General features: G+C 51.4%; 2 protein-coding genes across 2 annotated transcripts; one reads left to right on the top strand and one right to left on the bottom strand.

Moving 5' to 3' along the window:
• Positions 1 to 5,499: 5,499 nt before the first annotated feature.
• NEURL1B (neuralized E3 ubiquitin protein ligase 1B) lies at positions 5,500 to 17,654 on the top strand. The gene is made up of 5 exons (XM_059825415.1): positions 5,500 to 5,520; positions 7,722 to 8,364; positions 11,208 to 11,915; positions 12,894 to 13,019; positions 13,857 to 17,654. The coding sequence occupies exons 1-5, from the start codon at positions 5,500 to 5,502 to the stop codon at positions 14,099 to 14,101; spliced, it is 1,743 nt and encodes a 580-aa protein (XP_059681398.1). The 3' UTR covers positions 14,102 to 17,654.
• Positions 17,655 to 24,031: 6,377 nt separating this feature from the next.
• On the bottom strand, positions 24,032 to 100,420 carry SH3PXD2B (SH3 and PX domains 2B). Its single transcript, XM_059825252.1, has 15 exons — positions 100,349 to 100,420; positions 87,491 to 87,571; positions 66,203 to 66,278; positions 54,180 to 54,256; positions 51,151 to 51,242; positions 40,456 to 40,481; positions 40,057 to 40,092; positions 33,179 to 33,313; positions 31,570 to 31,674; positions 30,796 to 30,879; positions 29,377 to 29,494; positions 27,870 to 28,096; positions 27,236 to 27,285; positions 26,615 to 26,740; positions 24,032 to 25,688 (listed from the first exon to the last, which is right to left on the bottom strand). Exons 1-15 carry the CDS (start codon positions 100,418 to 100,420, stop codon positions 24,192 to 24,194), a joined length of 2,802 nt encoding a protein of 933 aa, XP_059681235.1. The 3' UTR covers positions 24,032 to 24,191.
• Positions 100,421 to 109,568: the final 9,148 nt, after the last annotated feature.

Consider the following 109,568-nt stretch of genomic DNA (forward strand, 5'->3'; position numbering starts at 1 on the left):
AAAAATATAAATTTTAATCACTGACTGCCAAGCTGAGCATTTAGATTTGGAAAATATTTAGTCTCCCAACCTAGCAGTCCTCAGAAACCATTTGTGGAGTTGCTTAAACAGATGTCAGCTGCTTACTTCTCATTGCTTTTGATCACCTCCCAAAATTGTGCTATGGATTCTGCGTTTAGGAATAGAAGATAAAGTGAGCTGAGCAGCCCTCTGCTCTCCTCAGGTTAAACTTAACTTTCTGAAGAAGGTAACAGTTTTGCAAAAACATAATACATCAAGTTAGAGGCACAGGTTTGCTCTCCTGGTATGTGACATCATACGCATTGCATATGCAGCGCATTAGTGAGAACGTAGTCCAAAAATTCCTGATAAGAGCTAGAGTATGGGTGGCTGACAAATTATTTTTGACAAGATGTTTTTATCTGTAGCCAGTAGCCAAAAGTTTCATCTAGTTTTGCATCCCATATTTTATGACTTTCAAACCCCTTACATCTTTCGAATCTCTTTGGCTCGTGAGCATGGCCTTCTGACTGACACGAGCCAGTGGACTTGGGTGTCGAGGCTATATAACGGATTACAATAAGCTGTACCATTTCCAAGGCTCCTCATCTATCATGCAGCTGCTTTCATCACTCGCACCAAAAGACTTAAGCAGGGATTATGGCATGAACCCTGCCTTTTCTCCATCTCTCTCCTGCTCATTCTTGCTCTGTCTCTCATTAACCAAGTCTAAGAATTTGTTACTAGAGTTGCAGACTCATTGACCCAGATTCAGTAATAATACGGGGGAGAGGAGATTTTCCTCCGTGCTTAATCGCTGGCTTCTGTGTAGTCTTAGTGCTATTTATATGCAGGAGAACCAAAAACCTGTAATAAAGATGGGGCCAACTTTGCAGCAAAATTCATGCATGCACACAGTGAGAGGCACAACAGGAGAGAGACGGGGGAACAGGGAGATGGAGGTGAGCGTAGGTGGACTTACCTATACTTGCAGACCCAGCAGTAGATTTTTTGATAGCAGACCCTGCTTCTACAGCCTGATCCACAAGATCATATTGGTTTAGCTCAGGGCTCCCCACTTTGTTCTGAAAATGCCACACCATCAAAGTCATGCACTGGTTCTCTTTGTGTCAAGTTTGATTTCCTTTACCACCAAAAAGCAAAGTCAAGCAGAAGGTCTGGAAGTGGGTTGGGAGAGCATTCCTGCCTGATCTGGGAGACCGCTGGCTCTCCCCAGTCTTTGGGGCTCTGTGATCACTTCTAGGTCATGGAAGATTTGCTATCAGCACTTTCCATCCTTGGAGCAGGCCTTCTGGCATGATTTATTTTCTGCCTCAAGGCAGCTGGTGGATCTTGGAGATTCAACTGCACTTGCTGTCTTTTGGCTCTGATGCTGGTGTCATGATGTGATGTTCAGTTAACCAGGAGAGCTAAGCCCTGGCATTGGCTTTCCTGTCAAGGCAACTGTTCTTTTAAATGATATGGTTGTAGTTTGCGTTCATATGAGCTCCCCACTGCAAGGAAAGGGCTTAATTTGAAAGGAGCAAGGATGCAGGAGCTCGTTTCCTGAGGACATGGTGGGAGACAGGGGTGGAACAGCCTGGAAAATACTGCAGGGTCCTGCCTGTGTTTGTTGATTTGAGAAAAAGGATCCGAACAAAAGGATTTTGCCTAATGCTGTTGGCAAATACCTCTCTGCTTTCATGGAGGAATGCCTAGAAGACCAGAATAAATATGTCATTAGCCTCTGGCTAGAAAACAATGGATTTTAGCATTGATTTTTAAAAATCCCCTGTAAAATATTTGGTTTCAAGCATTAGCCACAGAAGCAAGAGGGTTTTCTCACTTGAAAATCCTCGTGGAGACAGGCACAACTTGATTTTGCGAGTTAAAGTCAATCCCTGTTCTCTGCCAGGGATTTTTCTGGACTGTTTTGCAATGAAAAATGTTGTATGTCCATTAGATACTTGCATCGAGAGTTATCTCAGTGCCACAACACACTTTCTTTTAATGAAAAAACAACTTTGTCTTTCCTCCTCCCCTCCTTCCCAAATTGGTCTCTTCAAAAATGTCACATTTCCTGCAATTCACTACAGGATCTTCAATCTCCCCTTAATGCCTCAATTTCTGTATCACTCTATTGCAAGTGAACCATGCGGGTTTTTTTGACGCCCTGGAAATTTGTCTCAGGTTAGAGGACCAGGCAGGGAGACCTTTACATCAAAGCAGGGCTCTGAACTGGTCATGCAAACCACAGGAATTTAAATAGGGGATATTTATTAATTGCCAAGTTGAGTTTTCCAGCATTTGAGCCAGCAGGACATTCGGAAATGAGGCCAATTTTTTGTAGCAGCCTTATAGTGGATTTGGTAGCCTAACGTTACAAATTCACACTGGCGAGCATGGAATAGGTGACACCAGTGCTTCCCGCAGAGCTCCCCGACACATTTTGTGTATTTAAAAAAAAATGAAATGTCTAAGCAGTGCACTAAATTTATATGTGAACAGATTTTTATCTCTTGTTCTCAGAAGATAAGATCGCATAGGAACAGAATCCTGTTTCGTGTTACTGTTAACATTTGTTATCTGCAGTAACAGCCTAACCTGCTTCTTCCAGCCGCCGGCAAGGCTCCAGCCGTGCGCCCGCGGGCGGCTGCATCGTCTCTGGCTGTAAAGATGCAGTGGGACGAGCGTGGTGAGGACTGTGCTTATACTGGACCGCACTGTGACTGACTTTTGGTCTGTAAGGGTTGTTTCTACAAGCTTGCGATCATGCAGTAAACTTGACCACATTGTCCCAACCTGTTGGGATTTTCCTGTTTCAAAGCAAAAGCCACCTGCCCCCTCTCTCCAGATGCCTTGTTTAATGTTCAACAGGGTTGTTGCAGCAGCAGCAACCTAACTATCTACTGTATTAGGAAAAAGTTCTAATGTTACAGATAAAGCAGCGGCCATAAAGATAAGACGCAGTGTGTTAGGTGGATTCCCTTTTGCCTGTGCAGCAAGTGTTAATGGATAGATTTCAGGCTGCACACTGCAGCCTTTCAGCCTTTTCTCTGAACAACACGGGGAGACCACACTCCAGCTGCATGCTGATGAGCTGTATCTCCTGTAGGCTGTTCACCCATGGGCTAGTGGTCCCAATAATTTCTGTTCCCTTGACATCCTTGCTTTATCCAGTATGCATCCCTGTTTGGCACCTGGCTGCCCTGTAATTTGCTTGCCTTGTGATCCTGCGCGTCTTTTGTCATGGATTTACTTGGAGGGGGTCCTCAGGAAAGGGCTGGGGGAGGCAAGGAATGTCTTTTGTTGCAGTGGTTGTGGAGTTAATACAGACCATGGATTTACGTGTGGCGCATCGGTAAGGCAGTGCCCTCCTCCTCCGACTGTCAGGCTGCCCTTGCCATAGCTCTTTGCTGTAGCATTGGTCTTCTTGAACGTTATTCTCCTCTCTGTCATTTTAGGGCTTTCCATGGTATTTTTCCTGCCTGGCTTGTCTGGGCAAGTGAAGACAGGACCAATCTGGCTTAAGGTCAACTCCCCAGCTAAGCAGCCTCCTCCGTCCCGCGTCCCGGAGAGCAGCAGCCTTGGAGAGGGCTCTTGTTCTGAATTTTGTCTGCTGCTGTCAGTGGGATTACAGTGCCACAGCAAACCTGATGCTGTGAATAAATGGGTGAAAAAAAATGTTTATTTTTAGAACTGGAACCATGATAAATATGTGGAATTTGTCCAGGGTCTGCCTGCTGTACCTTTTTGAAATGCAAAGTGCATGTTTGTTAAAATACTTCTCTAAAGGTCAACATAACCTGAGAAATAAATGTGCTGGCCTTTTGGAGAGCAGGTGAAGTTTCAGATGTGCAATAACTACTTGCAGTTGAGAGCATGGGTCCCCATAACCCAAATCTATTTCAGTGCAGCCCATGTGGATGGAAATGCTGCCTTCCAGCCAGGGTTTCTTCTGCAGGTTTCAGTGAGGAGCCCTACACCATTCTTAATCCTTCAGTGCAGCTTTTTCTTCCATTTTCCTGGCTTATTTCATATTTGCTGAAGCCCCGCTCGTGCATTTGAGGGACTCATGCTGTGAGCATCATGTTTGCAGTTGGTGAGAGTAGGGATGAAAACTGGAAGACTCTGGAATGAAAAGAAGCAAAATGCTGGACGAGACCTCAGGACATCACCCATGGGGACCCAGTGGGTTCATGTCCCGTTTCATGATCTAGCCAGTCTGCTGACATGCTTACAGGGCTCAGGGATTGAAGTATTTGAGAACCTTACATTTTTTAATCCTTTTAGCTTCCTGTGAGGTAGAGGAATACTATTACTCTCTCTTAGGCAGGGAAGTGAGGTATAAAGAGAAATTACTTGCTCAAAGCGTTGTAGGAATCTCATAGCTGAAAAAAGAGTTGGTGTAGCTCTTAGCTGCCTGTCACGGCATCAGGCACCCTCGGGTAGGGTGGCATTTCTGCCACGAGCTTGGCTGTCATTATCCCACTGATGGGCTTTTGGGTGGGAAAGCACAGACAGGAGAAGGGAGGGTGTGGAGAAATAGCAGAGGGACTGAAATGTGATCCAAACAATGGAAGCAGAGCCGCAAATTAGGGCAATTCAAAGGCACAAACATCCTGTTGAGCTTGCCTAGTCCCCTTCAGTACATGATGAGTAGAGCACATGCCCAAGCTCAGCTTCAGGCGTGTTTCAGTGGGAAAGCGCTGCCTCCCTGCCTTGGGTTATGTCAGGCTTTATTCCTGGTGGTAACCGGCAGGTGTTCATGTGAGGGGGGAATGGCATTATAAATAAATTATCCATTCATTTCCTTCTGGAGACTTTCCTATTGTTTAGCCACAATATGCTTTCCTGTTTTTAAAAAAACAAAACAAAAAAAAAGCCAAACCCTGGCTGCAAGTTCCTCTCTGGCAGGGTGGACCCAAAGCTGCGTTTGAAGTGGGTGCCAGTGTCATCGGTCTTCTGTCCGTCGTGCTGCTGTTGCTGTCACTCCCCCCTTGGTCCTCCGTGCTTTCCAAAAGCAGCGTGAGAAGTACCTGCCCGGGAGCTGTGCCGGAGGGCATCGCGTTCCGCCGTGCTCGGTCTTTACACGTGTCTTTTCTCCGGCAGGTCAATGTGGGAGGAAGGCTGGTGCTGCACAGAGGGAGGAAAGCAGGGGGTTTTTGTGCTAGTGGAGAGGACAGGGGAAAAAAAGCTCTTTTCCCTCCTTCCTCCTCCTCCTTCCTCCTCCTGGCCAACACGGGGACATTGAGGCCAGGGCGTTGCTTTCACAAGGGAGTTATTTTTAACCATTTTAGAGAAAAATGCAGCTCAATGGATTATAAAATGAGGGCTTCTCTACACGGGAAGGCTGTTGCCCAGCACGGTGGGGTGTGATGGGTCCCACTGGGTCCCGCAGGAGCCCCTCGGAGACTGTCCCGGCAGCACCCGTCTGTGGCTTTGCTTAACCCCAGTCCCTGCTGAACAGCACAAAGGCTCTGTGAATCCAGATAAAAAATGGGGAGCCGGTGTGGGAAAGCGTGGCTGGGAGAGGATTCACCCCTCATTGCTCAGGGTCACTTGCCCAGCGTTACGTTCATGCCACCATGCCTCTCCCTGCTAAGGAAAGCCCAAACCGTATTTCCTCTGCAGCAGTATCATTTGTCAGGAACACTTGCAGGCAGATGAACAGAGCAGCACCCACATGAGCAGCAGGTGGGTCTATGCTGAGAGCAGCCATCTTCTGCATTTTAGCTCTTTGGGAGGCAAGAAACGAGATTTCTCCGGGGAATCCCCATGAGAAATACCCATACCTCTTGCGAACATGGCCAGGGCTGACCCTGCAGACCCAGGGAACCCCCTTCTGCGCTGGGAGAGCCCGGGGGGAAGCCTGGCCCGAGGCGCTGCTGCAAGTGGAGGTGCTATGCCAGGCAGGGGGACCGCTCCGGGGGGATGTAACACCCGGGGGGACTTCTCTTCTCCCCGTCTCCCCCAGGACTCTGCCTTCGTGGCCCTGGCATGGAAATGGCATCCCCCCCCACTGGTGTAAGGTCAAGGATGTATTTATTTACACTGGTGCAGGACAGGATTAACCATTACCTTGTGCTACGTACAGTGATTGTCACGCGCAGTACGAATTAAGAGATACAAAAGACCTTTTATTTAGCCCCTGTGTGTGCCTGTCATAATTTAGGACTGACCTTTTTTCTTGGTGCAAACAGGAGCTTTTTGCCTTTGTAGCTCTCTGACTCCTGTTGCAGATGGGGCTAATCCTGTGTTCAGTTCTTGCCTTTGACCCCCCTTCTCTCGCATTTGCAAAGGCAGCGGTTCCTTAGAGCCTCTATTAGCCTCAGACACGAATGCAAGTCCCAGCCTCTCGCTGCCCTACCTGGTAGGGTTTTGCTTCCAAAAAAAGGTGCCACAACTGCAGCTCTCCTGCCAGCTTTCTCAGCTGAGCTCCCAGTGTCTTCTGGTGTTTCTCTGCAAGAAAGGAAAGCGTCAGAAAATCCTCCCCTTGTCACGAAGCAAAGCCAGGGGTTACACACAGGGAGGAAGCAGCTTGAAGGAAGGGCCAAGCAGGCAGCTTCTGAAGCTTCAAACGTGGCAAATTATTTCAAAATAAATGTATGCATGTGATGCAGTTTTATATTTAACAGGATCACTTTGAGCACCCAGGTTGCCTTCCATTTTTGCTTTAAAAATCTGCAAAGCCAGGTGCATAGAGGGGGAGAGGTGAGGTGGGTGGGAAATGGGGAGATCAAAGTGCCTGTAACACCATCGTGGTGGTCATGGGGGCCCTGGTCCTGGAACAAGACCCACTGTGTTCAGGGATATGCGAAAGAGATTGTCTCCGCCTCAGGAAACTTATAGCTAAGGCTTAAATTAAAGGTTGGGCTTTTCTAATTTCTGCTTCATGCTTATGTGAACTTCACTTTAGGCCTCAAATCTGCTTTTCTTTAAATTGCTCTCGAAATTGCTATTGACTTTAAATGCTGCAAGATCTCACCATAAATTCTCCTTCTCCCATCTGTAAAATGAGGATGGCAGGATTTCTGTGCCATCTGTGGTGCTGTGAAGTTGAAAACAATCATCATTTATAAAGTGCTTTGAGCTCAAATGGGAGGTTCTGTGTAAAGGCAAGGCTTTGCGGGATGAAATGTTCCTTAATGTGCCAGTTGCATCTGATATCTGAACGAGGTGCTGGGTTGAAAGTTTTGGAAGAACAGCCTGGTGATGCAGAGGTAGTACTCCAGCTGCTAAATGTCTTGGTTTATTTGTGTTGTTCAAAAGCTCCTGTTCATCGTTACAAAATTAAGGGACAGAGAAGCCAGTGGCTGTGTGTCCCACAAAAGTCAGTATCCTACATCCGCGTTCGTCTTGAGCACATCTTATCGTAACAGCCATGATTCTCAGAGATGGTGTGACTCTGGCCACCAGCTGGTGATTTAACAGCACGTGCATTGTAAATAGGAAACTCAGAGCCCCAGACACAAGTGTTAGGCCTTTCCGAGTGCAATAGGATGCATCTGATGGGAACAAAAGGATGTTCGTTTTTGTCCAGCTCTGCAGGGCGTAGAAGGGAAGCTGCCTAACCTTTGCCCCAAGAGCCACATTTGCCCTATATTTGCATAAAGCTGAGGGCCAAATTGATGTAACAAAGAGCAGGCTGTGGCCGAGCGCCGTATTATAAGATTAAATAGCGCAGTTCCCAGCGAGTAATGCAAAGAATGCGTGACAAGCCAGTTGCAGTTGCCCGGGCTGAGCTAACACATCGCTCAGGTCAAGCACTTCTGACAGAGCCGTTGGTTTCTCCTTTTGCAGACACAAGCCACCAGACCCGCTCCGTCTCCAGCCGCCCCTACTACAGTTTGCCCAACAGCAGCCATGAGAGACGCTCGGTCCTCGCTATCACGGAGCCGCCGCGTTTCCACTCCCAAGCCAAAGGCAAGAATGTGCGTCTGGACGCTCACTCCCGCAAGGCCACGCGGAGGAACAGTTTCTGCAATGGGGTCACCTTCACCAACCGGCCCATCCATCTCTACGAGAAAGTCAGGCTGAAGCTGGTGGCTGTGCACCACGGCTGGAGCGGGGCCCTACGCTTCGGCTTCACCATTCACGACCCATCGCAGATGAGCTCTGATGAGATACCAAAGTATGCCTGTCCTGACCTAGTGACCCGACCTGGATACTGGGCCAAAGCTTTGCCAGAGAGGTTTGCTGTGAGAGACAATATCTTGGCCTTCTGGGTTGACCGTCATGGGAGAGTCTTCTACAGTATTAATGACGAGGAGCCAATATTGTTTCACTGTGGTATTAAAGTTTCTGGTCCTCTCTGGGCACTCATAGACGTCTATGGAATTACCCATGAAGTGCAAATACTAGGTAAGTGTGTATTTTGGCCCATGGCTTGCTCTTCTGGTTGCTCTTTCCACAAAGGCACAATCATGGAGAAAAGATGTGTGATCTATTTGGTTGATAATTTCTATGGGACACTTAAGAAAACTAATTTACTGTGTTTTTTCTACTTCAAATTAACTGATTTTCTTTTGCCAGCAGCGGGGATCCAGAAAGTAATATATTTCAGAAACATCAGTGATGGCAAGTCCTAAGGCTGTGCATTATAGCAGCCATATGAAGGGCTAGATGGAAATCTTTACATGTAACTTCACCCAGCTTTTTCTGAGCTGGATGTGCTGCTATGGCATGGAAAAACAAGGTGCTGCTTTACAGCAAGGTCCCAGGGACTGAGGAGACAAAGGGACCAGCTCTGGCTTCCCCTCTTCTTTCCCAGCTACCAGTTACTGCCAGTCCACTGGAAAACTACGGCCCATTCCCCAAGAGTTTCCTGGTACCCTTCCCCAGCCCCTCTCTCAACTCTTGGCCTTGGTCCCCACCTAGGCTGGCAGTTCAACAAGCTGTGTTTGCAGATGTAGCCCCACTTGTCCTTCCCTTACACATGGGCATCACTGTACGTCTGCAAAGCACCGGCTGCAGCTCAGGATGCAGCCAGCCAGCTGAAGGGTGATGAGAAAATGCAGCGCAAGCTCCTGTGTGCTTCGGAATCCTTGCCACCGCATGCCACATCTCCCCTCACCCCTAAGCAGATCGCTGCATTCAGGTAGTGCCTGGCTGATTTACAAGCATCATCCTTGGGGAGGGCTGCAAGAGGGGATGAATTTGTTCCCGTTAGCAAACCGAGCCGATTGCCATGGAATGACTTTCCTTTCATGACTTTTACGACATTGAAATTTCAAATGAATTCAGCGTTAGATGGAATGTTTTGAACTGGTCTACACCACAGGGAATCCTTTTAAAAGACAAGAGTGTTGACCTTTCCCGGAGGCTCCTAGGAGCTGATTTAGTTTTAACAGCCAAGCTAAGCCGCACCTGCTCGAGGGGATGGTCTCTCCATCCTCACACCAAACAGACACCAGTAATAAGCTGTGAAATGGTTAGTCCAGTGGGCAGGCAGCTCCATCACATATTCTTCTGAATGGTACCAATTATTTTACAGCTGAGAAGGCTACACATAAACAACACTTTGCGCTGCCTGCTCTGCCTCAAATGTGTAATTAAACCTTACCAGTAGCTTATCCTGTAATTTCAATTGCAATGCACTCCAGCCTCTGGTGCTCATCACAGAGGTGCAGGAGCGTTTGCTGTATTGGCCAGTGCAGCTGCTTCAGCAGAGCAGTCCTTCTTCCTCATTAGATTATAGTTAGAAAAATAAAATGCAGCTTATTTCTGCCCACCACCCCTCAGTCCTGCCCGCGGCATCCAAGTGTGCAGAGTGAAAGACTCGGCCTGAGGGCAGCTGTACTCTGATATTTTTTTGGATCAAAGTACCAAGCCCCACAAGCTACCCCAGGAATCAGGGTGATGCTCAGCCATCTGGGGCACCGGGGGACCCAGCCTCCTTGCTGCAGATGCCGTGGTGTCGTAGCAGACGTGTTTGTCTCTCTGTCTCCGCCTCCCAAAATCTTGCAAGTCGAGAAAACTGTGAACTATAACCCAAATACAGATGCACAAAATGTATCTTTCAGTATCATGAAGCTTGGATGTGTCTTACCCTGTGGGAGCATTTCTTGCCAGGTACCCTGGGCTTGCTAGAAACAGCTGCTCCAGCCATCAGCCTACATCGGCAGCCTCTCCTGCATGGGCTTCTGAGCGAAGGCAGCCACTGTTTTGCAGCTGCTGGATGGATTTGGGTGTTTTTCCTTCTTTGGTAAAAGCTTGGTGATTTTCTCCTCCGAGGAGCCAGCAGTGTTGGTGCTGGGGTGCTTCTTCCCTCTCCATCTTTCGGAAGACCAGGAGTCTGTTTCATTCACGCACACTCTTAACTCCCATGTGCTTTGACTTTGCTCAGCTGGTTAATGCCTTGCCTTTGGAGTGAAGTGTCCAAGCCACCCCGGGCAGTGCTGGAGGTAGAAGGAAGGGCACTCCCAAACCTCCCCGCACCTTTAAATCCGCCCGGCCCCTGGCCTAGCATGGCCAAGGTGAAAATCTGGTAGGTGAATTAAGAGTCAGCATCCTGACTTTCCCTTTGCTGTGAAAGGGGAAAATAACTCTCTAACTGTAAAAATCTTCTTTGTAACACCTGCAGCAAGTAGCTTTTGTGACGAGCTCTCAATTCAAAATCTCTGCAGTGGTGTGAACACCCCTGAGATATGAGGCTTGAAATCTTCTTGTAAAATGACCTCTCTTGGACACACTTGTGCCTAGACATCTCACAGATGTAAGGCAATGACAAGGAGTGTGAAATGAATATCTGTTCATGCTTGTGCTCTTTCGCTCATCACTGTGTTGTGGATTTGGCTTGCACAAGACCTTTGGACAACAAGATATTGAGAAGTTTCCTTCTTTTACAGAGCAACCTCAAAGCTATTAGACCCCTCTACTGAGAAAGGTGTAGGACCACACTGGTTTACAGCTTTTCCCAGTTCACCAGTGCAAGGAGCAGGTTACATGGTTGCTTCATAACACTTGTTTTTCCTCAGTTATTTCCAAGATACAGCTATTTCTCTGCCTGCTGCCTGCTCCACATGCAACTCTCCACCGCTAGCTGTTCATTAGTGGTTGACTTCTGGCTAATTTTTCCATTGTTTTTCAATTCAGAGGAACAGAATTCAGATAATCTGTAGGCTGAAATAATAACAATTGTAACCATAAAAGCAGGCAATTGTATCCTAACTCTAATGTCCCTTATCACTGGGTTTGTCTCACAGATAGCATGTTTGCAGAGACCATGACCACTGCCCGTCTCAGCACTGCCCGTCTCAGCACTTGCCTTCCGCAGAGCAACCATGATTCAGCCAACTTCAATAACAACGAACTGGAGAATAACCAAGTGGTGGCCAAAATTGCAAACCTAAACCTAAGTCGGGTACCAGGACTTGCAACAGACAACCACATCATCCCTTGTTGCCCAAATCGACGTCAGCGTGCCCAGGGTGTCCCAGCCTTCCTGGACACAGACCTGCGATTCCATCCCACCCGTGGACCTGACATCACCTTTTCTCAGGACCGGATGGTTGCATGCACCAACTGGCAAGAAAGCAATAGGACTTTGGTGTTTTCTGACCGGCCTTTGCACATTGGTGAAAGCCTCTTTGTGGAAGTAGGACATCTTGGGTTGCCATACTATGGGGCCCTTTCATTTGGCATCACTTCTTGTGATCCGAGTACTTTACGGACAAATGAGCTCCCAGCAGATCCAGACTTTCTCTTGGACCGCAAGGAGTACTGGGTGGTTTACCGAGCATTCCCTGTCCTCAACAGCGGCGACATTCTCAGTTTCATGGTCTTGCCGAACGGAGAGGTGCATCACGGGGTGAATGGAGCCAGCCGAGGAATGCTAATGTGCGTGGACACCTCACAGTCTCTCTGGGTGTTTTTTACAATCCATGGTGTAATCAACCAGCTCAAAATATTGGGTAAGTGCAGCAAAAAAGAAATAATAATGGGGAGCACTTGGATGGTGAAAGTTCCTGGGCCAGAATGGGAGCTACGGGTTTGCAGTCGCAGCATTGCCTTTAGCAGGTGGTCACCTATGTGAGGAAGCAGCTCCTGATCTCACCTTGTGTTTGCAAACAAGAGTGAGTGAGACATGGTAGCTGTCACATAGACATATGCACCCTATATAAGTCCCTCAGAAAAGGATGAGACTTATGAGATGAGATAAGCATCAGGTAGGGAGGCAGGGATGGCTGTGGGGTGACAGCTGGTTTTCAGAGAAGTTGTGTGTAAAAGAGATTCTTTATAAACCCACTATTCCAGCCAACAGGTATTACACTCCTGCCTTGGTAAGGGCAATGATTTCTGTGAGTGCAGCTTTGGTTTAAGTACGTGTGTTGCTGATGGACAGTAATCGCTCCCCAAGCACTGCCACAGCTCGGGTGTCAGACGTCACTTTTTATCTATTGCTGGTGACCAGTTACAGTGCTTCTCCTTTTCTCTTTTTAAGGATTCTGTCAGAAAAAAAGATGTTGATGACTTTGTAAAGCAGATTTTTCTCATTTAAAGCAATGCCCTTTCCCAGCTGCCCCTGACCTGACAGTGAGACACTGATAGCTTGAGGCCACTGCTGCTGGAGAGATTGGGATCATGGGGAGGTGACTTTACACCCCTAGATGATGGCTATCAGATAACCTGGTGCTTGCCTCACTGAACCACTGAACAGAAATCGTATAATGGCATAGCGAGCTCCAGGACTTGATGATCCTGGAGGTCACATCCAAAATCATGCACCTGTATCGTTACTAAGAGGCAGCACTTAACTCAGCAGCTGGACTTTACCCTAAAGCACCCTGCACACATGGGGTGGGAGCAACTCCCCGGGCTGAGGGGTGTTTAGCTGGGGTTTGGGTGTCCATCGGCCCCGTGGCAGGCTCAGCTCTCTCCTGTGTTTGCAGGCACTGTGCAGTCCAGCCCATTGACCGTCTCTCCCTCAGGATCCCCCGGTGGTTCGCAGTACGACAGCGACTCGGACATGGCCTTCAGCGTCAACAGGTCGTCATCTGCTTCAGAGTCATCGCTTGGTAAGGAGAGCCCAGCCCTCGGCACCCATAGCTGTGCCAGCTATGCTGAGACAGGAATCCGGGCTGATAGATGATGCTGGGGCTATGTAAGAGAGCAGGGCAAGGTTAGGGGGGAGATGTTACATCTCCTGCGAGACCAACAGAAATAATGAGAAGAAAACACAAAGTGGTGGGGAGCTTTTCACAGCCTGAAGAAGGGCTGCATATTGCTTCCCACTTCATCAGTCTGTCTAATGAAGGTGGTCCCTGTGGGGCTGCTCTTGCTACAGCAGCAGTGCTGCAATAGGGGGGGGTGTGCGGTATCGTGCCTGGGGGCCTTACACCACCCAGACCACTGCTTTCTGCACTGCCAGGGCTCCGCTGCCAGAGGGATGCCCACATAATCGCTCACGTGCTGGTGTTTGGGTCTCAGGCAGATGGCCTTGAGTGCTCTGCCCGGTACCGTCCCCGACATGTGCTGCCATTGTGCAGTGCCGCAGCTGCCCGGCGCGGCTGGCGAGGAGCAGGAGCACCCTGCGTGGAGCACGGCTCCTTCAGGGAGAGTGGGGCTCTGCACACCCACACCATGAAAAAGGTGTGCAAAATCACAGCCCTGCTTGGTAAAGCCCAGGCGAGCCGAGCTTTGCCCCAGCTGTAGAAGAGGGATGAAGGCTCTGCCTAGAGCTGTACCTGTGCTATCAACTAGAATATACTGGCATTTGTTTGGCCAAACAAACCAGGCAATAACTAAGGAAGGAAGAGCCTTAAAAACTGACTTGAGGGTGTGCGTGTTGTAGGTTGTCAGGTTTGCACTGTCCTGGTGACTGAATGACCTTGTTCCTTCCTCCTCCTTTGCAGTGACTGCTCCCAGCTCCCCCCTGAGCCCCCCCATCTCTCCCGTCTTCCCCCCTCCGGAGCCATCAAGCAGCAAGAACGGGGAATGCACCGTCTGCTTTGACAGCGAGGTGGACACAGTGATCTACACCTGCGGACACATGTGCCTCTGCAACACCTGCGGTCTTAAGCTGAAGAAGCAGCTCAACGCCTGCTGCCCAATCTGCCGACGGGTCATCAAAGATGTTATTAAAATATACCGCCCTTAGTGCCCAGCTCGGGCTGTAGGAAGGGGGAACGCCGCTAGCAGTAACCATGCCTTTCCGTCCCTGCTTATGGGTTATCGTGCTGGTCAGTCGTTATCAAGTGGCTCGTTATCTGTGTTTCCTTATTTGACTGGTAGGGCACAATTCAGGGATAAAATTGAGCTGAGGATCAAGTGGGACCCCAAGGCACGGCTGCCGTGTGCCCACGGGCAAATCCGGGGAATCGCAGTCTGGACCCGACCCAGCTGCAAATGAGAAATTTCCCGTGCAAAGGCTCTTTTTTTCCTCCTCCTTCTCCAGAGGAGGCTTGCCGTGGTGTGGATCGGGAAGGGGAGGTTGCCACTTGGTCAGTGCTGGGTGCCACTGGGCTTCCCAACCCCGAAACCCCAACAGCTCTGGGCTGCTGCTGGGTGCTTGCGCTGTGGTGGAAGAAAATTAGGACAAGGCCCAGTGGGAGGGTTCAAAGTGGACAAAACTTATCTGGAAATGTCATGTTCATCCATGTAAGGGGAACTAGCTAAGGCCAAAATAGTAGCACAGCCAGGTTTCTCACTTGTTTGGGTTTCGTCCCCCTGAACAGGCTTCTGGGGCACGTGGAGAAGTTGGTCTGGACTTAGATAAAACAGCTTTTGCTTTCAGTGGCAGAGCAGGGACTTTTGGCCAGGGAGGCTGAGACCTGGGGAGCAGCCACGGGGTAGCAATGAGGAGCATGAGCCCACCAAGAGCCCCAGCCAACCCCAACTGCTGCAGCAGCAGCAGTGATGGAGCAGCGGGCAGCAGCGATGGGCTGTTCAGGCATTGCCCGTATGTCTGGCTGCCAAAGCCAGAAATTGCAGCCTGTGGATGAGAGGGGTGTTTGGATAGGCACACTGCAATCCTGGCTTATGAAAAGCATGGGGCTACTGCGGTTTGCAATGATGATGTTTGTCACCTCCAGGCACACACGCCTGCATTTTGCTCTGCTCCTCTTCGCAGGCAGCGTAGCTGCCGTCTCGCACCATCCCGCCTGGCTCGCCTCCCTTAGCCCTTCCCCTGCAGCCAGCGCTGCAGCAGGGCTCAGCCTTCCTCCCGCCCCACCACAAGGACTTTTTGGAGCCTGTGGTGAGAAATTCGTTTCTGACCCAGTCCCAGCAGGCTCACCTTTTTTCTGCGGACTGATGTGCTGATTTTACATGCTCTTTCTCCTGCCTTTCCAGGTTTCCCAGCACAGCTCCCAGCTGCCTGGACACTGGGTCCCAACAGTAGATGAGAACTTGCTGACATGAACAGGGATCTCACTTGGCTTTACTAGGAAGGAGGAAAGAAAAAGGTTCTGGGGCTATTATTATACGTTGGGACTTAAAAGGTAAATGGGTTTCAGCTGTGATATTAGACAGCCACAAGCAGCAGCAACCTGGATGAGCTGGGCAGTATCTGAGCATGCAGCATTGGGGCTGGTGCGAGGAGCTTGGTGTCCTCCTCCCTGCTGCTCCTGCAGGACCTGCCCTCCATTCTCCATTCTCTGTCCTCTGCCCTTTAGCCTGCTTGCACGGCTCCTATCCAGTCCTTCAGCGTGAGCCTGGCCAGTTTCCAGCTCGTCCAGATTCATAAAGAGGGGAAGAGAGAGGATGCAAATGGGAGGATGGAGAGGGACTTGTGTCAGTCTAGCTCAGTGACCATGTGCCACCAAGTGCGTAAGAACAGCTTTCTTCAGAAAGGTGCAATTACCACATTTTAGTCCAAAAAAGAAAAAAAAAGAATAGCAGCCTCTGTACATTTCAGGGCTTCTGGGCACAGAGGGGCAGTCTGTTGTTGTCAGTGTCTGTCACCTCACCTTGCCGTTCACTCTCCTCCGAGGCGCTCGTAGCCGTGGGTGCTCTGCCACCTCTCGGGGCACCGCTGCCCGGGTGGTGGTTTGGTGGTGCCGGCAGTGCTGCACTTGGTTGCCGACCGGCACTCAGCCCCGTCCCAGCCCTGCTCTGCCATCAGGGAGAGCACACCCAGGGGAGCAGCTCATCCTCCTCCCGCAGCGGGCTGTGGCTGCCAGCTCACAGGGCACGGAGAAAACCATTTTTTTTTCTTGAAGAGCTAATTAACATTTTAATTAAGTGTATAAATGAGAGGCTGCAGTAGAGTGAGCTCTCTCACCCATTGCCCTGCTGCATCGGCACCAGAGCCTGCCGGCTTTGCAGAGCCCTTTTGGAAACTCGGCTCACGCCACTGGCTGTGCCGCCGCCAAGCGTGCTCAGCCCTCAGCAGAGCCACAGGCACTGCCACTGCGGCACGAGTTCACTTACACCTTTGCAAGAGGAGGCAGCCAGGGTAGCGTTCCGGCAGCTGGAGCCTTGCCCAGCCCTCCAGGCTGCCCTCCGCCCGGGGCCTGCAGACATTGCCTTCGCCGAGACCTCCCCGGTCCTGCGTTTGCAGATCAGAGTCCAGCTGTGGTCAGTGGGCACAGCACTACGAGCACAATGATGGCAAAGTATGTGAGCAGGTGATGAAAGGCCAGGGGGATTAGCGCCTGCCTGGTGACCGGACTGCAGTGGGAAGCCTTTACACGATGAGGAATTCAAGGAAAGAGTTGTCTGAATCCGCAGCGAGCAATGCTAGCTTGGATCAGGTCTGGGCTAGCAAACGCCAGCAGCCATCCCTGGGGCTGCTGTCCCGGTTTCAGGGGTGCCCGGTCCCTTTCGGTGGCTGCACACAGCTACGTGCCTGAGCAGAGCAGAGCCCATTTGCTTGGCTGATACCTCAGGTCCTCAATGAGCAGGGCTAGTTGCATGCCTGGCGTGGGGTTTCTTTTTTGGTGTAGCTCTCTATTTTTTTTTAAGCCAGCAAGGAGAAATACTGAATCCACCCAGGCTGTGTCCGAGCTGTTCAGGACACATTTTACAGGCTGAATTTTTGCTGTAGCGACTGAGACCAGTTTCCAGAAGGGCAGCATCCAGTGGGGCCAGCAAGGGAGCCAGCTCAGTCAGGGTCTGGAGTGCAGCCGTGCAGTGAGCGGGACATGAGTGCAGTGGATGTGTTGCCCTGCCTATCCAAGAGCAACAGGAATTTTCCAGAATAGGCCTCTTTTAAAAAAATTTCCAGGAAAAGGTAGCCTCTTACAGATTTAATTGTTAGTACTCGTATTGCTATTTTTTTTAAACAGTCGGATGATATATGATTTGTACAGAAGATCTGTTTGTGCCTTATAAGGGTGTCTGTGCACTTTTTATCCTTTTTAAAGCAACTTTTAAAAAGAAAAAAACCGGGGAGAAAACAACACAGATCAATGTTAGTTTTATAGAATTTTGTGTTCACTAAGAATCCTGCTTTTTTATATATATATATATAGGAGTGAAAAAGTGTTTATTTCCATGGATTTTCCCCCCTCTCCTCCTAACCTATTTGTTTAAAAATTAAAAAAAAGGAAGAAAGAAAGACAGAAAAAGAAGAGGTGGGGGAACTCTTCTACCTTCCCTCTTTCCGACACAGTTACTCTCTTATTGTTACCTTTATGATTCAATACTGTGCCCTGTACATCAGATTTTGGACCTCTGTATTAGGCTTTTCAAGCAAATCATTCGGGGGACCGGGGCGGGCGGGAGGGCATCGCACGAGGGAGGGAACTGCACTTCTACATGTCAGTGCTCTATAGCGTTGTGTTCAGTGCTGTGTGTTTTACTTTCGTCCATTTACTTGTTCTACTTTAATATAATTTTACTTGTTTATGAAACAAATAAAACTTTGGCTTGTAAAGAGTGCTCCTGGACGTTTAAAAGCATTTGACCTGGAGGGTGAGCAAATCCTTTCTTTCCAAAGCATGGCAATACTAATACATAGAGGTAGGGCACCTCTGTTCATCTCAGGCACCTCTGCTCCCAAAAAAAAAAGAAAAAGTTAGGCGCTTTAACTACCTTGTATGAGCTTTGGTTTGCTCCTGGGAGATCACTGCACAGTCGCTGCTCAGTCCCTTGATGGGCTGGGCAGGGGAGGTGAGATTCCTTGCTCATTTAACCTTGCAAACCCTCAAAAGTTTGGCTGCCCACTGCAGTGAAAGCAGGGTGTATTTTATGACTACAGAGGTGGGGGGGTCTTGTGGTAGACGCCCTCTCCAAGGGCCCCAAATTCCTCATCCAACCTGCAGTGCCTCAAGCAAGGCAGCTGCCCGCCTGGCCCCGCTGCTGTGCCCGCGCTGGGGCTGTGGCAGCCCGGGGACCGCGCTGGCTGGCCCAGGGCGGGCTGATGGGCAGGAGGGCTGCTTTCCCTTTTTTTCTCTTTGTTTTTCTTTTTTCCTTTTTTTTTCCTTTTTGTTTTGTAGCAATGCCTGGCTCTTTATTTCACAAGCAGAGGCCAACAGAAGGCTGTGCTGTAAACTGTTTATATCCTGAAATGCGGCCTGCTGAAGCCAGATACCAGTCAAGCAGCCTCAGATGTGGTTTAAAGTGGAGTGGAAGAATTCATTCATAACTCTGCCCTGCCAAGAACAAGGCCATATTTAAGTGTTTGCACGAAAACCCTCACGAGCCGCAGGTGGCAAAGGAGCCCGACAATGGCTCTTTACGCCAAAATGCCTTTTTAGAAACTCTGCAGCTCCATTTTATCCAGAGAGCTGATACTTGTGAGCTGCCAACAGACTAATGCTGCCAGTCTCCAGCCACGGAGCAACTTTTTGCACCACACTTAGCATTACTGTGATGCACCCGCTCCAGCCACTGCCAGCCCGAGCCCCGGGGAGAGCATGGAGGACCACCTCCCGCTCCCATCACCTGCCCCGCAGCCTCCCCGCTGCTTCCCTCCCCTCTGCCAGCCTGGGTGCTGTGACACACTTACCAGCCCAAACTGAGTCTCCCATGGCCAGAGCCCAACTCTCATTAGCACTCTGCCAGCTTCGCTCGCGGCATGGCCACACAAGTGCTAGAGATTTGGGCAGCAGCCGGCATTGCTCAGCGCCAGGAGCTGTGTGCCCACGGGGACGTGGCATGGCACCATGCCAGCTGCAAGGAGCTGCCTGAGGTGGGCCAGACCCTGCGTGGCCATGCTGGTGCAATACTCCAGGTTATGTCACAGGCCCCAGATTTCTCCCTGGCACACTCCTCTGCTGCTGGGTGGCAAGCAGCAGCCTCAGGGGTGGGTGCTGTATGCTGGGCTGCTGATGTGCAAGCCCTGCACGGAGCATGGGTGGGCAGGCACTCGTGCCTGGCATGGGGCATGTGCTGCAGGCAGGTGAATGAATACCAGTGGGCCCCAATGCTATGTGCAACGTGGCTGACACCAGGCTGTTACCTGCTGCCATCACAGCCCTCCTATGGTCCTTGCAGCCCTGTCCAGGCTGGGTAGGGTTATGGCCACCTGAAAGCCAGGGGTGAGAGTGGACAAGGCTTGTATGTCCCAGGCTGACAGGCAGTGAGCCGGGCCAGCGGAAGATGCTCTTGCATGTCTTGTTTTCCTCTGTCTTGCCTGCCCCTTACCAAGCACTGCGTATGTGCAATACCACAGCCCTCTGCTAGAAGGCACTTGGGCTCTGGGGTCCAATCCCCACTTTTGCCTCAGCCTTTTCAATGAATATAGCCCCACACCCAGCCAGCCTGAACCCCCAAGAGCCCCTTAGGACAGGCAGGGTCTCTTTCTCTCTCTCTGTACTTCCCAAAAAATCGCCAGGCTCCACTTGCTGGCTTGACCTCAAAGTAACACAATTGCTACACTTGCACTGCCCCATTTGCTAGGACACCCATCTGGGCTTGGGCACAAAGGCGAGACCCAAGGTGCTGTTGGGGGTCCCTGTGACCCTCGCTGCTCCCAGGCACTGCTGTGTGTGGTAGGGAGCACAGCTAAGGCTGCCTGGATGGACAGATGGTACATCCCACCGACGCAGGGCTGGGAGGGTCAGCTGTGCAATGCTCCTCTGTCTACTGGGTCATAGGGATGGGAAGAAAAAGCAAAGTTTTGTTGAGCACTGTTTAACCTAGCAATGACATTTCTCCTTCTCATGAGCACTGGGGTACACACGGTGCAAAGTGGGGACCAGGCTAAAACCCCACATGGGGAGCATTGGTATGGCAGCAGCCCCCCCCCAGCCATAGCTGCACAGGAAAATCTCCCCCCACCCTGCCTGAGCAGAGCACAGACACTACACACGTACCCACACCTGAACCCTGCCACTCCAGTGCCTCGGAGCACGGGATACCCATGAGGTGAACTGGGGCACAGCAGCGATGGAGGAGCTGGGCTACTCATGGCCAGAAACCATAAGTCAAAAGTCCAAGCGTTGTGACCTGCCCCAGCCCCATTGCAAGGGATGTCGCAGCCAGAAGCCCTTGCTGCAAGCCCCCGTGAAGCCAGGCAACACAGCATCACCCTGTTCATCTCCCAGTGGACAAAAGTGCCCGAGGACAGAGAAATGCTGCACCTGGGGATGGCTCCTCTGCAGCACCAGGGAGACCAGCTCGGCGGCTCAGGGCTCCTTGCTGGTACCACTGTTGCAGTGACAAGTGGCATGTGCCAGAGCCTGAACCAGCGCCCCGGGCAGAGCTGCCATCGCTCCGGGCAGGAGAGCAGCACACCTCCTGAGACAGCTGCTGTGCAGCACCCTAGACAAACACCAGCCAGACACGGGTTCACAAGGGTGCTTGAAACCAGTCAAGCAGTTTCTTTTTATTTCTTCTTAAAAAAAAAGAAAACAAAAAAAAACACCACCAAAAAACCCCACCAAATTAAAAAAAAAATCAATCCCCTAACAGTGAAAGTATAGATATGGCATTTACGCAGCTACATCTATCTTCCGCTGACCCCCCCACCCACCCACAGTAATGTAGATTTATACGCGCTTACATAATATAGTGAGACACGGACAGACAAATGGGCTTTGAGAGCCTGCGAGAAGGAGTGGGGTGCAGCGGGATCTCCAGTCTGCCAGGGATGTGTCGAGCCATGGGACCCCCCCACAACACCCGGCTCTTCCACCCCAAGCCATGGTGATGCGCCCCCCCGCCGCAAGCCCCAGCCTCAGGGCTGCGCTGGTGATGGTCAAGGAGGGAGGTTTGTCTTTGGCTGATGGGGTGATGTGCCTTGCGGCCAAGCTCAGGGTACTGAGCCTCTCGGCCGCCCTCCTCCTCCTCACGAGGTAGTCGGGGAGCTTGGCCACATTTGACGTGCGAGGTACAGAGAGGAGGTGCAGCCTGGCAGAGGGCACAGGCGGCTGCTGTACCAGGGGGCACATGTCGGATGGGGTGGGCAAAGCCCTGCCAGCCCAATGGCTTTCGGCATCTTCCCGACAGGAGCCGTTGTCCAGCCTATGGTCCCTTCGCAAATGGAAAAGCAGTAGGAAGGGGTAAGGCTGCACTTGTTGGCACCCTACCGAGGGTGCCCCCCAACTTGGGCACTCACCCTGCCTTCTTGGAAGCTCTTTGGGAACAAGGGAGCGATTCTGTCACACACTCAATGAGCCAAATACAGTACTTGTGTCAGCAAAATGAAGCACTACCAGTTCTGTGGCTCAGTCTGGGAGGTTTAGATTGGATATTAGGAAAAAATTCTTCACTGAAAGGGTTGTCAGACACTGGAACAGGCTGCCCAGGGAGGTGGTTGTGTCACCATCCCTGGAGGTATTTAAAAGACGTGCGGATGAGGTGCTTAGGGACATGGTTTAGTGGTGGACTTAGCAGTGTTAGGTTAATGGTTGGACTTGGTGATCGTAAAGGTCTTTTCCAACCTAAACAATTCTATGATTCTATGAAAGCAGAAATAGCCCTCATTTAGTATGGAGGCAACAGAAATAGCATTGTCCCCTCTGAGGAAAGCCGGGAGCAGTGAGGTCTCTGAGACAGAGAAAGGAGAGACACTTCTGAGATTAAAAGGCCATTCAGCAAAGTGAGAGCAAGGACACAATGCCACAGGGAAAGGGTATGCAGCCCTTCCACCCTCTGCATGAAGTGCCAGCAGCCAGAGTGGATGGGGGACCCAGGTCCAGCCCCCTCCGCAGATACGGTGGGGGCTGGATTTGGCCGCCAGGCAGCTCTGGCTTAACTCGTCCTGTCCCCCATTCCTTTCCAAAGCAAAAGGGATTTACTGGAGCAAGAGATGCACAGAGACAAGGCAGCATTGTTCCCCCAACCCACCCCGTAACTCTCCCGGGAGCACATCAACACCTCGCAATGTGCCACGCAAAGAACTTTGTTATTGGATTGGGTTGCAGATGTGTTGCTTATTGCCAGCTCAGGTGAGTCAGCCTGATCACAGGCTGATGTGCCACCAGAGAAAACCGTAGGTGGGAGAGAGAGGAATCAGTCAGAGACCGGGGTGCGTGAATTCCCATGGCTAAAAATGAACCTTGGGGCTTCTGGATATGAGGCCAGACTGGGATGGTCAGGGCTTCTTTATCAGCTCAAACCAGGGCTGGGACAAACTGCCCCATTACCCTCCCAGGACAACCCTGGCCTGAGGCACCACCGTTTTCATTCTGTACGCAGACAGAGGTATCTTCAACTCCACATTTCCAGGGTAGAAAATATGGGACAGAGAAGGAAGTGAGTGCCTGGGGGAGTGGAAAACACTCCTTCATTTCTGCCAGGCTCAAGTTAGAAGGAAAACTGTAATTTTTTTCAGCAGCAAAACAATGTGGCTGCAGAGCTGCGGCTGCAGCTCTTACACTTGCAATTAGACTAGAAAGGGCAATGGGGCTTGGTCAACAAGAAACCCATAGAAGCGCTAGGTTTAAAGCTCTTCTGGAGAGAGAAATGTAGCCCTGAATCTGCAAGTAGCCAAATACAGAAGGGAAGAAAGCAGCACTGTGGAAGGACAGGTCATCCACACTCATCCTCCTGATGGGATAAGCAACACTGCAGGCAAGATTAGGCTTGTCAGGCAGGAATGTCAGCACGGAAAAACCCCAGACTCTGCTTGACCTGAAGCCCCCCCAAACAGCCCACCGTGCGGGATGAATTGAAAATACCTGGAAGACAGGCAGATGGGGTGACAAACAAGGCAGGGAGCCCCTGAGCACCAGACACGCCTTGCAACTGGTTGTGATGAGGAGCTGAACTCCCACATTCTGGATTGCACTTGATAATATCAGCACCTACTGAAGGACCCACCTCCTGGCTGCTGCCCACCAGCCCGGGGAAGCTCTGTGGGTCGTGGGAACGGTTGGTCCCCTATTAGTCCAACAGGCAGGGCAGTCTGTACGGGAAGGAAAGCAAAGCATCCTCTTTCCAGGGCTTTTGGGGTCATTTTGGTCCTCTGTGCCTCGAATAGTATTCATCAGCTATCAAAGCAAAACACCTCTTGTTGTTTGGTTGCAATACTGCAAGGGAGAAGCCTGCATAGCGTCCTGGATCAGCACAGAGAGGACCTGTTATAGACGTACGTGTGTGTGTGTGTGTGTGTGTGTATTTTTCCACAGTTTTTTTTTCCCACCAGGAGGATGTTGAAGTTAACACTTGTCGTTGTAGAGCAGGGAAGGACCAAGGGACAGTCCCGTGGCATGCACGGGGCGGGGGGCAAGGCACAGCCCTTAACTGGAGCACAACGCCTGTGCCTGCATGTGCACGCAGAGCTACAGGGACCCTGTTCTCAGCCATGTTCTCTATGGCTCTGCTACACACTTGGACTAAGCAATGTGACCTACAACATCTGACTGTGAGTCTGAGCTTCAGGGAAAGGCAAATCCTTTTGTGTGGCCAGATTTCCTTCGTTGGTACCATTCCACGCTTCACTTCTCTCCCTGGCTACTGCCATATTTCTTTTTAATTCCCTGTACAGGTGGCAAAAATGTCTGTCAAGGTCCATCTCCCCAGCATGGAGAACCGTAGTAGCCATCGTACGCCACAAAGCTTGGCCAGCGCAGCTTCGGCTGCATGGCTGGGCTGCCGGTGCGGCCACGGGAGCACAGTGCTCGGGGCGGGGGGACGGGGGACCTGGGGAGGAGGGTGGGTGGGAGCACACAGGTGGGGAGGGGAGGCCAAGCTGCTTCCTCCATGCTGCCACCAACGGGCACCAGCTGGGATGCGTGGGATCTCAATTACTATCTTGTTTTTTAAAGCCAGCCTCATGGAAAACTATAAATTAATCTGCTAATTAAATACTCAGGTGAGAGACCAGGGAACCTCCAGCCGTGCAAGCAGAGGAGTGGCTATGGCTTCTTTCGTAGGTAATTGGAAGGGATCCAGCCCTCCCAGCATGGCCCTCCAGTCAGGACCTTGCAAAACCACCAGCCACTGCTGTTCTTCTCGCAAACTTCAAACAAAGTCCCTTCTTTAAAGCTGTTGGTCTCCTCGTCGCCTTCAAAATCTGCCACTGCCACATAGAGAGCTTCCCTGGCCATGTCCGGACTGGAGATGGGGGCTGAGGTCCTCTCCTTGGCCTCCCCTCTCTCCACTGGCTTGGATATGACCTTTGAGCTTACACTGCTTTTCACTTTGGCTTCGTCTTGGACGGAGGCAGAGAGGAACGGCTTGGCTTTCGGAGGAACCAGCATGGGCCTCCCTGGCACCGGGGATGACCTGATTTCAGGCGCTTCCCGTGCCGGGGCCCTGAGGTCCGCCACAGGCCCGGAGGCAGGACCCCCCATTTTCTTCGGGGGGGGTGGTCTGCGGGGTGGCACGACGGGGCGCTGTGGTGGGGGATCCTTGGTACCTGGAGTGTTTGCTGGGCCCAGGGGAGATTTGGGCAGCGCCTCTTTCGCGGTGTGGCTGTCCAGCTTGGGCAGGGGCTTGTTCTCCATGCTCGGTCGCTCCTGATACCTTCCAGAAGCCTCTGAAGAGACCATGGCACTACTGAAGGAGCTTTCGCCGGCAGTGGTGTCCTGCTCGGAGGGTTTCTCCAGGCACTTTGCAGGTCTAAGCTTGCTCCGCAGGCTGCAAATGTCCAGTTTATCATCAGCTGGAGGTGGGTCAGTCCGGGGGGCAGCAGCGGGTTTTGGCCTGATCTGAGGTCTTGACTTCAAGAACGGATTCTGGGCGACGGGTTCAGGCTTGTCCTCCATGGGCTCAGCTTTTGGCTTGGTTGGCTTGACAATGGGCCGGAGGTTTGGCTTCTTCACTTCCTTGGCTGACACCTTGTGTCCACATTCCAATCCCATTTCGTTTTTCAGCTGGAAGAGTTTGCCCTTTTCTGGTTTCAGCTCAGGCTTCTTGCTGTCCTTTGGGGCCGATGACTGCTTGGGTGGGATCATGGGCAAAATCATGCCTGGCGGCTTGGGGGGAGGCCTCTGCCTCTCCAGTAACTCGCCTTCTGATTTAATGATGGACTCCTTCCTGGGCGGCAGGCTGGGCTTCTCCTCTGTGTCACGATCCGAGATCTCCTCGTAGCCACCGGCAAAGGCTACATCCCCGCTCTCGAGAGCTTCCTTCCCCTTCCAGTCTCTGGCCCACTTCCCACCACAGTCTGTACCGTTAGGAGGAGCCTCTGGCAGGGGACGGCACGGTCCCGTTGCTTCCTCACCGGTGCTGCTGTCAGCCGTGGTGTCGCCGAGCCGGAGCTGGGCCATCTCGTTGGGTAGTGGAGCCAGAAAGTTCGGCCTGGACGCGTTGCTGGTTTTCTTGTACTTATCGATGAATGTGGCGGGGGCCCAGCCTTCCTTCTCCTCAATCTGAATGTACCACCAGCCGCTCAGGTTCTTCTCAATAACCTGCCAAAGGGAAAGGAAACCTCAGACATCCATGCAGGAGCCCCCTCTGCACAAGAGGGGATGCTGGGTGTCTCCAAAATGATGTCAGGGTGGCACATGGCCTCAGTGCCTCCTTGTCCTGGCAACCAAAAGCCACGTAATCACAGGACTGGTATCCTAACAGTAGGGGAACCTGCTAACGACCTCTGCCAGGGAAGGGGACCTGCGTGCCATGGGACTGAGGAACGACATAGCCATGTCAAGGAGCTGCGGCTGAGCTGCCACCATCCTGCCCCGGAGGCAGGAGCGGGATGCCGGGTACTGGTGATGGCCACTGCGCGGCACTGTTGGAGCGATCAACCGGCAGCTATACTGCACGGATCAGCAACCGTCTGGCCTCTGCGTGCTCCAGAAGTGGGGCTGGGACCTGGGAGGAGCTGACTGAGGCAGCTGTAAAGGAAAAATCCTCTTAGAAGGACACAGCTTACATTTTGAAAAGCAAAATCACATCTGCAGGAGGGATTCTGCCAGCAAAAGTGGGTGTGCTAGGAAAGCAGTTCTGGAAGGGCTTTTAACTTTACACCTGGCCTAAATAAGAAAAAACCCACCATCTCTACCCCCATTTGTGATGTGGTTTTAATTTCCACTAGTTCAGACAACACAGCACCCACACACTTGTGGGACAGGAGGCCACCAAGAGCACCAGGGACTCCACAGTCTCATGAGCTTATACAGGTTTCTCTCCCACTCTAGGACAGCCTGGGATGTTAGCAGTCCACAGAGGCAATCACATGCACCACCATGCACGGTTTCCACCCAGAACGCCGTGGTGTGCAGATCTTCCCTGCCTGGAAAGGGAGCTCCTGCCTGAAACAGGTCCCAGGGCAGTGGGAGTCAGGAGCGCTGCACTGACACGAAGTTGTGAGAAGGGAAGATAACAGTCTCACCTCTACTTTCATTCCTGCCTGGAAGCTGATGCCGTCGGGGATGGTGGTCTGGAAGTCAGCGATGGTGTAATATTCCTCTTCCACTTGAGGAGGGACAGGAGGTTTAGGAAGGTTCAAACCGCGTGGCTATGACAAGTAAAAAGGAAAACCCATCAGTGTGTTTCTACAGAAGGTGCAACACAACATCCACACAGACCACCAGCCTGCAGAGACACAAGCCAGCATGGCCAGGCCAGGGAGATCAGCTGTGCCCATGCAGCACCCTCACCAACACAAACCTGCAAACCATTTCCAGGCTGAGCAGAAACTTGCTCGGTGCCAGAGCTCTTGCTGACAGCAGAGTCACCCTCCCCAGCGGGAGGGCGCCAGTCTGCAGTCTCCCGCAGGCAACCCAGCCTTGCGGGACAGCCTGGCCCAAAGTTCATTTAAAGACCACATGCAAAGAGAAGAGTCTTAAGACAGCAGGGAGGCAGCATGTGTACTCCAGCCTTCACCAAGAGCAGAGTCCACGGTACAGGGGCAATATCCCAGGCAAAGAATAACCAGTGACCAGAGCTCCTTTCGCTGCTCCCCTCCGACTCCCTTTGCCATTGCTGCTCTCCTACATCAGCTGGCACTTACTATGGTGAGATCTCGGCGAGGAGGGGGTCTCTGCCTCATCTTTGGTGACTCTGTGGAGGAAGAATTTCAGATGCTGTTGAGTTTCTGGCTTTTGGTCACATGTGTGTTCACAAAAGACAAGTGAAAGAGAAAACAAAAAGGCAAGGACCAAGCCTGCCCCATGGGCAAGGGAGCCAAAGGAGGAACCTGTCTGCCCGGTACCCTGAGCAGCATGGATGACCCAGGTTTTGAGGACATCCCACTGGAAGACAAACCAGCTTTGCACCATCAGGTGCCGCTGGGAAATGCAGCTGAGGTCACCACATGAAACTGCTTTTTCATTGCAGGCCTGACCCAGAAGACCTGGCCTGCAGAAGGGTTAAAATGCCCCAGCTTCTGAGAGGAGAGCATCTCCAGTTTGGGACGGGGAGGCTTTTGTCCCCATCACATTTGCTGATCCTCAGCAGGTCCCTGGGCAGCACTGTGCTCGTGCCCCATCTGCCTGTGCAATGTCACCTCCAGACCTTGTTGCAGACCTCACAGTGCCTGCAAGCCTCCTGCCTCCCTCACACCCTGTTACATCGCCCAAAAGCCTGCAGGAAAGGCTGTGCTGACACCCCAGCCACCACTGGCCTCCTCCCAACCAGCCACTTACTGCGTCGGATGTCAGCATTGGGCAGTGGACGACTGTCGAATCTCCCGTCCCTTTGGCCAGCAAGCCCATCCTTCTCTCGGCTCGCCACAACCTGTTGCCGGGAGATGCCATCCAGATCCAAGGCACACGAATGAGCAGAGGAGCCTGACCCCAACTTCTGCGAGAACATCTCTCCATTCCCCTTTTTGAGGTAGGAGGCCGGGGCCCAGCCTTCTTGGCCCTGGTACCTGCGGCGGCAACAACGGCAGCGTCACTGCGCAGAGCCCTTGTCCTGCACTGGGGCCACGAGCCCTTCCCGAAGGAGTGACCCACTGCACTTGAGTGGTGTTGAGCCATCGGACATCCCCAGAGCCAGAGCTCAGGACACGTGTTGACCGACAGTACTGCACGATCTGGGCAAAATGAGCTTGCCTGGTGCCATGCTCCGTGGCACATGGGCACCTGGAGAGCTCCAGCCATGACTAATGCTCCTGTTCAAACTGACCGCAGCCAGTGGGCTGAGGGCTGGGAATGGCGCGAAGCCCAATTTCCTTCTATCCTCGGCAATGGCACCAGTTCAGGAATGAAGCGCACTGGCAGGGGAAACAGAGAGGAAAACCAGAGCGCTGCTGCTAGGATTGATGTACCTGGTCTTTGGAGAAAGCACAAGCCCTCTGCCTGAGCGCTGGCAGCCTGCATCCCTTCCCTGCTCTAAAGCTGCACTGTTTAGGAGAGAAACCAGCCCCAGATCTGATTGAGAAACCACATCCGCGGAGACTCCCTGCCATGCTGGAGGGTCCAAGGCCAGCGTCAGAGACTCTCCCCGCTGGCTGGGCTGCAGCCACTACGCTCAGATGGCACCAGCTGCCGAGCTTGTAATTGCCTTTAGAGCTCTCGTGGCAGCTCTCCTCTGCTTGAAAAGTCAATGGACGTTTTTCTGGGGCTTTGCTGCTGCCAAGACCAGAGGTTCAATGTAAGGTTAAGAAAATTGCAGCGTGTGCTCCCACCTTGATCCAGTCCATCCGTTTGCTAGGCCACAGACAAGAGAAAATGAGCTTCCAGGAGAGAGCAAGTATCTGCTCAGGAAGATCTAGAGTCTTTGGCCTCAGCACCCCCTGCACACAGCAGACCTGGCCCAGACAACAGCCCTTCTCTGCAGGAGCCTCCTAACACAGCCAGAGGATCCAGCCTGCCACCAGGACACTCACTGGTTTTCCTATCAGCAGCACATGATGTAACACTAATGCTCTCACACTGGTTCCCTTTGCACCACTGGGGCATGTGAAGCCATGAAGAAGTCTACCTCCCAGCACAGGAAATCAGGGGATTTTGAAGATGTTTAACCACAGCTATGCTTGGCTGAAGCCCTGAACATCAGCTAGACTTAGTTTGTAGGGATGGTACTCTGTCCTTCCCGATAACTTAGACTTGTCTTTGGACTGTACATCCCATGTGCATCAGGTCTCTGCTTTGCACAGCCCCAGCTGCAGTGCCAGGGAAGAAGAAGAGGAAGAGGTAGGGATGGTACCTGATTTTCCACCAGCCCTCCAGGTTCTTCTGGATCACCTCCACTACAGCCCCTTTATCCAGGTTCATTTCATCCTGGTCTCTTGCGGTATATGGGTAAATAACGGTGTACTTCTCCTCTGTTGGTAAGAAAGTGCAGTTTCATGGAGATACTGTTTTACAAAAACCTGGACTCAATTTAACAACGGTTAAGTGTTTTGTATAATGAGAATTCCTGTTGTAATATAGGTGCAAACACACAGAGGCATATAACCATTCGTAAAAGAAATGCCACTGAAATGTATTTCAAAACAAACCCAGATGCATTTTGAAATTTGGTGAGCTAGTCTGGTCCAAAGAGAAGTTGTCTAAAACAGTTCCTCCACTCCCTTAGGACGAAAGACTATCTTTTATATGACAGCTGTCCTTTTACCTGCTCTTCACAGAAGCCCTTCCATGCATACATTTCAGTTCAAATCTCTTTCTCAGAGTCTTTACAGAAAGATTGTCCTCTATAGTGGGAAAGAAATGCCATAGACATCAGGGAGTAACCCCCCCTCCCCCCAGACGTGCTCTCATGCACAGCTCTCAAACCACTTTGCAACAGCAGGTCTACATGAACTTCCCTGTTCAACAGTTGGGTTCCCCAAGACATTGGTCAAAGCCATGTGGTGAGCCTGGAGAAGAGTCTGATGTCCTGTCCACTGGACCAAACAATGGTAAGCAGGGACATGGATGTTCTTCCCTTCAAGAGGAAGGGGAAATATCCTAAGAGCCGTGCAGACAACATGTCAGACAAACAGGTCCATACATCCACCCCCCTCCCTCACCTTGTCCTGTCCTCTCTGGAAGAAACCCAGGGAAGCAATTGCCTGTGCTTAAGCAGTGGCACAATAGGGTGAAGGCCATTTTGGGAAAAGTCTACCTGCAAAACCCATACCTCTGGACACTGATACATCCCCACCATGCATGTTTCCTGGCTTTGTCTTCTTGGAGGAGCACAGCCCTCAAAGGGCCTGATTTCCCACCCCCTTCATGTAAATGAGTCAAAGCAGAAAATGTCCTGTCACATCCAGCAAAACCAAGCTGGCTCTTCTCCTCCTGACCCCATCTGAGCCACCAGCCCCAGCGCCATGGCTCAGAGGAGTTACTCTTACAGGAACTAAGGCAGCAGTTGCAAGAAGTCTGCATACATGTGTTGGGGAAAAGCAGAAACTCCAGCCTCTGTATACAAAACAAGCCACAAAAAGTTAGAAGGATCAGCTGATAGAGAAAAGAGAGGTGGACATGAGTGGGCCTAATGGAAGGCTGAGGAGCATGTACAACACGCATTGAGGACTGACACAAGCAGGGTCCATCACATGCAAAGCGTACAAACATGCAGACAACAAAGCTCCAAGCACAAAACATGAGCAGCCAAACAAGTCTCTATGAAGTCCACCTTGACCCCATCCACTGGTGTACAAGTCCCCAAGAGTCCGACGGCGGCCAACGTGTCTGGGCAGAGACCAGTATCTCCATGGGACTGGGAAGAGCATGTTGGGGAAGTAGGAGAAGGATAAGAGAGGATGTAAGGAGGTGGCACTTCAGGTCCAAGAGGAGACAGGGCTGACACCAGAGAGTGGCACAGAGACTGTACTCACCTGGAGCCCTCTGGGGGCCCTCCCCGGTCTGAGCCTCCCCTCCCATCTCCATCTCCCCAAGCAAGGGGCTGAGCCAGCTACAGCACTGCTTTGAGCATACAGTGGTCAACTGGAAGGATGCTCTCCAGGGGCTCTAAGCAAAGGTTGCAACCTTGCTGTTCTCATGGGAGCTCATGCATGCTCTTTGTTTTGCGTGGATTTAGAAGACAAGGGAATTGTCCTAGGACGTGAGCTTTGCTCCTCCTCCAGCGCAGGTAAAACAGCTCCCTGGGGCCTAAAGGAGGCATTGGGATGGCAGAACTGGGTGTTCCCTGGAAGGTGGCACCTTCAGTCCCTCTGTGAGGGAGCAGAAAGGCCAGCAGTTACACTGCCGGTATCCAGCTGCCCCACTGGAGCAGAGTGCTGGGCAGGCCAGGACCATTATGGGCAGACATGACTGAACAGCACGTGTGGGTTTGTCCTTCCCCAGGCTCATGTCCTGCCAAAGTCCGGGAGAGCTAAGCAGTCCTGAGAGCAGCTCAGTGCAGTTCAGCACGAAGAAGCTGGGGCAGATGTCTCCAGCAGCTTCTTACCTTCATCAGGCTGCATTGAGAACTCGTCCTGGACACCATCCTGGGCCTCCAGGCAGGTCGCCGGCACCCAGCCTTGCTCCTCCGACGTGCTCACAAACCACCAGCCTGAGAAGAAAACAGCAGGCGGCTCAGCCAAGGGCTCCCACCAGCCAAAAACTCCCTCCCTCCAAACCACGAGCCTGGGGGGGCTTTGCCCCCTCCTTGCTGCCTACACAGGAGGCTGGGGTGACCCCAAAGCAACAGAGCCAAGCGCTATCCAAAAGGGAGGACAGCAGCACAGGAGATCTGCAACTGAATCATATCTAAATGTATAGTTCCCTCCCCACAAAAAACGGGAGAGGCTCTGAGAACTGAATGGCTCCAGCCACCGTGTTTGCTTTCCTTTTTTTTTCCCTTCATGGTTCATTTTCCCCCAGTCTGGGTCAGCGAGCCCAGGCTAATTAGCAGAGATTAATACACTGTCTGCGAATCGACAGCAGACTCCTGCTGTGCTCTCACCTTCTTTACATTTGTGGAAACAGCAAATTTTAAAAGCTAAGAGCAAATGAAGGATTAAAACATGAGCTCTCCCAGCAGAAACCTAGCCAGCTCCATAGCGGCCACAAGCAATTCTGGGCCACCCTGCGTGTCCAATCAAAATAAACGCATGCTCCTCAGTTATTAAAAGCACAAGCTATTTGTGTCTTTAGGGGGAAAAAAATAAAGACCAAGCATTATCCTCAGAACCTCACCAGTGAGTCATTTAGAAAGACTAGATTGTCGGGGAGGGAATCAGCAGCTACCTGCATGGAAGGGAAAACCAGGGCTGACATTTGATGAATAAATTATTTGCCATGCCTTTTGAATTGGCTGTGCTAATAGGTTTCACTTGCTTCAGGGTTGCTTTTATTTTCCTCATTCTCAAACATAGCTGCTGGTGCAACTAATTCTCTGGAGACTGGCTTTCCAGAATTTTAAAATCTATTTTCACGATTTATCTTTAAACCCCCCGTAAGCAACTTCTGTTAACTTCAGGGAATGAATTCCCCTTTTCAACAAACTCCAGAAGCTGAGGCCACGACATGACTCGATCCCTTTGCAGAGGTTAAGACCAAGTTTAAGTTTTGAAGCAAGCGAATAGCTCGGCTGCTTGCCCCGCTCCACGGATGGGTGCTTCATTGTGTTGGGAGGCAGGAACTGCGAATGCACAATGGGGGCTTTCATAGACACCATGAGAGTGTCCCCCTCTGTCAATAAAACAAGCCTGCCAACTCCGGGAACGGCTTTTGTCCTCAGGACCCATTGGCCAAGTTTTTCAGCACGAAGAAGCATAAAGTTGAGACTGTAAAAGATGGACGGCGCCTGGCGCTAAGCACACGGGTAACCAGACCCTTCCTTTAGAGACAGCCCTGAAGTCTTGTCCATGCTCACAGACAGCCTGCAGACTGAAGCTGCTTCCTCCACGTCCCACCTCAGCTGACCATCCAAGGACATTCCTGTGAGGTGCCTGGTGGCTGTTTTGCTTAAGGTCCTGTTAGGAAAATGCTGACAATACAGGATTGCTATTCCTGGCCCTGCTCTGTGACGCAGAGTAGACCCGAAGCCCTCTGCCAAGCCAGACTCTCTGTACCTGATTCGTTCTTCTCAATGATATCCACCAACTGGCCCACGCACAAGCTGATCTCGGAGCTCTCCTGCTTCTGGTAGTCTGCCACCACGACATACTGCTCCAGCACCAAGGGGTCGACCGACGCAGAGTCAGCTCCTGCACAGGGGGGACAAGAACTGACCCGTGTGCCAGGGTCAGCACCAGATCCCGAGAGTGTGGGCCACCGCTCCCGAGCACCTGCTGGGCTGCGAGCAGCTTCAGGACACCCTGGGGACCCCAGCGTGAAAGACGTGAGCCAGAGACTTGGGCAGAGTGAGGAGGAGAGAGAACAAACCAGCAGCCAGGTGAGATGGGGTACAGCCAGGTGAGACCTTTCACTTGCTACCCACCTTCCTGCTCACAGACAGAGCCGTCCAAGCAACCCCACCACTGCCACGACGTGCACAGCAGCCTGGTCACTGCTGTTGGAGACCAAGGGGACTTGGGGCAGTCTCCTGTGCACTGGCGTTGGCTGCCCCAATGCATGGACCAACTCAGACCCCCAACTCAATACACACAACCCGCAGTGAGCTTTGCTGGTCCTGGCTAAAGAGCTTGGACACCCAGGCAGAGGGGTGTTCGCAGGACAGAGCAACATCCCGCTTTATCATTGCCCTTAGGTATTTCAGTCAACTTCTCACAACTCGCCAGCGTGGTCTGCTCTCTATTTGCTCCACTAACTCTGCTCAGCTCCTCCCGCTGCTCCTCCTGCTGGAGAGCCCAATTTCATGGCAGAAAAGAAAAAAATAAATACCCCAAGGAGGAGCGAAGGGGCAGGATTCACCGGGAGCAAAGCCTTCCTTTAGCCAGAAAGGAGCCCGACAGCCGGAGGAGGGACGGGTGCGGTGGGGAGAGCCGGGCGCTGCGGCAGGGGCTGTGCCGGGCCCGGGCCGGCTGCAGCGGGCACTGCGGGCTACGGCCGGGGGAGGCCCGGGAGCGCCGCCGGCCCCTCCTCGCCCCGGGACCGGCAGCCGGGCACAGCTGGGCGAGGCTGGTTTGTGTTTTGCAAGCCCATTTCCATTTAGGAGACTGCTCAGCATATAGATGCGCCCCCTTCGCTTGGCGTTGCTTGCTACGGTAGCACTGCAACAGAGGTTTCCACTCGCATCTGTCTCTGCTTTAGAAACATGGCCCCAAGGTTGTCACAGAATCACAGAATCACTAAGGTTGGAAAAGACCTGTAAGATCATCAAGTCCAACAAAAAAAAAAAAAACAAAAAACCAACAACAACAAAAAAACCCAAAACACCAAAAAAAAAAAAAACCCACACACAACACACCATAAACCAACCCACCCAACATCACACAGCATCATGCCCATCAAGACACATCCCACAATGCCCTATACACGGAGCAAAGCCAGCCTTTTCCCACACGTGCACAGAGGCTTGATGTGCGCAGGGAGACCACGAAGTGACCCAGGGCTTTGCAGGCTCACGTGAGCAGACACCGCGTGTTGTCAGTGCAGAGCCCAGCCTATTCAGCCCCACCGAGCCGGGCGTTCGCTCGGGCTCAGCCTCCCGCTAAACCAGCCGCAAGGCGTTCGGTTACCCAGAGCACCAGCAGCACTTGCTCCATCTGTCTCCAAAAGCCTCCGAGAAGGAAAAAGGTGTCAGAAACTCTTGCCCACAACTCCCTGCCACCCCGAGCCCTGGCTCTGGCCTCCAACCCAACACTTTGCCTTATGGCTTCGCAGCCTGCCAGATGAGGACACTTATATTACCCCGTTCTCCCCAGGTGCGGTAAGAATGAATTAATATTTGCCAAGTGCTTTGGAAATAGGATAGTGTTAACTATTACAGCACAAGTGATACAAAAGAATCACACACCTGATCATGGGTGTTAAGTCGAATTTACAGGGGCTGTGCATGTACTCTGAGCAGGGAGCCTCAATTTTGGCTCAGAGGCAGAAATCACATCTGGCCTAGCCCTCTAGCTGCTACGGCTTGGCAGATACACAAGACAATTACCTCCCAGTCTCTGAGGGGTGTGAGAAAGAAATGACATAGACAGTGATGGTCCCTTGGGATATAAAGGCAAAATGCAGCAAAGACAAATTCAGGGTACATATCAGAGGATGTTTCTATGGGCAAGTGCACCTACACTGCAAGAGGACCCAAGGGCTCCCCCATCCCATGAGAGGTCTCAGCCTACAAAAGATCTTTCCTATGGGGGAACCTATTGCAGGGCATAGGTTTCCCCCATAGGAAACCTAGGGAGGCATACTCATCCCACAAAGGGATGAGTAGAGATGGACAAGATCTAGCAGGTCTTCAGCAATCCTAGGATGCTCTGCTCCCCCACAGAGAAGTTCTCCTGTGCCCATGGTCACAACCTCTCACACTGGTTCTGAGAAAGAAAGACCACAACAAAGATTTAAATGAACAATGTATCTTCAGGACGGTCTTATTTAAAGGAAGGGGAGGCAAACTGTGTTATTCTGCTATAAACAGCACTCTGCAGAGCTCCAGGTGAGCTGGCCAAGTGCGGAGGATGTTACCGCTAATGAAAGCTTCCTCCATGCCAAAACCCAGAGGTGGGGCACCAGACAGAATTAAAAATATAACCCTCTAAAGTGAATGGTGGATGCTAGGACTATCTGTTCTACTAGCTCAATTAAAGGTTTGTGCTTAAAGTGATCAGAGGATCTACCCAGCTCCTGAGAGAAGAATAACAGATATAGGAGGAGAGAAGTACTCTCCTTTCTGCCTCCCTCGCTATAATTACACCCATTGCTCTGAGGCTATTTGTAGTTTCAGCAGGCAATTCTGGATCCTCCAATGTACCTATTAAACCAGCAGCAGAAGTAGTAAACTGAGCTCAGAGGAAGAAGTAGGAGTTAATTTCAGGAGCGTCTTCACCTGCCATAATCGTTCTCAACCACAAAAATACACACTCAAGTTAACAACAAAACATCCTATTTATGGGCAGACTTAGTCTCTTAAAAATAGCAATGGTGTAAACCTTCCCATCTAAGATGAGAGACAGCACTACAGCTCTGCAGCTGGGGAGGGGAGGAAGCACTAGTACAATCCAGAGCCCACAGGAGACTGCGGTTTTGCAGACAGCTGTAGGCAGGAGCACAGACTGTGTATCCTGAACGCCCCACACTTGCAAGACTGACACAAACATGGCCTAGAGAAGGGATGTGCATTGAGTGAAGAGACCGCTGAAGTCCTTAGACTGGACTTGAAGAACTGGTGCTTGCCGAGGAGGCAGGAGAGCGGATGGGGAGATGCATTCAGCTCTGCAGACAGGGCCAGGCAGAAGCTGCCTCCAGGCAGTGCACATCTCAGCTACCAACCCAAGGACTGCTCAGCGCAGTGACCTTGCTCTCACATATAGTGATGGGTCAGCCCGTAAATCTTTGCAGGATTTGTTTGACAAGGAACTTGGCCATTCACCTGAAGTGTGGAGATGCATAAAACCAGGTAGGAAATCTCACAGATACAGGGTTGCTTGCAACATTTCCAGCCTTTCCAATTTCGGGCTTTGCAATAGCAGTGCCAAAAGTGACGACTTTCTTACAGGGCTTGGACACTGGTGCCTCCAGTGGGAAACAAGGAGCTCAGGACTGAAATAAAAGAGGGGGCACAGGTATTTGTTTTTGAAGCCTGCCCTTGCTGTACACTCTAGCCCCTGCCTAACGCACCTTCCAAAAATGTCATGCTTTATCCAACTTTGGACAAAGTTTCTGCCTCCTAGTCCTCTGGCCTGTGCTAATCTGTCCCATGCTCTCAGAACAGCTCCTCCTCTCCCAGACCTGATGAGTTTCTGAAGATCAGTACTGCAGAAGTGAGTTTCTTCCTGCTCTCACGTGAAATGGGCACTAGATGTTGCGCTGTACTCTTTGCAAGCCCTCTCATTTCTCCAGGGATTTTTCCAGAAGTGGAAAATAATCACATGGAACGGTTGGACTTGATGATCTTACAGGTCTTTTCCAACCTTTGTGATTCTGTGATTCTGTGACCATTCACCAGTGGAGTTTTAGAAAGGTGCCCCTATAGCTGCTGTAGCATATGACAGCTGTGCTTTCACTGTCTCTCATTAGACTGAATACTGTGGTTTGGGGTCTCTACGCCATTGTAGGCACATTACGTAGCACAGCAAAAGGGATGTGGCTATGCAAGAAAGCATCTAAAATAAAACTGGCAGGGGGATATTGGAGCTCTCTGCCAGCCTCCTTGGGCAGCTCCACCCAAAAATAAACTCTGGAGACAGTTTCAGGTTCCCCTGCACTAAGTCAGTGCTGCAACACACCCGTGACTCTCCATCTGTGCTTTCTGTTGAACTGTGAGAGGAGTGAATAGAAACGCTCAAAACAGTCTTGGGGACTGATACGATGACTACTTTTAGATGTACCTAAATCAGTGGCCAAGGCAGTCTTCAGAGTCCCAGAGTCTGGGGAATAATCCACCCCCCTGCACGCTGCAGGCTGTAGGGAGCCTGGGCCCATGCCTAAGGCTCACAGGCATGTGGGATTACAAATACTCGTAAAAAACCTCGGCAGAGGAAGCAGATTTTCTTTCCAATGCTCGCTTACACCGGGCCCTCCTTGCAACAGCAAATGTCACTTGAGTCTCTGGGTCACCACAAGAGGCTGAGGGCAGGCAGCACTTTAACCCACTTTGTATCTCAGTGTTTGCTTAAATCCTATTTCAAAACAGGGCTTGCTGTGCCAGGAGCTTGGGTGTTCTTTCCAACGCTCTCCTGAAGAGCAGCTCACCCGCTCTCTGGCAACGCTGGGAGAAAGAAGCAATTGGGAAACAATTCTCGTGATTTTTGTTTGTTAGCAGCTATTGATTGGCCCGTCCTCAGGGAGATCCCCTATTGAAAGAGCCTTTTTTGTGCCTTGCTGCATATTTGCTACCTCAAAACAGGCCTGTCTTGAGGAACCGATGAACCATCAGGGACTTTCACAAGGTAGGAGAGGGTTCAGGGTGACAGCAGCAGAACCAAACTCTGCTTCTGCTGCCAGAAAATGCAAGACAGTGAGAGGAGTGTCTGAACATGTCTGGCACGAGGCATCAGCCCTTTGTAATGTTACTGCACACAAACATCTTTCCCTGATGGCTATCGCACATATGCCAGGTGCCATGGGCAAAACCGCATCCTGCCCTGCCAGGGCAGGCTCTGGCTCAGATGTTACCCAAACTCTCCCTGTTCCCTCCCTCTCAATGGTGCCAAGAAAACAGCATCCCAAAGAGCATTTTCTCTTTGATCTCAGCAACATCCCTGTGTCATGTACAAACCCACCATACCAACAGGATGGCACAGTGAAGCTGCCCATAAACCTGCAGTAGGAAGGCAGAACGAAGCTGTGTGCACAAAGAGGAGAAAAGCTCCTGCTTCTCTAGCACCCAGCATCCTTAAATTGAATTCTGCCCTCAATGCACTGAGTTATGCAGCAGAAATTTTCTTCCTCTTCTCCTCGACCCTAAAGAGGTCGTCTTTTCTCATGCTTAACGTAAGTGGACTGGGTTCAAAGTGATCTAAACGCACACTGATCTCACAGGGAAACATAACACCTTTCCCTTACTCACCAAATGTTCCTGCTGGCTAGCACACAAGAGATGTTTTCAAGATGAGGGAGATTCTATCTTTATTTTACCTCTGTTTTATCAAAAGAGGGGAGAAGGAAAAAAATCGCAGCCTGTTTTTGTCCCTACCCACAGCCAGAGACTTCTCTCTGTCTCCAAAGCTAGCTGAAGATCCACCACTTTAGCACAAGAAAGCTAGTACAAAAACTGCAGTCTGTGCTTGCAAATGGCTGATGAGAACTATAAAATGACCATCCCAAGGTCCAGCTTTGACAGACACACCTTGCAGCAGTCAGAGTTTGAGGAGAAAATGTTGTCTGAAGGTTTTAACCACACTGGTAAACCCCTGCTAGTCAATCAGGAGACCACCCAGTTATGACCCGCCCATGAGAACAGAGCCAAACAGGAGCCACTGTTCAAGCAGACAACATTTGAGCTTTTCGTATGTATCCTACAACTAGTCTCAGGTAAGAGGCTGGGACACCATCAGTTCTTGAGGGAGGGATGCCCCGCAGATCCAATAGAAAAGAAAGGAAAGTGGAATTAAGCCTTTGAGTCTCCCCTGTACCTTTCTCTCTCCTCCAAGAGGAACCCCCTCATCTACAGGTGAATTTGCTTACGCAGCTTATGGCAGTGCCAAGTCTCAGGCCAAAAACCTTTCCACAACCTATTTCAGCAGAATCTCCATCCAGCCAAGACTCAGACCTTCCTTCCCAAAGACCCTGGTGCTATTTTCATACTTTCTGTGGCTCCAAATAGCTGAAAGATGCCCTCCCTAACCCACAGACTGAAGGCTCTTCCCCTCTTCTCTCCTTCTGCTCTTTCTGGAAAGCTCAGATAACGGCTAAAACACACCAACTAGGGGGTCTTTCAGAGGTGTTCCCCTCTCTTGAGGAGCAGGGGTAGAGCATCCCAGACCCAACAGTCCACCCAAAAGGTCCCAGCTGGTGCAATCAAGAAGCAAAACATACCGCTGCACTGGAAGACTTTCGTCCTCACGCTGACCACCATGCAGCTCAGACCCTCCTCCAGACTTGGGAAATTTTGCATCTCCATCCTCCTGGCTGCAGACCAAGCCCTGCCCTTCACCCAAGACCTGCGACACAGCCCCTGCGTGCGGAGCTGTACTGACAGCCAAGCACCAGTCCCAGCCCGCCATACCTCCTCTCCACTACTGCCCTGTGTCCACCAGCCACCACAGAAAGCTATGGGGGACGTGACAGCTTCTTGCAAGGGGCTTGCCCACCCAGCCCGAGCAGGTGTCCCCCCGGCCAAAGGCAAAGCGAGAGCAAGGGCCAGGTAGCAAGCGGCTGTTACTACCTCTCTGCAGGAAAGAGGCCGTTCTCTGGATAAACCCTGATGGAGGAACAAAACGACGGGAGACGAGGCATGAGGCGGGGACGGAAACGAACAGGGGGGTGGCAGCAATGGTGGGAATGACTCGACTATTAAGTGAACGGGGAGGCCAGTGCAGCATGGAGAGCTGCGGGCATCTGTCCCACCTTTGGGGGTGTCACAGGAGGCACAGGGGGATGTGGGATGGGGACTTGGAGGCTGCAGTGAAACTCGGGGTGGATGGAGGGGGCATGCCACGTCAGAGAGCCCCACACCCCGTGGGGTGGCCTGCCATGGGGGAGGCCCTCGCCCCACTCCAGGAGACCACGGCTGTGGGTGAAAGGAGGAGCTGGTGGAACTGGTGGAGAGGAAAAGAGTCCTTACCAGACCTCTTCTTTCCAATGGGTTCCCTGAAAAAGAGAAGGAAGAGCATCAGCAGAGGGATGGGGGCAGTTAGGTTGTTGGCCAAACGACAAACCTGCACAGGAAAGCACAGCAGGGCTGGCCCCAGCAGTGCTGCTGACCTCCCTCAGCCTGCTAACGTCCCCATGGGTGACATGGGGCATCACCTGCCTTGCAAACAGCCCATCTCTCCACTCCTCATTTAGTAATTTAATGCTTTTGTCTTTCCCAGGGTGAGGCTCAGTTGCTGGCCTGGCCTCCTCGGTGGCTTGGTCTGACAGCCACAACTCCCACCACTGGCGAAAGTTGGTGGATTGGGGCAATCTGGCAGCAAAATCAGGAGCTGGGAAGGGCCAAACCCCCAAAACTGCTCCCATCCCAGCACAGACCACAGCTCCCACAGAAGTGGGCACCACTTTGAAGACAGACAGAGGGAAAGACTGAAGTTCCTCCATGTCCCATGCCTCTCTCAGGGACAAGGATGGGGAGCGGTTGGGGAAGGGGTAAACATTTATACCCCAAACCAGGACAAGTCATTAAAGTATTGTAGAAAAGATGAACACCAGGGCTGTGCAGCAGAGAGGAGCTATTGGTGGTTATGAGGAGGCAATGAGGTAGCTTCAGCCCAAGTCCTCTCACTATGGCCAGCGCTGGCCACACTGCTGAGATGGGTTAGAAACCACAGGTCCTGGGTCCCTTCTCTTATTTGAATGCTGCCAAGAAACATGGTTGCTGAACAGCCTCAAACCCAGGGCACAAGCACAACCCTCCTCAGGCACAATGAAATTGGGGGCATTTCACAATTAAAAACCAAACACCAAAAGAAGGAAAATAGGGGCTCAGAAAAGCCTCAAAAAATCACGGGTAACAAACCAAGACACCCAACCAGCCTGAAACCCAAACAAATGCACCAGCCCTGTCCCCAGCCCAACCACAGCGGTCCATGTTGCCACAAAAGGGCTCTCAACACTTTCACATAATTTGCTGCTGTGGCCTTGAAATGCTGCTGTGGTGTGGGATGATGGTAACCTGCTCCCTGTTCACTTACGGAGGAAACTGCTTTCCCCGCTCCTCAGACTCACACACGTGACAGATCAAGACCATCTGGCCAAGATGAAATATTCTGGTACCAGGAGACATGCATTGATCCTTGTTACTTTGAGGAAGAGTAACAAGCACAGAGCAGGCACTGGAGCTTCCAAGGAGGAAAACATTCACCTGGTGGTAAGGGGACCCTCCTGAGGCTTCAACCTGCCTGACCACTGCTTGGAAAGGCAGCTGGACCAGCCCAGATGGACCCCAGGAGCCCCTTCATCTGCTTATCAAGTCCACCGGCAAAACCACCTTTTCCCTCCCTTTCCTTTGTTTTCAGGCCAAGCAGAGAAATCCCTCCATGCTCAGCAAGAAAGCCAGCCAGAGCTGTGCTACGCTTTATTCTCTTTCACGCTTATCTGCATTTTCAGACCGTAATTACTGCAGACATTTTATTCCCCTAGAGCTATGGGGTGATGCCGGGACTTGGCTGCCTTCAAAGACTGCCCACCCATCCTGGCAATGCGTTTTGCTCGCAACGCCTTATCCTCCCGGTCCCCCCTTCCCTTTGCACTTTAAATCTCTGGTACTCATGCATGGAGCTAGCAATAAAATTGAAGGAAATGGAACAAAGATGGACTAGAAACAAATGGGACATTGTTATCTAGAAACTGGAGACTATGTGTTAAGTTCAGAGACCACAGAACTGTGCAAAGACCTGAATACCATGTCCCAGGTGCAGACACCAATGGAGGAATCTACTGGACAGAGCAACCCAAAGACATTTCTAAACAGAGACCGCATTGCAGAGCTAAATCAGAGTTTATCAATAAGCCCCATTAAATTTACCCCAGCTCAGCGGTACGGCAGGGAAGGGAGGCGAAGCAAGGCCAGATGAGCATGCTGGAGATCAGCAGGTGGGCATAGCACCCTCGTGCTGACAGGAGGGAGCTGATGGAAATAACTGTTGTTTTTCCCCTGCCATCTGCTAAACCTATTACTGTAACTCATCCCCCTGTTTCCTTTCACCGGCTGCTCTGTCTGAGTGAGGGGGCAAGGAGGGAGCTGCAATTTCACTTTGCTGCTGGGTTGTTCCTGGCATGGATACAAAGAGCTGCAGGTCTGAAGACCAGCAGTCCCAGCCCACCATCTCAGAGGGGCCAAGAGCTCAGACAAGACAGGAAACAGCAATAAACTCCCAGCAGCACCTCCTCCTCCTCCTCCATTCCCCATGGACCAGAGAAAGGCATGCAGCAGAGCCTGCATGCACGGCTTCCTGGAAACCAGTGGCTCCAGAAAAGGAGAAGAAGGAAAGGCCACCGTGCCTTCCACTGTGAAACTCATTTAGCTCTCACCCCCACAACAGCCAGGCTGCGCAGATGAACCAGGCAGTCACAGCACAATCACAAGGCAGCGATACACAGCTATGACTGTGTGCCACCAACCAGCCCCACAAAGCTTCCCAGGTGGTAAAACCCACGACCGGTTCTCCAGCTGCTTCTCAGGACTTTCACAGCTCCTTGTCAGGAACACTAAAGGCAAGGGTTCCCGTGTGACCGGTGTCTCACTTAAAGCACTGAGCCAACAAGACAGTCTCAGGGTGCAGTGGGCTCAGTTCAGTGTCCTTCAAGAACCTAATAATCCCACAGTGCAATCCTGAAAGGAAACTCTTACACATGGAGAATGCTTAGCACCAATTAATACTCCCCATGCCAATTTTTTTTAGGAAAAAAGAGTCAGATTTCTCAAGCATCTTCTCTAGTGTATCAGACAGCATCCCTCTGGATCCAGTGATGGGAAGGAGTGAGATGGGGAGCACAAGGCTGCAGTGAGGGCATGAGGCAAAGCTAACAGCTTGGGAGGTAGGTTCAGAACAAACAGAAGCTGGCTGTTCTTCAGCAATATGTAGGTGAGCTGTTAAACTCCTTACTGCAGGACATTGCAGACACTGAAAGTCTTCATAGGCTTACAGGGTCATAATTCAGGCAAGAAATGTTAATTAAAACCCATTAATTATAAAACCAGGAAAACCCTAAAGACTAGGACAGTGTCTAGAGAAGAACTGTTACAAGCTTGCTTGACTTTAAATTCTTGCCGAAGGCACTCACATTTGGTGGCTGCTAGGCTAGGCAGAGCGCGGTGTGCTGCAGGGAGGTGGCTCCGAGGTTGCCATGCAGAAGAGCCCACCTTGCAGTGGGACTCGCGGGAGGAAGGTGCCCCAACATGCAGCTCGGGGACCTCAGCACCACCCCTGCTGCCCCCCAGCCCCGGCCACAGCCAGCTCACAGAGCTGGAGAGGGACAGTGGAGCACCAACACACAGACGACAACTCTAGCTGCTGCAGAGCCAACCACAGAGGAGCCACAATCAACATGCAAGATGAGATGGATCTGAGGTCACCATTCCAAGAAAACATCTCCCACAGAAAAAAAACTAGCTCCTGTAAAAAAAATATCCTTCTGTAACACAGTAATGCCATCAAAATAGCTATCAGGAGGTAGTTCATCTTGTAAATATTCAGCAAGCTTGGAGATGTTAGCAAAGTTTACGCAGGAGAGAGAGACTGAGAAATGGGGTACAACAGAGCTCTTGTTTGGGAGAACTGATGTTTAGCAAATGCTCCACTGAGCGCTGAATGGAGGCCCTGTCCCCCGTGCTGCAGTGCCAGTGATACTCCTGTGTTTAACCGCTGGAGCGTCGGCCAAGCTGAACCTTTGGGCTCAGAAAGCTGCCCTGTTAGCACAGAAAATCAAGTACTCTGTCCATGCAAGGGGCTTGTACTGGCACAAAGCAGATTTTTGCGGAGTGGATTCAACCCCTCTGATATTTCTGTCTGCTGTCATCTAGGAAAGACAGTTCTCAGCAGAGATGAAAGAGACCACTATTTTGGAGCTAGATCTAGCCCGAGCTCCTGGTGAAGCTGCACGTAGGCACCAGCAGAACTGCAAAGCAAACAAATCATTATATGAGCTGTAATTTGTCTGGATAGCGGGACGCAGCTCAAAAGCCACAAGCCAGCAAGCACCCTTATCCAAACCAACATCCATCAACTCAGGGATCTCTAGTCTACCAGCAAAAGCTCCTGGAATGGCTTCCTAGACAGGGCAGCCACTCCATCTTGGAGCAGGGACCTGAGCCTCCCCTTTTTCTATTAAATCCCGTCACCTGGCCCAGGAGTTCATGCCCCTATTACCCCCCAAACACTGTGCAAGGGTGACAAGGAACACGTTTGCTCCTGGCACAGCCCAGCTACAAGGAAAGGTAAGCACATGAAAAGCTACGGGCAAGCAGGAAGAGAAGAGACTTGCTTCTGGAAGACACTGGCTACGAGTTTGCGCTTCCAATTTATGGAAACAAGGGAAAGGAACAGATTTGGTCCCTGCTGCAATGATGGAAACATGTTTCGGCCCAGTGTCTTCTTTTGGTGCTTTGGACCAAACAGAAATCTTTCACCCACCGATGGCTGCCAGCACCGTGGCCCTAAGCAGGACCTTTCAGTTAGCCCATACGGGAGACAAGCTGGCACAGACAGATCCCACCAGGGCCTATTCTCATTTTAGCCCAGTTCTTCCTTCTCTGATTTATTAGGGCTGGTGCCTGCCTGGAGTCCCTGTCAGTCTGCATGTAAGAAGCAATCCATTACAGCGACTGCCAGTGTCACCCCCACCTAACCGCACATCACCAGGGCTTCAGTATAAATAGAATAACGATGGGCTGCTGAAGTTGCTGCAGGCATAACATCGTTAGCAGCATACGCTTCCTCATCTGGTCAGGTCCTAGCTCATTATCATGCACCTTCCAGCCCAGGAGGCCCTTTGCTGATTCAGCAGAGCTGGGATTCAGCCCACACGCGGGACCTGGGTCCTGCCGTCCCCCTTCTCCCACCAGTGATGCTTCCCCTGGCGCGCAGCAGGGAGGAGCGGGGTTACTCCCTCTGCACTTGGTCCTCCACCCCAGCAAGGAAAACATCCACAGCAGCAGAGCTGAACTGCCCTTGAAACACTCCAAAATCCTCTCCCTTTAGCCAAGGGCTGTCTGGGAGAAATAGCAGGAATGCAAGCAGGGGCTGTGAGTTCAGAGGGTGCCTGCACGTAGCCAAAGGAAGGCAGAAAATAATTTTTAAAAGCTGCCATCAGCAGCCCTGCTGCAAGTGGAGTTTGCCTGGGCTGTGTTTGCCCAGAGGAGCTGCAATGCTGCAGGCGCACATGGCAGCCAAAGTGACAGCAACATTTTGCTGGTGCCCCGGCGGAGCAAAGAGCTCTGGCACACCAGGCTTGCGGGAGGAAGGAGAAAAGGGCCATGCTCCAGTAAGCTGGGAGAAGGAGGGGAAGGAGACGCAGCCCCTCTGCCGGGGGTATGGAAACTGCAGTGGAACTTCTGCTGGGAGTGCAAACAACTCTCTCCAGCTCCTGCTGTATGGTAGCAAACATCAGGTGGGCTTCCAGGCCACCGTGGAGGGACCCTGGCCCTGAGCGCTGCTCATGCTTCCCAGCAGGCAGAAGCAAAGCACAGACCAGTACCTTGGATCAAAATCCTCAGGGAGGCTTCGCGTCTGGCTACAGCTCTGTGCCAGAGTGAATTCACTGGAATGAAAGGCAGTTCCTCAGTGCTTCCTCTCACCATTTTTAACATCTTTAGGGCATATAACCATAAAACATGGCAGCAGAAGCTGCAGCCACCAAGACCCAGGAGAGCTGAGAAGCTGGGGCCGGGACCCACTGCTGTGAGCAGGACCTGCGTTAGCAGATCAAGGCCAGAGGGACACCCCCCCGCCTGCCCGGGCTGCCTTCCTGCCTGGAGAGGACCAAGCCCCAGAGGCCACCTTCTAAAGCAGAGCATAGTCCCGCAGCAACACCGCTGGCTGAGACGGCGGCAGGGAAACCACCCGCTCTCGCTTCACATGAACAGCTTTGAAGATCAGCTCAGCTGGGAAGCAGCAGCCCAAGCGATGTGCACAATGCATTCCTGGAGGATGTTGGCTCAGTGGTGGCAGGAGGAGGTTTCTCATCCATCTGCAGACTAGGCAAGTCAGATGTGGGGTTTCTTCGGTTCCCACCACCCCACGGCCCACCCAACTGGCGGAAAGCACTGCTCCCAGTACACCTATGTGGGTGGCAGTGGCTGGGAAAGCCAAGCAACCTCAGCGAGCAGGGAGGAGCAGCAGCTGAAGTTCACCGGCCAAACCCCCAGCTGGGGTCCCCAAGGACAGGACGGGCACAGATGTAATCCCAGGTGCTGCAGCCTCTGCCAAGACATAGGCTCCACCTCCGCTATCATCTGCTCTTGTAGAGGTCATAAGCCCTTAAAAAGCCTTCAGTCCTGGTGCTGGGACAGCTGCCCACCCCAATTCTGCGCTAACCTCCGCTTGCTGTCCGGGCCAGGGAGCCCACGCCAGCCCTTCAGCCCTGCCCTCCCTTTGCAGGAGACCTGCTGGACTGACAGACCCAGCACATAGGGATGAAGATACTTTAGAGAAAAGGCATTTACGCCTTTTAAAGACATCAAGACCTCCTGAAGCTGGTAGCTTTCAAACTGTGAACCCACAGCCCCCAGAGGGAGCAAGGAGGGGTGCTTGAAGACATCTTTTAAGCATGTTAAGAAATAGTAAATTTGCTCTACAGGTGCCTGTGTCCTCACTGGGAAAAAAAAAAAAATAGGGTTCATAAGCTAAAAGGTTCAAAACAACAGCACTAAGGGTCTTATATATGTTGGGATGCTCAGCTACCAAAAAGAAAACAATGAAAGATGCTTTTAATGAAAGAGGCTTCTCACGGCCAGGGGTAGCTCCTGTACAGAAGACAGCAGCTCCGCAGCCCCTGGGAAGCAGAACGATGATGGCTCCTTCCCCAGTGTGCGCCGCTTGTACACTGTGGACAATTATTAAATAACCACTTAGGATCTTGCTTCACTACGGAGTTAACCTGGGCTTCCACATGTCACAGAGCCGAAATTCAGCTGGCGAGGAGAGTTAGCAGCTGAATGCCTTGACTCAGCAGTGGCTTTGTGCCCAGCTGTTCAGACTTCCCCAGCCTTATTCCAGAAACTCCCTGCTGTGGCTAAAAACGGCTTTAAATTGAAAAAGGGTGGATGGGAGGTAAGGGGGGTGCACACAGCAACTTCCCACCTCAACAGCCGAGCATCCTGCTGATGGTCAGACCTGCCTGAGATATGCGGGGAGCAGGAATTTGATGATTTCTCTTCTTTGAAACTATGGTTTTCATAGGGCTTCCATCCAACACCAGGGAGAAAAATCCCACATCCCCACAGATTGCTAACTTTCCAGAGGATTTCTCTTTCCATAACCATTTTCCTTCTCCCTCCACCCCCACCACTGCTCTGTGGAGTCACCTCTTCCCAAATGTAACCAATCCCTCTGGATTACAGCCCCACTCTGATCCACCACCAGGCAGCCCTCCAAGGTGGAAGCAGTTGAGTTATCCCGGTCCAGAGCTTGCTGGACAGGGATCCACGTCACGAAAGCCACCGATCATCACTGCCAGTGGAAACACCACAACCTCAATCCATTCTCCTGTTTGAAGTGGTCCCGCTGGGCAGGAGGACGCTGGAAAGTTGGCAGGTGTGTGCAGAGGGGATGGAGGAAGGGCTTCACCTCCCTCTTCCACCCCCCAACTGCTGGAGACTCATGTCTCAGCTCCGCTTTCAGCTGTGACCTACCGCCCAACTGGAAACGATGAGGGAAAAAGGACGCACAAAGTCTGCATTTGACTCTTTCCCTCTCCGCTCAGTCCTCATCCACTTGATCTCCCTTTGCACATGCCAGCGGGAGGACCGGGGCTTGTAGAGCAGGCGAGAGAGGGAGAAGGGCTGAGGAACGCAGGTTGCAGGCCTGGCAGCCAGCAGCGACCTGTTTTTGTTGGTGCTCCCAACACCAGCAAAGGGGCACTGAAGGGAGCTGCGCTGCAGGAAAGCAGAAGGAGAGCCCTGGCTCAGCCCAGGAAGAGCTCCAGCACTGGGGAAAGCAGACACCACAGGGGCCTGGAGATAGATGGATGGGCTGTCCAACCTCCTCTTTCCATGCCTGAACACTGCCAGATCCGAGGACTAAATTCACCCTTTGCAGTTAAACTCAGAGCTCCACAGACTGCAGTCAGCTGCGGCCCCTGAAAGTGGTTTGACATCCTGGGGTGATGCGAGTTAGGTGGATCCTCTACCTGCACCCCAGACAAAAGCAAGAAGAGGGTGCATCCAACAGCACCCAAAGGCACGTCCCCTTCACTGCCAACAGCTGCCACTCCTGCGGGCGTGCTGCGACCTGAGGTGTCAGCTAAGGAAGCCGAGGTGAGGGACGGGGAGCAGGAAGGGTCCTGGCCACGGTGCCGCAAGAGCGGTTGCTTGGCTTGGCACCAAGCACACTGACCAGTCCTTTTCCCCTCCCTCATTCCTGCCTTTCAGCCACCCAGCATAAAACGCTGCCTTTTCTTTTTCACTCTGTTCATGGCCTGGCTCCCTTTCAAATTCCCGGAGAAAAGCATTTATCTGCTGGATGAATGATGACATCCGGCCAAACCCCAGACACGCCATCACGTCTGATCCAGTCCAGCCGTCTATCACAGCTCTCATCTCGTTATTGGTAAGCTGGCAGCCTGCCACCACTCGGGGCTTGGGAAAGGGCTCCCACCAATCTCTCCAGAGGAGAAAGTCAAGGACTTTTATTAATTAGCATTTTGAATTGTAGCTAATAAATACCCCTCTGGCATTCAGGCTGGGATAGGAAACACAACAGAGATGTCCTTGAGATGCTGTAGCATTTTGCTGCTGGAGGCAAATGGACAAGAGTCACCTGCTAACTCCTTCTGCGTGCTGCAAGCTCGCCTCTCCTCCCCAGAGAGGAGCAGGCAGTGGGATGGAGCATGACCCACCACCAGATTCAGTGGTGCATCACCCGCTCGCCCATCCAGCACTGCAATGGCCAAACACTCACAAACACATGGCAATTTTGCAGTAAGTACAATTTTGCATCCGGGGCTGCTCAGCAGTCCCGCAGGACACGGTGGGATGTACCTGAGGATGGACCCCGCAACACAAGCACATGGTTGGGACTGGACTTCAGGCTGGCGCCTCCACTCCCCTTGTCTGTTGGGCCCAAACCCAGGAGACAATGAGGGATGTAGCACTGACCGCTGCTTGGCAGGACAGCCAGGAGCTACAGCTTCAAACCCAGCAGAGCTGCACCGCTCTGGGGCTGACGCTCAGCACCCAAAGGTCTTCACATCTGAATGTGCTCCTTGTTCTGGCCACAGCCCCCACCCCACCTGATTTCTGACTCAGTCTACAAGTCAAAATAAAGCTGAGCAAACTGGGTGCAAGACTGAAGCTGCCCTTCAATCCACCATGTGTGACGGTACCTCAGCTACAGGAGGGTTCCATAAGTGACTCCCTTTGCAACGCAGCTCCCCACCCTCTCATGCAGGGCTCCAAGACTCATGCACAGGAAGCCCCCCCATGTCCCAAAACAGCCCCAGGGGCTGTTAACCCCTGCGATAAACCCCCACCCAATGTCCTTGCAAACTCATCTTTTCCTTGTGTCTCTTGCTTGCCCCCGAGCTGCCACCTTCGCTGAGGGATGACCGCTGGGGTGGCAGGTTAAGCAGTAAGCAATAGCTGGACAGGACGGATAAGAGCACCAGCCGACAGCAAGCAATTAGTTAATGGACTCTGGGGCCCTCAGACCAATCTCATCAAGTGACCGTGAGCTGCAGGAGGAATGATGACAGGCCAAGCAAATAGAGACAGGAGCCAAAAGGAGGAAAGCAGGAATGGGGGGAAGGGGAAATTAAGAGAGGGAATGAAAAAAATCAAAACCCCAGGGAGAATATATGGTCCACAGAAGGGTAATACTTAGCTGGAGACCTGAAAGGCTCAGTGGTGCTGCACAGAGGAGAAAAACAAAATCCCTTTATCTACCTCCACACTCTTCTAACACAGAATGATGTCAAATCAATTTACTGCCTTTCCTCTCACAATTAATCAAGCCTCCTCCATTGCTCAACCTTTGGTAGAGCTGCGCATCTTGTCACATGCAGCATAAAAAGAGAGAGCAACATAGCAGGAGATGGAGGCAACTGCTCAGATTTATGCTGCTTGTGATTAGTAAGAGATGGGTGGCTCCTGGCCAAAGTAGCTCATAGTCACAAGACTTATAACCACACAGAGTTGCGTAAGGCACGCGAGATTCCTTGCAAACATTCCTTGTTTTGCATGGAAAGACTCAGGAGCGTTGTTACGGATGGGGCTCATTGACACAGCTAAGGGAAAGAGCCTTTCAAACAAGGCAGAGGACGTTAGTAACCATGTGAAATGAGGCTTTTCAGACTGACCATGTTTCTGAAACCAGCATTTTTGAGAAGAAAGTGGCTCGGGAGGAGACCAACACTTCATGGGGTCCTAGAGAACTGTTCCACCTCCTCGCTGGAGAAGACCATGCCAGGAGTCGGCTGAGTGGGCAGAGTTGTCCACCTCAAGCTGCACAGACCCATTCCCTCTCCAAGAATACCTCCAAATCCCAGATCTGGGACTTGCAGGGGAAACTGTTGATGAACGTCAGCCTGTTGTGGATACCAGCAAGTTCAAGGCAGTTTGTATTTCAACACCACCCCAGTGGCAGCAGCTACCCAACCAACTTACTCTTTGGGGGGCGTCAAGTCATCAGGTCGTGTCTCAAAGAACTGGAGAACCTCCTCGCACTGGGAGATGTAGGGAGGCAGCTGGATCAGAGCCTGCAGTCGAAACAGAGACACAGTCATGGGAAGCATCAGGACTGAGCAAGGAGCCGAGTGAGGACAGGCCCTCAGAGCACAGGAGACTGGATCACAGCACCGAGCTCGGCACCCATGTGGTTCCCGGCACACGGGAGCGCAGAGCCAGGCTTGGGAGAGCTACTGTAAACAGACGTCAGAGTGGAGCGAGACCCAGACAGTCCCCAGTTACATCCACCACATCACCTCAGCTGCAACTGAAGACTAAAGGATAATAAGCAGAGGCTGCCCGGGCCCTGCAGAGCCCCGTTCCAGCCTTTTGGACAGATGTGCCCTGGCAGGGTAAGAGCCACGGGGATGTCCATCCGAGCATCCAGCCTCCCAGCCACGGCAGGGCTCAGTTTCCCAGCCATGCTGCCGGCATGGAGCCGTCATCCTTGGGAAAGGCTGGACGGTTTACACGTGGCAGACTCTCAGTGCCATCAGCCCTGACCAGCACATCCCAAAATGCTCCGCTGGGCAATGGCAGCTCAGGAAGAGGCAGGGAGAGAAGCAACAGGAGGCAAAAGCATGGACACCAGCTCATCAGGGCAAGGGCTGGAAGGCTCTATGTGTGCTGTTGAATGGCAGGAGCTATAAGCTGCCTCTGCTTTTCTCCCTTCCCTTCAAGGAAGCCTGTTGCAAAAAGACAGGCTTCAAAGGTGGGACTTGCAGGGTGAGCGTGTGCATGTCTGCGGGAGCTGGGGGCAGAGTCTGGCACAGCAATATTCGCCTTGGGCCAGAGCTTTCGTAGGTCCTTTCCAATGTGGGCTGCAGCGAGGGCTGGGCAGGGAAGGTGGGATAGGCAGCTGCCTGGCAAAGCACCCTGCCCTGCTCTCAGCTCATGGGAAGTAATGGAGTCACAAATGATGGCGACTCCAAAAAGTAAAAAAAGCCCATGCAATTGAAAAAGGGACAATTTGAAATCAGGGAGCAGTGCTGCAGCCTGACCTGGAACAGATGTTTAACCAATTTTCTATATAATTCCCCCTTCCCTCCATTTGCTGTCACAGCAGTCTCGTGACAGCAGTGTGGGCAAACCAAACCTCCACTCATTTCTGTACTGGAGACAAAGCCACATCTGCAGAGCCCCAGGGTTACCACACAGATGAGATGTGGCTCCATATTGACCTAATTGCTGGCCCCCAAATGCCCTTCCAGCCATTCAGCACTCAGTCATTCACTGCCAGCACAGCAGACACTCAGACCACTGATTAAAAGGGTTATTAAAAGACTAGGCAAGGATGCCATTCCCATGTGGGTACCACTCCCCAGTTTCAGGCATCCCGTGATCTACACGGGAGGGACATCTCTCTGCTCCCACTGACTCCTTGCTCATTCCACGTCTCTGCAGCCTTCAGTCCCACACCCACCTTCAGCTCAGCAGCTTTATGGTTAAGTTGCAGCAACTGGAAGGCCAGGCATAGTGTGCATGTTATTACTTGGTAATGCATTAACGGTAGGAGGAAAGAGCGGCTCTCTAAGTGGGTCATATAACATCAGCCATTATGTTCCAGTTGTTAAGTCAAATGGATTCATTATATTTTATGCCATTAATGGCATCATTCTGAAAGAGACAGCTGCAGCATCTTATCACTTAGGGACTTTTTCTTCCCCAAAATTAAATTTACGGTTGTGTGAGTCTGTATGTAGCTGCCACATTTCAGTGACTCAGAAGACAAGGGACTGATCATGCCTGGCTGGAACCAAGCGGTTACTTGCACCATCAGCTTCCCACATGCTCTTTGGAGCATGAGTCCAAGCACACCTTGCATTACATCTCCATCACTCTGCTCTCATCTGCTATCCTGACTCATCATGGTTTTGACCTGCAGCCCCACTACAGAGCTGTCAAGATGTATTTACAAATTCACCTTTATGCTTGTACTTGTTATTCCAGCCACGACATGCCTCCCATAGGTCTAGCTGAGTTCCAAAACCCACAGTCTCTCTCACCATGTAAAGCCCTAGGCCATAGTCCCTGCTACACCTCCCGCACCTAAGGAATGTGATGGACATTTCACCATTTCCCTGTCTTCTCCCTCAGGTTTTGCAATCTTTGCACATATTTTGAACAGCATTCAGACTGGATTTTGGAAGTACTGGACCTACCTCCAAGACCATTTCATGGCTGCTGCAAGTACTAGAGCACTTCTTCAACATGACGAGACACGGCACACTTTATTGGTGTGAAAATAGTTAGTTGTGGACTTTAATAGTTTGTTTTTCCCAGAAAAAAAAAAATGCCCTAACACCATCATTTGCCTTATACTTGAGTACAGTCTTATATTCTTCAAGAGTATGGGGCAAATCATCTCAGCCTTATCTCTGTTGGCTTCCAATAATTTTCTGCAGGTACAAGTCATCTTACCCTTGTGCAAATAACTGTTTTACGTAACCAGTAACAGGAGTTTACATCCCAGTTTGGGACCATCCCACCAAGAAAGTGCTGTCTTCTACATAAAACAGTAGGTCTGTTCCCAAAAGATGGGAAAGGAATGGCTCCCTGAGGGATCGAGTCCTTCAAGCCTAGTCCTGCACACAACCATTTCACTCCAAACCACCTACCAGACAGGACATGGCCAGGCAGCCAGGTCCTTTCCAGCCCATCTGCAAAGCTGGTTCTGGTTTGCAGCTTGAGAAAGGAGAAGAGAAAGGGAAAGTGCAGCAGCAGGGTGCAAGCTGGTGTGGAGCCGGACCATCCTGCAAGCCCAGGCCTTCAAGACATTGGCATTATCATGTGGGGTGAAAAGAGAATCAGTGGGTGGGTTTTCACCAAAGAAAGGGTTTGACAGTGGGAGATAGCCCGCACTCCCCATTCTCTCAGCCCTGGCACACTGTTATATACTATCAGTCAAACAGGATCGAGCGTGATCAAGGTAGCTTCATCTTTGGTTGATGCTAGAAACCTCCCCTTACCTTGCAGTATTCGTCGATAGGTATTAGGCGCTTGACTGCAACATCGCGGATGTGACTCCGGCGGAAGAGGATCTTCCCTGAAACAGGAGAGACGGAGAGAGAAAAGCAGGTCAGCACAATGCCCAGGAACACTCTCTTTTGAATCACTCTGTCGGGACCTATTCCCTGTGCATCCTGTTCTCACCAAAAGCACCGTACCTATAGAGAAGCATGTTCCCTCCCATAGATTAAATACCTTATTAGAATAAGGTACATTTAAAGTGGCAAGCATGTTTAAGGAGACAGAAGAGGAAACAATCATCAGCAAACTACATCCCCATCTTCTCTCACCAATGGGATGATGATGGAGGAGCAGTCCCTATCAAAGCACGTGCCTGATACCTTACAGTTTGCTGGCATGCAAGTCCTGGGTGTAGAAGTCCAGTAACAAATGCCAGCCAGAGAAGCAGACGTTCCTGCGACTGCCAGTGCAGGTGGGACCCTCGCTGCAGGCTCCAGGCTTGCTCAGGGTATCTAGGACTAGTGTGGGCAGAAGCCAAGCCAGAGGGTTTCTCCCTGTGCAAGTCCTATGTTGAACTGGTCCTCGAAGCTGCTGTCAGGATTGCAGCTCTGAGTCAGACCTATAGGATTTTCCTTCCTGTCTGGGGTTTATTTATGTTCTCCATTAATGGGATCCTCTTGCCACTCCATTTCCTCCCCTCTGGCTTGTGGTACAGGCCTCTTTCCTTTGAAGTCTAATGAGTCCTAAATGCTTCAAGCTGCTTTCACAGAGAACGGCTTCTCTGGCATTTAACAAGACAAAAGCCATTAGCAGACAGCGAAACAGATACACGTAGAGACTCCGTGATCAAAAGGACTGGTACTGGTAGGATTTCAGACCCGCACTTCCCAAAGCACCAGGAACTGGCACCGCTTTGCAATACAATCACCTGGAAAATTGTGTTTTGGGGGGGTGGGGTGGGTGGTAATGAAGTTCGCTCAAGTTCCTCTTGACATCTCCCATACCACAGGAAAGTCTCATCTCTTTTTGTCCCTACTTGGGTTTCCAATCCCACCACCAAACCCAGGGAGATCAACTGATGTGTCTGTCCATGCAATCTCTTCACTTATCAAGGAGGTCACCATGGGGCAACCCAGAAGCCAAACTCCCCTCACAACCAAATACCAACACGCCCTCTTTGCAAGCAACATGAACACAGAGAAAAGCATTCTGGAGAGTCACACAGCCCTTCGCTGCACCATGGCTAGCTTTAGCCCCTACAGCGAGCCTTCGCAGGAGCCGCAGCATTGCTGGAACCAGAGGCTGGATACTAACCAAGCTACCTGAGAACAGGACATGTTAAAATGGCCACACGCTTATCACAATTTTAAAACGAGGGCTGGGTCACCCCCCTGCTTCTCTGTGACTTGTCCAGGATCTGGAACATGCATGACTGTGCAGCCTGCCAATGCATTTTTTTAAGCAGAGATGAACTAAGCCAACCCAATTTCAGCTTGCAAGGAGCATGAATCAGAACTTTATGGAGGAGCCAAATCTCCTGCTAGGCTCAGTTAATGCAGAATGCCTTCAAAACTGGACTGTCCAAGGGAGCACACAGCAATCACACTCAGTACTAGCTCTATACTTGCCCTCTAGTGAAATGCAAAGGGTCAGGCCAGCTCATACCAGAAGGATTGCTCCTCATTTATGTCCTGCTGACAGTGAGGGGCTGAGACATTCATGGTGGGAAATGCTCTGCTCTGAAATGCATTCCTTCGCGCAGCCTGCCAGAGCCAAGTCTGGCAGTCTTTACGATACAGTGAGAAAAAAATACCCCTCTATTCAATCTGTCTTTTAGATTTTGAGGGTGAATAGCCTGGGGACACAGAAGTTGTCTGGAAAGACTGGGAGGGAAAGGGAGCGACAACCAGGTCGGAGTTCCTTTCCTTGCCTATAGCGATTATTTTCCATCAGACAAGCAAATGATAAAAAGTTTTCTCTTCTCACCAGCAACCATGGTGTATTTGCTGCATAGGTTTCTATTTGAATGATGATTTTTAAAAAGATGAATGGATCACAATAACTTTGTTGGCAATTGTAAGGAATAGCTGTTTTGGTTTTATGTCTGCCAAAATGAAATCACTGACGGGTGGGTACATTATAAACGTCTGAAATAATAAGCTCTGGGTGTGGGATTATTTAAATGTTTAACAAACAGATGCTAGTGAATAATATTAAAAATAATACAGTTTTGGGGAATAAATACATCACAACAACTGGAGTGATCTTAAATTAGCCCAGGCACAGAGCATATGAACCAGCAGGAAATCTAGCTCATCTCTTGATTTGCTCTAGATCTAGTATTTTTCAACAAGGAAGTTTATTTTCTAACAAAAAGCTACTTTTTAATCAAAATGCCTAATTAACATAATTGTAGACCCTTCAGTGCTGCCAAATACAGCTATATAAATCCTTGACTTGAAAGGCAAGAGAGAGCAGGAAACCACTTCCCTCCTGGAAGGGAAAGATGGGCAACTTGCTAAATCAATGAGATGCAACATTTTCCTGAGCATATCTTCCTCAGACCGTATCTGCAAAATGGTAATAACAGTGCTGCCCACTGGGGCTTTTCATGTGGCCAAAGACCATACAATTCAAGAGAAACACATGACATTATTCATCTCGTATCTACACTCCTCATTGCTGTAGCTCCAGGGGACACAGCGAAGGCAATGGTGCCCATCACCCACACCTCGTTCTAAGCATTTTCTGCTTTACCCTTTTTTTGGCTGCCTCCAGGACCTTGTAACGACTCTCAGCCTGGTACGGGGTTACTGCCCTGCTAATCATCCAGGTGGACTCTCTTCCTCCTGCCCACAGCAGATACTCCGTGCTGAAGGGGAGGAGAGGGCTCAGGATTAGCTCCTCTAGATCCTAAAGGAAACACATGGCAAAAAAATGGGCAGATGGGCCAAGGCAAGAGGGATGTCAAGTCTGATGACTGCGTTGGATAATTGCTGTCCTGGCCTCTTCCAACCAGCAGCCTGGCACACAGGTACTGTGCAGAGAAGGGCTCGGTCGCTGGCCCAGCTTTGGCAGAGTGTAACCTAGCTCCAGGCAAAGGCAAGCCATGCAGAACAGTGAGGAGAAATGTCTGCATGGAAAGATGCCAGCAGAAGAGAGGGGAAGGTCTCTGGGGTCTGATTTTCCACAGTGAAGTTTCCCAGTTGGCTGAACTGTTCACTCAGTAAATCTGCAGTATGAGAGATGCAGAGTGACATCGAAGGGGGAGCAATCTCAGCTGCCTTCACGGTATCCAGCAAGAGCAAGGACAGCCTTGATGCAGTTTGGATCCTTGACTCCTGGATGCCTGCAAACTCAGCAAAATTTGCTCCAATATGACAAAAATAACTACCACCTCTACCTTTTGATTAAGATCATCCTTTGGCGAGACTCACTTTACTCCTAACATCCTCATAGCAGTGCTCCTGCCCTCAGCCTCAACATCTACGTGAGGAATACAGAGAGGAAGACATGTGAGGCACTTCTGCACATCTTGCTGATTAGTGGGGTTTTCTATCGGCTGGTAAGGTCAGTGCTGCTGCAGGCTCCACTTCACCAGCTTCTCAGTCTTGCCACAACTCAAGCACTCAGAAATGATTAGATTTTCTTATTTACATACATTATCTTATGCATGAGCAATCAGAGCAATGTCTCCCTCCCTGCTCACACAAGAAAGTCACTGCACAAGAAAGTGTGGTAAAATACACTGTCCTTTATAAACACAAAGCTATGAGTAGACTGAACATTTATCACCAGGGAATGTGTCAAGTAAGTTGATTTTGGAAAAAGAAGACAGAGATAAGGCACCACTACGGAGTGGCTGCCCTGGCAAGTCTCCCTGCACAAGAAGTATCCAGACTCCAGAATATGCTGTCTGCTTTTTCTGGATCTTGAAAACCTGTTAATACGTACAGGGAAAAAGTGGTGCCCCTGAGGAGGACAACAGCTCTGAAGACACTCTGTGTACAAGTCACAATTTAGGAAGTGTTCTTTCTTCAGTAGAATATAGAACACTTTATTCCAGTGAATGTATTTATTAGACATTACATTAATATCACTGTAGATGCACCAAAGCATTGCACACGCTTTTCTTGCTATACATTTGTTACCCCTCTTTCCCAGCAGAAGTTAGGTGCTTTGCATGCGTCTGCTCTTTAAGAGCAACCTGGCAGCGTTATTATTCTCCACCAGCATTTTGACTGGGGAAGTCTGACCAACACAACCCATCCTTTAAAGTTAGAGGGAATAAAACTGAAAGGGAGAGAGCTGAGATATATGCAACTCCTTAAAAATCAAAGCAAATGAAGTCTCTCTGCACTGATCTTCAGTGTGAAAGCGGGTGGACGTTCCCTGTCTACATCTCTCTGTCTATACCTGATACCACATTTCATACACTCATTGGCTGATTAGAGCTGCTGGGGAAATTAAGCAATGCAGAACAGATTATTATTGTAGAGTTGCCTTGGAGTAACAAGGATTAGTTTAATTTAAAAAAAATAAACTGTCATAAATATTTACATGAACAGGACATCAAAGTCAAAATTCAATTTCACCACCCAAAAATAATAAAAGTATCCAGCTTTTTATGCAGTACTTTCCAGAAATCACCGGGTGCTTTATACACAACATGAAAGCAGCTGGGGCAGGTAGAGGACCTCCACCACAGCAATGTCCAGAAGAAGATCCCAGTGTCCCCTATGCCCCAAACATCCCAGGAAAGGTTCAGTGCATGAGTGACAGCCCTTGGCAGAGAATTCACCACGGGGAAGAAATCCCAAGGGCAAGCGATGCTAATTCTCACCCTGCCAGTCTTCCCCAGCCCCATGAAGGAGAAGCACTGTGCCCTTCCCATGCCGTACACGGCGCTGAGCTGATGCCTGGGCTGTGGCCAAAGCCAGTTGTGCTCTTCGGAGACTGCTTCCAAGCAAGTGAGGTTTTTACCTGCCCAAAGAAAAGACGAATTCAAGAGTAACAAAGCAGCAGAAGCCACGTCTCTGTCTCCCCTTGCCGACTCGAGCATTTGTTGACTTGTTTTATCTCCTTGTTGACCCTGATTTGTTTTTACAGCCAGGCAAATACCAGGACAGGCGCTTCAGCACTGGGGGCACCAGCTAGTTCTCAGAGGGGGACTGGGGAAGGGGGAAACCTAACAAAAAGATTCCAACCTACCACAAAGCCAACGTCTGACCACATCTGAAGGACTTCTGAGTCGGCAGCAAGCGTCCCGTCTCTCCAGCCAGGCAGCGGCCGGGCAGAGGAGGGGACACCTTGCAAACAGCCTGGAAAGACAGCTATGGACACTCATGCCTGCTTTTCCCTTCCCCTGTCCGACCCCTTCCTGCCCTTCCCTTTTGACCCGCCTGGCACCATCTGCTCAGCTCTGGCGCTCAAATTGTCCCAGCGCTTCCGTTTCCTCTCTTTCATTGCCCTGAGCTCTGGGCTGACGGCAGGGAGCCGGCACTCTTCACCCTGCTGGGAGGGAAACCTGGAAAACCACAGCAAAGCACCTTGATCCTGTTTCGAGACTCCATCAGTCCGTGGATAGAGCTCACAGCCTCCTGGGATGGTTCTGAGCTCCCCAGTTACAAAGCATTAGGTCCCACCAACGCAGGTGCACGCCTCCTTTCTTCCCTTCTTACACGGGCGCACTCCGCTCCCTCCACCACTGCTACTTATTTCCACCCACCATGGCCAAAGGCCCACCACTCATCAGCAGGAGTTCATCCAACGTGATGAATAGGCAGCAAATCCATTCAGCATGTCCCCGCGAACCTCAGGCCAGCCAGCACTGTCTCACAATAGCTGTTGTCCCAACTGTCCCATGCTGTGCCTCACCCCAGGGAGAGTTCTCCTGTAAACACTGCCATGCCATGGTATAGTTTCCTTCAACCGCTGGCATGGTTTCCTTCAAATCCCTCCTTAAAACCTTCCTTTGCCAGAATTCCTGCACTCCTTTCCCCCACAAAACCCCACTGTGACAGTCCTTTCACTGATACAGTCCAGCCAGGACACAGGGGGACAATCTGCTGGCTTTTACTTCCTATCCAACAGCTGGAGCAGAGGTTGCCCTTCCGCATTTAAGCTGCACATCACTGGGCTCAGGGCTTCAACAGCAGAAATAACATTGGTGTGCTGCCTCCCTCGTACCCAGCTGGGGAGGAGGGGGCTGGTGCCCACCACCCGCTGCAGGTCATCCCTGGGGGTCATGAGCTCTGTCCCCCATGCAGCGGAGCTGGCACCAGCCAGAAGAGCTCCACTGAAGATACTCTGTCTGCCCACGAAAACTCCTCCGGTGCCAGAAAGCTTCTGCTCTCCCAGGACTGGAAGAACCCCCCCTTTGCAGTTAATCAAAGCTGCTTTGCTATATCTGCTTGACCAAGGGGAAAGGGTGCGGCGGCAGCTCCAGAGCAGGGGCTGCAAAGTGATGGATGCAGCGTGGCCCCCCTGCTTCAGCCATTCATCACGGACTGCAAAGTGTCAGAGGAGAGCTTGGGGAAAGGGCTGATAAGGAATTTGGGTCTCCAGCAGTATGAGATAAAGCAGGCAGGCCACAAGAGGGGTTAATCTCTCCAAACAAACAGGTAGGGAAACAGGGCTCTGTAAATTATTCCCTCCTGTAGGAATTCTCCAGGCAGAGCTGAATTTATACTGGGGAGTAAGAAGCTGGAAAAAACGAGGCAGAGGCATTTCAACCAGCAAAATGGTTGAGGCTCCTCTTGAGCCAGAGGCTGTTACTGGATCTCCAGCAAGCTGGAGGGGCAGAGAACCCGAAACAATCACCCTGCCGATCATGGCCACGAACCAAGCCAGATATTTCAAGAGTGGAAAGCCGTCTGTGCCTCTTGCTTTACCCTGAAGGACTCCCCCCACTCTCCCCCCGCCCCACTGCTTCGGAAAGAATTCACTTCTCTGCACCTTTCAAATCACATCCAGATTTTCCCTGGCACGGGTTCCAAACTCACTTCAGAAAAAGGCAGTCCCAAACGTACACATAATTAGTCCCAGCCCATGGAGCAGCCAGCTACGTGGGCTATTCCTAGGATAGGGAAGCAGGCATGGGAGACAGTGTTTCCAGGAGCCCTGAACTTAGCATCTGTTTGGCTAAGTCCTGCGCTGTGCACATATCCTGGTGAAAAGGAGGGGGACCAGCAACATGCCTCTGGGGCTGTCCTGAGTATAGCATAGGCATGGAGTTCCATACATTATGAAATGAAGCCGAATTAAGCAGTGCTCCTATCAAGACAGCTCCTTACACCCTCACGGTTTGAGATCCTGCTGGAGGGAGCACAGTTAGTCCTATTTGTTTGTCAATAATTACTGAGAAAACTACAGACCACAACAAGAGATGGGGCAAGACATCTCTCAGGCGTTGGATGAGGTGGCCAGAGGAATAGGTCAAAGAGACTAAGTCTCCATGGAAGGAAAGGGAGCGGGGAGCCCCCAAGGCTCCAAGGGGTGCTACCTATGATATAAGAGAAGGATTTTGGCCTGGGCTAAAACAGTGAAGCAATTCAGGGCATCACTGAGTCAGTTTGTTGATGCAAGAGAAGATACTTTTTCTTCCCCACCTAGCTCAGCAGCAAACCTCAGTATCTTGGCTTCCTACCCCAAATGGCTCGCTCTCTGCTATCACAGGACAGCAATGGCCTTGCTACCCTTCCTACTGCAAAAAAGGCATTTCTGCGAAGACAAAGGGTTGAGAGGAAGACAAGGAGGAGGAAAGGCAGTCTCCTACTTAGTAAATCCTTTGAATTCTGGCTCTCCCATCAGACTCAGCAGCTTTTCTTCATGATCAAGAGAGTGGAACTGCATCGAAAGATGCCCCAAAACCTTCTCCAAAGCCCTGCTGCAACCCATCCATGCAAGAATTCACTGAGAAATGTAAGAGTTCACTGGAGCAAAATGTTTCTAAGGCCATTTCTCCTATGGTCTACAGTGCCACGAGAAAAAAGTAAGGTAGTTTGTTTAAAGATAACTCAAAAGTCAGGAGCAGAGCAACTACTTCAGCACAGCACTCTGCCTGGGATAATACTGTCTGCACATCAGCAGGGTTAGCTGAAACCCTACAGAAAAGGCAACCGTACTGATTATGGGCTGCAAGCTAGCCTGGGACCGCCCACCCAACAGTGCTACGGCAGAAATGCCCAACTTGCTAGAGCAGAAAATAGTAATTAGGACCCTTGCCCCATCTCCAGCTCTGATGAAGACGCAATGGGACTGGGGAAAGTCAGGTACTGTAGCTGGAAAATGGATGAGTTGTCCACCTCCTTCACAGGGCCTGGGGGGGGGAGCTATTAGCATCCCCACAGTTGTTCTGAGAGAAAAGCCCCAAAGTATGTGGGCAGCACTGATGTCCATGCCGAGCAGGTTAGCAGGCTGGGAAGCCACTAGAAAGGAGGCATCATTCTGCTTTTTAAAATGATCCCACAGAACCCCCCTTCTCCTCCTCCCTTCTTGGGAGTTCACTATTGTCCGTAGTTAAAGCTTCCTAAAAAGCAATTTTACAGCCAAAGTTAGCTCAGCGTCAGGCAACCCCTCCTTGCCGAGGTTCACGTTTCCAGCGAAGCAGACTGGCCAGGATCTGCTCCAGGCCACTCAGGCTGTACGAAGTTTGGAAGGCTCCACTATTCTTATAAAAGCTGTTTCCTGAAAGATCTGGCACAGCCCTTACACAGCGGGCCCAACTGAGCTCATTTGTTTTCTTAGTTCATTCTTTCCTGGGGTCTCCATACCATCATGTCCCAGCCAACACGCGTGTAACCCTTAGTGTGGACTCCTGCAGGCAAGGACGGCACTGCCCAGCACGACATCCCCCGGGCCGGGCAGTGACAGGTATGCTCTCTCGCCAGCTGCTCCTGACTCCGCTCCAGGGACCGCAGTCGATGCCATGCATGGGCTGGGTGCCACCAGAGCTGTTTCAAGGGGCCATCCTCAGCACCACATGAAGCTGGGCAGGCTGTGCCAGTGGCTCAAAGCCAGCAAAAGTAGCCAAGAGTCCACTTCAGATTCCCCTATATGGCGGCAGAGGCTTTTTAGGCACAGTGCAGGAGCACTGCAACGTCCTGCCAGGCCAAACCAGACCCCACCAAGCCGTGCTACGGGATGAGCATGGTGCCAACACCTGGGAAGGGACAACCCCTGGCCCCAAACCTCAAGCGCAATTGCTCTGCTCCGCTTCGGAGGACCCAGCTTTATGACTCCATTTCAGAAGAGCTGAGAGGGCTGTAGGACTTGCACTTATGAGAGCATTTTCTGATGCCACCAGAGACCTACTTCAAAAGACCCAAAGTCTCTAGAAATTTCCAAGAAGTCAAATCCTCGAAGCAAACATTAAAAAACAAAACAACACAAAGCAAACAGAGTTCCTGTGGGCTGGATGTTGCAACTACGGAGTAATCATGGAACTCTCTTCCCATTCCAGGAAACCAGCCTGACAGACGAACCCAGATGGCACCTTCTCAGGTCGTGGTGGTGACCCTGAGTTTGGGACACTTAAGGGTGTGCTAAGAAAGCCAGAGCTGCAGGAGGCACAGGGTCGCAGGTGACTTTTTTGAGAACTGCGGTGGCCACGATGTCTGATGTTCCTCTACAACAGACTTCCCAGAAAGCAGCATACTTTCAGTAAACCACTGGAGCCAAATCTCCACTGGTAATGAAATTCAGATGCTAAAAATGTTGCTCAAAATGGGATTGGGAGCAAACTGCAGTACTCACAGAAGCTGAACATAATCAAAACCCTAGCAAGTCTAAGCATACCAGAGCCGTGTTTTGCAGAGAAAGAGACCCAGGCTGTTTGCACTAAGCTCACCTGGATGGCAGAGAGAGGAAAAGTTCGGGTTCAGCTGTAAGTAACAAAACCCATTGCCTTTCCAGTTTGGGAATGGAAAAGAACTGTTCTAGAAAGGAACCATACTGCTTTGCACAACCTCTAGCACAGCCAGCAACTATTAAAAGAGCCTTCCCTTACCCACAAGTACAGTCCTCTTTCAGAAGCAGACACAGCTTGCAAGCCATCTCACTAGGGACGTACAGCTCATCGACCTGCTCCGGAGAAAGCCACCAGCTCCTGACTGCTCCGTGATGTGCAGCAAAGGCAGGAGGGCAAAGGCAACCTGATTCCTACTTCTTAATAACACAACTTCCCTGAAGCAAGAGGACTTGTGAAGCTGCCCCACAAGGACAGGCAGATGCAAGATTATCTGTCTTTCCAGTGGCTACCTCCTGCTCGGGGGTAGGACACCATCCCGTGCTGGGATCTTCTCACCACACCACCCCTTGCCCTGTGCTGGCACCTGAAAGTACAAGTGGTAAAGCTGCAGGTGCCAGCTGCCTCGCATCAATGGTCGCTCTCTTTTTAGCTATTGCAAGCCACTGCAGAAATGAAATGTGAAGAAAAATTTCTGGGAGAAGAATGAACTAGCGGTTTTCCTAGTCAACGTGTGACTACCTCTGAAAACGGTGTTATTTAATCCTGTTGCAAAAAGGGGACCAGAGCAAAAGGGCAAACGTCTCTGCAGAGACCCACACAAATGCACAAGCTCCTCTAGAGGATGGTCATCCTAACGCCCCAAAACTGCTTTCTTACACAAGAGCCAAGCTTGATTTTCCAGCACCTTCAACCCCCCTTTTCCTTCAATGGAAATCCCAGTGACATGCCTCTTAGCGAAGGGAAACTATTTCAACACCAAGAAGAAGAAACAAATACTGATGCATGTGCTGCGAGAGGCAGTGCACCGACCAGGCTTCCCGAGCCCAATCACTGCCTTCCAAAAATAGCAGCATTTTGGTGGGAATTTTCTGCAAGTGCAGCACAGCCAAACCGTATGTCCAATTTTTCCAAGTTATGCCCTTTGCCAATTTGGCTTCCATTTTTCCTCCCCACTCCTTGCTGGCAGGAGTACTTGTACAGCAAGGGCTTTTCTGCTGTATTAATGTCAGGTGTGCTTTGCTTTTGCTGATGTTACAATGGAAGGACAAGCCAGAATTGGAAATCCCTCTATGGGAAACCCAGACAAGATTCTCTTGCTCAGAAAGGGGCGTAAATTATTTTCTTCACACCAGTCAGAGAAAACTAAAGCCCACTAAATGCCTTTATGTTTCTAGAAAAGCCAGGAGGCAGAGCACAGCACAAAGGGCTGTACTAAATGGACCTAACAGTCACTGGAAGTGATTATGGTACTGCGACGTTTCTAAATATGCCCATTAGCTACTTGGGGGTGGGGGGAAAGACAACTCTGTGGTCAAAGCCATTAGCTATGGGTGCATGAAAGACTCCCAGGGCACCCTCAGGCTGGTTATTTTTGCAAGGCACATTAGGGCTCTTCTTTCCTCCATAGCAGCAGCACCAAAGGGCAGACACAAGCAATCCCCCACACCGCAAAGTTCGCAACAGACCATTGCATCTATTCCTTGGGCACACAAACACTCAGCTACATGTTGAGCTGGCAGGGCACACGTCATGCCACAAAAATCCTGTCTTTGAGCAACCGGTCCTGAACATCATGGGAGGAAGCCAAGGCTGTCAATCAGCTTGATTTAATGTGTGGAATTCAATTGTTATTTCCTTCTCTCTGGATGGCCCTTTGAGTTGCATGGGACAGGAAAACCAGCATATGAGCAGTTCCTGGGGAGCCTCACATCACCATCAGCCTTGTGCTGTGCTGGCCAGACCCCTTCCAAAAACAAGCAGGCTGCTGCGGGGCTGCTCCTGGCAGAAGCTGTGCAAGCGGGGTTGCTTAGCTGAAGTCACCCACTAATGCTTTCTGGAGGGAGACAGAATGACTGAAGGGTTTAACACTCGCTGGGCACATTGCTAACAAATACAGATGTTTTAATGGACACGGTGCAAGCCAAGAACTTGCTATTGCTCAGATAATTCAGGAGATAAGAGCTAAAGCACGTGCATGCTCACACATGTACTGGGAAAAAGCTCCTGCCATGCCAAAACCAGCCTGGTTTTTGCTGGAGCCCACTCGCCTACCTGGCAGAAAGGGGATGATCCTTTGCTTCGGGTCCTTCTGCCCTCCTTCCATTGGAAACTTGTCCAGCATTTGCATCTAGAAAAAGAAATGCAAGAGAGGTGATTAAAATCAGTGATTAACTGGCACAACACAAGGCCACTCTCCCCAGGAGGAGGTGAAGCCTGTTCTCCAACCAGCAGTATCCTAGACATCATGCACAGCACCATCAGCCAGGGTACAGCAACCTGCAGTGCCGAGGGAGGCACATCCAAAGCAATGCCAGAAGCAGAAAATCTTAGCATCATCTCCACTATTTTCAAGACATTTCTCACCACTGATGTTGTTTATCACTATCATTCTGCTCAGCACAGGTGATTTATGTAACCTGCATTTCTACTATTAAGTTTCATCCTGATAGACTTCGGTCACTAGAAGTCGGAAGCTCCTCAAAAAAGGCATATTTTAAGATTATTAGCTCAAGCATAGCACAGCACTGACATAGTTCCTGGACTACAGCTGACTTGGACTCACAGCACCAACTCATGTTCGCCTGCAAAAGGCCATAAAGTTATACGTCAAGTTCGGGTAATGCTTTGTGCTACAAAGGCTTTGAGGGATGAATGTTTTATGGGATCTTCAGCATTAAACAAATAATTTCCTGACTGACGCAACTGCACTTAGTACGTTTAGTCAGCAAAGAGAGGTGATAACCAGCTCCCACTCCTGTCGGGTGTCTGCACACGCACACAACTTCCTTGCAGCTGCTACGGTGCTTAATACCGACGCCCTGGCAGGATCCACGTCCTCAGCATTTCATTTGCTTGATCTTGCTGGAAAACACCATTTGGATTGGGCTTTGCACTTTACACAGAGCAGAAGAGGAGAAAGAGTATGCCCAGCCATCCATCCAACCACTCAGAGACTCCCTATTTTGGAAGGAAGGGGATGGAGACACAAACTCTCCCTTGTTTTCTCTGGGGCATGGATTTGAGCTCTGCCTCCCATCACTTGAAGAACTCACTGGTCCCCGGGGCATTTGAAATGGGTCTCGCCCTCTCCTATTGGAGCTACCACACTCTGCATAAATAACTAAGCACTTATGGAAGCACTGGAGACAACCTGCCCAGGAAGCATCCTGAGCACCTACAAAGTCTAAACAGCCATTCTCCTCTGGCACAATTAATATTTAAAGTATTTCTTGCAAAGAGAAAACTATGCAACTAGAGAGCCCGAGCCATTCGAGCCAGAGCCATTCATCCCACGAGAGGCATCTGCAGGCAGCCCTCACCCAGCCTGGCAGAAGGATGGGCACCACCGAGCAGCCAGATGCACAAGCCATGCTCCCTCCTGTCTGCTGCTCCGCCACGTAAAGTCGGGACCCGCTTCACCACGGGGAGTCCGTGCAGGGCCAAACTCTGGGGTCCCAACATGCCTTGGGGATGTGTCCTACCTGGCTCCCTGCTTTTCATGGCTCTTGTTCTTTGGCACCTATTTTTCCACATGCTTTTTACAGGAGGTTTTTGCTCCTAGCTAAGTGCTGTGGACTCCTCTACTCCTAGGCACAAGCTTGTTTAAAGTGCTGTAATGCTAAAGCTAAGCCCTTTTTGTCGATATAGTCCTCTGCACCCCTGCACATGCAATATTTGCATTTTTCTTCTTGGATCTCAGATGCACTGGGATAAAATTCTTGAGGTTTGGTGGAGAGGGGGCAGAAGGAAGGAGGTATTTTTCCTACATTTTGAGAAGAAATAAAAATCTCCCCCAACACTCCCAAAGACAACAGGAAAACCAAGTGAAGCTCTCAAATATTCTCTTCAAAATGAAAACAAGGCAACTTAAAACCAGGACGACACTAAGCACAAACGGACCCTATTTACAGCTTCTTCTCAAAACAAATTTTAAACGGTTTACAACAAAGAAAATTACTCCAGACTCAGCAATAACCGGGTCCTGCGGTGACATTACCAGCAGCCACAGGGCGAGCCCAAGAGCAGCCGAGGGAGGACTCACCTCCCCGAGGCACTGCAGGCTCCCAGGGCAGCACCTCTTTCCCAGCCTCCCTGGGCACACAACGGCCTCCTGCTCTTCCCTCAATCCACAAAAATAAAGGATGACACCACATCCCTGTTACCCTGCAAAACAGCCATGTTGTGCCACGGCGGAGAGGTGCCTCTGGCCCTGCTCCTCCTGTTGGGAAGAGCTTGGGAAAGCTTGTGACTGGTGAAGGGTGAGCAAAACAAGTCATGAACACTGCACATCTGATTGCTGTTAAGCAACGCAGTACTTGAGTCACTGGAAGCTTTCCCCTCCCCTCATTTTTGAATGCAAGCTGAGGATCTCTCGCTCCCCGGAGCACTGAGAGCCTCCAAGGCACAAATGGTGCAAGCTGTGTTTTCTCCCGTATGCACGTGCCTGGGCTGTGCCTCTGGCCAGATCTGCTCCCGACCATGTGATCCCACCAAACCCGGCCAGAACTTCGACCCAGAAGTTCTCCATTTCCTTTTGCTTGACTAAAAATGCCTCTTGCAGTGGCTGCTCAGTGAGCAGGAGTCAGCATGGGGACGCTCTCCCTGCAGCCACGCCGTTCCCCTCCAGCCCAGCCCAGAGCCACCAGCATCACCCCAGCCTGACCAGACCCTGCACTGCCTGCTGTGGGTTGGTACCATTATGCCTGTGCTCTCACAAGCTGCTTTCTCTTCTCTTGCTGGAGGGAGGAAAAGAGGTTGCAAGGTGTCTGGAGCACCCTGAGGCATGCACAGAAAGAGGAGAAGGTGGGGAAGGAGCAAGGCAGAGGGTCAGTCCCATGGATCCCACCCAGCCTGGCTGCCACATCACGCAGTTTCGGAGAAGGCAGCAGCAAATACTAGTTCATCAGTTTTACTAGGCATAAGCCTGTGGTTGAAGAACAGCTAAAAAACCCACTCCAAAGAAAACAACCCCAGCGCCGGCTGTAACCACGGCAGGCAGTTTGCGTTAGCAAATACAAGAGCACACGTCTGCAGAAATCCAGTCTGTGGGTCATGGACTGACGGTTCTTCCGTAGCACTACACACCGTAAAGCTGCAGCGAGGAAAAGCACGAAGCAGCGATGGAAAAAGGTCAGCTCCGGGGCTGAGAGATGTTCCAGAGACCTGGAGAAAGGCTGCTGGCAGGTCTCTAGGTTTTGAGGCTCCCTGTACCCTTTCTGGCCCACCTTGCTCCTGCTGATTTTGGAGGATGGGGACTACAGCACAGGTTGTGATATTGCTCTTGGCCTGGGAAAGCCCAGGAGAGCAGGCACAGCTCTGGAAAAGGGATGGAAAAAGGGTAAAAGTGCAGCAACCCCACAAGCCCTGGGGGAGGGACGCACAGACAGGCATCAGAAGACGGTCTGCAGAAATGGAGGCACACCAGCGACAAGGCAGGGCAGGGCAGGTTTCCTGGGAGAGCACCCTTCTCCCCAGCCTCAGCAGGGAAACGCACTGCCTAGCAGGCAAGGAATTGCGGAAGGGAGGCAGTCGGCATGGGGAGATTCACACAAATCATCTCAGCAGTGAGGGTTTCCATCCAAGCTCCAAACAAAACTGTTCACATCGCCTTCCCAGAAGGGAGGACTTGCCCAGCCATCCAAGATCCCGGGAGAGGGGGAGACGGGGCAAGCAAGAGGCAGACAGACACACAGCCCTTTGGAGCACAGCTATCCCTGCCGAGCACGGGACAGCGCAGAGAGGCCAAGAGCCAGTCTGGCTCTCAGCAATGCACTCAGCCAGGTTGGGGAAAAAAATGAAGGGAAAAAACCAAAACAATAACCCTATTGTTTCTCCCCTTCCAAGATTATTTTAAAGTATTTGTGACAGAATCTTTAAAAAAAGAAAAACTGGAGCAGATGCAGTTTAAAGCATTTTAGTGTGCTTTTGTTATGCAGAAAACTGTTGTCTCACACTTTTCACCAATTCTTTTGCAGTAATGCTGGACAGGAGGGTGATGACACGGCTGCCGGGCCCTGGCTCCCTAAGCCAGGACTGGGGCATGGATGCCTCAGCAGCGTATCCGACCCGCAGCCAGGCTCCCCACAACAGCACGTCAGGATAGGGCACAGAGCCACGTTTATCCTGCTATTTCTCCACCACCAATTTATCTTATCAATTAGCTCTTTTTCTTATTAACCCAGAAACGTCTGGGCAGTGAGCCTTTCTGGAGTGAGCCACAGCTGAAGGTCACAGAATCACAGAACCACTATGGTTGGAAAAGACCTGTAAGATCATCAAGTCCAACCTGGAGGAAAAAAAAAAAAAAAAAAAAAACAAAACCCACCACACAACAACAACAAGCCACAACCCACCCAACACCACACAGCACCATGTCCATCAAGCTACATGCCACAATGCCACATCCACACGCTCCTTGAATATCTCCAGGGAGGGTGACTCTACCACCTCCCTGGGCAGTCTATTCCAATGTTTCATGCGCGTCATGGGAGCACACTGTCCCCACGGCCGAGCTGCCCATTAACAGGGCAGGCGATAACACCAGCGGGGCCACCCGGGGAGAGGAAGCCTTTCAAACACAGCTTTGTATCAACAGCTAACACATGGGCAGACAGCTTCTTCATTAACAGGAAACTCCTAAGATAATATCCTAATTGAATCAATTAAGAGTGCTGCGGGCCGCAGGGGAGAGGGGAATGTATGTGCTCAGCAGTGTTCCCGGGAAGCAGAGCATTCAGGAAGGGCTTTGCCCAAATAAGAGCTGATGGTGTAATGCCAGGGGGATACACCATGCAAACGGCGTAATGCCAGAGGGATACGTCTGCCAGAGGAGCAGGGCCCCAGGTCTAACAGCCTGCAAGCAGGCCCTAGTGCTTCCCGGCTGGAATCAAACTCCTAGAATCCCAGAATGATAGGGGTTGGACGGGACCTCTGGAGATCATCTAGTCCAACCCCCCTGCCAGAGCAGGTTCACCTAGAGCAAAGTGTCTGCAAAAAAACCAAACCCAATAACCTCAAGCCAAGTGCCAGTAGGTAACAAAGTGTGTCATCACTTTGCTGCTTCTCCTCTGCTTTCACAATAAAGTGGAAAAGTTTTCCCCTCTAAAATATAAAGGTGAGGGAAAGAAAAATTATTTTTCATTTAAATCTGATCTGGTAGAAAGAAAAATGTCAGGGTGAAACGGTCAACACAGAGGTCCTGCACTCCCCCGATAATGATGAACCAGAAGGGCACAGGATTACTCTTGCAGCAAGTCCTCTGCAGCCGGGGGACCGTGGGATTTGCTTTTCTCAAGCTGCTCTAAAGCCCAGACTCTCCATTACTGAGTATTAGGGCTGGCGTGGCACGTACCAGGGCTGCAGAAGAGAAAGCAAGTCTTTGCCAACTTATGGAGGGGGTGGTGCACGTCACCAAACAGCAAGATATACCAGCAAGGGCTAGGGGGTGATGAAATACCCGGGCGAGAAGAACAAACTCTTCCACTCTTGCACAACACCAGGAGCCGATGTCAGAGCTAGGCCATGAGCCGTAATTGCAGGCACGGGGTGAGGGAAGTTCCCCCTTCTCTTATCAACAGAATTTGCTTTGGCTGCGTGACTGAGGTTCGGCATAAAACCACATTCCTCCTTCTTGGTCTAGCAAGTGAGAGCTGACCTAACCCATGCCTCCACCAGACATGTCTGTTATCCAGAGCAGAGAAGTCAGTTTTGACACCACCCGAGGGGAAAAGGGAAAAAAAAAAAAAAATTCAACAAAAGGCTTCACAGTCCGGCTGAGTGCACAGCGGCAGAATCACAGGAGACTCTTTGTGAGAGCAACAGCCTCCCTGCTGAGAGAAGGCAGCAGCTTGCCATGGGGGAAAGATGGGTCTGAGCCAAGCCTGCTCTCATCCCACACTCCGAAACTACCCATCAGCCCTGTCCCTCATGAGAAAGGGAATGCCGCAGGCAGCCGGGCACACCGCGTGCCCCACTGTCCCCGTGGCGGCGAACTCCGGAGGGGGATGTTCACACGCACTGCTCACCCTGACCTCCACGCGCTGAGCAGGGCATTAGTCAGGTCTCCTCTTACAGGAAGAAGAGTCCTCCGAGGGTCAGCATCCCACTGATCTCCAAATGCAATGGGAAAGGGACGCAGGTCCAGCAACCGCCTGCCGTCATGGCAGCACCGTGGCCACACCAGGATGTGATGAGGGACACGTCTGCATGCTGAGAACCAGAGACTGTGCAAATGGGCTCCTGCAGATCAAAGCACCCTCGTGCCCTGGAGCATGAGATCTTTGGGGAACATCTGCCAAGCAGATAGTCTGGGAAGGAGAACAACATCTGGCAGCGGCTCGCAGGCTGCTGATGTTTAGTCTTTGCAATCCTATGAAAGGCACCTTCCACATGGACCGTCTATGAGGAAATGGGGTGAAAACACAACAGCCCAAAAGGCAGAAGGACCAACGTGGAGCAAGCTCAGATCCCAAGCGTGGCAACACTGAGCTCAGGAGGTCAAGCCTGGGGAAGGGCTCAGTCTCCCGGTGTGGCACCACGTAATGCCCGTTCAACGGCCAAACCGAGTAGGTTGTTCAAAGGCTGTAATGGGAGCTGAAGGGCAGGCAGCACAACTGAGCGGTTTCTTGATGAGTACAGTTTCTCCCCCGTCCCTGCTCTTCTGGTGCAAGGGATGAGCTCAAGGGAATTTTACACATTACCAGGCGGAGGCAATCCTGACCTCCTCAGCACTAGGAAATGGCATCACAAAGGCTGGATTGTGAAAACCTGATGGAAAACTTTAAGCATTGCTCAGCAATAGACAAAAAAGAATTAACTGAGGTCAGAGAAAAAAAAGGGCTACACAAATTGTCAGCAGCTGCCACTGCAAGAGAAATTTCCTATGAAATCACAGAAAGCATTAGACAGAGGAGACATTGGTGCCTGTGAATAGCTCACTGGCGTAGAGAGGGCAGCGGGCGCAGGGCTGGGCAGGACGCATCCCTCCGCCCGCACTGTCCCCCCCAGCCCCGGGCAGCCCCAGGACCGAGTCAGCACGGGGTCTGTGCTACCCCGGGTGCTCGCCCATAAACCACACGGACCAAACCCAGGGAGTTGGCAGGCTCTGCCAGTGCACCGGGGCTTGGAGGATGTGGCAGCTTCACATCCACAGGTTTGGTCCAAGTGCAATGGTCCTCCAAAAGCAACCAGGCAAAAACCTTCCACTGCCCGGGATGGGAGACGTTTCTAGCTAGAGCACCCACTGATTCTCTGAGTGGAAACCTCAGCGGTGCTCAGCTCCAGCTGAAGCAATCAAGACCACAACGGGCACTGCCCGCTCCCTGGGGCTGCCGGGATTCCCAGCAAAGGAGGCACTCGGCCCCAAGCATCTAACCACTAAAAAGCCTGTATTAACCTCGGTGTAAGGAGCCTCCTGTTTTATCATCCTGCCTTGAAACTTAAACCCCCAGAAATGACTAAAAGATTATCGTGTTTGTTTATTAGTGACGAGAGGATGGGAGTTTCTAGTCACTGATACCAACATCGCAGCCAACGCCATGTGCTAATTGCAGCAGATGGGCGAAAGAGAGAGTCGTGGAAGGAGAAAGAGAAATACCCTCATCTCCAGATACATCTCTCTCTGGTCAAGCCAGGCCCTGCTCCCCGAAGAAATTTCTGTGTCTGTTCTGTGCTCACCTACACAGTGCATTTCCAAGAGCATTAAAAAAAAAAAAATCATGTTTCAGGACATTCGAAGTCTGTATGTTTTCAAAAGCAACAAGTAGCTCCGGGTGCCCACACTGAGGCACCCAGAAAGGAACCAGAGGGCAGACAAAGCTTCACCTTCCCCAAACCCAGCTCCAGTAAGGCATCAGGTGAGACACCTCAAGACGGTGGGATCCTGAATCATCACCCATTTTTGAATGGCTCAAACAACTCCCAAAAAGCACTGCCTGCTTTCTTTCCTTTTGTAAACCTATCAAGAATATATTTGGGGGAGACTAAGGAGAGAGTTTAGTGTTTAAAAAAAGAAAACCTCAAATTTGGAGAAGAGCACCAAGCAATCTCCATTAACACAGCCTCCTCACAGAGCTGCTGATCCCTCTGCCTGCTTCTTGGGTGATTAAAATACATCACTTTTTACGTTCGATTCATTGGTGCTGAATCCTGGAAGTAATCATTTTCTTTACAGTACTTTACTAATCCATTTTCCACTTAATTTCTGATAATTGCAGCCTCTACATGGCATTAGGCTGGGTAGGCAGGTCCCAGACTGCACAGATGAGCACTGAAAGCTGCAACACTCCATGCAGGCACCAGGAGCAGAGCATTATCGCCACCAAACAACCAGTATGGCATCCATAATTCACCACGGCATCCCAATCGTGGGAAATTACTCTTGCCGGTAGATGTGCTTGGGAACAGAGCAGCAACACCCAGGGGTGACGCTGGTCTGCACCACTTCCTCTTCCCTATCCCGTCCATGGGAACGTCCCTCCAGCACAGCTGGGGCTGTGTCACACCGGGAAGTACCCCTGGAAGGAGCCTCGGCACAGGAGCAGGGAAGAGCCATGCCACCTGCCCCAGCCTGGAGCCAAAGACCACAGAACCACCACCACAACCATCGCTGGAGCTGTCACAGCAGCAGCAGCAGCCATAGGGAAGGCTGCAGAGACAATTCATCTTCACCCACATCCTCCTCTCTAGCATCCCAAAGTACACGTGCTCGGAAGACCGGGAAGTCATGCGATTCAGTTTCTGTTGTGGAAATGCAAACAATGGTGGAGAAATACCAACACATTTGCCCTGTTTCGTGTGTTGAGCAGCCGAGGCGCAGCAAAGGGGAGGGCTGTGCTCAAACACTCCAACCAGATCTAGGTTCACATCTAACACGGTGCTTCACACCAAGAGGCAACCTTCAGTCAAGTGTTTCAGTGACAGGTCACAGAGAGACTTTATGCACATGCCACCCCACTCAGAGCTGCACACACTTGCCAAAATTTTGGGATGACTTGTCCCTAGCTTCTCACCCAAATAGCTCATGATCTGATTTCTCTTCAACCCCTCCCTTCCCAAAAACCTTCCCCACTACAGATGAGGGGAAGCAGACCGGCATACATTCCTTCCCTGAAATTAATGCAAAGTTTTAAATCTGTGGCAGGCCCAAACATGATGAGACAAAGGAGGAGGCATTTGAGCTACAGCCAGGGCTGCACAAGCTGCAGTCCTACCACTTGGAATAGCGCTGCTGGTCAGAAACACAAGCCTCATGACCCTCCTCTTGCATCAGGCTTCTTGCTAACGATGTATTTTCCCTGCTGTTCCTTCCCTAAACACAAACCCCATCTTCCAAGCAAGCACAGTCAGCAGAAAGGCCAATGTGAAGAGATTTTTGTCTCCACGCAAGGGAGGATTTCATTCTGCTTGGGTTCATGGTGCTGTCCATCAAGAGCAGCTCCACTGCAGCCAGTGCAATTACACAGGTGGAAAATGAGACCCTGCAAACCCCTGAGGTTTAACTGCCAAAACCAGGGTCTCCATATGAAACAGATAGGCCTCAGTCCTTAGCATGACCATGCTCCTTTCCACCCTCTCCCACCTGAGAATAAAACTCTCCGTCTATCAGAGACAGAAGCTGATGAAACCCTGGAGCCCCGGGCGGACAGCCCCACAGACAGCACGAACCAGCCCAGCTCCCGCGTGAACTCACCAGCATCCCCACCCCACCTCCTTCTGCACCAACAGCCTGTCTCCCTCATGGAGCACTCTGCCCTTGTATTCCTCCACTTACAGAAAGAGTGGGATTTAAAGATGCCAAGTTCAGTGGTGCCCAAAAACCCAAGCTGGGCAGGAAGCCTCTGCAGGCAGTGCATACCCACAGCCGCTGCAGCGAAACACCAGGGCAGGCGCAGGAACCTGGCACTGCCACTGCCCGCACTATGGCAGGAGAGGACTCGGAGCACTTCTGAGTTCAGAGAGTCCTTGCCAGAGGGCCGGAGCTCACCAAGAAACTCCGCTTATTGCAAAACCAGAATGCTGCCATTAAGCGATGTCTGATGGAGGAGACCAGCCCTCACAGCTTATGGAGGAGTTAATGCGCTTAACAGGGAAGCATTGAGCGAGTGCCGAGAAGTGGAGCTGGGGTACCCCACAGGGAGCCCTTGGGACTGCATAAAGCAGGATGCAATGCAACTCCAGGGAGAACACTGTCCTAACCCGGGGTGTTCGTGCTTTGCCAGGGCCTGGAGCCAGCAAACACAGAGGGACGGCGGAGGAGCCCCAGCAGCAGGCAAAGTGCAGCAACCCTGCTGCTTTCTGTGCGTTTGAACATGAGAATGCAGATTTCACACACACAAAATTCAACCCAAACCATATACCTTGCATCTGCCTTTTTAGGACCCAACCAGGATGGAGGAAGATCAAGCAGTGCCAAGGTTTTCCAGCATAACTAAACCCCTAAGGAGCACGAACCTTGAGAGCACCCTAATCTTAGAGCTCTTCTCTGAGTGTAATCTCACCACAGAGATATGAAGAGAGAAAACCTGAAAAGCCTCTGGCCAAATTCACTGACTGATAAAAACACACCATGGTTTTGGGGCTTAAAGAAGCTACCTGTTGGCAGGTGGAAAGCAGTCGCTCCCCAAACGGAAACCTCAGAGCTCCCTGGGAACCTTCCAACAGGACTTTTTTATTTCCTGGAGGTGGGCAGAGCGGTGGGAGAGGGAGAGGAGGGGAACTGGAAAATGCTGATTTGCCAAGAAGAAAGATCAGCAGATGAGTATTCATTTCAATTAACGTTTCAACTTGAATGGTAAAACCTAACCACTAAAATTAAAAGGATTTTTTTAATGTTTTAAGTGACTCATCAAGGGGAAAACTTTTTTTTTTTTAAAATTAATAGTAAAAACCAAGAGAATGTTTTACACATACAGAACTGAGTTTCTTTCTTTGCTAAAATTTAAACACTAACTTTCCTCCCAGCTTAGGACAAGGAAACCTCACCATTTTGAAGAGCTGCACAGCTTCCTAGCTGGCTTGGCACTCCGCATGGCCAAACACAAAGCCTTCTTCAGTGGCCATTTCATCACCCATTTTCAGCATGTATGCGTGCAGTTAAAAAAAATACATGATTGCAACTTTCTAGTGACTGAGATTGGGTGAGAACTCCAAGATTTTGGGTCCCTACCAGAGGTGCTGATAGTTTCCACACTCCGGTGCTCCCCAGGGCAGGAAAGGGGCAATGCCCACTGCAGCAGTGGCTCTACAGGCAGAAATTCTCAGATAGGGAGGAAGACCCACAACTTAATTTTCTAAAAAACATTTCCTCCATTTTTCAGCAATATTTTTTCCTAAAAAAAAACCAAACCAAAACCAAAAAATCGAACAATGGCAGCTGCATTCTGCAAGGCTGAACACCTCAGCCAGCCCCCACCAACAGCGGCTGGGATGGCTCTGCAGTGCCTGGGGCAAGCTGTCCGCCTACCTGAGAGTGAAGTTGCACAATATAGTTGAACCAACTATAGTTGAACTTTCGCCTGCAGCAGATGACAGGGAGAGGTCTCACCTCCACCCTCCTCCTCCTCCTCATTCCTGACCCTTCTGGAGCCACTCCAAGCTCAGAGGTACATGGGCTGGTTTGCTGCCAGCTTGGGGAGGGGGCATCAGCCCCAGAGGGGTCCCAAACCTCTTTGCACCCAAACTGTTTGCTGAGGGAGATGTTTCTCAAGGTCTGCTACAAAAAAATGTCTTCTTCCTCTCCAAAAAGGTCAAGTACCAGACCATGGTTGATGGTAAATGATCAGCAAGCTGACCTTACAGAGGAAAATAGGAGCGCAAGGAATTCTCCATAAGGTCCACAACAGCACCTTGCATATTAAAAAATACCTGGTTTGGCTAATATTGTATCAGCACTGAAAAATGACATTTGAATGAAAGCTTTTTCTTGCCCAAACCCTAAATATTCTATCAAAGGCAGTATTAAAGCAATAAATTCACCAACCTTAATTACACCTCTCAAACCTAATCTCCAAGATGTAATTTCCACGCTGCCAGGTAAAGACAGCCATAAATATCATTTATAATTCACTACTCAGTGACTCACCCCTACTGCAAAGGCCTCAAGATACTGTACCAGTAAGGCAGAAAGGCTCAGGGAGGTAGAATTAAGACAGGGAAAATGCTGGCTCTCCTCGTGCTGCCAGATCACAAGGGAAACCATTTTTCACGTAGGTTATTGCTCCTGTGGCAATCCTAGATATCACCAGAATATAAAAGTTACCATAAAACAGGGTGTAGAGCAGCACCCTGCAGCCCGGGGATGCATGGGAGCCACGAGGCAATGGGAAGATGAGAAGAAGGGGTGCCATGCATCCAGCAGCACTGCAACACCCCCGCGGCAGCGGCGAAGTAAAGCTGCAGCTGCTGGCAGGAAAACCACAGAGTCACCACAGCACCATGGAGGGGACAGGCTGGCTGCCAGAGCCCTACAGCATCCACCCGCTGGCATCACGTCACGTTTTCCCCTCTCCATTTTCTGGTTAACGAGGTCCCCCTCCCTGCTGCCGGCCGGCTGGAAGGCATGAATCACGGAGGAAGGGCAGATCCTGCACACCCATCCTTCTCTCCCTGCGAGGTTCTCCGTCCAGCCGATGGAGCAGCCTCGCTGCAGCTGGCACAGACCTGCCTTCCTTGTCCCTCCCTCAGGATGCGTGCCACATACCCAGGAAAAGTCTGTTCTGGATCCCAGCGATGGGAACGAGAAGCCAGACAAGCCTCCGGGCAGAGAGCATATAGGAGAAGGGAAAAAACCATGCAAGTAAAGTAAGAGAAAAGGAGCATTGCTTTTTGGATGGAGCAGAGCGCTGGGAAGGGAGAGGAAGCTGTTAAAGTCTTCACTCGTCCCCAGGCCCACCGGGACCCCAGGGAGATCATCTCAGAGGTCCACACCTCACTTTGCAAGGGGACTCCAAGACATCCTTCACCGAAAGCACTTTCAACAGCCAGCATGGGAGAAGTGATTTACAGCACTGTGGCAGACCTGCAACAGCCTGATGTAATTGAATAAAAGGCACAGAAAAGAAGTGAGTAACAAGACTGTGGAAAAACACGTCGTCCCTTCAGCTTTATCACCTCCCTCTGCAAGGGCAGGACCAGCCCAGGCCCACCATCTCCCTCTGTCTCTCCCAGCTCTTATTTACATCTCCCACCCACCATAAAACTGCACAGATGCTTCCACTTCTTAGATGCCCACGATATGTGTGGTGTGCACGTTACGATCCATACCATATCATACAGATTTAGCAATATAAACGGGTCCTGGCCATTTTGCTAAAAATTCAGCACTGAGATACAGACCTCTTTGCACTGATTTACTGCTATCCATCCTCAGCAGCTCCCCAGGCAGCATCAGGCAGCTTGAAACTGGATCTTTTCGGATACAGGGCTCCTGCCACTTGATATAAATTGCAGGTCTTTCTACCAGAAAACTGAGCTACGTTAGATTGATTAAGAGCAAGGTGGAGATGCTGGGGCTCGTGTCAGCCCAGACCCACGCAAACCTCATCAAAATCCCCGGCTACAACCGGCTCCAGGCAGGCACCTGCAGCGGGGCCCTGGGCACCTCCCCAGGGACCGACCCCATGGACAGCGGGCAGGAGAGGGGCCACCAGTGAGCTCCTGCCCTCCTGGGGATCCCGCTCAGCCCGCCCAGGAACAGGGCAGCTGAATTTCCAGGGCTTTTTCGTTAAGTAGCTGGGGAGTGGAAGGGCATTAGCTCACCCCTGAGACAGGGAGAGGGGTGTAACCCCTTGCCTCGTGTTACAGGACAACTTTTAAACACCGCATTACCAAAAGCCGCACTAAATAAAACCACACCGGATTGTCAGGAAGAGATCTTAGCACCGTCCCCAAGGAGGCAAAACTTTGAACCTCCCTGTCTTTCTGCCTCCCCCCTCCACGGGTTACAGTCAGCACAGGCTCCCTGCCGGATCGCACCCACCAAGCGATGCTTCGCGTGGGATGTGCTTCCCCCAGGGCTGGGAAGGAAAGGCTGCGAACACTGTCTCCTCCGGCTGCTCTGCCAAGTTTCCAGAGGGAAGGAGACCAGGGGGTGCCAACAGGGATGAATGAACAGAGCACGGGCTCGGGAGCCAGCCCTCCTTCGCCACGGGGCCAGGCAGCGCCAGGCGATGAGCCTGGGAACAAGAAGGGACCACCTGGTGGGAGCAGGCGGAGATGAGAGCCAAGAGGTGAGCGGGAGCCCTCAGGGCTCACAGCAAACCAGCAAGAAGCAAAATTGCTCCAGAGGCGAAAGGGAGGCTTGCAGAAACCTGGCGAGGGTGCAGACACAGCCTGCGGAGCTGCACCCTCGGAGCAGAAGGAAAGGGCAAATGCTGGCCATCAGCTTGGAATAAACCAAAAATCATCGAGTGCTGTTCCCAGCAGCTGCTCAAGAAAGGCTTTAACTACAAGAATTGAAAATTATTTCCACTGTGGACACGGGCTGCCCAGTGCCGCCGCGCTCGCCCCAGGTGTATGCTGGCCCCGCGAACTTTCATCCAACACCGACTCTCAGGGAGGACGGGCTGCCGTTTCCCAGAGGCAGGCATGGCTTTCAGCAGCTCGCAGCCCCACTCGGCTGCCAGGCACAGAATGCAGCAGTTAGTCAGGGTGCCAGCTAGAGCCAATTATAACTCCACTGACCTGCCTTGGCGCTAGCATGCACGGGAATGCACTGGCTCCTGGCTGCCAAATGCTGGAAAGCTATAAATGGGAGACATTTGGAGAGAGAAAAAATTAAGGAGCCAACTTTTAACTAGGCTGAAGTGCATTGGGCTGTGTGTATTCTTTGTGGAGGGAGAGGGGAGGAGAACGATGAAGATCTTTGATGCACTGCTGGAAAAATACCGGCTGTCTCTTCTACAGAGACAAAGGTAGTCCTTATTTAATGGAAAGCGTTTCTCCTCTTGAGTTAGATTATGGCAATTCACCTTTTCTATACTTCTGCATACTGCGCTTAAGCCCATGGATCTCAGTGTAGTCTGGGCACAGAGGAAAAAATAGTCGCTGGTGCTTTGTAGCAGGAACCTCACTGTAGGAAGCTGTGGGTTTCTTCTTGTCCTTGCTCACGCAAGGGCCTGTCTTTCATGATCCAGCTGTCTAAGAGCAAGATCCTGGTGATTTATTTTTGTGGTGGGGCAAAACCACGAAGTACATTGCACACGCAACTGCGCGGAATTTTGCTGAACTCTATAAACCCTAGAGAAAAAAAGAAATCCCCAAAGCGTTGAAATAAGACTCCTGTTACGAAATAGCTATTGAAAGAGCCCTGTTTACAATCCCTGGACATAAAAAGACATCCATCTCCCACAGCCACAGCGTGGCCGAGCTGCCTCAGGGCTTTTTTCATCAAAGAGGCCGCCAGGACCGGGCGCAACCCAGAAGAGGGGTGAAATCCAAGTGGTGCCTCAGCTTGCGTTCCCACCTGAAGGAGCCTTGTGCTGTTTGGGACACATTACTTGGCACTCCTGCCCCTTGCTTTCCACATCTGGAGAATTAAGATAACACTTACTTCACGTTTGTGAACTGCGTGCCCTGCCAGGAGCCTGGCTCAAAGAGCAGAGAAGGAGGAGGAGGAGTGCAGGCGGAGGAAGGCGAGCACGGGACTCGCAGTACTGGAAGCTACACACAAGGCTCGTTTTAATTTTTCAAGAGTCCGACGGCTTGAAACAGGCTCATGAGAACAATTCTCCTCTGTGTGCCAGCTAGTAACTTCTGAGCCCATTTTAACGTAGTGTTTTATTTAAAAACAGTCTGAATTACTAAGATACTGACTCTTCCCCCCTCCCCATCTTTGCCTGGTGGCTGCACGTGCACAACAGGTAAAGGACCCCCTCCAGAAGGGCTAATCTGTCTTCTACGTCAAGATGACATGCACAGACCATTGCTTTTTGCCAATTTTCTCATAAAAGTAGGCACCACTTCAACAGCCTGGCTTTTTTTTTTGTTACACACAAAGCTGTTGGCCTGAGGGCTGCAGAGCTCTCTCCAAGATGACATCGCTCCAGGTGGGTCAAAGCTGAAAGTTTCCAGCTAAGAACCTGAAGGATTTGTTAAACATATGGACAAATGAGAGGACTGGGAAACACACTCGATGCACATGCAGAAAGGATTGGGGGAGACAGCCAGAGCCATTTTTAAGGTTGCTTAAAATTCTCAATTTTTCTGTCTCTGAATCGTGCAGCAAGCACGCTTACTCCAGCCTACATCATGTCTCCATCCCTTGGCTCAAAATTAAACCTCTGTGTGAAGGAACAGCCATGCAGCATCACCCTCTCCTACAGCCTTCAGCTGGGACAAGGACTAAAGGAAAGGTTTCTGACTGCAAGGGGAAAAGCCCTGGGGTAACCTGTCCCCAAGGAGAGCACCCCTGCATGGCAATTTGATTTTTAAGGGCTTGCAGCTGCCTGCCAGAGGAGAAACTACTGCTTCGGTGGTGAGAAGGCAGGACATGGCATGAACAGCAAAGCCTGCTCCAAGGGGGAGGTTTGAGACCCGGCTCCATCACAGCTCGCAAGCAGCTCACTTTGTGACCGATCGGATCCGCTCCCAACTGTGGAGACACGAGCCTTGCTGTCCAGGATGCAAAACAAGACAGGACTGAAAAGAGCCAGGCAAAGACTCCTAGTCGAGGAGAGGATGGCTGCAGCTGAAACGCAGAGGAGACCGAGGACATGGAGCGGGGCTCCTGCCCAGGGAAAGCACGGGGGTCTGGTAATAGCAGGAAAGGCATAAAAGGGTTGGGTTTGGATGTAAGGACGTTTTAGGAGTGTAGCAAGACAACAGTGGCTCTTGGTCACATGAAGACTTGAAACAACTACCATCGTGGCTGATGAGCTCATAATTACAGAGTGGGGAAAAAATGTTTCTTTTTGGGGGTTTCCATAAAAAACACAAAATACAAGCCAGTATCTGTTCTCTAACCAACAGTGTCACTCCTTACAGCCCATGGTTTCAAGAAGATCCTTCCAAGATACTTGTTAACCTCCTCCCGAGTGATGCATCCGATGCGATCCAACAGAGCCCTGCAGTCCCTGCACGGCTCTTCCCCCACCCGCAGGGCTGGAAGCATCTCTCAGGCACACAAGACCCCAATCCTCTATCTCTGTCCACCGGAGACAGCCGCTCACATATCTGATTACCAACTTCCATGCCAGCTAACGTTTCCAGCATACCTGCCAGGCCCAATTAGTATCCAGAACACAACTGGCATCCTTGCAAGCATCAATCTTATTGCCTTTATTTCTTAGGAACAGCATCCATCTGCTCCCAATAGCTCACATCTGGCATAATGAGTGTTATGAAAGAGCCTCAATCCTATTCGAAGGAAATTATTCCTCCAGCCAAGAGATTCATGCAGAACTGAGTCTAGTATTTGTAGTCACAAATTTACTACAGATCATACAGTTCCCAAGGTTTCAAACTTTAGAATTACAAATTCATCTAGGGTTTGTTTTTTAACCCCTAAAAAGTTGCTTTTATGTAAATTGCTGTGTGACAGAAAACATTTATGGAGAAAGCAAGAAGAGGGGGTAGGAACCTGAGCACAGAGGATTGACACAGCAAAAACGCTCCTGACCACTGCCCAGGTTGCTGAAGGTTTCCTCCTGCAACGAGCAGTGTATAGGAGGCGGAGGAATTCCCTTCCCAATTTCCCATGATATGCCCAGCCTTCCTGTGATGACCCCAGAACAGGAAAGGGTATGACTTGCGCGCTTCCCAAGGGATGAGGGCCACCACTTCATCCACTCAAAACACTGGACCAGGACCAGGAGGAAGCAGCCTGTGCCTCGTGCTGGGACACACGAGTTGAATTGCGGAACAAGCGTCGGTCACCAGCCCTTAAGGGGGAGGTGACAATCTCCTGTGTGACAGCGGATGGCCCATGGTGTGGTCAATGGAATGAAAACAGGTAATTAGGCAGGAAGAGGAGATCTTGCCACCCTTGGAACAGAAAAGCAGTGTGGTGCTTGGAAAGGCTGCTACAGTGATGAGTTCTAAACCAGGACTTCTGCAGAAGAGGGCCAGCCGTGGATGCCAATGACAGCCAAAGGGAAGAGCTCTGGAAGTTCACAGTATTCAGACAAAACCTTGAACGCTCCCAGCTGATAACAGCACAGCCTGTGGCTTTACTGCGACCTGCAAGGCGGCTTTCAACGTTCCCCACTCCAGTATGGGGAACACAACTGCTCTGATGTCTCTGCATCCAGACAGAGGCAGAGGCAGGCACTGGGCAAACTCCGGGCCTCAGCCCTGTTTCGGCTGAGCTGGCGGTTTGTGTTTTGAGTGTCATTCCTGCCTGGCTGGGGAGGGAAGGACACTTTGCCCTCCTGTTGTAGTGGGAGCAGGCTATCCGGCGAGGCTGTCAGTAGTAAGCATGCACGTGTTTTACTTGGCCCTACTCCTAAAATAATTGTTTGGCCACAAAATAAGGTGACAAGCAATTCAGCTGCGGCCCGACAGGGAATATCAGGAGAAAATCCCCAACCACTCACACGACCGTGCCTGGGCTGCTCTGAACTGCAGCATCACATCAGCATGGGGGTCAGCTCCCGCCAGCCCTCACTCCTGCCCCAAGAAGTTCTCTCTCCTACTTGGATCAAATGGCTTCCTCATCCTCCTGCCTGGGCATAGTAGGAGGGCCACTGACAGCAAAAGAGGGTGCACCAACCTTCATCCGAATGTGGCCAGAGCTGCTATTGAAAAAACAAAACCCTGCTCAGCTTCTGGCAGGAGCATGGAAAGTGCAGCCAGAATCACTGGGAACATAGATATTAAATTAACAAATATCTCTACCCAAACATGCATGTACTGTGATTGCTCAAGGCCGAAAGTATGAATATATTTGGATGGATTTTCACTGGATAACGTGAAAGACAGATTCTTGACACAGGGATCACCTGCGACTCAAGTTTCCCATTCTTCCTCCAACGCATCAAAAAAGATCATCAGAACCGGTCCCGGGAAAAATATTTTTCCCTCTTACTATGTTTTCAAAAGCAGCCGAACCATTTTAGCCAATCAATTATTTTGTGGGGTTTGGGGTTTGTTTTTTTTAATAACCGGAGGCATGAATAATTTCCAGCATGGAAAATTTCTGCCTAAAGAGCTAAAATTGGCATAGAATCATCCAACAGTCATATAATAAAGGCCTCCAGCAACGGCAACAGTCAGTGCTACCAAGCCTACCTAGAGCATTTTTTTCCACTGTGCTAAAAGGATCTGTTTCACTCCTCGCCTTTCAATCCAATTTCCACTGTACTGCACCACAAGTTTAAAATAAGGACACCAGGAAGCATGTGCGATAAGGGGGAAGGAAGGGAAAAACCACAATTTCATTCATTCTTTCAACAGAGCCAAAAAGGAGTGGTTACTTTTTTTTTTTCTTTCTTAAGAAAAAGCTGCAGGGACCAGGGAAGGGGGAGATGTTTGCTTTAAACTTTCCCATTGGCACCATGGTATATATTTAAAGGACCTCTGCTCCAGGGTGTTTTGCAGAGCCAGTTTGAGTGTCTGGCTCCAGACAGCCTCCAGTGATGATGTTTTCCACCTAGGAACGTGCACAGCTCCTGCCAAGGTGGAAGGGGAGGAAGAGAGGAAGGACGGCCACTATTTCCCTGCATGTCTTTCCCCACAAGGAACAAGGCAGCCCAGGGAAACAGCACAGCTGGAGGCACCGGTTTATCACATATAACCCAACAGACGGTGCCCCACTTGCAGCATATGACGGCGTGAGCTTGGCCACCACCTTGGAGCACCAGTGAAGACGAGATGCTGTGGAGAAGGAAGCACTCAGCTCCATTTCCTTCCAGCCCTGGCTGCTGCCCAACAGCTGTTCCCTGTTTATTTACTTTAATATTTCCTTGGTTACACAAGCAGCTGCACACAGCTTAACCCCTGCCTGCACCAGCAGCCGCCTGTGCCACCCTGCCTTACCTTGCCCGGCACAATGCTGCGGGACAGCAGCACGGGGCAGGGTAGGTACACCTACAGTCTTGCCAAAGCCGGGCTCCCGCTGGCTGGCCAGGGCTTATTCAACGTGGTCACCCTCATGGCCATGTCCACGGCTCTGCACAAGGTACCTCGTCGGGCAGGGGACAGGGCACCATCGAGGTGAGCAGCCATCTCACACAAGCCCAGGCTTCACAGGCTGACCCGAAGCCAGCTGACCAGCTGAACCTGGGAAAGCCATCTGGATTCCCATCGGCTTGCTTCACTGGGCAGGCCCAGAAGCGCTGTAATTTTAGCAGCTTATTTGTGTCCAGATGCAGCGACTTCAGGAAAGGCATCCTCATTCCCGGGGAACCACAGCACTCTTTCAAATAAAGCATATAGCGATGCTCAACCTCATGTGAGCAGGTCTCTGGAGGCAGAGGGTACCCAGCTCCTCTCCCAGTCCCACACACAGGCCAGGAGGGACACGCCAGTGACTCTTCTGGCAGCTGCTGGTGGTCCACAGATCACTTCATGCATTTCCTTTCTCTTCTGCACAGAGCCTGTCCCAGCAGCTCAGTTTGTGTTTTGGCTCATAAAGCTCAGCCAGACCCCTTGGCTCATCTCCACCAAGGAGGGTGTGGAAAACACCCTTTGCCTGCTCGCCCAGAACACCGGCTTCGGTTTTCTGCAACCCAGCCTGTCCCAATTGCCTTTCCAGTCTCCTCCGTCCCTCCCAGCTCCACTTTCTTCCCAGCTCCCGCCTGCAGGGAGGTAATTGCTAAAGCAGCTGCTGTCAGCTGCCCTCCGGGCTGGCAGTGCACTGTACCAGGCAGCAGGCATTTCCCCAGCGCCTGCTTCCCGAAACACCAGCCAGCGGGACACGGACCCAGGGAATCAGTGCTTTTCAGCAGCAGACCTGTTTTGCTGTGATAGCAGCTGGGAAAGGCATGGTATTAGCTCTGCAGGAATGGAATTTGGGCCTAATTTTAACAAAATCCCCCCCAAAGCAAACAAAAAACCCCAACAAAAAACCCACCACTTGCACAGATTTCTGTTGCAGGAGTTCAAACACGCCTAAACAGCCCTGCACGCATTTAGTCCCAACAGCAGAACTTTAACACCAGGACGTGCAAAAGCCCCAGGGTGTCCCCACCGACACGCAAGAGGCACTGGAGTGAAAAGTCCAACTTTTGAGGTTTCCTTGTTCTTGCTTTTTTCAAGGATTTGCGTTTAAGTTTCCTCAGATCAAAACATTTTCTGGTAGATCACAAAAGGCATGCTTAGCATGAGGCAGAAACCAGGCTTCTCAGCTGACCACAGCTTTCGACCTTCTGAAGACAAAAATCCAAGAACTGGCGAAATGCTTACCTGCAGGTCAAAGAACTTGCTGTACCTTCGGTAGATGACTTCTGTGGACCCATTGGACCAGGTGACTTTGATAATGTACACCTGTAGGGAACAGAGGAAGAAATCAGAGAGGAGTGACCCAACAACCTGCACCACAACCCAAACGCTGCTAAAGCTGCCAATGCAGCCCCCATGGCTGGGCGTCACTCAGGGAAGTTCAGGGGACCACTTAAAGTCACTTCAGCAATACCAGAAAATATGTAAGATGAAATTATTAAGCTCCACCGCTGCAACTTAACTGTCTACTAAATGCTTATTGATAGTTGTGAACTAAGACAGCTCGCTATCCCTAAATAGGGGCAAAAAACAAATGTGAAAGGGCACTTCTATGTAAAACCACAGTTAAAGTCTTTCCAGACACAAACACATTACGAGTTAATAACTATGCCTTGGCCATCCATCTATGGCTGCAGCATCAAATTTGATGTCGAGATCCCAAAACTGCAGCCCGCAGTGTGCTGCACCACCCACCACCGCCAGCCGGGGTCCCAGGGCTGGGGCTTGCAAGAACTCAAACCCACAATGTTCAAAACTCCGTCTGTTCTTCCATAAGCAGCTCTGAGGTTTTGTTTACTTAAATTTGCTAGGGTGCAAATTACCCTCCTATTCCTTAAAATGCTATACAATCAATCCTAAACTCAGGTTATTCACAGACCATATGACCAGGCTTTTACTGGAGATGAATGCAAAAAAAACCCACCCAACCCATTTTTTTTTTCTTCTGTGAAAGACAACAAGCAAATAACAGAATTGGGCGATTACTTAACTAATGTATTTGCTTGCTGCTCGCAGAAACCAAAGATGACCCTTGACAAGATGCCAGCGTAACACTCAAGCGATGCAAACCTCAGCCTTCACTAACTGATAACAGATTGACTAAGCAGAACAAGGGCATGTTCATTTTTTCTTCTAACACTCACGTCCTGCTTATTTCCACCACGAATTCAAGCATCAATTCACTGAAGCAGGAACAAAGCATTCAGAAGCTCAGCTGAACTGGAGTTCTAGCAGGTCTGTTAACATAACGAAGCACGAAGCACGAAGGCTCTTAGAATGCTGATGTTCCCGCATTTAAAACAGAACCCCTTAAGATTTTCACAAGGTTTCCCACAGAGACGCGCATTTTTTCAGATGCTGGAATGTAATCAACATCCCAGCCCAATATCCAAACTCAAACATCAGAAGACTCAAATGCATAGCACAATGCTAAATTATTTGAGCTCAAACCTCCTCAAATGCTGTACTAAAAATCTAATTGGAAGGTCACTCTGCAGCTCAGAGGGCTGATGCATTGTAACCTATCAAGGTGAGGAGACTCCTGAGGAACCACAAACTCTTCCCAGTGGAATCACTTGCAAATTAAGACAGGAAAAGAGGCAGCAAGATGAAGCAAGTTCTTACTGCTAAAATAAAGCACTTCAGTACTTTCAACCCAGCAATTCAATGACCGCTTTTCTTAAACCAGATGATCAGCCCCAACACAGCTGCGACTGCTTTGCTGACTTGCAGTGAGCTGGCTGAGTGTCACAAGCACCACCACCCTCTCCCAGACAAAATCTGAATTGCTCTGCGTCACCTCACAGGCCTTATTCAGCTAACTACAGTCCTCTCCTTTCATTCACAAATTCTTTTTTTGAACTGAAGGACTGCGCTTTCTGCATGTTAAGTACTCTGCGTTGGGTCAGGCACAATACCTATTCAAGAACACGCTTCTAGACCTCAACAGGTCAGGGACAACTTGGCTGACCACAGTTTGCAATGAAAACTGGTAAAGTTGCATGAGGTGGCCTCTGAAGTATCTGACAGCATCCATACAGTCACCGTCATACCATCAGCAAAATAAGCGTTAACTTGACGCTAAGAAAGCATCCAAGCTGCCTTTATCCTCACCCCAGGACTTGCCGGCAGGCCAGCATGAGCTCATTTTGGTTGGAAGCTCAGCTGACATCCCAGCTTTCTTACCAGTCTAGAGCACTTTACGGGGTTATATCACTGCTGGCTGCCTGCCTGGAGAAAGCCTTCCACTGGGGCAGGAGGAAGAGCCAACTTTTCTTCATTGTTTATTCCTATCCTGCCTTTATTTGGAGTCAACAGCTTATTAGACTGGGATTTTAATCAGGATGTGGATTTGCTCAAGCCAAAATGAATTCAAAGCTCTTAAGGGTAATAAAGCCATGAGATTTGAGGGCACACCACGCTTTATTATACCCTTTGCAATTGAAGGAAGGAACATTTCTCCCAACCGATGAGCTCACTCCTACTTTGCTGAAATGCAGATCTCCCTGGAGTCTGGATAAGTGTTTCTTGCACATCCCATTTGAACAGCAGAAAGGTCTCCAGGGGTATCTCCTCATCTACTTGTGGAAAGCGGAAAAGATAGGGAAGCCCACAGGAACGGGAGCTCCTCAGTATCTATAACAACACTGTCTCGGTAAAGCTGGCTTCCTCTCTCCTTGTGAATATCCCTCGTCCTTCACTCTGACGGCCCCATCCCACTAGGGTATTCTGTTGGCCAAACCCATCGCAGACCTTGGTTCTGCCAATACCTAATCCAGTCCCTGCTGTCCTAGGGACAAAAAAGACACCAGAAAGCATAACTCAGGTGCTCTCCTCAACTGACAACAGAAATGCAGATTTTGAAAGGGATGAACGGCACAGTTGGCCACCCAGCAATGGTTTTCACAGGGACTGGAGATGATGAGGCACCACAAGCACCCACACATCCCTTTCTCAGGTGCTTTTGGAAGACACTTTCAATGATCAAAACAGTTTTGAAAACATTGCACTTGGTCTTAAGTTTCCCCTCCTGGCCTGGCACTGGACCACGTCCTGCCAGGAGCACCCACCATAGAGTAGCAGCCTGAACAAACCCCATTTTGTCCCGGTTCAAGCCACCCCATCACCCGCTCCCACAACCCTTGGTCCTGCAGAGGCTGCTCCAAGAACGCGCTTTTTCCCAGCCCAGCTGCGTGGGTGAGGGCATGTGGAAACAGTTATTTCATGGGTATTCTCCAGCTCCAATTTCTACGGTCCTTCAAAGAAATAACACAGAGAAACCACTAGCAGGCCCCTTTCCATGGAAAGAGCGAGGGGATCTCCCGGGGCTGCAGCTGGCACTGCCTCAGGGACGTGCACCCACAGGGAGCGCCGCCGGGAACGGGGGGGGCCACCTCTACCGCTCAGATCCTGCTCTGCCGTTTCCTCAAGGGGTGGGGAGAGCTGAGCAGATGGCAGGGAGGCAGCGGGCGGCCAGATCCAGGAGGGGGGTTCTGCAACCCCTTCACGTGGGATGGGCCCATGGCCAAAACCAACAGGCAGAGCTATCTAAATATTTACAGCCCTTCCCAGGCCAGCAGCGGGGTCTGCACTGTGGAGGGAACTAGCTGACTCAGTGAAACCTGGGAACCAGTGGCTCCCCTCCCTCCCTCTGGAAAGGACGACTTACTCTGCCCCATTCCCAAGCCGAGAGCCTCCATCCCTTGCTCCGCTCCAGTCTATGCTGGCTCCAGCCTACGTTGCTGTACACGTGTCACATCAAACCCCACGGCTAGATCTGATGCCTGAAGGCAACGGGCCAGGCAGAGCTTTGGAACAGGCAGATATCACCCGGGCTCAACCCTCCTTAGCTTCATTTCAGCCACAGGGCAGAGGAGCATGGCCAAAATTCATGTCCGTGCTTCTGAAATCCTTCAGACGCAGCTCACGGCATTTGTCCTACTAGAGCAAGACGCAGAGGAGGGGTACAGAGCTTTCAGGGTCACTCAAATAACCCCGAAAGCAGAATTTTGAGTGTAAGAAAGCCCCAAGCACGCACCCTCAGCCCCGCATCGCTCCTCTCCCAGCTGCCAGCTCCCCTGCCCTTGTGCCGTGACTGCAGGCCCACGCTGCAGCAAGCTGAGTTACGGAGCTGGAGGAGTTCCCGACCGGACAACCCTGCCAGAGCTGCAGCGAAGACCAAAGCAAGGAAACAAGACCTGCCCTCCGCTCCCGGGGGACTTTTCACAGAGGGTGCAGAGGCCCTGGGACAGTTTTGGAGGTGCGGGTGGATGGTGTTTAATGCCGGAGGAGACGAACACTTCACATTAATGCCGCTCCCTGTGCTCCCGTCCCTTGGAGGACAGAAGTGGATCAGACCCTTCACAGAAAATGGAAACCTGCAGATGCAAAAGGTTGAACTCCGACAGACACTGTGGGGATTTGGCTCCCAAACTCCCTGGGTTCCTCAAACGCCCTACATCACAAGTGACGGGCCACATATCAACTACTTAAAAATTACCGATCGAGAACTTAACCATCAGGACCTCCATCGCCCAGGATTCTCCTTGGTTATGTTTGAAAGTTAGCACCCTAAAATGGAAATATAAAGACAGAAAAAAAGGCCCTGGGATCTTGCAGCCCAACCTGCCGGGCATCATGAGCTCAGTGCCCGCAGCATCCCTGCTGCTGCTCTGCCCTCCCCAGCATCTCTGGAGAAGCAGCTCAGAGGGAGAACAGGCCAGTGGAAAGCGTGACTGAAAATCTTCGTAAGGGAACTGTCAAAAAATGACAAGTTGCTAAAAGAAATGCAAATGGCACCTGGCCAACCATAACAGAGCTGTCAACGAGAGCTGCCAGTCAGCTCGCATGGCAGCAAGGGCTCTGCAGCCCCAGGGGAAACAGGCAGGCAACCTGCAGTGGGGGAAGGCGGGAGGGAGATCCAGGACGTCCCTCCCGGGCAGGACAGCACCCCAGGCAGGGCACCAGCTCCCGCGCCGGGCATCACCAGAAGAGCAGGAAGGCTGAAGGAGCCAGCTCAGACAAACATCCAGAGCGGTTGAAGTCACAGGGACTAGAGCACGAGAACAGAGGGGACGAGAAGCCAGCGCAAATTATCTCTATCTGAAAGGGCAGCCAGAGATTTCATTTTATTTTTTTTTCCCTCTTGAAGAAACAAAGCAGCAAGCATAAGCCCTGGGAGCTGTTAGACCCCAGAAGTATTTTTCCAGGGGCTGATAAAGAGCCTTGGTGCTGCAGATAGCAACGGCTCCTGGTGACTAACACCGCTCAAAGGGACCGAGGGCTCTGGAGTCCTTCACAAGCCCTCAGTCTTGCACTTTCCCCAAGAGGCACGTTGTCCCATACAACAATGTGGCTAGAGAGAGATGATTCGAGCGGCTGACTTGAGGCAATAGAATTAAGAAGATACTAAAGGGAAAAAACCTAACAGAAACAGTTTCCTGTTCTTGAAACACGAGGCCGTGTGACCTCCCAGAAGAATCACTTTTGGACTCCTTGCATAAACATGCTACGGACATGCACAAAACACAACCTGGGAAGCAGCCTGGACTGCTTAAATTTGAGTAGGAAAAAGGCAAACTGAATTTGCAGGAAAACCTAGAGCTACAGTTTCGGCCTCTCTCCTCCCGCAGGAGGAGTTTTCCCAAGTTTTCCAAGGAGAGTTGCAAGGCATCCTGGCTAGCAGGGAGGCACGCACAAAGCCCACAAGTAAGGCTTTGGGGAGAGGGCAGCTGCTGGCTGCCCTGTGAGCTCTCCGCCTGGCACCCAGCATATGGCTGAATGAGGCGGCAAGCCCACCCTGAGCTCAGCACCATCCAGCTACGCCAGCCTGAGCCCAGGAGCAGCACACCCATACTGACACAGCCCTGTGAGCCAAAAACCCACCAGCGGCCCTCACTGGCACAGCACAGCCCTCCCTGGGTGGCTCTGCAGCAGTCTCCGAGCTTCCCCAGCCCCAAAACATCCCCGTGCCCAGAGCTCCCGCACACCGGGACCCTCCCGTTTCGGGACCCTCCCGTTTCCACGCCAGCCACACCAGAGGCATGTGAACAACGGCGGGGTAGGAAGCCATGCCACGGTCACTTGGAAAGACACCTCCGCGGGGCTGCAGGGACACGCAGCTCTGCCCACCCGCCACCGACGGGCATCAGCATAGGTCCCCAGCCACTCAGCAGAGCTCCTACCGCAAAGCCAGACATAACAGCCTCCAGCAGAGGCAGAGCTGTCTGCAGAACTGTTTCCAATGGGTTTGAGCCTGTGTGGTCTCAGGTCCAGGGAGACTACGCACAATAAACCTCTCTGTGGAAAACTCCACGTATTTAAAGCATCTTTCACCAGTAGAAGGGAAAAAGCATCAGCCTCTCTATTCTACCCGCACTCCCCCACACCCTGAAACACGGGAAAGCGATGGGGGAGCCTCGCACCCTGGCTTCGGCCTCTGCCACGAGAAAGGAGCACCAAGAAATCCAAAGGGGCAGAGAAACCAAAGCAGCTGAGGGATCGAGCCAAACCAGAGCAGGGTTTAATATAGAAAAGGGAGTGGGAAATTGTAAGAGGAAAAGAAAAAAAAGGAGGGAGGTGGCTGGAAACAAAGAAAGTTCTTGGCGGCAAGCTGCTGTGCTTGGCCCCTCTCCATCAGCCTTTGCCGCCGCAGGCGTGAGGGGCTGGGGAGGGGCGTGCGGGGGCTCTTGTGCCACAGGACACCGAAGCTTGGAGCGGGAGAGGGACAGCTGTCCCCCAGCTCCATCCCCAGACACCTTGTCACCCCCTCGCTCCTGCTCTGCGGACAGGGAGAGCTGGGTCGTGCTGGTTCAGACGGCACTGGGAAAGGCACGGAGAAGCAATCCCAGCGGTAACTGCAGGGCATCGGGGATGCTGGTGTGGTCCCTCTGATCTAGTAGAGGAGAGAGGCAGAAGCAACAAGTCAGAGCTGCAGGGAGCAGCCAGGTAACGGGGATGCAGACAGCACAAGGACAGGCATATCCTCATCACCACAGCAAATAACCCAAGCCAACCTGTCCACACACCCAGGACTACAAAGCAGCCACCTTCCCTCGCTCTGATTCATCCCTTCGACTGTACCCTCCCTAAAACCCCAGTGAGCGACAGCTCTTCCAGCTCTGCTGTTGTACAGCACTGCCTGAGCACACAGCCAAAGCTGCCGAGATGAAAAGTGCGTGTACGTGGGGTTATGCCAAGCATGGGGACCCCAAGGACAACCCACCAAGCCCTGCTCAGCCACGGCACAGACCCCTCCATTGTACACGATACGCACCCCCTTGTTTGCTCTGAGTCACACTGAAGATCAAACATGTGGATTCGTTTCCGATTTCCCACTGCTACATGAAACGGATGGAAGACAGAGATACCCTCCAAAGCAAAGCTGCAAGGGATCAAGGTCACCAGACCTCTGAGCAAGCAGAGGCGATGGATGGCCCCGGTGCTGAAATTCACTGCTGGAATGGAGTACGAGCATCAGCTTTCCACACAGAGCTGCATCCGCCTCAGTAGCCATGTGCCAGGCAGGATTTGGCCCTTCCACTGAACTGTGACATTCAAGGTTTTCGACAGCCTTAACTAACATGGCTAGGGAAGAAAAACAAAGGTGAGTTTGCGTTTGAGTGTTGGTTTTCATCCACAAAGTCAGCAGCGCTCCCTTAAGCCCCAACTCTCTTGAGAGGTGAGGGGGAAGGAAGGATTGGTCGGTCAGCTCTAATGCTGTGCAGCAGAGCAGGGCCAGGCACAAGGACGGGTCCAAATTTCTACCAGCTAGGGGCTGAAATGCCCTGCCTGTGGCCTGCCTCGAGCGGGAGAGCATCAGCCAGCTGACAGGAAACGGGATGAGATAGAGCAGAACCACAGGATATGGCAGCAAAACAGCACTAAGGATGCTGAGAAAGCCCTCAAACCTCTCGAGGCCACCAATACTCAGAAACTCCTCACCACGGCAGAGACTCCAGCTTCCTGGGTTCAGCCTTGCTTCATACATTCTGGTTTTGCTTTTGCTCTCTTTCATTCCTAGTTTAGTTAACATCCCCTGCATAGGTTTCACACTATTCATTTTAATCTCCTGCTCCCTCGGTCTAAACGCACCCAGCTCCTTCAGTTCCCCACAGGACATTCCCACCATACCAAGAGCACAGTCACCCTCCCCAGAGAGCGTAGCACAGGGGGAGTCATCCCCTAATGCCCTTTTTAAGCCAAGCAACCGGTATGATTCACAACGGCAGAAATAACACAGCTGTACAAGGTGATACTGTGCCAGGTCCCCACAGAGCTCTGCTTCAGCTAGGCAAGTCAGGACCAGGGGACCATGACACACGGGTCCACGGGGGACACGTTCTTCAGAAGATATCTTTTGCTCTATACGTATAAGGCACTGAAGAACCGCTGAATCTGTAGGTTAGCGGCTCTCATCCTCTTGCCATTTGAGCACTCTTCTCTGAATGCTCCATAATCAATTCCAGACAAGCAATGGGGTTGGGTTGGACACGGAATGAAACCACGAACAGCCTCACCACTACAAGGAACACGAGCAGAGAAGACACCTATCATCATGTCACAAATTCCACATCAAAAATATAACACATTTACTTTTTGAATGTGGTTTTCATCAAACTTGTTTTAAAATATCTATAGATGCTATCAACTAGGCACCAGATTCCAACATGCACTGTTAATTACTTTCGCAAGGCAGCTGCCGCAAATGAGGTGGTTCAGTATGCACGGGTATTTACCTGGTTTAAAGTTTGCAATCTCGTTAACTGATCTTGCAAAATAACTGTATGCTGCACACTTTGTTTAAATTTCCCTTTTTCAGAGTGATACGTGTACGAATGGAGGCTGGGAAAGGAAGTCCTGCAAGAACATAGTCCAGGCTTCCCGATAAACTAACACAACCAAACAGCATGCTGCTCTCTCTTTCCTGTCAGACATACGTATGTAATTTTGGTCTGTGCTCTAGAGCAACAATTTAAAACTATATGAACTATGGAAATGTTCTTGGTGGACAGAACTGTAGAAGTGAAGATGCAATTCAATGGCATTGTTATTAACACACACAAATTGCAGCTGTATTAAAACGAAAAGTCCTGAAGCTTGCCTAAGGGAAAAAAAAACAACCCAAATCTGGATTTAGTAGGGAAAAGCTTTATTTTAGGGCTTCTACTAGAGAATAACAAACACAAAACTATAAAAAGATCCCGCGTGAAGGCCTTTAAAGGAAAATTTCATCCATTTCAACTATGCCTTTGTTTTGGGTCTTTTCTGAATAAACATTCATTTATCAGAATTTGAGACTTGGCCAGACCATAGAAATGACAGTCTGCTACACTGTCGCCCAGAATGATTATTTTTAAACTTTGTTCTTGGACTTTGACTTTTCAGATTTGCAGTATGGCCCTACAGCCCTCGCCGGCAGCGTCCCTGAGGGGCATGAGCTGTAATCACTTAACATAGGATTGTATGGGAAATGTCACTGCAGGGTGACCCTCCAGCCACTGCCTAAAGGATTGGAGTCTGCTTCATCACCTGGACGATGGGCTGCCGAGATCCCAAGCTCCGTTGTTCTCTCTCAACAGGATCAGAGCAATGCATCCTGCAATGAACACCTGCAAAAGGATCATTTCTTGCTGCCCCTTCCAGGTACTGCCCATGAAAAAAAGCTTAATGACACAAGTGGCACAAGTACGGTTGAAGCAACCGGGGTTAGCAGCCCACGAGAGCTGACACTGCAATACAGCGTGATGCGGTTTCACAGCTGGCAGAGCAAATTCAAGGCCCCTACCACGCAGAGCAAGAAGCTCAGTTATCCTTCTCCTCTCAGCCCTTCCACATGTGTGAGCAGAGTTGGTTTGACAAGAACAGGAGCAGACGTGTCAGCCTTGCACCATGCCAACACCACGGCAGCAAGAGCCTTCCAGGAGCACAAGGCTGACTGCAGGGAGAAAAGCAGGCAGGGGGAGAGCACGCCCCGCTAATTGCAATTTAGCCTGACTCTGCCAGTGGTGCTCGCTGCAGTACCCACCAAAGGGTTTAACGCCTCACTGAGGAGAAAAGCAATGAAGAGGCTGTTCCCACTTTCCCTATCCCCCAAATGGCTTTAAACATGCCCGGGCTTCCTTTGGACAACTCACCCAGCTCCTCCTGCCCTCAGGTCAGGTACTGGGCTGTCACCAGGGTAAGGAGGATGGACAGGAGATGGGACAAGCGCACCGTTGTCCCAGCATATCCTTCCAGGGGAGCACGGCCACCAGACACACTGTGAGAAGCAGCAAGACAGCAGCACCCTGCACTGACGCTCTCTTGCACGGGATTTGAGCCAGTGCCATTCACAGGCACACACGCATTCTAGGGCAGAGGGCTGTGTTCAGGACCCCAGCTGAACCGCGACACCCAGCTCAGCACGTGTTCAAGCTGGCACTCAGCTACCCAAGCCCTACCCAGCACCTTGCTGGGTCCTTGCCCAGCCTGAGCCCCGCAGTTTGAGGGAATGTTGTATCTCCTGCTTCAAATCAGAGCTGCAAAAAAGCGCAAGTTTTTGTCCTGGGCAACACAACTCTTTTTGTATCAATTACCAAGGTGATGGGCGAACCACGCCGGCCTGAATAGAGCTGGCCTTTCCTCCAGCCCCTCCCCACTGCAGGCATCAATAAGGACTTTGAAACACTGGTTTGATCTCACTCTTCTGGGTAACTGGAATTCACGACTTTCTGCTATGGCCTCACTGCAGCCAACACAACTGTACCTTTGTCCGGCTAAGAAAAGCCTCTTGCTGATGCAGAGAGGAGGCCGAGCCCGAGTGGTGCGGGTCACTCACCAGCCAGGCCAGCAGAGAAGCAACAGGAAGAAAAGCCGGCGTGCTCCTCCAGCCGCCCTGGGGACAGCGAGCGGCTGCCTCAGGGGATGGAGGAGAGCACATTTATGCTCAGCAATGAGAAGCCAGAGAGAGAAGGTTCAACACGTACACTCTGTGGTTGACTCGGACTTGCAGCGTGCCAGCAGATACAGTCTAAAGTAAGATGACTCAGCCCCAATTTGCTGCCCCTCCTCTCCCTCTCTTTGCAGAAGGAGGAAGAAAAAAACAAAAGGGTTGGATTCCATATAATTAACTGGCTTTGTGAATCTGCTTCTTTCCTATCGATTCCATCAAACAAGGCGAGTGCTCCCATTCACTCCAGCGCTGCCCCAGGGAGGCTGCTGCCTGCAAGCTGCCTGTCCCTCCCTGAGCTCAGCCCCGCCGTGAGCCACGCTGGCTCACGCTGCCGGGTTTCGGTCCAAGCAAGACAAGTACAGGGAAAGGTTAGAGACAGAGGACTCGAGCCACCGGCTGAGGAGGGAGCGGGCAGTCCAGCTGGCTGTCATGAGCTGCATGCAGCCGCCTTCTCCCACCACCCCAGGAGCTTCTACCCTGGTGCTCCCACCCAGCTGCCCCGCCATACATCTCTCGTTTCAGAAAACACCTCTATCCCAGTTTTCCAGCCTCACAGGCATTATGTGCGCTACACCCAACTCCACCCGCCTTGCCCCTGCGGGTGGAGGGTGAGCAGGGACAGCACCCAAACCAGATCATGTCCAGCTCTTGGGGTGCATGTTCCAGCCATGGGGATACCAGTCTGGATGGGTGTGAGGAGCCCCCAGCCCCAGAATGGGAAGGCCCAGAAGGGAGAGCAGAGGAGCAGCTGCAGGCGACCCTGCCCGAGTCCCGTTACAGGACCTGATGGCAGTGCAACAGATCCAGCCTACACAGCTCAGCAAACCTCCTCACGTACATGTTCCTCCAGATCAGATGCATAACCCAGCTATGATGAGTAAGTCTGGGATGGACATGGCAGGAAGGGGGGGCATGTCTGGAGCTCGGGCCAGGCTCAGCCAAGGCTGATAAAGCCGCAGGCAGGGCAGAAGAGGAAGAAGGAGTGATAAGGGGTTGCGGCAGCAGCCACATCACATCCCTGGATGCAAGGAGGGGGTAACAGCTCCCCTTTACCTTCCCCTCCATCCTCGCTAGAGCTGGCCTGCCCTCTGCTTTCCTCCAACTGTTGCTCACTGCCACAAACCACCCGGGGTGACCTGGAGAAGCCCCTGACCTCCCAAGAGCTCAGGGAGCCTGGCTCCGCCAACACAACACACGCCAGCCAGAGCGAACACCACATCCTCACAACCCAAACGAACCACGAACAGTGTGTCACTGGGTCACCCCAGTCTAAGGCGAACGGGGCGGGGAGAACATTTTGGTCTTTGTTTTACGGCTGTTGCCAGGATTCACCCACAAGGTCTCCACGGATGCCTGGAAGCACACCAAAGTTTAAATAAATAAAAAAAGAGAAAACCCAACCCCTTCAAAAATAAACAAACCCACAACCGTTTGGAAGATGCCCTGGAGTGCGCAGGAACGCGCTCCCGGGGCAGCTCACGCCGAAGGGGCGCAGGGGCACGAGGGAGCCCCTCACCGGGACCGCACATGCACTGTCCCGGCGCGGCAGGAAGGACCCGGGGGCCCCTTTGCCCCGGGACTCTGCAGCCAACAGGTTTCAGAGCCCCTCTGCAAACACTGCTCCCTCGCGAAAGCAGAGGCACTTCTCGGTGGTGCCCCAGGGATGCCTCCTCCTCCCGGAGCTGCCCCAGGAGCCCCTCCAGCAGAATCCCGCCCGCAGCTATTCGCGGGCACCTCCCGGCGCTTCCCCCCGGCGGGTCCCGCGCGGGGTCACCACCGGCGCTGCCCCCCCCCCAGCGCGGCGCTGTCCCTGCTCGCCTCCCCCGGTAGCAGGGGGCTGGGGGAGAGGCAGCGCGTCCCCCCGCTGATAGGGGGGCACCGGCTGACCCCACGGGAGACGCCGGGGCGGGGGAGCGGCAGACCCGGCAGCGCTGCCCTCCTGCTCCCTCCCGCCCCGGGGCCGGGGCTCCGCGGCCGCTGGCCGCCGGCGGGGCGGCCGTGGGAGAGCGGGGCGGCCCGCGGGCCGGCAGCGCTCGGCCTTTGTTTGTCCAGGGCCGGGCGAGGCGGAGCGGAGCGGGGCGCCCCGAGCCGCGCCGCGCCGCGCCACTCACATAGTGCTTGTTGGGGATGCGCCGCTTCTGCACGTCCAGCACCTTCACCTCCGCGATGCTCCGCCTGGGCATGCCTCTGCCTCTGCCTCTGCCCCTCGCAGCCCGGCGCCAGCGGCGAAGCGGGGAGCGGCGGCGGCGCTGGGGGAGGCACTGGCGCACGCAGCCGGGACCGGAGCCTGCAGCGCCGCGCCGAGCCCAGCCGAGCCGAGCCGCCCGCCCGCTGCCGGGGGCGGGAGGCGGCCCCGGCCCGCCCCGGCCTATCCCGGCCAGCGGGGCGGCCCCACCACCGCCCGCTTAAAGGGGCGACCGGCACCGCCCGCCCCACGCGTGTCCGCCCCACGCGCGGCCGCTGGCGGGGGTCCCCCCACCCCCAGATGGAGAGGGGAGGACAACTCGGCTGTGTCTCTGGGGAGGGCAGAGTTTTTCGGAGGGTGCAGCTGGCTGTTTGCCCTTCGCAGGGAGGTGGCTGCGGGGCTGGAGGGGTCCGGGCTTGCTCATCTTGCCCGGCATGGTGGGCCTGTGCGTGGGCTCCATCACCAGGTTTTGATTCTTCTCCCTGCTCTTGTCCCATAACAACGGCCCCCAAGTGATGCTGACATGGTCACCAACAGCTGCATCCCTAAAGGATCTGGGAAATGAGCAGAAAAAGGCAGCTTTGTTGGCTGTTGCTACAGTCAGATCACTAGAACTGCCTTACCCAGGACAACCCGCATACCCCTGGAAGCCGGGAGCTGAGCCACTGCACCCCACCTCTCCTCCCTGCCAGCCCACCCCCTCATGCCATGCTCCGTGCCCAGCTCTGCCCTTGGGGCAGCAGAGGAGACAAGGCAAAGACCTGGCAGTTCTCTACATCACTGCCACCCACAGCCTCCATCTTCCCAGCAGCTCCTCAACACGTGGCATAACCACAGCTTTCTTCCCTGTTGGGCTTTTAATTACGTTATAAAGTTACCCAAGGCTCGCACTGGCAGGTCATTAGCTTTCATATGAATTTAATTTAATCATAAACAACTCATCTCACTCTTTAGCAGCTTCTTAAATGTGGCTACATTTTATACTGTTACTTTGCTACAACCACCCCAGAGTATTAATGGAGGCGCAGGCAGGTTGCCAGGGCTTTATTGCCCCCCCCTTGCCCTTCCAAAGGGCTCATCTTCATCCTCCTCCCCCTCAACTAAGCCCAAGACCACGGTGCCCCTGCAGAGGAGGTAGCTGCAGGAAGGATGCTAGGTCGTCTGAAGGCAACACCACGCCACCAGTGACCTCCCTGATGCCTGCCAGCTTGCCACCACAGGGCTGGTTTACTTGTGGACCAGCTGCCCATCGCTCCCCTCCCTGCCCCGTTCCCGTTGTCACTCCTCAGTGAGACATGTGTTGGCAGTAGGTGGGCAGGAGGCCTCCCTTCCTTCTCCCACCAGGAAAAGATGCACGAATCCTCCAAGGATGGTGAGGAAATCATCCAAAGTAGCTGTTCATCATGTTGGTAAGAGAAAAAATGTACATTGAGGAGATGTGGAACACTGGAGAAAGGGGGGTTAAGAGAGGAATGAAACAATTATTGGTCTGCACATGCTGAAAGGAGAAACCAGGGTAGAGAGCAGCTGAGGGCACTGCAACTGAGCAATGCAGAGAAGGATGTAACCTGAAGAGCTGAGGACTGAAAGGCCAGGCAAGGGGATCACAGGGATAACAGAAGCAGATAATTGGATATGTGAACCACAAAAAGAAGCACAGAAACTCACTAAACAAAATGCAATAGATGATAAATTGCAAGGTGAAGGGAATTAAGTCTGCAGCCACCCCTCCTGCTTCGGGTGCTGGTTTGTTCTAGTTAGCAGTGACAGTGGGATTGCCAGGCATCTGGGAGAGGGTGACTGTGCTCAGGACACTGGTCGCATGTATGCAGAGCTGGTCTGGTACAGTCTGGTAATTTGGTTTTACAGGACTGCACAGACTGACCCTACATCCTCATGCACTGAAAACACCATAGCTAGATTGATCATCTTGCTGCCCGGTCCATCTGTACATTGACATGAAGTCCACCATCCAGACACCTTGTACTCACTACCTATGAAACCTAGGATCAGTCTGTGGGAAAAATAAATTAATTAAAAACCCACCTGGGAAGTGCAAATCGAGAATGTGCAATTCGGAGAGCATTTTGACCTATAGGTGCAGCAGCTCTGAAGAGGCTAAACTGTTTTCTTGCCAGATTTGTTTGGTCTAGCTTTAGAAGCAGTGGTAGCTGCAGCACAGAGAGATGGTGTAGGACAGTGGGGGTGCTGGGCAAGCAGGCAAGGAGCAGCTGGAGTCCCAGGTGCCAGCAGCTGCAACACCCCCAGCACGCAGGACCCTGCACAGCATGGCAGCAGGGTGGAAGAGCTGTCCTGATGGCCAGCACAGTAAGGACCAGCAGCAGAAGCAAAGCGTGAGAACAAGCAGGGAAGTCTATGAGATGGCTCCGAAAGGAGCCCCATCCCTGCTCATCTTTCTGTCATCTCATACTGGCCACAGACTCCAGGGGACAGAAATCCTATCTCCAGACCATCACTTTAGCATGGAGGCAGATGGTGGATTTGGGAGGGAGGGACAAGTTCTGCCCAGTTTTACAGCCACAATGCCTGTTCCCTGCCCGCCCCCTCCACAAGGCTGTCCCCAGCCGCTGTGGAGCACCGTACTGCCGAGTACCTTCATCAGCGATCTTCGTGCTGACTTCCCCCTTCCCTTTAATCGTGGCTCCACCACCACAGCTGGGAACCCACAAGAGACAGAATGAACACCACACGGTGACACTGTGAAGGACACCTCACTCCGGAGTTTGAAGCAGTCCAGAGGGACACAGACGGTGCTCTGCTTAGGGAAGCTTTGTGCCCACCTCCCCTTCTCAGGGGTGCACAAAACCTTTGGGTATTCCATTGCAGAGAAATCCATTTCCCTGTGCTGCAAGGTCCCCACACAGAGATGTGTGACATGGAAAGCAAAGGAGAACGTACAAATGAGCTCTCACAGCATCTTGGACCTATCTGCTCCAGGGACCAGACCCTGGTTTCCTGCCTTCACCCTTCCAAGGTCCTTTCTGTGTACCACCCTGGGTGTGGCCCCATGGTGCACGCTGCTGGGCTGTTGGGCCATTCCTTTATATCTCATATAAATCATTATATTGGACAGCCAGCTTACTATACACAGGGGGTTATTTTATCTACGTCTTCCAGCGAAAACCCCCTCCAGGCCTACGAACGCTGGCAGGGAGCCAAGCAACTGCACAAAATCAGTCGGAAGAACTTAAGCATCAGCATTGCTTCCCTAGCACCATAACCTGCTTAGAGGGGGCTGAAGTCACTCCATCGTTCCTGGACCCTGACAGCACCGGGCACCAGCTGCAGCCCGACTGCTTGTAAGTGCCCAGGAACAAGCAGAGGTTGGAGACAATCGCAGCTAACGCTGCAAAATGGCTCCTGCGTTTAATTAACAGATCTGATGAGAGCTGTTGAGACAAGTGGAGCGCGGCTTTGCACACTGACCTGATTGCCTCCCAAGGGTGGCACGCTGGGAAGCCGGACATAGAGATGTGCAGCCTGGCTTGGACTCTACTGGACCTCAGTAATTTATCAAGGAAACTGCCAAGCATTTGCTAAGGGAGCCCAAATGAGAGTTTTGTGATCAGCCTGGGAGTCCCGTGCTGGGCCCACACCTCTGGTGGTGTAGCTGCAGAAGCAGCAGAGATCTGGCAGCAGCACTTCCCACAATGAGTTTAGGTGGTACAAGGGTACAGGTGCAACTGAGGGTAGTTTTGGGATAAACAAGTCATCTCCTGCTGTCCTAACCGAAGGTTGAAGCGTTGTTAAGCCAAACAAAATAACTACACAGGAGAGCTCACCACCTGCTGAAGAGTCATGATCTCCTCCACCCATGTGCACTCTCCCTTCTCTCTATCAGGACCAGCAGAGCAATTTAAAGCAAGAGGACAAATGACTTCTGAAAAGCCAGCCATTGGCTTGGCTGTAAGCAGACTCCAGCTGTTTGAACACACCTGGACCATCCCTGAGGTCTGTCAGGGGTCAGAGATGTAACGGAGTGAGAAAGCAGTGCCCCACCATGAGCCCTGAACTGCAGAGGAAACAGTACCCGCAGTCCCTCTGGCACAGAGAGTCCACTACTTCTGCTTGCTTTTTTAATTTAAGAATTATGAGTGCGTGCCAGGTGGCTAAATGTTCACGGTCCTCCCCTGCGTACAGAACAAATGCATCCACCTTCCCCGAGCTCCCTCACAAAGATTAGTCAAAAATGATGCTCCTACCACAACACAGGGCAAATCTTTGGAGCTGCAGCCGTATCAGCAGGGCTGGATTGCACTGGTTCCTAGCCACCACCAGGGATGATTTTCTACTGCTTTGACCCCAGTATTGTTGGGCTTTAGCTGAGTGGTGTGGATGACACCCATCACAGTCAGCCTTGCAGCACATTGCACCCATCCTGCCCAGAGGTATGGCAGCAGGGAGAAGCAGACCCTGTGGAGGTGATGCTCAGCCCTCAAAGAGGGGGAGGCTGTCCTGGCACACCTGTGCCAGGGGAACCCTGGAAAACTCCTGAGGACAACGCTAGAGTAGGAAACAACACAATGAAGCACCGATAAAAAGCAGAGATCCAGTGAAAGGTGTGCCATAGCAAGTGATGAATTCGGGAAAAAGAGTGAGCAAACATTTCAGTGCAAGGGGACAGCTCAGCTCCAGCTCTGCGCTTGTGCAGGCGGCAGCCAGGCTCCAGAGCCGCTGTTTCAGTCCGCGTGCCATCTAGTGAACAAGAGAAAGAAGAGCAAACATCACCCCTGCTACCCTTGCAAGCCTGGAAACCAGGCCCAGGGAAATTCCAGTGGGTGCTTGTGAGGGCAGGTAGGGTGCCAGGGCAACGTGTCCCAGCCACCCAGCCCCATCCCACCCAGGAGAGGGGCAACAACAAATCCCATCAGCAAGGCAAAGCCATCAGCCTCTGGAAAGGCTTGGCTTGCTCGAGCCCTGGAGAGTTCAGCATTTGCAGAATTAAACCAGTGGCCAATGCAGCAGAAGAACATGCAATAGCATTTGTCTTTACAGGGTGCAGATGACTTTTGAAGGAAGTGCCTACAGCAGTGCTCACCTCCAGCTGTCCTCCTGCAGCGAGGGAGGGAGAGCAGATGTAGCCAGAGGAGGAAGGCAGTTAGGCACAAGCCCCAGCTCCATGACGCTCCCCGCCTGCCCTGCTTTTTCTTCCCCCAGAGAGTTTCATCATCCCCCTCATAGCAGGAATGCTGCAAAATCCTTTGGGCAGCTTGGAGGAGCTTGGAGCCCAGATGTGACAGGACACAAAGCGCAGAGGAGGTAATGCTACAGCTGCTGCAGCACCAGTAACTCTTCAGGGGTGTCATATCTATTTTTAAAAATTAAGATTTTTACCTTTGCTTTGTTTTCATCATTGCAGCAGGGCAGAATGGTAGATAAGAGTTATTTCTGGAATACACAGTACTTGCCACATATTTATAAATGTGAGAATCCTCACGGTGGAAGCTCCCCTCAGGCACTGCCAAGGACATGCAGATGAAGTTAAATACTCCCATGAGATCCTCTGCTTCACTAGGATACATTGAGTGAGGCCATTTTTGACCAGGGCGTCCCAGGGGACAGTGCAGTCCTGGTACATGCAAACAAAGGAGATGGCTAATTATGTGTCCTCAGCTACTTCATTTCTTACTGTCTCATGGAGCAAGGAGACAGACACCCTCATGCTTTGCTCTTGTCCTTCTCTCCCCACAGGGCTGCCCATGTAAATGCCGCCACCACCACCACCACACAGCAACAACTCCCTCTCCCTTTCGCCACCTCCCGTCTGAACTCACAGCCTGCGGTATTACCTAACCAGGGTGGAGGCAGGTAGCAAGATAATTCCCCATATGAAACCCAAGGTAGAAGTTGCCAGGCTCCGGAGCAACCTTCCAAAAAAACAAGGGGAAAACCCTACCAACTCCCTGGGCTCGTGTCAAAGCTGCCCTTGCACACCACGTGTCCTTGCTTGGTGTAGGGCATCTGCATGAAAGAAATCATAACTAAACTAGCAGGTAAAAATCTCCAAGCACAAAATGAAGACCGGACAGGCCCTGTGGTTGGTTACAGAGGTGGTGGGAGATTTTCTGAGCAGCCCAGGGGAGCAAGCGGAGGTCTCCCCCTGCACTGACAGGGGAAGATGTGATCTGTATCTTCACCTCGTAACGCATTTTCAGGATCCAAGCACTCCTCAGCTGACAGCAGAGCCAGGAGGAGACGGGGGGCATCCCTAGGACCTCCTTGTCCCCAAAAAGCAAAGGACCTGAGGCATTTGGCTGGTATCTTCTGTTATAGCCGGACAAGTTAATAAAAAAGGAAGAAAAAGCCATATATACACAGTTTGCACTCTTCAGACCGCAGGATGCAATACTCCCTCTTCACCAAGCAGGGTCAGCCGAGCACTATTTTAACACACAACGAAGCCATCGAGACAACTGCTGCTGCATTTCCATCTACCAGAGTTTCACCTTCTCAGCAAAGATGCTATTGTCACTAAGCTGCAGCATGCAGAGGAAGTGCTTTTGAAGCAACTAGCTCTATTTTAAAGAACTGGAAGTTCAGCCTTCCAAGAACTGGCTCTGGAGGTTTCTGTAAGTCAGCAAAACCCAGACTAGAAGCAAAGTTGGTCTGAGGCCACAGCTGGTGATCAGGTAGGAAATCAGACACATGCCCAGGTTTCTCAGTCTGTTACTTTATTAGAAGGGTCTTTACACCATAGCAGTGGCCCCACTGAAGATACTTTACAAAATATTAAAAAAACCTTTTTATTCAAAGCCACATTTTAAAAAATGGCAACCCATCCCCCCTCAAAAATAAGCTGGGTTTATTCATGGTTCCTTCTGAACAGGAAACAACAAGAACATCCTCTTTTGGAAGGGGGAGAAAAAAATAACCACCCTGTAAACATGACAATCAGAAGATGTGCTCCCCTGCCTTCTTCTAGGAGACGGGCATGGTACTAGAGCCCTGCACACCCGAAGAGGGAACAGAAAACAGGGAAAGGGCAGGGGACAAAACCATTCCCACCCTCTATTAGCAAAAGTAAAAATATGTTGCTAGCTCCAGGCTGCAAATAAGCTGGACTGGAGAAAGGGACAACTGATTTAACATAAAGGCATCACATCAGCTCTTTAAAAGTCCCCAGACATAGTCTCCTTCCTCATGGCTGTACAATATCCAGAGAGAGCTGACTCCCTGGGCTGGTTCAATGCAGCAATGCCCTTCAGCTGGAGGAGGCATGTTATGAACAGTATGTTGCAGGACATCCTTCTGCAAGTCACATGTAACACGTGAAAGGTCAGGCACCAGGTTCTGATTTCTGTGACAACCATTTCATAGAATATGTCCAGCCTGACCCCAATGGGACCAGGAACAAAACCGCTTGGGGCTGCGAGCACACATTTCTAATGCAATTAAAAGGCTCAAACCAGCACATTGTTCACGAACAACCCCCTGCATTCATTCATTTTATATCCATTCCCAACCTGGTGCTATCAAATCTGAAAGGCACAGTCAATACTTTTGGAGATGGGACAGGTGGTCTTCCTAGGAGGACAGGCTAGTTAGTGAAAAGCTGCTATGCAGTCTGCTTGCAGAGGGTCCCAGCCCTTAAGATCTCCATCTAGGCTATATTCATTAATGAGACATCGGTGGTGTGGATTCAGAAGAAACTTGGAATGGCCCAAATAGATGTAGTCTTCCTAGTTCATGGGAAGCTTATAAATATGTATTATGAACTCTAAATGGCTACTCCTCAGATAAAAGAGGTGTTAAAGACCTGGGGGCTGGCTCCTTCACCTAGGTACCTAGAAGCGTAGTACATCACATACCACCTTTTTCTGAAATGCCAGTATGTCTCTAAATCAACAGGAGACTTTAAAGTAACAACTTTTTTCTCTTGCTTGGGAAACAGCCTTAAAATAAAAAATGCTGTCCAGAGATCAACAGAGAGAAAAACTTAAGTGCTACCTTACACCTTTCGGTTGTGGAAAGAAGGTGGTGCTGCCCAGTGAGGTCTGTTCCCCTACCCAGGTCTGTGCTCTGGGTCCTACCCAGCAGCTCAACCAAGCACTGCCTTCTGCAGGCGGAGGAAGGCAGCCCAACCGAGACGCATCACCATGGAGCAGAAAGGACAGAGGGCTGGACCTGCCGCTGCTCTGCCGTTCTGCAGCGTGACTCCAAGCTGAAAGCCAGGAGAATCACGCAAGAAACTGCGGCACATCATAAGGAGATGAGACATCAGTGGAGAAAGTGATGCTGAGAGTAACAAGCCACCGTGACCTGTCTTTGCATCTCCTCTTACCTTGCATATCCCTTGTTTCAAGACTCCTTTATTCCTTCCAAATGATGCTTTGCAGTCCACATAACCCTGACTGCAGAGTGGCCAGGCTGGCTGACCCACATGGCCAACACATATATAGCACTTAAAAAAAGTCTCAAGCACATGTGTGATCGCGAGAGTGCCGGCAATAGCACACTTCTGCCCTTCGTTTGTCCTGACCAGAAGGCACACGACTGTGACCACACCTCACCGTTTCACTGCAGGACTGAGCACCATTACAAACCTTCCCCTCTGCACATACACATACAATTCTTTAAGAGACAAAAGCCTGCAGCCAGCTGAACAGTTTAATTATGCCATAGTCCAGTTTTTGATAAGATCGTGTTAGCTAGGTGCCAGAGGGACCTAGGTGCCAGCAATCATGGCAAATGAAGAAGCAGAAGCATCTTTGGAAGGACGTCCAGCCAGTCCCCTTTCTGCATAGTCTGTATGGGGAGGAAGAGGAAAGAAAAAACCCAACACTCCCTCCTCAAAGGCAAAAAAAAAATCCAAATCACTGTCTCCCTTGAGCAAAAAAGGGCCACAGTAGATAGAAATAAATCTAAGGCAAGAGTGGGGGGGCCACAAGGCCAAGGTTAGCCTAAGAAAACACCAAAGCTGCTCTGCCCCAGACTAGTCCTTACAGAGGACCAGGAGGAGGAGCAGCCACAGTGTAGAGAAAGGCTGATAACCACAGCACAAGGGGCAGCAGCCACTGCCTGCTTCTCCTGTTCAGAGCGGTTATTGCTTCAGTCTGAGCTGACAAGCCCAGTGAGCACCAGGCTCACGTGAGAGGCGATGCATCCAGCTAACAGTGCAAGTATGA

Source organism: Gavia stellata, chromosome 16, assembly GCF_030936135.1.
Source record: "Gavia stellata isolate bGavSte3 chromosome 16, bGavSte3.hap2, whole genome shotgun sequence".
NCBI lineage: Eukaryota > Metazoa > Chordata > Aves > Gaviiformes > Gaviidae > Gavia > Gavia stellata.

Excerpts from the sequence above, each read along its gene's own strand:
- SH3PXD2B (XM_059825252.1), bottom strand. The coding sequence starts at position 100,420 with ATGCCCAGGCGGAGCATCGCGGAGGTGAAGGTGCTGGACGTGCAGAAG. Across the intron at positions 40,093-40,455 it reads CATTGGAAAGAAGAGGTCTG|GGTTTATCCAGAGAACGGCC; the intron begins GTAAGGACTCTT and ends TTCCTCCATCAG. Across the intron at positions 25,689-26,614 it reads AGGCAGGAATGAAAGTAGAG|GTTATTGAGAAGAACCTGAG; the intron begins GTGAGACTGTTA and ends TCCCTTTGGCAG.
- NEURL1B (XM_059825415.1), top strand. The coding sequence starts at position 5,500 with ATGGGGAGCCGGTGTGGGAAA. Across the intron at positions 5,521-7,721 it reads TGGGGAGCCGGTGTGGGAAA|CCAGTTGCAGTTGCCCGGGC; the intron begins GCGTGGCTGGGA and ends ATGCGTGACAAG. Across the intron at positions 8,365-11,207 it reads CCATGAAGTGCAAATACTAG|ATAGCATGTTTGCAGAGACC; the intron begins GTAAGTGTGTAT and ends TTTGTCTCACAG.